The sequence below is a fragment of the Amblyomma americanum genome, chromosome 7 (genome assembly GCF_052857255.1).
Source record: "Amblyomma americanum isolate KBUSLIRL-KWMA chromosome 7, ASM5285725v1, whole genome shotgun sequence".
NCBI classification, from domain to species: Eukaryota; Metazoa; Arthropoda; class Arachnida; order Ixodida; family Ixodidae; genus Amblyomma; species Amblyomma americanum.
Genome location: NC_135503.1, coordinates 94,186,422 through 94,330,600, shown reverse-complemented (window position 1 = coordinate 94,330,600; position 144,179 = coordinate 94,186,422). Strand labels below are relative to the sequence as shown.

Here is a 144,179-nt window from a genome sequence, read left to right as displayed (position 1 = left end):
GCGCGGGTTGGCCGTGTGGTGGCCGACGGTGGTCCGGAGTTGCGAGAGTGTTGGAGATTCGCCTTTTTTAAGTTAAAGTGGAGAGGCCGAAATCTGTCGGCATATGTAAATAAGTTTTGTTACTATTGTAATAAATAATTTTTTTTTTGAGGGAAGCCTTTCCAAGTGCCAACGCCAGAAGACCTGCACGCCTGTCTCAAACTCGCCAGTCGTGAAGTACGTCCCCCGGGTCACTCACGAGACCCGCCCTCTACCACTCCACGTTAACATCTGGATGCAGCAACAACATCGCACAAGAGATAGAGGGAAAATCAATATCGTGACTCGTTCAAACTCTCTTTGCAAGCTACCGTATATAAAGTTCAGAAGAACTGCGTGGCGAGTTGGTGCATGACTCGAAGATGCAAGGCGCATGAGCAGCAGTGTTCGTTTTTTATTCGTTCTGTCTACTCTTGGGCCTTGTATATTCGAGTCTACCGTATATCAACGCCAGAAATGACTAACTGTAGCAAGGGATACTTTATTCGGGAGTAAATACCTTGTGGCTACCAGGTCCTCACAAAGAGCACAAGTTACTTCCTTACGGATTAAATGCAAATGGAAAGACGACAGTTAGTCATACGACATAATAACGCCTCTTCGCGGTTACTAAAAAACATTATCCTATTGATGGTAAAATACATAAGGAATAGCATTGCACTCGAAGAGCTTCCGATAGGATTTCAGTGGTGATGTGCAAAAGAAGCGATATTTGCCAGTTATTTCTTTTCGGAGAACGACCGTAAATTCTAGCCCTCTTGGTCCTCAAGTCTTTTAAACAATCCTAGAAATTTTTAAATTTTTTTTGAGGGAGGGGCTTTGGGGGTCTGATTACTTAGATTATTTACCACGCGTGCAACAGAGAAAGCGCAAAGAAAGTTAGCGGGCGACATAAAACGTCCATGCATTCATATGAAGACACCGGACCCAGTTGTTTCAGGAGGCATGGGTTCAGTAGGTATTTTTTTTATCCGTGCCTCTCGGCTCATATACATCATTGCGAAAAAAAGCCAACGCCTTCATGAATCGGAGCCTAGCTTTAACTTACGGGTGCAATACGCACATATGAAAAAGTCAACAATTTGAACATCCTTGATTCCAGATGATCTTATTGTTCTGGTGTAGCCTTCTAAGTTGTAACTTTAATGATACTTTGCCGCTAATAGCCAGGAGGCGATTCGCTCGTACCGCAAACTCTCTTCCGTTGATCGCTGAGGAAAACCTAATCATCTACATGTTTCAAAACTAAATGTTTCAAAGAGTAAACATTACCTCCTTTTAAGAGCTCGATCTTTTCTGTGGCTTCAGTGGACACCATGGTCATTTGCCAATAAATCTATGATAAAAAGGCACTGCTAATTTATCTCTAGTGACGACGTGTGTTCAACTCGCGATATTTCCTACCTTACCAATTTCTGCTTGTAAATCTGCACGTCCTGCAAATTCTACTTCTGAATACCCACACTAGGAGACTGCATCTCGTAACTTAACAAGTCCTTTGTCCAATTTTGCCGTTTTAGATAACCAACTTGAAAATATCATGAATAGGTATTTGGTAGGTTTACTTACCGCCCTCATCATTTTAATCCACAGCGAAATGCGTGAAAGATCGAAGCGATAATCCGGCGATAATATTTGAACCTCTTAGCATACCTATTTGACTTGAGACCTTCGGGACTCTCATCAATAAAAGGCTTTAAAATATTGTTAGCTTTTCGTGATATGGAACTCTAGGGCTAAAACGACGAATAGTATTTAGTGCTCCTAGTCAAGGTATACGTACTATGTCATATATTTTCCAGCTTTTTCCCGCCAAAACTACAATCAGTAAACATGTAATGAGTACCTCGATCGATTAGGAAAAAGCAGCCCTGATCCGGTTCTGGCGAATGTATAATGCAGCAGGCAACGGCGTCCGCTGATTGTTCTTGATAAAATTTAATGTACCAAAATCGTCGCTCCTTTTTTTTTTGCAGAACTGGCATCCTCTCAATAATGCACTGGACACAATCTGCGTGAGCAGTATCTGTGTATTTTTCTTTTAAAAAATTCACAATGGGGAAATCCAGCCATGAAATATCAGAGCACATATTACATTTATAGAACTTCCAATAAATGAGTGATGGTACCTTGTACGAGCCACGATTTTTGAATAAGCCGTCCTACTCTCATCTCATTGAGGACTGCCACCATCTGTTATATGCGTAACGAGATAAGAAACAGGGTGCAGAATGTCATTATTTTATGCGTTCTTGATTGCCGCATGCGAAAGAAATTATGAATTATGTATCTGGAAAGAGGTTTATGGAACCAAGCTCACAAGAAGCTGATGATGCTGTCCCTCCGTCTGAACACGGCAAGCTTCGATGTTCAATAAGAGGCCGACCGCTGCAAGATACTGCAAAGCAAGCCGAAGCACAATGTTCATGGACGCTTTTACATCACAGGCAAACATGATGGGCACGCAGGGCGAATAAACAATCCTCGAAGTTGACGCCAGCAGCCGGTGATTGCTGCGCCCTCCCAAGCGCAAGCTCTTCTGCACAAGGGTAAGGCCACAGTCTTGGAGTACCTTACATGAAAAGACTCATTCCGAAACCATTATAAGTCCTACTTTCGAGAAAAGTCGGCATCATACGTCCGTGTCACGAAAAAAGCAGGCACACCTGCGAGGTGATAGGTTCAACCGAAGCTGGTGCTTACAACGCCCCAGTGGAACTGTTTACCAGCATTGATTGTCGAATCGCCAGATGCGAAAATCTTTGCGGAATCGTTACTGCAACGCATGTAACCCTCTCCTGCTCGGGCAGTGCTGTTGCCTGTAGTATTTGAAAATAAATAAATATGCCTGCCCTCTATGGCAGGTGGCAATAAAATATGTTGAAATAAATTCAAATGCAGTTACCACCTACCCATCGTGTCATTGCATATCAGCTCTGTGGCCGAGAGATGGAGAGCCTCCCGAAGAACTATCTGTGCAAAAATGGGCTTCACGGAAGCTTGTGAAGAGGAACCTTAGCCACACAAGGCCCACGGGGAGCTGTGTCTGAAACAGACCTCTGCTGGGGAAGTGGCGCATTGCTTAACCACTGCTTCCTTCCACCAGTAGCGGTGTGAGGACTCCCTCAATCTATGAATGTATGAAACACAAGCTACTCGCACCGGATACTACAAGGCTAAAATCTCCACTGTTCATTAAATCCCGCTTCGTTGCTATTGGCCAGTGTCAGTTTGGATGACGGTTAACGTAGGATAAGAGATCCCTCCGGTGCGAGTACTGCTTGTGTTTCATACATTCATTGCAGCAGTAGCGATATGAGGACTCCCGCTATCTATGAATGTCTGAAACACAAGCAGTACTCGCACCGGAGGGATCTCTAATGCTAGTTTAACCGTCATCCAAAGGGATGGCCAATAGCAATGAAACGGGACTTAATGAAAAGTGGAGATTTTAGCCTTCTAGTATGCTCGGGGGGCCAATCCAGGTGAAAGCAAAAAAGATGAAGCAAGCTCAGGCATGTTTACTGAGGTAAACAACAACAGCACATAAATCTCTTGCCCGTACAGGCACAGACAGGATTTTCACAGGCTTAGCAGAAATTCCTATTTAGATATTTGAGGAAAAATTCTGTCCGTTCTTCGTAACAGCCAAGCTGCGTCATACTGATGCCCAAGTACTTCGCCAGGCCAAAGGTACTGCGGATCTTCTTATGTCCCGTGTTTTTTTTTTATATGTATTGGTATTTCCTGTGACCCCTTACGAAAGATTTCATTGACGAAAATTAGGCGGAAAAGGCAATACAACCCACATAATCAGAGAACGCTGCTCGTTGTCGAACGAGCCTGGTAATGTTACTGAGCGATGAATTTCGTCGGCAGTTGAAAGACTAAACTTTCTGTACGGCACGGCACTCCTATATCTGAAAAATAATTTTCACCATAGTCCTTGCCGGTGCGTTGTAGGTTTTCTACGCCTTAACACACTATCCAGAGCTATCCACTTGCATGTCGTAGCACCGAATGCACGCTGCCAATGATCGCATCTAGGGAAGTTAATGTGAAATTAAAATGCTGCTAAAGCTAATGTCTGCGAGAGAGTAAGCCCCAGCGTTCCATGCATGCACAAGGTGTAATTGGGCAACCTAAACCACAGCGCTGCCGTCAGATTACACAACTTATTTAGGTACCATCAAGGCAACTGAATCAAGAACAGCAAAATGGGAATCGCAGAGCGGGGAACCTTAGTACTTACCGAGTGTATAATTTCACTTAGAAGGCGCAAAGACGCTCGTTCACAAGTATGAATAAACCTTACTTGTATTTGCTCTTCACGAGCTAGTTTGTTGATGGTCGTGGGTGAACACTTCAGTTCCATTCTTCACGCTTCATTTGTTTCTCATAGTAGACATGACAAACCAGTCATTCATACGTCATGTAGCACAACCGATAACTATCCCTGTTTTTTATTCCTGCTCCAGACAAGTTCCGCAGCGCTTGCTGCAAAAGCAGAGCTGACCACTGCTTGTCTGCTTCCGTCCTTTAGATCATACGCTGTGAAAAGCTACATGTGCAATTTTCGCGCAAGTTTACTCAGCAACGGCGGCTTCAGTTTTGTGCAGTCGATAATCACGCAGAGCTAGGAGGCACTGGAATGCCATCACTGAGCAGCGACAATTCTAAAGCAGAGCCTGGCAAAGTAAATAAGACGGGGAAATATCACTTGCCTTTTGGAAAATTTCACTCACGTTTATTAGGCTTCCTATGCTTCCTAGGCATGCTAGCGTTGTTGGTATTATCGTTACAAAGCCTCATATGAACTCTGAGAGACTCCGGACTGGGGAGCTCCAATATAATTTTAACCACCTGGAGTTTCTAACACGTAAGCACATTGCACAGCAAACCTGTTTTTGAGGCATTGTTGCTGCTCCCATTTGTGGAAAAAAAAATCACGAAGCAGTTTAGCAGCGCCCAAAAGGTATGACAGAATAGTGTCAATTGGTCCCTTTTGCGGCCCAGGGTGCTCTAAAGTTTCATATCACTTCGCAAACACGAAGACCCTTCTCTCTTTCTTTTTGTCATATTTTATTTATTTATTTCTGAAGTTATTTATTAATGGCGCAAGAAACACAGGGCCTCCCTTTAACCGAATGGAACGAACGTTTCTCAGTGCTCGAGAAGTACTGGGTCTGATTCGGGACCTAAGGGCCAGCTGTCCGATTTCCGTCTTGACCCCATTTCTCATTTCAGCGCCACTGCTTTTTTTTTTTGCCGAGGCTCTACATAATCTTGGTGTAATGACACCAAGGCATTGTAGGCCAACCTGGAATTGCATAGAAATTTCATCACTCGTGTAAAGTGGGATCGTTGTTGTGCGTTTGAACTACCCGCGCGAAGTCAAGTGGTTCGGACGTAATTACTTTTTCGACCAGTGCGGGTTTTCTCGACGCACCAACGCCATCTACGAAGGCGAGTTCTACGCTTAAAGGAAACCTTAACGCTTTCGCTTTAATAATACCAACGTATTCCATAGCAAAGGCGAATCTGAAGGCAAACGTGAGACTGATAATAAACGGAACATCAAGTACATTTGATAACAAAAACAAACATTTCGAACGACCTAATGGTATCCTACAGAACACAAAAACATTGTAGTCCTGAGGAGGACTCGAGCATCGGTGGTACAAATAAAGCAGTTTCATTTTTTTTTTGTACATGAGACCACTCGACAATCTCTCTTCTCTTTATTGCGACCTGGGCCATCGTTCCGTGGTTTACCTCCTGGAACCACCGTAAACCGTGTAACCACCGAGTGGTTTACTTTTCCCCACTTGCAGTCAGCCGCTTTTTGAGTTGGCAATCGTATTCAACGTTATTTATTTCTAAATACTGTTAACCCTTGCGGGCTGTTACAGGGTGGGAATGGTACAATCAATCAATCAATAGAACACAATGCAAGCTCTTTTACAAAGGTTTCAAGTGAACATGTTTTGTCGAATACTTGTCGGTCAACGTTATTTCATTCTAAAATTGTTTTAGGAAGAAACGAAAACTTATAGACATCAACTCTCGGCATGTATGACATAACTGCAAAAGAATGGTTAGTACGCAATGACAGTCTTCCGGGTGGCCGCATGTACAAGCTGGAATCCAGACTGAACATGTTGTGATAAAGGTCATAAAAACGTTACTTCAGCGATTTTTCTGCGAATAGCCAGTGTTGGGAACTGTGCCCGTAAAAGAAGTTCTGATACGGTCTGAGTTCTTTAGTAAGACTAAATTAAAAACCTTACTGCCAATTTTTGAACACAGCAAGATATATTTCATCCCCTCTTGGCCGGCATGATTGTTTGCTGAGGCAGCTGAAGAGCTGTCGAGCACTGTGGTGTGTGAAGCAGTGAAAGCAGCGAGGGAAGCGGAAAGCGCTCCCTGGAGAGGAACACGTTAGCGAGGGCACGCTCTGGCCCGTAAAGCTCCGAAATCGAAGAAGTAAGCGGACCGTACGGCCCAGTTCAAGAAACCGGTTTCGTGACAGGGAGTTCTAAAAGCACAGAAAAACACAAGAAGACCATGCGCGCTGTCCAACTCTAAGAACGGACGCGGGTGACCAAGGGGGCGAGTTCACTAGCCACAGGTGTTCATCTGCCACTTGCACACCCCAAAAAATTGAAAAGTGATTTTTGAGGAAGGAAATGACAAGTAACTGTCTCACTTATCCCGTTAGGCACTCAAACCGTGCCGTAAGGGAAAAGATAAAGGAGTTAGTAAAATAAGAATGCAAGAAAGAGGTGCCGCAATATAGGTCTCAGGAATAATTTCGACCACGTGGGGATCTTTATCCTGCACTGACATCTCACAGCCCAAACTCTGGAGCTGCTTTGCCATCAAAACGCTGTTTTGTCGAAAGTGTTCATGTTTGCTTTATGCTATACTTTAAATGTACCAATCTACGTGGACAGAGTTGAAGCAAAATACTGCAGTGGGACTCCTCATTAAAGTTTTAGTCTATTTTGCAGAACGCAACCATTTTCAAATAAAAATAAAGGCATCCGAATACAGTAAACAAACGATCGAATACCGCTGCAAAAGAGGGGGCACCACGATAATAGTTGAATAAAAAGCTAACATTCATCCGTTATCACTTTCACAGCGCAGTACACAAGGGTAGGCATGGCGAACAAGAAAAAGAACAGATATGCAAACGACGATGTTCACCTGAATTAGGATGAAAAGGACGACGGCAGATATGCTGGTCCACTTCTGAATGCAATAAATAGCAAAAGAAATTGCAAAGCTTTCAAATAACGTGGTGCGTCAGCGGACCCGCAATTCCGCTTTTGTGAAGGAAACATAATACGAAGTTATTACATTTTTATTTTAGCCTAGATACCTCCATTGCTTTTGCAGTTTACCTCGCTGTCCGGTCAGGTTGCTTGTTGACTACGAAAGAGCGGGTGCAGTACGGAGCACAAGCTTATGAGTCGCACTATTTTTGACTAAAATTCAGTTGGAAATCGGCGCTTGTGTGCCATGTCTTCTCTGTAAAATCCGGCTTAACACCTACACGCGGTCCCCTCTGCCTGCTGGCGGTACTGACTATAGTTCAGGCTTCTTTTTTTCAGTCGAGCGACTCTGCAGGGGTTAGAATCCCCCAGGAGAGTTGTGAGCGTACTCTACCAAATATGTAGCGTGTTGAGCCCGCACTGTCCGTTTCCAGATGCGAATCAGGTCTGGAATGGCCCGGGATAGTCACGGGCAATGCCGGTTGAAAAGCTGGCAAAAATTCATACGTCTAAACCCACTAAGCCGCAATAGCATTGTTTCTAATTTAGAGGAAATTGGGGCGTCTCTGGGGCATTGCGGATGGGCGGAACAAGCCTTGGTCTTTGGGTAGTATAGTTTGGCTTTAATCGGCGAAAACGAGTATAACAATTTGCCGCCTGAAAGACGAGCAGTTGAACGTACTTGAGAACATCCAGAGGTAAAACGGAGCAATGGGTAGCACCCCTGCTTCATTCCATCTTATATCAATCTCGAATGTAGTTCCGGGCACCCAAAACTTAGTAGGTGGATTGACGGCAGGGAGCGATAGAAAAGAATGGCGAGTGTGGCTAACAATCTGTGAGATCAAATCAAGTTGATCATATTGACGACTACAGTACGGTCGCAACACGAAAATAGAAAATGCAACAATAGTAACCATATTCACTTTTTGGTCGTTTCTAGCTGGCATTTATAAGAAATCCTTTCAACTTAGATTTATTATTTGAGCAGCGACCCTCCTTTTTTTCGTGGTAAAAGGAAAGGCAATATGAATATGAAACTCATCATCACCGAACTAGAAACGAAACGCAGAAAACTAGTTTGACTTGCTCGCCGATGACGGCGTTGTAGATAGGAGCCGCTCCGACGTGTTTCGGTCGACCTTGGGCAAGCGCTGCCTCACCGGGTAGCGTCTATAAATAGCAGCACGAGACAACAGTCGCCCGTTCACCGCTGTCGCCGTGTCGAGCAGTCGTGGCCGAGTGGTTAAGGCGATGGACTAGAAATCCATTGGGGTCTCCCCGCACAGGTTCGAATCCTGTCGACTGCGCAGATTGTTTTGGGGTATTAAGCTGCATATTTTTAGCATATCCAGGCCTGGGGTAATGCCTGATCTCGGCGACCAGAACCGACAACGCATCCCTCACCAGAACAGGATTCGTCCACCCTGGTGTAGTACTTGGCCACAACCTTCTAAACTTAAGAGACCGGAATCGGGCAGAGAGGGTAAGGGAACAAAGGAGGGATAATGACGAACTAGTCGAAATCAAAAGGAAGAGATGGGCTTGGGCAGGGCATGTAATGCGAAAGCAAAGATAACCCCAGGTCCTTAAGGGTAACGGAGGGGACTCTAAGAGAAGGCAAACGTGGCAGGAGGCGGCAGAAAATTAGGTGGGCAGATGAGATTAAAAAATGTGCCGGCATACGGGGGGCACAGCTGGCAAATGACATGATCATTTGGAGAGACATGAGAGAGGCCTTAGCCCGGCAGTGGGCGTAGTCAGGCTGTATATTATGATGAAGTTATTGTGGCCAGGTTGGTCGGCGAACGCTGACAAGTGCGGACGCGTGGCATATGAGCTCCGTGTTTTTCGGGTATTTTGACCCGCCTAAACCCTTTGGACTGCCTTCTCTTGGGGTGGAATCGCCGCCGATAACGAAGAGGACCAAGAGGACCCAAGATACGAGCTGGTGGGTCCGACATTTCGATTTTTATCGGTCCTTGAACTTCCCACGTGGTCGGCGCGACAGTAGGCCTAGCTAGGCCTAACACGAGTACGGGGCTCCGCGGCCTCCCCGGCCTCAACGAGAGGGGGGCGAAGACCAAAGAGAAGTCCCAGATGAACACCCCTAGCTACAGACAGCCCACAATGAAAGGCTTGAATAGCTTTATACCAGAAATGCCAGAAAATATGGACGAAGACTTCCAAGACACGACCGAAGAGAACCCCGGGCGGCAGAGTCGGGGGGGCTCGGTGAGAGCGACGAGACCGGCGCATAACAGCAGCGACCCAGTAGGAAGAAACACGCAAGTTTCCGAAAACAAGGATATGGAACTGGATTGGATAGTCGTAGGACCGAAGGTTCGGAGAAAGCAACAACAAAGAATGGAGATGCAAGGGACCCCGGGGAAGACGACCCCGGAGCCTCTCTCGGAAGGAATGCAAACTACAAGGGGAGCACCAGCTGCGCAGAAAGAAGCAGAGAAAGGAGGAGGCGAGAGGAGGAGACTGCCGCCGCTCCCGAAGGACGACTTAAAAGTAGTGTTCCGACCGAGAGGACTCACAGTCAAGGATTTGCAAACACACCAAGTGGCAAAGGCAGCAGCGGAGGCTACCGGGCACGAATGCAAGACAGGAGACTTCATCGTAAGACTACGAAATGATTCTAACATAATAATCATCAGCACTGGCGACGAAATAGTAGCCAGGAAGATCAGAAATATCACACAGCTAAAATTTGGCCATAAAACCTACGCAGTCAACGCCCACGTGGCGGCACCGGAGGACACGGTGAAGGGAGTCATCCACGGGGTGGACCCAGGAACTACACCGGATGAGCTCAAAGACAACCTCAGACTACGCAGGCAGGGGATGAAGATCCTGGCGGCCAGGATGCTTGGAGGCTTGAGCACGGCCGTCTTCATCTCGAAGGCACTTTTCTACCCAAGCAAGTGATCTACCATGGAGAAGACATGTGGTGCTACGCATACAAACTAACGAGACAAGTCTGCTACAACTGCGGTCAGCAATGACATCGGATGGACGTCTGTCCAAGCCCACAAACCAAGACCTGTAGGCAGTGCGGATGCCAGAACCCGGCGGAGGCACACCAGCGTACACCCAAGTGCATGCTTTGCGGCGGAGAGCACGCAGCCGGCTCGAAGGACTGCAAGCAGCGCCTTAAGCCAGCGAGCGAGCTACGCTGGGGACCTCAGCAACAGCAAGGTCGGCGCAACAGAAGCAGGAGCAGAGGAGGGAAACCGCGATGGTTCGGGGACGAAAGCAGAGACCCGGACAGAAGCAAGTCGCGGAGTCGCAGCCGCGGCAGACCTTGGAATCAAAACCAGGGGAGCGGACAAGACGAGTCCTTTCCACCACTGGACAACGGAAGCAAGCAGCAGCAGCAGCAACAACAAAGACAACCCAAGCAGCAACAACAACAGCAGCAGCAGCAGCAGAAGAAGAAGAACGGCGGCAACTCGCAGGTGAGCTGGCGGGACGGCCCTCCCAAATCGCCATATGCTCCGCACTCTAACACGAACGGAACACAATACACACAAATCCAAAACCTATCAGAGGAAAACGCCAGTCTTAAGCGCGAATTGGAACAGTGCCGCGAAGAGATGAGGCAACTAAGAATACAGCTAGGAGGGATAAGTAGGGAGAAACAAGAAATCAGGGGAGGTTTTGTACCAATAAGGACACCAACACCACCAACACAGATTGAGGAAGAATTACAACAGAATATAAGGCCGGACAGCCCAATAATGAAACTCATACAGGAGATGCGCAACGAGATACGCAACGAAATGCAGGCGATGCGTAGTGAAATGCGCAGCGAAATGCAGCAGACACAGCAGAAGGTAGCTATGCAAGAGCAGAGCTTCAGGAACGACGTTAGGAGTCAAACCACGCAGAGAACAACCAACGATGCGAGGGATAGGCTCTTTAACGAGCGCAGGTTCAGCACTGAAACCCCCAGCACGAGTAGCGCTAACCAAACATGGCTGAGCGAAATCAACAATTAGAGCTATGGCAATGGAACTGCAGAGGCTACGCACGCAAGCAAGGCCTCTTGCAGCAGTACATATATTCCAGGGGAACCACACCAGATATTATTTTACTACAGGAAACAAACAACACGACACCAAAACTCAGAGGGTACACAAGTGAAGAGGGCAGCCGCATTGCCACCTTAATTAGTAACAAGGTGGTGGCCATAGAACACAAACAGATAGAGGACACAAACATAGATCACAAAATCACAGAGATAATTCCCAAGAAGAAAGCGAAAGCCAAAGGCACCCTAATCGTTAACCTATATAGTCCGCCGAGGCAAACAAATGGCGACTTCCTCAGGCTCTTTGCGGAGGCGAAGAGACTAGCAGGGTAAAACACCCTTCTCATAGCAGGCCATTCTCATAGCACCCTTCTCATAGCAGGCAGAGGATAATCACCAAAAGGATTCAAACACATCTGGAAGGAGGAAGGTTATACCCGGATAGCATGTACAGTTTTAGAGCGAACCTGTCTACCCAAGACATCCTAATACAGCTTAAGGAGGAGGTTCTAGCCACGATGCCAAAAGCAGGGGAAAACGTGGTCATGGCCCTCGATATAAAGGAGGCCTTCGACAACGTCAGCCACAACGCCATCATGGAGGGAATCAATAACACCAACTGAGGAAGAAGAGTCCATAATTATGTCAGGGCCTTCTTAAGCGATAGAACTGCGACAGTCGGGCTTGGAGATCTTAGAAGCGACCCTTTCGGCACACCATGCAAGGGCACTCCCCAGGGATCGGTTATCTCACCGATATTATTCAACGTTGAGATGATCGGGCTTGCGCGGCAACTCGAGAGGATACCAAGGATAAAACACGCGATGTATGCCGACGATGTCACGGTATGGGTCACCGAGGGCTCTCTGGGGGAGAAGGAGGACAGACTACAGGAAGGAGCCGCGTGCGTGGAGAAGTACACCAGAGAAAGAGGCCTCAGATGCTCAGCCGAGAAATCGGAGCTGCTGAGAGTCAGAAGACATCCCACTAAAGCGGAGCTGGAAGTCTACCTGGAAGGGCAGAGGATCCCAGAGAAAGACATGATAAGGGTGCTAGGTATGTGGCTGCAAAGAAGCAGGAAATGCAGCCACACCATCAGCGTAATAAGTAAAGCAGCAGAGCAGGTAGGAAGAATGATCAGCAGAGTCTCGCATAGGCGGTATGGCATGAAAGAAAAAGACACGCTCAGACTCGTGAGCAGCCTGATAGTCAGCCGAGTCACCTATTCACTGCCCTACCAGATACCAACCAAAGCCGACATGGAACAGATAGATGTTATATTAAGGAAGGCATATCAGACCGCCCTGCATCTACCTAGGAACACATCGAACGAGAAACTACTCAAGCTAGGGATTAGTAACACCTTCCAAGAGCTGAGGGAGGCCGAAATCAGGGCACAGCATACGAGACTCCGAGGCGCGCCAACAGGCCGGGAACTGCTGAAAAGAATAGGGGTGGAAACACAAGAGCGCCTTGACAGGTACAGGGACGTCCCGGATGGAATTAGAAAAGCCATTCGGGTCGCACCCCTGCCCAGGAACATGGATCCGAACCTGCACGAAGGAAGACGGAAAGCAAAAGCCGAGTATATCGAGCGAGGCTTAGCCAATCTGGAAAACACTGTCTTCACGGACGCGGCGCTGTACCTGATGGATAGGAAGCGCACGGCCGCGGCTGTATTAGTCTACCACCAGGGAGAACTGATCACCTGTGCAGCGGCAGAGGCTGCGGACGCAACAGAAGCCGAGGAGGTTGCCATAGCTCTAGGGGTCGCTTGCGGCTCCCAGGGAAACAAATCTCTAAACATACTTACAGACTCGAAAGAGGCATGTAGGAACTACACTAGGGGAAGGATAGGTGCCGCAGCCATGAACATACTCAGAAAAGCGCGTGTCTCAGACACAAAACACATATACAGCCTGGTTTGGATACCCGGACATGCAGGCATTAAGGGAAATGAAAGCGCGGACGGCCATGCTCGAGCGATGAGTTTCCGAGCGGGATTACCGGACGACTTTTGCACCCGAGCCTGCGACGGAGGGTATGCAGAGCACCTGGCCCTATACAGGGGCTTAAGGTATAAATATCCTCCGCCACACAAGGCACTAACAAAGGAAGAGGCTACCGGGTGGCGCAGACTGCAGACGGGCATTTTTCCAAATTTACACATACTAAACAAGATGTTTCCGACACAATACAGAGCCACATGCCCGTGGTGCGGGGCGGTACCAACGCTGTACCACATAACATGGGAGTGTGAGCGAAACATAAAATTCCACCAACACAAACACACAAGTGCGGAGCAATGGGAGAGCCGGCTCGTCAGCAGCGCGCTCACGGTCCAAAGTACCCTGGTGCAGCACGCTTACGAGGCAGCGCGGCTCAGCGGAGCCCTGGAATGAGGGCCCGACCTTGCGAAGACGGGATCCGGGATCGCCTGATATGAATACGACGCGGATCCTGCTGCCGCCGAACTACGCAAATGTTCAATGAAAGTTTTTCACTCACTCACTCACTATTGTGGCCAAATTCAGGTTTTACTTGCCATCTTGTTCTTTCGGCTGGTTAGTAGGTTGAAACAGGCTTATATCAATGTTTCAAGTGCACATTATTTGAGCAGTGGCGAAAAAAATCCACCCGAATATTAATCTAAAGTGAGAAGAAAAATAACCGAAGCCGACCAGAAGAAGACCTTTAGTCTTTTTCATCATGCTCCATCCCGACCGGAAGGGCTTCCGTCAAACTCATGGCTTCAAATTCTAAAGTAAGTAAGGAAAATAGGAAAAAAAAAGGCAGCAATAGAAGCAGTATGTACTGTAGACCCTTTGTGGTCTTCGTTGCAAGAAGGCTTTAACTTGGTTATGGTATGGACGCATTGAGCCAGGCTTTTTCGTGCTAAATGTGCAGGCAATTGGAGTTTAAAATTCCTCCCCACCGCTGAACTCATCGCCCACGGGTCGGCGACGCAGACAGGAGCAGCTTGCTACTGCCGACCTTGGACAAGCGCTGCCTACCCGGGAAGCGTCTATAAATAGCAGCACGAGCCGACAGTCGCCCGTTCACCGGCGTCGCCGTGTAGAGCAGTCGTGGCCGAGTGGTTAAGGCGATGGACTAGAAATCCATTGGGGTCTCCCCGCACAGGTTCGAATCCTGTCGACTGCGCTCGTTGTTTTTGGTTATTTGGAGGACATCTTGTTTTTCCGCATTATTCTTGTTCATTCACGCCACGTTACGTGATAGGCGCCCTTTGGCATTTTCTATTTGTCAGAGCAAAGAGGCAAAAAACAATTACAGTCGGTTCATCCCTCATAATGCACACAATTCAATGCGCATGGGAGCTTTTCTGTAAGCACAGCCGTACGTGATTTCAGACCGCTTGTGCTGAAAGGACGGGCGATAATTTCGGCATACTTTTAGCCTGAGGACAAATTGATTCCCAGGCTCTTCTTTGCTATGCTGCAGCAAAAGTACATATTAATTAGAGAGTAAATTCTACCTAATAACTTTCACATTGCTCGATTGAAACTTTTCCTTGAGGTACCTAATATGATTCTGTTATTACCGCCTGGAAGTAAATAGCGGTACTGCGTAGCCTCGATTCGAGCCAAAAACTCTCTTGACGCAACAAAAAAAAATCAATTTTCAAAGTTAGGAAAGGTCTTCCCACCCCTGGCGTTCATGAAAATGAAAATTTTCTTTTTTAACGACCCGCCGCGGTGACTCAGTAGTTAGGGCGCTCGGCTACTGATCCCGAGTTCCCGGGTTCGAACCCGACCACGGCAGCTGCGTTTTTATGGAGGCAAAACGCTAAGCGCCCGTGTGCTGTGCGATGTCAGTGCACGTAAAAGATCCCCAGGTGGTCGGAATTATTTCCGGTGCCCTCCACTACGGCACCTATTTCTTCCTTTCTTCTTTCACTCCCTCTTTTATCCCTTCCCTTACGGCACGGTTCAGGTGGCGGCTGATATATGAGACAGATACTGCGCCATTTCCTCCCCCCCCAAAAAAAAAATAATTTTCATCTCAAGCGACGACGCTGGTTTCAGCAACAGATTTCGCAGGTGCAGATGAAATCCCAGCCATGTCATCATTGGTTGGTGTCAATGTGCTGGCAGTGTTCCCAAATACATTCATCCAAATCTTTAGCAACCGTTCTTCAGATAGCATTCTGGGTGGTGTGAAATTTCTATTTGCATATAGCTTATATGTTTCAGTGCAGTTAGAGAATAATTGGCGAGGGGTTCGTACTAATGGCATGCATCTTCAACTGCATCCTTTCTCAGACTTGCGACCGGGTTTCGGCCGATGATAGAAGCACCTCCAGTTGCATCGTTTAAAGCACGGTTGAGGTGTCTGCCGACATGTCGAGATCTGAGAGCTACTGAGTCCTTTCCTTTCCTGAAAACATATGCTTTCTCAATCTCTCACGTAAGCAGACTTAAGTGGCCTCAGAGTTTTTCATAAAGGCCTTTCGTGTTTTATGCACTCTTAATACTTACCAAAATCATCGTCCGACATTAGTCGCTATTGTTCGCATACACAATAGGCTAGTCTTAGGTCCGATTAAAGGACGCTTGACCCAAGCCGCTTGATTGTAGAGATAACGCTTTTGTGCATAATTGCAGTCACGCATAAACATACAAGATCAGAATACGCAATGGCACTACGCCGAACAAAACTGGTGTTACTCTTATAAGGCACGAGCACCTCTAAAGCTGAAGCCGAAACCTCAGGCGCAGTGATGTTCAGGAATTGCGCACGTATCCAAGTGAGTGCCCAAGGAGGCTCGAGCCACAGAAGCCAGGCTCACTCCTAGATGAGCATGCATATCCTGATTTTCTCCACATTTTTTGGGGGGGGGGGTTCGACAACAAACGTTAGTACTTTGGGCCCCTCCCGACAATACTTCTTGGCACCGTACCAGGCATTGATCAATAGGAGAGCTAAATAAAAATACTAGACATGTTTCTGACCAGATTTTCGGGCGCCAGTGGTGTCAGTGCGTACTAAACTATCCCCATTCATTTTGTTTTAGCCTCAATTTTCGCCAACACGGAATTTCTTTTCGCTGCGGTTTTCGTCACATGATTCAGCTCCTCCTTGACATACAGCACACGATGTGTTAGTGCGGCACGCTCTCTGCCACTTGACCAGAATCGCAGAGCTCTCGTTTCCTGCCTGCTTAGCGTCAATGGCAGTTTTCACCACGTGGTACGTCCCCGTGGCGTTGCTTACCGCGTTAAACAGTCGAATGTAGTGTCACGCTGCATATTAACACTGGAATGTAGACAGCCGCAATGCAGTTGTCTAGCCGTCTTCAATAAGTGAGGCATTGCGTAACTGGAGGAAAAGATGAAAAGGTTCTGTCTTTTTGCTCAGTATGCTCTACACGTCACTCACCACGAGTCCACGTTCGCTGCGGGTAATAATTAGTGCGCTGTTGCGGGAGGCCACGCCGAACTTAGCGGTGACGTGTCTGATAGGAACCAAGATGCACTCTTTTTGCCTAAGTATCGGTTTATTCCGTACAATGAATTCCATTTGTGTTGAATAGGACTTCGAAATGGGTAGTAATGCAGTAACTCGTCACTTCAATGCAATTTTTAACATCTTTACCGGGACATGATTAGTGAGCCCAGTAAATTCCTAAGTAGGACAAAAGCATTTCGAGCCGGTCTCCAATTAACCTTGTCATGCACCAGCTGCGACCTCCACATCGTCAGAAATGTCTTGCTCTACTGTCCCCCAGCAAGCCATGTCCCGTTCCCTGCTGCGATTTACCTGTTTTGAAAGTTCCTCAATGACCACAGTGGACAATTGATAATGTTTTCGCCGGTGTACATGCCCTACTCATGCACAGTTAATCTTGTTCATTTCATCTAAATGGCAATCACTGCGTTTTTGTTGCCTAAGCCACGTTGCTCGCTGCCTCTCTATTAACATCACGTTTTAGAGATTTGCATTAAACAAAGCCAGGGTGACGTAAATTTGGAATACATGATCGCTGCAGTAGCATAACGCGTATTCCACTCTGCTCAGGGAACGTGGCGAATGCTGCTGCCAAAAGCAGACGGAAGCGGCCGCTTTTGGCAGAGGCTAAAGTAAAATAATTTTTAGAAGCCGAAGCCGAAGTGCCTGATTCATCATCATCATCATCATGAGCCTGACTACGCCCGCTGCAGGGCAAAGGCATCTTCCATGTTTCTCCAATTTAACCCGGTCCTGTGTCAGCTGCGTCCACCGTGTCCCCACAACCTTCTTAATCTAATCCGCCTAGCTAACTTTCTTCTGCCTCTGCTACGCTTGTCTTCACTTGGAATCCAATCCGTTACCCTTAAGGACCCGCGGTTATCTTGCCTTGGCATTACATGCTCTGCACAGACCCATTTTTTCCTCGTGGTTTCGAGTAGGATGCCATTAACTTGCGTTTGTTCCTTCACTCAATCCCGCCGCTTCCGGTCTCCTAACATTACACCTATCATTTTTCTCTCCAAGCCTCGCTGCGTTGTCCTTAACATAAGCTGAACCCTTTTTGTTAGCCTCCAAGTTTCTTCACCCTAGGTGAGCACAAGATACAGCTGCGGTACACGTTTCTCTAGAGGGATATTGGTAAAGTGCCATTCATGCGCTGGAAGAACCTTGTTCATATCTTTCGTTATTTTTGGTGCACCACGCTTGGCATAGGCCTGCTGACTTGTGACTCTCCGCCCATCGGTGGATAGCAGACGCTCGTCCTTTGATTTATTAATGTGACAGCATTATATCGCTCACCGGCAACGAAACCCAGCGTTGCCGTCGCTGACAGCAGAAGGGGTCGCGAAAAAACCCAGAAGATGTCACCGGGGCGCCAAAACAAAAAAATAAAATTCTTTCCAAAGGAGCGGGGATTTGTACTCCCCCCCCCCCCCCTCCTATCAGATTGCGAGGTGATCGCGCTTCCTAGACGGCACGAAACGGCGCTGTTTCTTGAAAAACAAAGGTGAACATACTATATGCGCTGCCTTACGACTCAACTAAACAATATGTGTGTCATTATAAAAGAATATAAAATAAAAGAAAAATACAAATATTTCGCATTAAAAATGAAAATGACCCAAGGGCTCTCCGTAAATTTTAATCGAAAAGTCCTCACGGTTTGACGAACTTGACGTTAGCAGAAGGTAAAACGCACACAGGGGCAGCCAAATTCCGCTCACTTCTCTCGGTGGGCCCCTCTCTCCGTTACACCTTACGTAAGCCCTGTTGTCCAAGACGCCCCAAAGCCGTCCCTCGTATCATTCTTAAGGACACATACAGTAGCCGGTGGCTTCGCGCAAAAGCAGCTTGCACAAATTCAGAATAAATTTCTGTACTTGATAGGCTACGTCATGGCGGTGTTATCAATCTCCAAAGTTTTAAGCAGGAGGCGGAGGGGTTTGTGACATCAACAATAGACTAGTTGCGAACTGTGGGACATAACGACTCGAAGCAACGCATGGGTTGTGAGGAGCTCTGTAGTGGAGAGTTCCCAGTTAGTTTATGCCCCCTTGGGTTGTTTATCTTGCACTGACTATCATTAATGTACTATAATCTGACTTTATTTACCGCCGCTGACATTGCAGAGTAGCGGGGGGGAGGGGGGGGAGGGATGGCTCTGAATTAATTAACGATCATCAGGCGTTTTTAAACGCAGCTGACATCGCACAACAGCGAGCGTTTTACATTTTCGCATCGATGAAAAAGCGGCCGCTGTAGGGAAAGATAAGATTCCGCAAACTTGGGACCAGCCGCAGAAAACAAAACCCACTGGCCCACCGTGCCTCTTTAAAAACTTTCATTACCACGTTAACCTACGTTCGTATGATAATAAGCAAAACCCGCCATTACTTTCAACCATATAGCCTCCGTGCATTGTTTCTCTAACACATAGCCACTTCATCTACTGCATTTCAGCTTCAAACAAGCACTCCGTCCTCTTACATTCAATCATTTCCGGCCACCTGTTTTATATATTGTTGTTTTCTAGCATTAATCGATTGCCTTTGCAGATTTATCTTGTGGGACATTACTTCCAATTTTTGAAAGAGCTAGCTTGGCGGAAAAGCTCGATGTCGCTATGTTGAACTGAATTGCAACAGTGCAAACAGCTGCGCTATACGACAGGCGTTGCTTACTTGGAGGTGAGTTTTAAGGCACACTAAGAAAAAAAATTGGCTGTGGTTTAGCTCGGGTTAACCCTAGTCGAATTGCGAAAGCTTCGTTTCCTCGTCGTCTAGGTAGCCTTTCCTTCAGACGCTCTCGAGAACTGAAACCGGTCTCTTCCGCAGTTGAAGAGTCACTCCGGGACGTGGCACGACTTCTTCTAGCCGCATCTTCGTTACGACGCTTATCGAGTCGTGCGGCGCGTTCCTCTTGCGTATCTTGAGCGCTTTGCCTCTTCCTCGCTTCGTTCTGTCGTATTTGCGTCCCTTTCGTGCTCTCCATAACGACTACAATACCCTGAGGCGAAGCGCATATTTATATGTACCCTCCACAGCGACACTGCATCTCCCTATACCCCAGAGGAACACATCTGGTGGAGCGAGCGGCGTCGACGGCAGCGCCATCTGTTGTAGCGCGGCTGCGGCGTTGCTAGGCAACGGTGGCTCAAGGTGGATCGTCGGCCACGGCACACGGCATACGGCTGAAGTGCGCGACGAGCCGAAGTGGCTCGCTGGCTGGCGTAGTAAAGCGTTTGCTTTAAAATAAAAAACTAAACGATATGCATATATTACTCCTCAGGAATGCAAGCTATGTTTTTCTCGGCGGAAATGGGGTTGCGTTGTAGTAATAATAATAATAATAATAATAATAATAATTGGTTTTTGGGGAAAGGAAATGGCGCAGTATTTGTCTCATGTATCGTTGGACACCTGAACCGCGCCGTTAGGGAAGGGATAAGGGAGGGAGTGAAAGAAGAAAGGAAGAAAGAGGTGCCGTAGTGGAGGGCTCCGGAATAATTTCGACCACCTGGGGATATTTAACGTGCACTGACATCGCACAGCACACGGGCGCCTTAGCGCTTTTCCTCCATAAAAACGCAGCCGCCGCGGTCGGGTTCGAACCCGGAAACTCCGGATCAGTAGTCGAGCGCCCTAACCACTGAGCCACCGCGGCGGGTACGTTGAAGAAGAAATTGCAAATGAAAGTCCGACATCCTACCACATTCAAAGAGCCCTAAAAAAAGAAGCTCACTGACGTCATTTCTTTCATGTATTTGCGACGGAGGTCTCCTAGTAATAAGAGGCGCCACTTGGACAGACCAGGAAACGCAGCTAGTGAGCGGTACTAGCGACCCGGTAGCTCCCGCCATCACGCGGCAATGTGGAAGTGCAAGCCGCCTCATACCCTCTACTGTAACCCACCCCTGCCTAAAGGATGATGCTCTCCTTTCTGTCGGGTCCTTCAGCATCTCATTTCAAAGCGCGAGTAGGATAGATTCATGAAGATTTATTTAAAGCACATAAAGTAGTGAGGAAAGTGAATCAGGCGGCTGGGAGCGCTAGACTTCAGCTGCCTACGCGGCACAGGCCACAACAGCCCCTTGAACGGCATTGCTGGAGCTGCCCATCCGTGCGTAAAACTGCTACTTTGCGGACATCCCCACACAATGACGGTCACGTTTGATCCTTCGCAGGAAAGATTAAACGCATTTGGGTAGCGGTCCGGAAGATGTGGGCGTACAGTGAGCTGTGCTGGTGTGTGGGCACCAGGCATGCTCCTGGGCCTGAGAAAGAGCCTTGTGTCCCGCTGGGTGCATGCCGTGGGCCAGCCGGTTGGCTTGCGTTATTTCACGGTACTTATTATCCGAGCGCTCGCACGCGCCCTCGGCATGCCTTCCTGCCTCTGCCAGGTTTGACAAGTTTGAAGTTTAACAAGGTTCTTTAAAGATTAATGAATAAATGAAACTAGTGATGAAAAAAAAAGAAACAGAGATGCTCCCCTCATGCTGCGTTGGATGAACGCAATGAAAAATAATCAAGACATACGGCACGGGAAACTTCAGATCTATTGTTTGGCAATCTCTTGATCAGAGTTTTGATGAAATAGCTTCTCATCCATCACACTAGTACATAGCAAGCATACAGGTGCTGCATATAATGCACGTGCAGTACCGAGAGCCTCGAAATGATGGTAGCCAGTTTTGTTCGCATGAGATTGAACGCACGCACTTACCAAAATTTGTAAGCCAGAGCAGTGAAAGCACGGTACTCGAATGCTTCCTTCAGGTTTGCGATGCTAAACACTGTCGCGTGCATATGTCTAAGTCTAGGGGCATATTTGTAACGTCATAATACTGTCTTGCGATAAATGCGCAACGCATAACAACGCAACTCATTTTCAATTTTTCGCATGCACCGTTTTCACAATAAAAGGAGCGCTTAATGTAGTTATGTTAGGCTATACAATACAAAATTGTAGCACTCAGAAATAAGTAAGGTAGTTGCTGCTAGTCTTTGTTTTTTGCCCGCGCATTTGTCCTTTTCAGAAAAAAATAACAGCAAATAGGATTTTTTTTTAATTTGTATCTGTTTGCTACAGGGTGATAAGGGAATTGTGCTTGCACATAAGGCATGGTAAATGTCACGATCATAGTCTCCAAGTACGAGTCTCGCATTGCAAGCGAAGGCAAGTTGCAGTCACCGTTAAAAGCTTTTACATATGGCATGCTTGTGAAATGTGTCCAAAGCACTGTATTTGTTTGCACACAAAAATCCTTCAAGGGGAGCACTGTGGTCGATCGGCAGACAATGCAATGAAAATTGGCGAGTTTTGATGCATTATCGAAAGCTGTGGTTGTCGTCCAAACCTAACAATTCCGGAGTTAAGCGCTGCGAAGCACATTTGCAAAAATTGCACAGATTTATGTTAGAGAATAAGTCCCCACTAATTCGTCTGCGTGTTTACAGTTCTTCCCAAAATACATTTCTCATGCAGACGTGTGTATTGGCTTCTACTGCTTATCTATTTGCTTAATATCGGAGTAGAATGGCTGAAGTAGTGCAGATATGATGGGTTTTGAAACGTCTGCTTGCATACTGCCTCAATTTACTCCAGACTAGCTGAGCAAGGCTGCCTAACCTGTAATGAATGTTTTATAGCAAGGCAAGGAGAGACCGGCTAAATTCTCTTGGATAAAAGTGTTGCACTAAACAAAACCATGTCTGTCTCAAGTTTATTCAAAATTATTCTCATGTTTCGCTCATTATAATGAGCAATACTTACATCGATCGAATACGTTTTGTTGTCTGGAGGACAACTTTTATGTGCTATTCTTTCGTCCAGCATCTGCGATACAGGAAGCATGGTCTAAGAGAGAGATGCACGTGACGCTGACACCTGTTGCATTTGCCAATTCTTCTCTAGCCTCGCATTGCTCTTTCATCCACCCCGTCTCCGTAATTGCAACCCGACAAGGCACTGCTAACAGTTAAAAGCCCAAAGAGCACTCAATGGTGGGCCCTAGTGAGCGCCACATGGGTAAGTGTGGCTGGGGCAACCGCTAGAGAACCTACATTGGCCCCCTATAGGGAATAAGCTAACCCAAGTTGGGCTTGCCCTTGTTAATTCTACACAGATCTCATATCGTTGTTGATTGGGCTACCTCCTGCCACATTCCTACATCTAGCCCACATCTGTCCCCTGTCGGGTACTGCAGTGCAGATGAAACATCAATGTTGTCGCTATGCTCTAAATACCTCTGGTAGCCCAAATGTGACTGCCCACACGAAACCACCGTATGTCAATCATAGGCACTGGCGGGGCTGGGAAACGGGCGTTGTCAACTGCTGCCCTTATCAGTCTTTTGTAAACTACATGAGGGCAGAGTGAACGTCAACGAGGCTCTATGCTGAAAAACCTCCGTTAGCCCAAATGGGACTGCCCACAAAACACCGCCGTAGGTCACACATAGCCCGTGATGGGGCTGGAAAAAGGGCGCGCCCACATATTCTCCCCATAATCATCCCTCGTAGGGTACTTGAGGACAGATGGAACATATATGTGGCATATCTGCGGGAAAACCCTAGTTAAGCGTAATTGGGTCAGCACACACAAAACGTTTAAATCTCACATCAGCCGTGTCGGGGCTCGAAAGCGGGCGTGCTCACAAGATGCCCACATCAATCCTTCGTCGGGGCCATTGGGTGAATGTGGGCACTATGAGAGAAAAAAAGCGGAAAACATAAATGGGACAGCCGATTCACTACCGCAGGCGGTACAGCATTGGCTCCAGCGAGGTTCAACCCACCGACGTGGCTTCATCCTGTTATGCATGCACTTCTGCAACTCATAAATTTGTATTATGCGCAGCCTTTTGTTTATTTTTAGTAATTTCTAAATTATGTTTTTATTTTTCTATTTGTTTGTTTTTTCAATACGTATATGCTGCTTATTAACTGCTGCTTGATAAACTCCTACATTTTGTTTATTTTCCATTAAACTTGCGATTGAACGTTCGAGCGGAACACCTGCGCCCACAAACTTCCGTCCACGACTTCTGTCCACGCCACTCATGAGCCAAGAAAGGCTTACGCCTTGGAACCTAATATTCGACCTCAGGAGCTGCCAACATCTGACAAAAATAGGAACAATGGGAGTGCTCGGACGCTACTGACATTAAGAAATATAGGACGAATGGGGGAACACTCACATAGGCTACCTGCATCGGTCCTAAGCGGGACCTACTCAGGCGTATCTGGGCAGCCCATGGTGGGCTGACTGGGGCCTGTGTTGCAAGCCCCACAATCGCCCAACTGGGGATCACCTTGGCTAACCACATTAGACATACAGGGGGCCTCACTTCATAACCAACTTTGAATACATCGGTACAAGCAAGCTTTAAAAAGAAGCTGGCCTTTCGATATCTCTGGCCGACCTATATAGACACATCGCACGCAGGAGGCGAGGAAAATTAAGGGAAATCTCGGACGGAGCGGTCGTCATTTCAGCGAAATGAAATGTGCAAGGCTGTGCATAAATGTGATGTGTGGTATGCGAAATTTTGTATTTTTCCCAGCTGAAATGCGGCTACCACAACTGGGTTTCAATTTCGCAACCTTATGCTAACAGAAAGCCACTGCACTTCCGCGGCGGATGCTATGCCAGTAGATACACGATTGGCCCACATTAACAAATGTAGCCGTAAGACGATGCTGCAAACTTTTGAATTTCAAACTAGTTTGACGTCCGCTTCGTTGCAGGCGAGCAAACAGCCACTCTACGCTGGGTTTTGTCCGGTCCGGGGCTTGGCACCTGACCAAGAGCACAGCTCACTTGTGTGGTTAGCAACGGATGCTTCTGATAGCCTGAATAATTCTAGAGCTTCGTTGTGGTGGACGCCGGCATCATCAGAAGTAACGCAATGGTATTGCACAACGCGAACTTTCGCACACATTGCCTCACCTCAAATAAGAGAAGGATGCAGGCCATATGACATTGGTGTTTGGTGGGAACACGCAAAAATTCGCAACGAACCGATAGTGTTTGAAAACATGCAATGCTCTACGCCCCCGCGCTTCTAACGGTAACAACCCAGGGCTGTAAGGAAGTAATTAGAGAATCTGCAGAGCATTCGCGAAGTCTGGTTGCTGCCCTCCGAGAGTGCACATTTTTATTGTTTTCAGGGAAACCAATGCTTGATGCTAAAACTTCTTTTCTGACACTTAGAGAAGAACTCTTTAACGTAGAAGCCTAGAAAAATGAGGACGATTAGATTAACAGTAGAACTGAACGATATCTCTTAAGAACTGACAATTTCCAAATGTCGAACAGCAAATCATAGGAAAAATTGTAGTGCATCAGGTTTGTTGGAAGAGTTTATTTAAGTAAGCACTTCTCCCTGCGCATGCTTGCACCACTGCGGATCGACTGAGTTTTCCAGACTCTGTCTTTGGTAGTGAGTCGAAGTAGAAGACGCCTCCGTGTAGGTTTTTGTGCATGGCTAGGTTATCTGTCAGAAAGGAAAATGACAAACGTATCACATACTTTGAACAAATAAATAGCTTTTTGTCTTCAAACAACTTTTTCATTCACTTTTAAAGAAACTACCTTCGGGAATACTGGTCACACATCTGAGCATAGATAGCATTCTTCTCGATATACTTGTTTTTATCATTTGTGTGAGGCCAGTGAATTAATGCTCTGAAAATTATACATAGGGGTGAAAAAACAAATATGTTAGGCTCTAAAAAGTGCATAGGCGAATATACGATGTGTTGCGACAAATATGCTTTGGCTGTATTGATTTGCATTTCACTTTCTATCTCATCGACTTTTCTTAGGTTGTTTGGGTACGAAATTGCCGTCGCGCTTTAATTCCACTGCTGCGTGGAAATGTGGTGGGTGGAAATGGGTGCAGTGTTAGTTGGGCGGTGGCCTTCTCGTGGATCAATATATGTGGGTGGGAAGCAAGCGGCAGCCCGTAGCTCGGTGATGCATTTTTAGACCAGGTGGACCCATCGAAAGGTGCCCCGGAGGAGTCTGGCAAACAAGCATACTTCATGCACACGCGCTCACACACAACACACGCACGCACCCAAAGGCACGCACACGCAAAATCAAAGACGGACACGAACCTCCGCTTTTCGCCCAAAAGCACTATACTGCTCACGCAGTAACGTGGTATCGGCCTAATTAACTGTTCTGTTCAACGTAACAAAACACTCCTGATACACATGGGGTCTGAAGCTAAAGTGAATGAAGAGAAAGAAAACTTCGGTGGGACATTTAAAGTGCGCCTAACGGGTATTACACGATAACGTTAATGGCTCCCTTCAGTAGTCTGAGGTCCTCCTTGCATATCACTTTACAGACATGCACACTGCCGCACAAGACTCGGAATGCCTCTCCAGCGAGGCCGAGCAAACGTGCCTCCATAGGATTGAGTAAGCTTGTGTGACTCGACATAAAAAGGGCGCAGTTCTGTTCCCATCTCACTTCATTGTTGTTTTCAGTGCCGTTAACTTATTTTACTTTCTTACTTGTCATAATAACGTTTTACGGCCTTATATTCACAATTCGTATTATTGTTTTAACATTTCAAACCATCGCTCCACGTGTTACATCAGGGCCTGTTCGGCCAATCCGCATTTTCTCGCACGCTGCAGGCGCCAGCATTATGAGCTTGTTTACGATCACTGGAGGATAAAAGCCTCCCCCATGTATCTCTAATCAACCCTGTCCTTTGCCAGCTGCGGTCACCGTATTCCCGCAACCTTCTTACCTTCCTCAGCTCATCGAACTCTCCACCGCCTCTTCCTACGCTTGCCTTCTCTTGGAATCCACTCCGTTACTCTTGAGGACCAGCGGTTATCTTGGCTTTTGCATTACATGCTCTACACGCGCCCATTTATTCCGGTCAATTTCGACTAGGCTGTCATAAACACGTGTTTGCTTCCTCACCCACTCAGCCCACTTGCGGTCTCTTAACATTATACCTATCATTTTTCGTTCCATAGCTCGCTGCGTTGTCCTTAACATAAGCTGAACCCTTTTCGTTGGCCTCCATGTTTCTGCCCCGTAGGTGAGAACCGGTAAGATACAAGTGTTGTATACTTTGTCTTGAGGGACACCGGTAATTTACCATTCAGGATCTAAGAGAACCTACCATATGCGCTCTACTTCATTCTTATTCTTCTAGTTATTTTCCTCTCATGATCCGGTTCAGCGGTCACGGCCTGCCCTAGGTGGACACATTCTTTCATTACTTTGAGCGCCTCGCTACTAATTGCGAACTGTTCTGTTCTTGTGAGACTGTTGAACATTACTTTGGTTTTGTGGATGTTAAATTTATGACTCATCATTCAGCTCGTACTCTCTAACTCATTTATCATGCCTTGCAGCTCATCTCCTGAGTGATGTAGCGAGGCAGTATCATCAGCGAATAGCAGTTTATTTAGGTATTATTCATTAACTCTTATCCCCAACTTTTCCCAATCCAGTCCACGGAACACCTCCTGTATACTGGAGATGAATAGCAATGGCGAGATCGTGTCTTCCTGCCTGACACAATTCTTTATTGGAATTTTATTCCTGATTCTATGAAGTACTACACTAGCTGTGCGGTCGTTATAGATATCTCCCAATATTTTCATGTAAGAGTTTTCTGCATTCCGATTCCGCAATGCCTGCATAAATCCTGAGGTTTCCACTAAATCAAATATTTTCACGCAATGATGAACGCTATATACAGGGGTTGCCTATATTCTGCGCATTTTTCTACCAGCTGACTTATGGTGTGAATATGGTCTATTGTGGTTTATCCTTTACAAAAGCCTGCGTGATAACCTGGTTGATTGAAGTTAAAGGTTGTTTTGATTCTATTTTCGATCACCTTATTGAATACCTTGTAGAAAACAAACAGTAGGCTAATCGGTCTGTGATTTTTCGAGTCATTGACGTCTCTTTTCTTATGACTTCAGATAATTTTACCGTTCTTCCAAGCTTCTGGTACGCTCTACGCCATAAGGCATTGCGCATACAGAGTGGATAGTTTTTCTAGCACAATCTCCCCTTCATCCTTCAACAGACCTGCTGTTACCTGATCCTCACCAGCTGCTTTCCCCCTTTGCATTGCTCCTAAAGCTTTTTTTTTAATTCCTGTTTTGTTACTGTTTTGCAGTGCTCTACTGCCTCTCCTAGTAACGTTCTGTGTAGAACTCTTCGGCTACTTTAACTTCCATATGTATATATATTTCTCATGGCGTTTCAGTCTTTGTCTTTTAGCGCATACACCTGGTTTTTACCGGTGCCTAGTATTCTCTTCACTGCCTTTAGGGTACCTCCGTTTTAGAGCGTGCTCGTTTTTTTCTATATTAAACTTCCTTATGCTGCCTAGCTTGAGCTTATTTATTAACTTGATAGCTCTACCTGTCCTATTCTGTCCTTAGTGTTAGATGCTTTTTGCTTTTGTGTTTCTTCATCAGAATTTTTGTCTCCTGAGATAGCTTGTTGGTATCCTACCGCCTGCTTCTACTGCGCACTCCGTAATGATAGCTGTAAGATTCTCTTTTCATTGCTTGGACATTGAGATTCCCTTGCTCATTTAGAGCTGAATATCTGTTCTACAGTTATATCCTGAATTCCACTACTTTCCCTCTTACTGGTTAATGGACTTCCACTTCACTTGCTTCTTCCGTTCCCTCTTCAAGTCAAAGCTAATTCGAGACTTCACCATTCTGTGGTCGCCATAATGAACCTTTCCGAGGACCTCCACGTCTTGAGCTATATCAGGGTGAGCGCATAATACGAAGACTATTTCTTTTTAGTCTCACTATTGGGGCTTCACTCCCTGTCCACTCCTTTTAGGAAGAAGATATTCATGATGCGTAAATTATTTCGCTCTGTGAACTCTGCTAATTACACCTGCTATTCTTGAAGCCTAGGCCATAGTCGCCAGCCGCCTGGACTTCCGCCTGTTTCTTGCCTATCTTGGCATTGATGTCACCCATTAGTACAGTATACTGTGATCATACTTTGTTCATTGCCGGTTTCACGTCTTCTTAGAAGGTTTCAACGATCTGGTTTTAATGGCATCATGTCTGTGCGTAGGCCTGCACCACCGTCAGCTTGCACCTCTTATTAAGCCAAATTACGATAGCTGCCACCCTCTCGTTTATACTATAAAACTCCTTTATGGCGCCTGCTATATCCTGATTGATGAGGAATCCCACACCGAGTTCTCGTCTTTCCGCAAATTCACGACAGCACCGTACATGCCTGCCCCTTTATACTCTATACGCCTCACCTGTCCTCATAACCTCCGTAAGTGCTATGACATCCCTTTAGTTCCCCGCTAGTTCCTACGAGCCTTAACGCTACCGCTAGAATAATGACCCAGTCATTATCAAAGTAACTATAAACAAGTCACGCAGTTCGCATCAGTAACTTGAGGTGTTAAAATTAATTAACCATTCTTGCGATTCCTTGTGCTTCTCACCATCGGTGGCTTTCGCTCTCTTTAACACTAACATAACTACTATCTTTTTAGAGCATGTTCTGCGAACAACGGGGTGTTCAAACATTTTTTTTCGTTTTCGCGATTCCCAGGCGCTAAACACTCCACACCAGAGTGAACTGCTACCGGTATCAACTTCTAAAGGCGGAAAATTATTTCCAAAACCGTTAGCCATTGTTGTCTGTAAATACCATTTGCAAATTAGGCGGCGAACCACCTTTGGTGGGTTCTGTTCCCGAACAGAGCGTACCCTGCTCTCTAAGGGTGGCTGTCTTTGCTGCTCAGAGCTCGATTTCTTCATAGAGTGCTGAAAAGAGAGGCGTTCAAACAGTATTCGACCTAATCCGCCTGCCCAACATCCACTCCTTTCTTTGTGCTTTATGGTTTTTTACCCAGAACGCCTCTCTTCTCCTCGAAACGCCAGGATCCCTCAGAATCGCACAACAGTCTACCACAACTGAGAACTGTTCACCATCTGCATTGAGCTTTTCTTTTCGCTCGCAAACCCTGTCAGGTATCGAGCGATAAAGATGCTAAGTTTTTTTCTCAATCTGTGAAACACGACAGTCGTCGGAAGTATTTAAAAAATAAAATTCAAGAGGACAGTTTGTTTCCGCCTTAACACGAGATGGCGCTAGCAGCTTAATACCCGTATTGGGGAAATGGCAATTCACGACTTGATATCTGTCGGTTCTTGGAAGTCCTCGTGCTGCTCAAGGTGCAGTTGTGCAGCGGTTAAACGACGCGTAACTTCCCTGCGATGGCAGGCGCTGCCGACGCTGGGCTTTGCGAGACCGAGATTGCTTTTCTTGCGCAATGTCTCTTGACCAATCATTGGCTGAACTGCCACCAGCCACGATGGGCAGTTTTCTCCCAGTCAGGTGGGCAGCGTGTGATGACGCCAAAAGGTCACGTGACCTATGTGACCCACCTGCCACCTAGGTTTCTTGTGTGCTGATATTTCGTAGATTTTCCTCTCGCCGTGAACGGACCCCGATGACGACGCTGGCTATACTTCGACCTGGGCTCTTTAACGCTCGCACGTTACTATTCGCTCAGACAACGCTTTAATTCCTGCGGTTTGTTTTTATTCGTTGAGTATTTCTTAATCTTATTGCGCCGTTTGGATTAAGTTTTGTTGCCTGCGGTTTTCTACCTGTACAACCACCGCAGAGCACACGGCGTTCTTTCGCGCGTCGCCTCTATCGTAAGAGTGCCCCCTCTGCCTTCATCAATGTCGCGCCTTCAGCTGTGGCAGGCGAAGGCAATCAATATGTTTAAAATGCCTGATAAGGGACTAATATGGGAATTCGCTCTATGTAGTGCCGAAGGACACAAGCTGTGCAGTGCTGAGTACCAATTCGATCCTTGCCCTTTACGAAAAACAAGACTTTTGGGCAGATGCCATAGCAATCGACGGCCCTCAAAGCCGTCAAAGCTTTGTTTCGATAGCTGAAGGCGTCGCGTTTCCGTGACGTATTGTGACTAGCCAGAAAGCGCTTCCTTAAGCCTTATTTTTGCTCACGGGTGGAAAGTTGGGTGAGTCGGTATCGATCCATGGTAGCGTTCGTGCTGTGTGTTCTGTCTCCGTCCGTCGTCTTGTTTTCGCTCTCTTTTTCTCATGGTTATTTTACTCCTCACCCCTTTTATTTTTTTCCTTTACATTCCCTCATCTCTTTGTTTCAGCGGAGGGAAGCCACTCATCAGCTCTGTGGTTAACCTGCCTGCCCTCCAGTTTGCTCCTCCTCTCTACCTATAGACAACTGAAGACTCGAAAGATGAAACTGCGACACCCTGGCGAAGGGCTATTAAAGCAGAAGGACTCTTTGTGTGCTTCACTCTTTCACCTGCGTGACACTTCAGACTCGATCATGCCTCATTTAAATTCTCGCCGCCTTTCGTCATTGGTTGACATACGCCCACACTCCTCTTACAGTGATGGTCACTCGGTAGCGCCCATGATAAGAATGAAATAGATGGCAGCGAAGATACCACTAGCTTACTCTCATCCTAGACTAATGTGGTTAACGGCTTGTTCAATGTCTAAAATTTCCATAACATAAATAATGTGTCTCTTTAATGAGGTGTAATGTCGTAAGAATCGTCAAGTTCGCAACGGCGCACACAAACCGAAGCGCCCCTGCGCACCAACCTGCGATGGTGGCCTTGATCCTTTTGGTGAGATTTGCAGGGTCGTATTTGTTGCCGCTGTGATCCCTGAGCACCACGGCAGCTGCCGGACTCTGTCCGTACTTCGGATGCGGCAGGCCCACCACGGCCACTTCGGATATTTGCTCCCAGTGCTCCTGGAGGATCAGCTCTTCAATCTCCGCGGGGTTAACCTGATTGTCTATGCACTTGATCATTTCCTTTAGCCGCTGGACGATGAAGAGGCGACCATCTTCGTCGTAGCATCCAGCGTCACCTGCGTTAAATCAATGCATAAGCTCTAGAAACGGGATCGCCTCTTTCTAGCACTTTGCCGCTACGAGGTCATTTACACGCATGGAAATTTCCTAGATTCACATTTGTTATTTATTGTTTAGTATAATTAAAGTAAACAGTCCTCGCAGAAGCGCCACATTGTGGATCGCGATGAAACCTGACAGCAGTTAAATATAATTTGATATATGAAATCATTCGGTATATATTTGGGCTTACGTGGCCGCAATTTCTCGCTGAAAATTTTAATGGCTCTCTGCTCTGCAGCTCGTTTTCTTTTAAAACAGCTATGGAAGGTCAGTTGGGCCCACAGTTTATAGCTGTCATCGCCATCTTCTCCCAAACAATGTGGTGGGCCCTTTTCTATCCGGGCCGCCGGGGTGGCTCATGGGTTATTGCGCTTGGCTGCTAACCCGAAAGACGCGGGTTCGATCCAGACCGCAGAGGTCGAATTTCGATGGAAGGTAAATTCTAGTGGACCGTGTGCTGTGTGATGTCAGTGCACGTTAAAGAACCCCAGGTGATCCAAATTACCGAAGTCCTTCACTACGGCGTCCCTGATAGCCTCAGTACCTTTGGGGCGTTAAACCCCCATAAACCATAAACCTTTTCTATTTGAAAAATTTTCCGGAGTGCTCAACCTGGTATCCAACTATCCGCGATGCCGAACATCGTCTTATGAAAATTCATAACGCACTTGACTTGCACCAGCCTTCTTTGTCAAAGATCTCGGCAGTCTCCTTTGGTCTTTTGTAGTACTCCTTCAGCACTGTGGGTGCACGAAAGCATATTTCACCCGTATGGTTGGGTCCTAGGTTCTGCCTCGTCACCACGTCAACGACCTGTGACACGTTCTGGTTAGTATTCAAGTTCAAGATAATTCTGCTAACAATATTCATTCGGACGCTTTCATTCCAATGTAGCAAAATGCTTCAGAAAGAAAGCCTCTGAAAGACATCAGAATTGCTTTGTCGTGTTTCATGTACCTACAGTACAATATCCTCTCTTGCCAAGAATTCAACTCTTCTTCCCACGAAGAATTATTCTGATCCCAAGTTTTTGTTGAATAATCTGTAATTGTTGCTGGTCTGGTTGGTGCATGCATTTGATTATTAACAAATATATCGTTGCATCCATCGGTCTTATGTTCGCGAAATTCGCTGTTATTCTTACATTGGTTTGATGGTTTTCGGTTCGTTGAAATTATAATTCGCCAAGGGTCGATTGCAAATGAATAACTTCATATGCGCCAACCTTGATCTGCGACCACGGAGCCGGGAAGCCGACGTCCGTCCCTGCGGCTGCATGGACTGCGGTCGAACAGAGGACGGCCATGGACTCGGTCATGGCATACATGTCTACTATCCACTCAAGGTCACTGAACATGGCTTGCACGGTCTTGCGGGCGGCCTGCGGGAACGCGCTGCCACAGAGGTTGATGCGGCGGACGCCAGAGAGATGGTGTCCTGTCCTGTGCATTTCGTCCACGAGCAAGCCAAAGTGTCCGGATAAAATCGACAAAGTGGTCACCTGCAATGAAATGGAGATATCTTATTCTTGAATGTACCAGGTACTGATCAACTACCGCTGATGTAGCATTACGCTCCCCACACACTGATGACTGGCACATTTGATGGGGTCCTTTTTTTCAGGGTTGTTTGTAGAAGACTGCCGCTAAATAATTGTTTGGGTCAGTTCCATGAGGGAACAGCAGACTTCATGATGCCACTGCGGAAGCACTAAAGATTTTTAACATGCGGAGTCAAGAAAATATTTAAGAATAATAAAAGTGGCATTCCACGATTATCTGCTCTGGTTGTGTTAGATGCGAACGAAAATAAAACGAGCGATGTGGAGGTCAATATACAGAACTGTGCATAGAAAGGCGTTAGGTGGGAAGGATCATTTTCTCACCCCTTCATAACGAGTTTTCAAATCTCATTATCGAAAGTCATACAATCTCCCAATTATGTGCCTGATATTTAAATTGCTTTCTTTGTAATTTATCTAGCAGCAGGCAGAACATTGCTGCGAAATATAACGGCTACTTTTCGCGTTAATATGAATAGAAATTTAGACGTAGGTTTGCATACGCCTCGACGAAGTATTAGGGAATCAGCATATCTGCATTACATTTTTCAGCGGGAACTAATATCGGTTGTTTTCAGTTTACAATACAATAATTCTCATGATTTTGAACAGAGTCTCTATTAATGACTTTCGCAAAACATTCTGCTAAACTCGAAATGCGAAATTCATAATTTTCAATTGGACATATTCGTGTAAAATTGGAAACAGCGATACATATGCATCTTCGTAAATGTAGTGCATTTAATAAGATTTGAAAGTTATCTTTCAAAAGCAGCTCTGTCTTATGCAGTTAAAATACTAGAGAAGCGTGTTATATTAACGGTGCAATTTTTCCTGATAACCACTGCTTATTTTTTCGCTTCGTCGGCGCAGTTTGTGCCCGTGCCAGGGAGCTCGAACCCTGCTGCGAGATTTCGCTAACCTCATTTTTATTCTTCCCTGTAACTAGATTGCTGTTGCCCTGCTTTTTTATTCTAGCAAGGATTTTAATAGCGTACAACAAGGTATGTTGTTCTATAAGTTTTTCTTTTCAGGATTTTGGTGTGCCTTCTACTCTTTATGAGTAAATTTACTGGCACAGGAGCGTCCGCTTGTCCCAGCTGCGCAACTTTGTTGATCTTTCTCTGTTATTTGCGCTTTATGAAATCAAGTTTTTGTAATCTGTTCACTTGTACGCAGTACTTATGTAAAAGACTGCCAGAGCACGATACCGGTTTCTCTATATCAATATGCCTATAATGCGGTGATTTTCAAGGTTATCTGCCGCTCCGTGCTGCGGTTGCCTTATCTTGGAATCCACACAGTCGCCTTTAAGGACCAGTGGTTATCTTGCCTTCGCATTACATGCTCTGCCCAAGACAGTTCCTTCCTCTTAATTTCGACTAGATGTCATTTACCCGCGTTGGTTCCCTCAACCGCTCTGCAGCGCTTGCAGTCTCTTAACGTTACACCTATCATTCTTCTTTCCATAGCTCGCTGCGTTATCCCTAACTTAATGTGGCACTTTTGGTTAGCCTAAATGTTTCTGCCTCATATGATGGCACCGGTAATATACAGATTTCGGGCATTTATCGCTTTAGGGATATTGGTAAACTGCCGTTCATGATCTGAGACAACCTGCTATATGCGCTCCACCCGATTCTCATTCTTCAGGTTATTCCCCTCTCACGGCCCGAATCAGCGGTCAATAACTGCCTTAAGTAGGCGTATATCGTAACCACTTTCAGCAGTTCACTATCATTTGTGAACTGCTGTTCTCTTGTCAGACTGTTTATTACTAGTTTGCTGTTGTGCATTTTACTTTTTTGACCCACCTTTCTGTTCTGACTATCTAACTCATTTATCATGTGTTGCAGTTCATCTCCTGACAGAATAAACACTTAATTGTAAAAAGACCGGAGTGGATTGTGGGTGGGGTCTTCAATCCAAGACTCCAGAGGCTTCCGCTGATGCTTTGCCGATGGCAACTATCTACTCGTGATCTTCCAGGGTGCCGCTGGCCAGCGTCACCTCCCACTGCTCCAGCACCACATTGTGCGGCTCAAAGTGGTTCGGTTTATCTGAGCATGTCCATGTAATGAGCGCGAATGCGGGAATTTCGCGATACCAAGGACAGCATCTGCGTATAATGTTGGGTGAATGCGGTGTAGGTGATGGGGATTGGGAAAAGTGAGTGTTTGGATGCGTCTAGGTGATAGGAGTCCTACGGGGAAAGTTTCGTATGTGGCGGCGGGTAGAGACGCCTATTTAGGCGTTCATCTCCTGAGCGACTTAGCAAAGCAATGTCACCAGCGAATCGCAGATTACAAAGGTATTTTCAATTAACTATTATCCCCAACTGTTCCCAATACAAGCCTCTGAACACCTGCTGTTAACAGGCGTTGAATAGATTAGGCGAGATTGTGTCTCCCTGAGTGACACCCTCCTTGTTGCAATTTTATTGCTGACTTTATGGATGATTATGGTACCTGTGAAGTCGCTAGAAATATCTCTCAGTGCCTTAATGTGTTCATTTCACACGACTAAGAAAGGGCACATAAAGGCCAGAAAAGTCTTACGTGGTATTTCTAGTAATGTGAAATGGGCATATTCATGCTGTTTGTGCACAAATGTGTCGATTGAGAATTTTTGCCTCATTATGCGAGGGTGACATAGCAAGCACCAATTTCTTTCTTTTATTAGAATTCGGCGGCCGTGACATCCTGATGGAGCCCTTTTTTATGAGTCTTACAAAAGGAATGCACTACATTTCTCAGAATAATGGCCTCGGGGCACGCCTTCCGACATAAATTGCGGTCAGGCTCTGCAATCTGTAATCACATTTTTTCTGCTCTTCTGGCGTCATGTGCATCTCATTAATCAACAATATGCATTTTCTCACCCAACGAGCACTCACTTGACAAGTCCGTTTGTTTCAATGCCACAATTTTGCACCAACGCAACACTTTAGATGAAATTGTGTACAAGTCCCTAAAGCAATTGCCGTCGGTCCTTAACGTTCTAAGCTGGACTGGTTTTCATTGCTGTGGTCGCCTACCTAAGTTATATAGACATAAAAATAATGTTTCTAAGAGGAATTGCGAACGCCGCCTCAAAAGGTTAAACACGTATGCAAATCACATCATGTCGAATACAAAGCATTTTTTCAAAACCAAGATGGCAAAAGAGGTTTCAAGTAAGTTGTATGTTGTATGCTGAAATATATGCTTCGGCATTAAATTTTGCTTCAAATACAGTTTGATATAGGAAAACGGTAGTGAGGCCGCACATAAGGCTTTCACCTAGGGCGTGAAGCAAAATCGCTTTCCTAGGTCATTTAGCAGGCACACAAGGTACCTTCATTAATTTTTATTCTTGAGAAAATACTGTGAGGCAGAAGAACGCACCAGCAAATTCACCTTTTTACTTCAGGTAGACCGAAGCAGCAGCTACCGACTAGTCACAGCTTAGCAACACTTCGTCTTCTTCGCACGACCCGATGACCGATGATGATTACGCTGAGATGAAGATGAAGGTCACTCACAGTGCTTACAACATTCCCCCTCCCGAACGAAAGCGACCATCCTGGTCGCAAATTAAATCTTAAGGTCGGCGGTTAAAGGGTTTCAAGCGCGACACGTGCACAATCTCGGTGCCGCGACACCGACGATCGCGAACAGGCGATGCAGGTGTGATGAGATAGTTTACAGGGGAAGTTTGTTCCAGAACCGTGTACGGGCCAATAAAACGGCTCAGAAACTTTTCACACAGGCCGGGGATGCGAGTAGGTGTCCAGAGTAGCACTTCGTCTCCAGGGCGGAAAGACACTGAGCGATGAGTCGCATCATACGTGCTTTTCCTGGAAGCTTGAGTGGCTTCAGTTTGAAGGCGGGCACGATCACGGCAGTGGGCGATACGAGACACGAACTGTTCGTGGGAAGGCGCGGCAGAAGGAGTAGAAGCTGTGAAGAAAGATGCTTCGAGGGAGAAGGTAGGATGGCGGGCATAAACAAGAAAAAACGGAGAGTAGGTGGTGGTTCGTTGAACGGCAGTGTTGTAGGCGAAGGTTACAAAGGGGAGTAAAGAGTCCCAGTTGTTGTGCTGAGGGTGAATGTAGGTGGATAGCATATCAGAAAGGGTGCGATGAAAGCGTTCTGTGAGGCCATTGGTCTGAGGGTGGTAAGGAGACGTAGTTTTATGCACCGTGCCTGAAGCATGAAGCACTGCGGCGAGGACGGTGGAGAGGAACGACTTGCCACGATCGCTAAGGAGGAGGCGAGGGGCGCCGTGGCGAAGAAGTATGGTGTGGAGGAAGAAGTTGGCGATTTCGGAAGCGGAGCCGGAAGGAAGTGCTGCGGTTTCAGCGTATCGGGTGAGGTGGTCAACGGCAGTAACGACCCAGCGGTTGCCAGCTGGAGTCAAGGGCAGGGGTCCATACAAGTCGATTCCGACGACTTCGAAAGGTGTGGAAGGACATGGGAGAGGTTGCAAGAGACCGGCAGGAGGCGACGTAGACCGCTTGCGTCGTTGACAAGGGATGCAAGACGCTACGTATTTTAATACTGAGGTTGAAAGGCCAGGCCAGAAGAAACGACGTTTGATGCGGTCATAGGTTTTGTGGTACCCAAGGTGACCTGCGGTGGGGTCGTCGTGGAAGGCTTGTAGAACTTGAGGACGCAGGGAAGAAGGAATTACGGGAACCCATGTGTGGCCCAGTGGGCTGTAGTTGTGCCAAAATAATGTGCCATCCTGTAACTTGAAATTTTTGAGCCGACGACGGAGACGGGCATTTGGAGGTCTAAGAACACCGCTGAGACTATCAATCAGCTTTTGACAGTAAGGGTCAGCACTCTGGTGGTGAGCAAGATTGCAGTGTATATCTGGCATGGGAGCAATAGAGGCGGCGCTCAAAGACTGCATAACTGTAGGGTTTAAATGGCTTGACTCCGTTGGGACAGGAGAGGAATGCGAGGACATGGGTTGCGACGGCAAAGCAATAGGGCAACGAGAGAGAGCGTCGGCGTCCTTGTGCTTCTTGCCCGATTTGTAAGTGACAGTAAAGTCGTACTCTTGAAGGCGGAGGATCCACCGCCCGAGACGACCGGACAGATTTTTCAAAGTGGATAACCAGCATAGGGCGTGGTGGTCAGTGACGACTGTGAAGTGACGGCCGTACAGGTAAGGACGAAACTTCTGAACAGCCCAGACGACGGCGAGACATTCTTGTTCGGTAATAGTGTAGTTTTGTTCCGCAGAAGTCAGAGTTCGGCTCGCATAGGCAACAACATTTTCTGTAGAGGCGTTTTGGCGTTGCAGAAGGACAGCGCCAATGCCATGGCTACTGGCGTCGGTGTGCAAAATTGTCGGTGCTTTATCATCAAAATGGCAGAGGACGGGACCCGAAGTCAGAGCACGCTTCAGAGTTTCAAATGCTTCTTCGCAAGCAGGAGACCAGATGAAAGGCGTGTCGTTGTGAAGAAGCGCATGTAAAGGTGAGGCAATAGAGGCGAAATTGCGGATGAATCTGCGGAAGTATGATGCCAAGCCGAGGAAACTGCGGAGATCTTTGACCCGAGTTGGACGGGGAAAGTGCAGCGCAGCAGCGATTTTTTCAGGGTCAGGCTTAATTCCTTCGCTGCTTACGAGATGGCCAAGAACTTTAATGGATTTTGATGCAAAACGGCATTTCTTCGTGTTTAGCTGTAGGCCAGCGCTGGAAAGTGCTGTCAAAACTTCATCGAGACGAGTAAGGTGATCAGGAAATGACGAAGAAAAAATGACGATGTCATCTAAGTAACAGAGACATGTTTTCCATTTGAGGCCGCGGAGAACTGTGTCAATCATACGCTCGAATGTAGCAGGAGCGTTGCAGAGTCCAAAAGGCATTACATTGAATTCGTATAAACCGTCCGGTGTTGCAAAGGCGGTCTTCTCTTTATCATCTTCATTCATGGGGATCTGCCAGTAGCCTGATCTTAAGTCAAGGCTGGAGAAAAATTGGGCACCTTGCAAACAATCGAGGGCGTCGTCAATTCGAGGGAGGGGATACACATCCTTACGAGTTATTCTGTTTAGAGCACGGTAATCTACACAAAAACGAACCGAACCGTCTTTTTTTTTGCACTAGCACAACAGGCGATGACCAGGAACTAGACGATGGGCGTATGATGTTGCGTGCAAGCATGTCAGCAACATTTTCCTGAATAACTTTGCGCTCGGTTGGAGAAACACGATAAGGCCGGCGTCTAACTATGCTTGATCCGTCGGTGAGTATGCGATGCGTTGCTGCAGCGGTTTGACCCAGTGTGCCGGAATTGACGTCGAACGAGTCTGCGTGCTTGTTCAATACAGCGAGCAATGCGTCTGTCTGGTCTGTTGTCAGGTCGGTGCTGATCGTGTGGCGAAGTGCTGCACTGAGCGAGGCAGGGGATGAATCAGAGCGATCGGAGGTGGAAATGGGAAGAAGTGTGACAGGCTGGGCGGAAGCAATTGATGCAACAGTAGAGTCGCGTCGCAGAAGAATGGGCTCTGATGTGGTGTTGAATGCGGCGAGAAGAGAAGAACCGCTGGAGAAGCGAAGAAGGGACACGATGATGATAATACCTCTTGACAGGAGACGAGGGCTGGGTGTAATCAGGACGTCGCCATCGGTGACGGCGTCAGAAGTCACAGATAGAATATCTTCGTTGCCCGGATAGAGGACGTGATCGGCAAGCATAACTACACGGGAAGAAAGTGGTTTTCTATCGGCAAGAATGTTGCATTCAGTGACTTCAATAGTGGGAGGGGAACACGTAATGACTGCTGAGGCGTTTTGGAGGAAATCCCAGCCGAAGATGAGTTGATGGACACAGGAGGATAGGACAGCAAACTCAATGAAGTGCAAGATGCCATCAATGGTGACTCGGGCTGTACACGCTCCACAAGGGTTAATATTCTGTCCATTTGCAGCACGTAAAGGAGGACCGGTATAAGGTGTGCGCACTTTTCGCAGTTTTAAACACAAGTCAAGTTTCATAATAGAAATAGCGGCGCCGGTATCAATTAAAGCTTCCAGTTCATGTCCCTCAAGGAATACAGTCAACATGTTTGATGGGAGCAGAGGAGGAATTGGAGCGACGACAGGCGGTGCAGTTTTACCTCCGGAAACTGCACAGGTTAGTTTTCCGTTTGGCGGGCAGAAGCTGAAGATGGAGGGCGAAGGGGCGACGAAGTCCGGCGAAAGGGTGACGGGGAGCGACGACGCGATGGCCGTGCTGTCCTAGACCGGTCAGGAGAAGTCGACGGGGAGGAAGAGGGACGGAGGTCATTATCGGTGTAGTACTGGCGAGGAGGAAGCTGGTAGGCGTCGTCACGTCGAACGTACCCATAGCTCGCACGCTCATCTCGCAGTCGTCGGCGACAAACGCGTGTTACATGGCCGCGGATTCCGCAGTAGAAACATACTGGACGAGGTGGGAGAGGCCGCCAATTACCATACACCGGTGGTCGCGGGGACAGGGCGGCGAGGCTGGGTGGGACGGGCGCGTGATGGACAGGAGGACAAGGAGGAGGAGCCGCAGTGACTTCAGCATACGTCGGAACGTAGGGAGGGGCTGGTGGTTCTGTAGCCATGGGACGATTGAGTGAAGTAAGCTCCTCCTTGATAATGCCACGCAACCCAGTAGATTGAGCAGGTGGGCGTGAGAAGGCAGGAACCGACGAAATATCATTGTGGAGCTCTTCCCGTATTATAGATCGTATGATGGTGCGCAGATCAGTTTCGGGAATTTGGCTCGGATCCCAGGTGTTGTTGAGGCGGCGCGACTGTAGATAGTCAAGTCGCTGGCAAGTGGCACGAATGTCTGCCACCGTGACGGGATTTTGGGCAGCTAGAGCTGCGTAGGCAAAAGAGCCAATTCCTTTTAAAATATGTCCGACACGTTCAGCCTCGACCATGCCATTGTTAACTCGCCGGCAAAGGGCGAGTACGTCCTCAATGTATGATGTGTATGTCTCTCCTGGAAGCTGCACACGGGTCTCTAGCTTCTTTTGAAAAGAGGTCGGACCAGCACCAACAGTTCCAAATATCTGGCGGATCTGTGTCGTGAATTGAGGCCAGTCAGGAATGGCGTCCTCATGGTTGAGGAACCACGTCTTAGCCACGTCACTCAGGTAGAATGAGACGTTGAGTAGCTTCATAGAAGCGTCCCAACCGTTAAAAGCGCTCACCCGATCGTACTGCTGTAGCCAGTCTTCGACGTCGTCACCGCGGAGACCGGCGAAAACCGGAGGGTCGCGCTGACGTGAGGTAACTGACCAAGTTGGGTGGGTCAAATGGTGCTGAGCAAGTGCACCTTGGGACGTCAGTGGTGCAGAGGTGGCATGGGCAGCCGTGGGATGCCCATCGGTAGCTACAGGCGCCGGAACGGTGAGAGCAGGGGGATGTGACTGCGCCATGGCGGTTGATGTGCCGCCAAGAACACGACCGGAACGGAGCTCCAGGGGGTGCCGCGTTGAGGACGCTGGGATCAGGAGTCACCTCCACCACTTGTGAGGCAGAAGAACGCACCAGCAAATTCACCTTTTTACTTCAGGTAGACCGAAGCAGCAGCTACCGACTAGTCACAGCTTAGCAACACTTCGTCTTCTTCGCACGACCCGATGACCGATGATGATTACGCTGAGATGAAGATGAAGGTCACTCACAGTGCTTACAATACAGTTTTCTGGGTTGTTGCTCACAATGCAGATGACTGTACAGCTGCAAAGCACATATTTACTGCAGAAAAAAATGCGCTTCTGACTTTTTCGGCACTTGATTCAGACCAGTGACTTCATAGCCGAAAAGTACTGTTCGAAAACCATTTTGAATGAGAGTTGTGTTGTCTACTAGGAAAACACGTGTTGACATACCGTAGTTCGCTTCCGGAAAAGGCATTTAGTGCCGATACCTGAATATTATTCGTTAAAGAGAAGGCGAAATGGTTTTTTGAGAATTTGAGTTCCTTAAAGAAATCGAATCTATGAACCTCAAGCTAAAGCATGCCAAGTATTTTTTCGCCAGCATAAAAATAGGGACGTAATTCCCGATTCAAACGGAAGAGATAGTCAGGCTTCAGCTCACTACGTTATAGAAGTACGGAGCAACTCGTTATCACGTCACTGTTGCCGAAATTCCAGACGTCCGCTACCTTTGCCCACGAGCTGCAGGGAGCCTTCCAATACCGCCAAACAATGCTTCGTGGGCTTCACCGTCGGCGGCGTTGGTTTACTTCCTTCAAACAACCGTTTATCAGCTGGAAACCCAGCGCCGCCCCATCTGACGTCATCGTTACGGCCTCTGCCCATCGCTGCGCACTGCAGAGAAGCCTGACAAACCAATGCAGATTTATTCTACGATTACTCCACCATTTCAAATGCACAAAAATAATTCGCATGCGTTATCTCCAAGCTTTACACATTATATACCTTTAAACTCGTCGAATTCTAAAACCTCGTTACCTGCCCTTCAAGCTTTTCTCCCTTTTTGAAGCGCCAATTTCAATATATGTATAGTAGTTGTCACTGGACCACGGTAATCTGTCAATAAAGGTCAATTTAAATTCGTCAAATTGTTCCTTTAGATTTCACCTGTCATCACTAAACAAATCAATCACAGCAGCCTTTAGTTCTAATCCTGCAAGACATCAGTAAGGCTCGTAAAGCCCCGAAGCGCATCCCACCTCGCACCTGCAATCCCTCCTTTATATGAAAGAGCTTTCGAACTCTAATAATTCAATTTCAATGCCATTCTCGGCATATTCCAATAATCACGTCAAAAATACCTCTGACACCACCACCCACTTCTACATCTATGTGTATTGAAATGCCTGACACATGAGACAATTTATAACTTTAGTAATATCGCATACACACGCAGTCAAAGCAAGTGCTTAAAACAGGACAAAGCGTTCACACCTTATACTTTCTGACCAACTGTCTGACTCGTTCGAATTTGACGCCGGCAGGTGCCATGACGACTGCAGCGCCTAGGAGGATGCCCGTGGTGACAAAGAGGAAGCCCGAGGCGTGCGAGAGAGAGGATGCTACGAGTACCACGTCACTTTCCTCCCAGCACAAGCAGGGCCTGCGAAACCAGAAGAAATAATGATTTGGTGGGGATGCTTCGGAGGGCTATACTTTTTTCTCGTAGAGGGTGAACGGCGCAATCAAAGTATATTGCACCAAAGGTGACCCAGCTTTCATTCTAATGGCCTAAGGGAAACTTCAAATAATATATAACTATCACCACTTGCAGACTGGAAGTTGCAGTGGCCCCACAGCAGGTGGCAATATACTCGTTTAGGTCGAGCGCTTAAAGCGCCAGAATCATTGGAGAAGGGCAGACCAGAAAATATTTATTGCTGCACTGTACTAAATAGAGAATGCGAGGTGGAGATTGTTGTTGTGCTGGGTGGCAGTCCCATTTCGGGACGCCATTGGCCGCCACTGCTGCCCGTGCTCTCTAAACCACGGCCCGCTGGGCATCCAGGTCTGAGCTAGACAGGGCTGCCTCCCAGCCCTCCCAAGTAGGCTGACTCATAACGGCTATATGGATATTGTACTGGCAGGCCCACTCCATGTGGTGTAGGTCAGCATACTGTCTTCAGAGTTTGCAGCTGCCCGTGAATGGGTCCCGCCATACTAACACACGTGGATCATTCGAGAAATTTCTTGTTGTTGTTGAAGTCTATCCAATTGTATGCAACTTTAAATTGCTCACCCGAACGTTTCCCATTTCTTCTGTTCTCTTGCACCAGGAAGTTGATGTACGAGCGTGAATTAAAGACAGCCATATACCGCTAAGACTTCAGATGGTACTGCAGCTTCACCGCGGAGTTTTTATCAACAACATTCGTTCCGACCTGCATTGCTTTAATGACCCGAAAATATCCAGAAGTGACCACAAGCGCACCTTGCAGTGGCCAAGTTTGCCAGGAAGCTGTAGTGGGTGATAACGGCACCCTTTGGAAGGCCTGTTGTGCCCGATGTGTAGCAGGTGCAGAGCACGCAATTCCGAGGGTCCTGAATGGGAACCTCTCGGAAGGCGGCTTCATCCAGGTCCCGAAACGCTGCCGCCGACACAAATCTTTCGACGGGCCCGGTTGCAAAGAATGCCTGCGCAAGGAACAAAAGAGAATCTGCCGTTCTAAGTAAAATTCGCGGAATCAAGTTATCTTCCACATCTAAGTTCAATTCTAGCTCTTGCGCATGGTTCCTGATATTAAGAGATCTACAATAAAAATCTGTAAAACATGGTTTCTTGTACTTTGTGATAATTAAACAATGTGATGTTATGCTAAAAGCAAAAATCACATTCCGAAAAGATTAGATGCTCAGAGCTATACTGGCGCTTAACAAATACAGCGTTGGCAGTGACTCACTTAACAGCGTGAAGACGACACAACAGTGAGAACAACATCATACAAGGTGAACTACAAGCCTAAATCTCATGCTCTTTCATAGCCTCACACGTAACTTGTATTTATTATTTTTTATATGTCATTTAATAAACTGGGCTTCCACCCGCGTACGTCCCATTTAAAGCTTAGATGCCGCTAGGCACCTTCAATACATTCCAACGCAACGCAAAAATTCGAAGGAGGCATACGCCAGAAAATTGTTTAAAGTGAATTAGTGAGTCGGATTATTATATTCTCTTAGGATATTACAGTAAATGGTAATTGAACATCCTCGAATGTGATGACTCATGCGTACCTACAAGGATAATTAAACCGGTTCCAACGGGAGTTTTGGCCGGAAAGTGGGAAGAAGACCATTGACGCTCATTGTAGGCACCCCAGTGTTGTAGACAGCACCTGAATGCTCTTGCATTTCCTTTTCATTATTAATGTCGTAAAGATGCCCCAAGTTTTTTTTTTATTACACATTGCTTGGTCGCCTGTTGGGATCTTCTCCGCGCATTTAACGAAACACGCTTAAGTTCATACAAAACACTGACGAGCTGCTATGTATTTCATAGGAGGCGTGATGGTAGTTGATACTAAGCCATAGAGCTCATATGTGGTCAAGCATGTCAAGTACCAGTTGGGGTGCGAAGAAAGGAGTTCGTAGTAGACACATATGGGACAGAAATATATACACAACCATATGTGACACAAATGAATGAAAACAAGAATGATTACAGTGCTTCATATTATAATCTGAACAGGCCTTTCATTCTCTCCTCTATTTCGCTCAAATCATAAACCACGGTATGTGCAGAGCAGTCAGTTGGTCACTGGCTGCTTAACATCCATTCATTTCCTTTCTTTGCTCCTTAAGTCGCTCTTAGTCTACATCAAGAGCACTCTACAGCCTGTTCTTTTAAACATGAATATGCAGTAGACGGCACCAGAGGCAGTCGGTTAAAATCTGCGGAGCAAATTTCGATGAGCTTCCAATATGTTTTAATTAAATGCTTTTAACGGTCATTGGAATGTTCAGACTTCTTCAAAAAAATGATACTGAAAATATATTTAGCTCGCAAACACCATCGACTGGACATAATGGTCAGTGGAAACTATCTACACTGAATTTGTTACGCAATCAGTTCATGCATAGAAAACAAGAATGATAGCACCAATAAATACTGAAAAACTTAATTTATCACCGGTGACAGCATTGAAAAGAAACTAAATTTGATATCGGCTTCAAAAAATTTTTTGATTGATCATATCAATCTGTTAAAATATGATTTCTGCAATGTTTGCTACAGTTAATACCGTTTCACTTTGGTCGTTATTGAATAAAACGATATTAGAATAGAATAGAGAGCACCCTTCGTAAGATCAGGGAGCCCGAAATATAAGTGCGCCACTAATATGTTAAAATACACAGAGCTTAAGAAGACAATTTTTGAGTGAATGAAACCAGTCATCAATCAGGCAAGTGTTTATGCTGAGATGTCGGGTAGCTGCAGGCACTGCTGGCCGACAGAATGATAGCTGCCGAAACAGTGAATTATTTCCACTATCTCCACTATTTCCGGCTTTCACACCATGGCGGGTACAAGTGCATGTTGTGACACGATACTTGCGCTCATGGAACCTCACATGACCGTCGGCGCCGGTGCCGACGTATCCGCATAAACACCAGTACACCGTGGCGAGTACTCACAACGGATCAGAAGAGGAGTTCGTGCGCACAACACCACGTGCAATTCCTGCGTCGTAACCGGCACCCTCCACTTGGGCCACATCAGTTTATAAGCTTCTACATGATCTTAATGGAAGCGCGAAATCTCCGCACCTTCAGACACCAATTCATTACTTGCAGCCTAGTTTGCTATGTTCCAGGCCCGCTACCTGTAGCGCAGTCAAGAGCAAATTCTGTGGAAAATGCCTAGAACTTCGTTCTCGACAAAGCAATACCTGAGCCCTGTAAACTATGAGTTGACCGACGCAAAGCTGAAAATCCTCACATTGGTGTAATGTATACAATTATTCAAAAATGTTTACATCATCATATGCACCGTTAGTATAACACTTTAGATTGCTTCAGCATATCTTCAGTTTCAGAGACGCTGCTGCCTTAGTGGTGATCTCAGCATAAGCTGGCTCCGTAATGATGTGTGTGATATCGCAGTCTTTGAGCCGATAGCGTAATTCGCCTGGAAACACCAAAGAAAAGCCATTATTTACCGTCACTAAATAGGTTCTCATATAGCGCATCACTGCCCTACGACATCTTGCATGCAGGTTTTAACGTCATTCTTTGTATAGAGTGCATTTAGCACGGGTCTTGGCGTTTGGAGAAGTCGAAAACTTGCTTACACATCTGTTAAATGTCGTACCTCTGCAGAAACCTCATGAGAAATTAGTAAACCCGAAGAGCGAAGAATATCTCGCGTTTAAAAAGGGAAGCGGCAGCCGTGCCATATCATAAGACCTAAACCTCTGACACACTTCTCCCTTATGATAATAATCTGTGCTGGCCCCAAGAAACTAAACTGGTTAACCTTGTAAGTCGAAAGGCCAAAAAATAATTTTGCACAGGTGTGACAAAAATACTGTAAAAAATTGCAATAACTAAAGTTTTAACAACGAAACAGATTTATAGAAAAAAGCTCGAGGAATCATGCAACAAACTTTCTTTCGGAATTCGCTTGTGACGCTAAAAACTCGAAAGGAGACAGTCTCTTCACGTGAAACAATGTGAGCCTGCATGACTACATCAAAGGATTAGCAGTCAAGCACATTGTTTTGAAAAGCCTCTTCTGTCTTAACTACCAAACAAAAAGACAGCGCGGCTGCGAGAGCAGGAGCAATGAAGACCTCGAGAACCAATCTAAGCCGTGCTCACTGAATTAAAGCGCATCGGAGAACACTTCGAACAGTACACAGGAATATAGTGCCAAATTGTATAATGCTGAATATAAGCTGACAAACGAAAACAAAGCCAGTAAATTTTTTTTCAATGCTGAACAAAATATAAAAGCATCTAGGCTGATCAGTCGTAGTCTTAGAATACGCTACTGCATAAAAATAAGCACGGAATGTGGAACTGGGCGATTTCTCGTTACGCTTCTTTAAAAGCAGTTAAACGTACGTTTGTGCACAGATCAGAGGTCCTCCGCTCTCCAGGAGAGTCAAGGCTGTGTTGCGGGTTCGGCGAGAACTGAAGCCCATGCCTACAGAGCAAGCTGTGTAAGGGGCAGTGGCCCGTACCAAGACGCAAAGCGTTTGCACGTGTTTGCTGTACAAAATGTGAGCACAGGTGCGGAGAGCGCAGGTATACGCTTGCGCAGGTTATGTCCATCTGTAGGCGTAGGCTGGACCATGATTATTTTTATTGTTTTTTGGTATTCCTAACTCTCCGGACAAAGAGATACCGTACAAGAGTAAGTTAGGTTTCGCTTATAATGCATATATTGCGCAATAAAAAACATCTGACAAATATGTTCTGGAGTCAGGCCACTTACGTTCGATGTATGACATTGAGGCCAGCATGACGCTTGCACCGGTGAAGACACAGCCCCACATGGCAGCGAAACTGTCCACGCTGTTGCCGATTGCGACGCAGACCCGGTCACCTGGCTTGACGCCATGCTTCTGGAAGCCCGCGCCGTAACGTTGCATTCGCACGAAGAGCTCTCCGCGCGTCACCGCCACGGCGCCATCCGTCTGCATTTCGTGTGTAGAACTTGCGTTTTAATAAACAGATTCCTACGCAACGAACATCGAGCTAGGACATGCAACCAGCCTATTTGTTGGTTTGGTGTAACTTGAAACATCACAAAGCACCGGCGCCTTCACGAACGGGAAACTAAGGCAACATGACAAGGCGCGGATTCTTCACAGCCGCTCCTTTTCATGCGTTCAGGCTATCTCTTGGTTTCAGTTCATCAAGAACCATAGTGTAGGTTTAGAATCTCTTTTGTATTTGCTTTCGGTGCAACTGGCAAGGCTCTTCAATTCGCTCGGTCGTTGATTTCTACATACCAAAACTGTACTCTGAGCTATCATGAACGATATATATAGAGGCCTGCCACGGATATCTCCGGAGAACACTCGGACCGAAAGAATGGACTAGGCGACGGGTGTACCCACACAAACGCACATTTAATACACCCTACGTGGCATACACACTCGAACACAAAACTAACGAAACTAACACACAACACAAAGGCTATAAATACACACGACACGGGCTCACTGCTACCAGCGTCTTCTACTAGCGTTCTACTATTAGTGGTCGGCGTTCGTGCTCACGGTTGGTTTGGTGCGGCTGCGGCGTTGTATGGATCCTGTAGCCGGCGTCGAGGCGGCGTTCGGCGTGCTTGGGCTGGCGTTGCTGGCGGCGTCGCTGGCTGCGTCGTATAAGCTCCCGGTCCAAGGGCCCGTGGAGGTGATGCCGGTTGTTGTTGGCTTTGGGGGCACCACACGGATGGTTGGCAACAGCGCTGGAGATACCCCTGGCCGTAGCAGGTGGTAGCATCCTCCGTCGACTGCCCGGAACGGCCTCAGGCGCGGCAGGAAGTCCACGATGCGAAGCCCTAGAACACGAGCTCACCGGAGCAGTAGCCGGCGTCGCTCTCTTCCAGCCGATGTGTCCCTGACCCGCCGGAGCCTCTGCTTCTCTGGTGTTCCCCCCCAGTGCCTCGCTCTCACTCGCCCTTTTATAGCCTCGGTGTTAGTCCACGTAAGCCTTGTCGTCGTCGTCTTCTCTTCTCCACCAATCATCTCTCTCCACCTCACCGAATGCTTCTTCTTCCTCTTCTTTATTCTTCGGTTAATCCACGTCGTCTTCTTCACAGGTGTTTCGTTTAAAATTTAATTTAGGCTCCTTAATATATGTGACAAAGGCCCCCTCTCTCCAGACTTTTTCCATGAAAAACTGCTCACGTTATACTCATCTTCAAGTTATCCAGCCAACCGACCATCTTCTGTGGCGATTCTGGACCCAGCACACACCCCACCGCAGATGTCCAGCACACACCAAACACATACCACTTACACAGCACACCAAATTGCGTTTTCAGAACACTGACACACCACTACCGTTGTCCGTACAGAGTCCTTAATGAACACTTTGATGAGTACAGCATACTCCCTTTAATAATCACATAACAACAACAACGTCAACAACAACAAGATAAATCCCAGAGATACATTACAACAGCAACAACAATAGGATACATCCAAGCTGTTCAGTTGGCTTTACTGATGAAGTGAGCTCCAATGCTATCTTCTGTCGTCATTAAAAAATTGTGGTTTATTAATACCTTATCCCACCCCCACAATGTCAATAGCTATTCTTTGAAATGCTAAGTCAATGCCTGCCATCTTGCCCACAGGTACAGGACCAATTCTTTCCTTAGGAACTGTGCGCTGGCACACGTCACATGAGCGAACAAAGCGCTTAACGTCACTCTGAACTCACGGCCAAAAGAACTCCTCGGTGATCCTAGACACCGCTTTTTGAACACCCTGGTGTCCGGCCATAATGGCGTCATGTCCTAAGCGTAGCACGGTCTCTCGCATATCTCTCGGTAACACCAGCTGTTGGACTCGCCTTCCTGAATTAAATATGCATTCCCTGTGCAGAAGACAATTTACCAATTGATATTCAAATGACAAACGACTCTTCTTTCTTTTAACTTTTTCCCCGACTCTTTCGAAGCAGGCCTTCAAGCTCGGGTCTTCTTTTTGTCTAATTGCAACTTCGCCCGGTGTTACACTCAGGCACATCGTAACAGGAGTAGAGAGGGGACGCCGCGTTGCTCGTGCTGTCGCTTGAGCTCTTGTCTCCACTGCCGACGTGAAATTGACTGCACCAGTCTGAGCTGTCGCAGGCCTTTCCTCCTTTGGATGTTCTTCAACGTCGAGCACCCTCCACTCGGGATTGGGGTCTTCGACTCTTCTTGCACTCATGTTTCCCAAGATGAGATCTTAGATGGGTTGGTCTACGCATTTTGCCACTACCTGCCCAATATAATATGGCGTGGACACTATAATCCTGGCTTCAGGAAGGTACCTTACAGTGCTGTTTACAAGTGTAACGGCCGACGCTTCCCCTGTAAGATCCTCGTCCTTCACCAGGCTTCTCCGAACCAAGACTGTGTTGGCTCCGCTGTCTCTAACCACCAATATAGGACGGTCCCCTATTTGCCCAACCACCACTGGCATTGCTGCTTTCGACTTGGGGGTTCCATTCACTGCCTCATTTTCCAGCGGCGTTTGCTCTCCTTTCAGCTGCGGAACTTCGGGTGGCGTGATAAGTTCTACCCTAGAGTCGACAACGCATGCAGCTCGGTCCTGCGTTCTGTATCGGCACTCATCCAGAGTATGATCCCTCCTCTTACAACCTTGGCACACAACCTGTGTTTTTCGGGCAGCACTACTAGTCCGACAGTCAGCTGCACGGTGTCCCACCTTGCCGCAGAGAAAACACCTTAATGGCTCCTTAGATGCACCGTCATAAGCTCTTGGTTTTGCCGCATCTGTCTCTAGGATCTTTTGGGTTTCCTCCTTTGCCTTACTCAAATTTCTTAGCCTTTGAGCCTCGAGGAATTGGTCTGCAGTGTCGGCGAACTCTTACAATGAACACAACATTCTTTCTTTCAGGAATAGCGCCAGCTTAGAGCTGCAACACGCTAAAGGTTGCTCTGTGACCAGCTTGTCACGCACACCTTCAAAACACTGTTCTGTGTTTGACATATCAAGCCACCTATCAAAATAGTTGGATAGCCTGCAGGAAAACTGCTTAGCGGTTTCCGAATCCTCAGGTTTCGCGGTGCGAAATCTCTCACGAAAACCCTCTGCCGTAAGCCTGAATCTTTGGAGGAGTGCCTTTTTGACTTTCTCGTAGTCCATGGAATCAGCAGCAGGCATCCTTCCAAACACATTCCGCGCCTCTCCGACTAAACACATGCTCAATGCCGTGGCCCATTCACTGTGCTCCAAGCCTTGCCCCAAAGCTATCCGCTCGAATCGTTGCAGATATGCATCCAAATCATCTCTTTTGTCATCGAAAGGAGCCATCAGCTTTCTTGGACAAACTCTGGCCGGTCTAAGAGATTCTGTACCCGCTAAGGAACGATGATCATTGTCCGTGATCTCATCATATCCTCTCGCGACATGCGCCTGTTTCCACAAAATAAACTCCTTCTCCCGTTCTATCTTTCTTTTCTCCTGTTCTTCTGCCTCGCGAGCTCTTTTCTCTTCTCGCTCTTCTGCCTCGTGAGCGTCTGCGCGGGCTTGCGCCCTTTCCTCTCTATGCCTCTTTCCCTCCTCCTCATAGAGATGCATCGCCTCTTCCTTGCTTAATCGTAGCTTGAGCGCCAGTTCTAACGTTCTTGCCAAATCCATCCTTCCTGCCGTTGAGAAATCGGAACGATCCGAGACGAAGCAAAAATAAGAAAGGAAATGAATCCTGGCACAGGCTCGCCACTTATCTTTGTCATGGATCTCCCCGGAGAACACTCGGACCGAAAGAATGGACTTGGCGACGGGTGTACCCACACAGACGCACATTTAATACACCCTACGTGGCATACACACTCGAACACAAAACTAACGAAACTAACACACAACACAAAGGCTATAAATACACACGACACGGGCTCACTGCTACCAGCGTCTTCTACTAGCGTTCTACTATTAGTGGTCGGCGTTCGTGCTCACGGTTGGCTCGGTGCGGCTGCGGCGTTGTATGGATCCCGTAGCCGGCGTCGAGGCGGCGTTCGGCGTCCTTGGGCTGGCGTCACTGGCGGCGTCGCTGGCTGCGTCGTATACGCTCCCGGTCCAAGCGCCCGGGGAGGTGATGCCGGTGTTGTTGGCGTTGGGGACACCACCTGAATGGGTGGCAACCGCATTGGAGATACCCCTGGCCCTAGCAGGTGGTCGCGTCCTCCGTTGACTCCCCGGAACGGGCTCAGGCACGGCAGGAGGTCCACGATGCGATGCCGTAGAACGCGAGCGCACCGGAGCAGTAGCCGGCGTCGCTCATTTCCAGTTAGAGTGTCCCTGACCCGACGGAACCTCTGCTTCTCTGCTGTTTCCCCCCTGTGCCTAGCTCTCACTCGCCCTTTTATAGCCTCGGTGTAAGTCTACGTAAGCCTTGTCGTCGCCTTCTTTTCTCCACCAATCATCTCTCTCCACCTCAACGAATGCTTCTTCTTCCTCTTCTTTATTCTTCAGTTAATCCACGTCGTCTTATTCACACGTGTTTCCTTTAAAATTTAATTTAGGCTCCTTAATACATGTGAAAGAGATGTGGAGGCCTACACACTTGCTGGTGCATGTGATCAATCTTGGAGCTGCATTCAGAGAAGACTTTACTGCCTACAATGCCTGCTCCCGGATAAAAAAAAAATATCCGACGCCAAAGGAAATTGTGTTCCGTGTTGTACTGGTCCAAGCTGTAACTATCCACAATTGCGCGATGCAATTTATGTGACCGCGGGTGCACCCGCAATAGACGTCAGGAGCAGTGAGCTTGCCTTTACTAATGCATGCAAAATCTGGGAAATAGCTCTGCCCTTTTGAGCAGCGGTCATTTTTTTATACGGCAGTACAGGAAAACTGACAGATTGTAATAAACATACTAAAGGTTCATGGCACTCTAACAGTTTTCAAGACTCAATCCGGCCCGTTAATATACATAAGACTGCACAATGTTGAACTGATTTTCTGAGATACACGGCTCGTTGGCGCTTTGAGAAGAAGCAATAAGGCAACGAGTCATCAGGTTACGTGCTTAAAAGTGACACTGTGCTGCCTCGTGCCCTGCTTTATTCACAAGTGTTTTCGCATTTAATAAAGCCACACATGGAGCACTTACCAGCGCCAGCTTATCAGGGTCTTTAAATAGCGCCTCCTTGGCAGCCTCGTAGAACGAGCAGCAAGGTATCTCGGCAGCAGGAAAAGGTGAGTAGACGACGCCGTCTTCGATCCTGGCTCTCATTTCAGCTGGCGAGCCTATGGAGTGCTGTAAGTCATTGAGTCAATACACTTCGTATCCTCGCCGAACACTCTGAGGGGCTGTTCGAAGGAAGACGGAATGTTGAAGTTATTTCCAGAGTGTGGAGGTAAGGCCACCGATACACTAGTGGTTAACAGAAAGGCTCATTTCAGCTTCCGTTCTGGACTACTTGATAGTTGTTATCTGTATAGTAATCTTTAAGTTTGTGATATACGTTCTTCACGAACATGTAGAAGCTTGGGCTAGTTGGTGTGGCATTGTTTTCCAGCAGCGCAGGGGACAAAGGACGAGACATGTGCACAGTCACGACGAGACAAGTGCACAGTCACGGCGCCGTGACTGTGCACTTGTCTCGTCCTTTGTCCCCTGCGCTGCTGGAAAACAATTTCGCGTACATGTTTTCGCCAAGCGGCCTTTGCAACAGGTTCTGTATTTAGGTAGTCGATTTTCGGGACCCAGCTCAGGATCTATTACAGTGCTGGTTGAGAAAACTCAACCTAGGCTTATGATTCTGTCAGAGAGCTGCAGCGTAGCACGCCTTCTCTGGAAATCAATAGAGCGCACCGCTGCTATTTTTATCCCTTGTCCGTTTTCATCTTAAACTGTGTCAGTGTCCTCCAGATCTTGCCCCGAAGGTAACGGTCATTTCTCAAGGACACCAAAACCTGCACTAGTTTTTTTCTGTGGTTCTGGCCTTGACAACTGAACTTTCCTGTCACATCTTCAGTGGGAATTACTTCTGCCATCGTCTCGTAATCGTGTTAAATTTCGTTCTTAGCGGTCAAATTACAGGAAAGAAGCATGCATTATTTAGGTTTAGACTAGGTGTTTTTAGAGGTGCATTCTGTTTAAATGCAGACACGCTTTGCTTTGGCAAATACTGGGAATTGTCTGAGCGCGCAAGCTTGTCTCACCTAGCCCAAAAGAAAGGTAATCGCTATTTAATGGCTGACGTGCCTATGCGCCTCCTCGCAAAGAGTACGTATAGAGAGGTATGATTGGGCCGACTCTTAAGAGGACGGCCCTCTCAAACACTAGGTAAGGTCCATGCGTGCCAGACACTAGTGAACAAGAACCATATTTCTAAGGACGTCGCAAAAATCACTTTCCGGCGATTAACCACTAAGGTCTGGCGCCCAGAAAATGATAGTTAAGCTGGAAGCGTGTATAAGCCGACGTGGCGATATGACAGGTATGGTGAGAGTGATGCACGATTCCTCAGATGCACCATCGCCCCTTCACTATGTCGCCAACCGCTGGCGCGGGGTAGATTTGGCGTAATTACGTTTAGTTCATAAAACTGAGCTTTTTCTTACAGGACCCACAACAAAAAAATAGACATTACTTAGCCCGCGGACAGTTGTAAACTTCCGCACTTACCTGGCAGCGAAGCGAGTTGGAAAATACCAATTAGCAAAAAAGAGAGGGTGTCTGGGAAGAGTAACAGCAAGACAGTATCGTTTTGAGGCAGTCAGAGCTTAGCGTCAGTCACGGCAGAACTGAGGCATCAGCATTACCGACACAGCCAGCGGATGGCTGTTAGGCTCCCTCTCAACTTTGCACGCCGGAGCGCCGGCGATAAATTCTTATAGGACCATCTTATTCAACAAGATAAAGACGAGACACGTGTGAACGTGTATTCCACAGCCAAATTGTGCAAAACTGCAATCAGGAAGCGTGTGCTAACTGCGTCAATGAAATACGAACAGCGCAACGCGCGGCGAAAGGTCGCGTTTACAACGTGTGGCTGTCGCATCACAGATAGGCGCGCTCATCCTGCTTGCGATAGTGTAGTTTTTTTTTACTTTCATTTTCCCTTTATGCCGCAGAAGCGCCACCTTCCCGCTTTCCACCGATCGCAACTTTCTCGGGGCGGTTGCGCTGGCACCACGTGGCAGCACCGGCTCTGGCCCGCGTGGGGGCAGCAAGCGCTCTTGGCTCCCTGACCCACAGAGCTTTGCTTGCGCGTTCACCACCGTCCCGTTATCGGCGTCTGGTTGCGGTGGGAGCAGCGAACAAGTCCGATGGGGTTGAGGTCGGCGTCCGAAGCGACAGTTCCTTAATCACTTGTTTCTGGTACCGAGCACAACGCGATATATCGTCACCCGAAAAGCTCAAATGCCCTGCAATCGACCGTTCACGCGGTAGCGTGAGGCCTCAAAAGAGCGTGAATCATTTCTCTTTGCCGTCACGGTATGCAGCAACGGGCCATTGCAAAGGAAACAGGCCGTCCACTGTCTGTAGTTACGAGAATTTTCCAGGCATTCTGTGGTAAATGGTGGCTCGGAAACTTGACCCGTGGGTGCAGACAGCGGGTTACTGGCAAGAGTTCCGACCTACTTATTGCGGCTGCTGCAGCACACACACCCAACATTGCGGCTAGTTAGGTAGAGGCCGCTTCTATGTTGTGGGCCACCACAACAAACATTACACGTCGCATCCACGAGGCTTTTATGGGAAGCCATGTACCAGTGCAGAACCCAGCGGTTTCAGAAGTAAATTGATAAGCAAGACGTGTGTTTGCACAAGACAATGCTTCATGTACTACGGAGCACTGGCGCTGCGTGATGTTCCCTGAGTCTATTCAATGGGACCAGCGTCAGAGAATATGGAGAGCCGACAGCATCAGGTGTGGCTTTCCTGCCATATGTATACACATATCGACCTGCTATATTTGAGGTAGGATTACTATAATGGAATTACCGTGTTAGCCAGTACACAAGAGGCCTCCTTTGTTTTCTTAATTCACGGAACAGTTATACCTTTATTTGTTCACAGCGCAACCAGACGCAGACAAAATGCCCAGGATCGGAACAAAATAAAAGCCCTGCCAGCCAGCAAGCTAAGAGCGCTCGCTTCACCGAAGAGGTCCACAACAATGGCCGCGGGAGGTGTAGTATACCGCGCCCCGCAAGTTGCGATCGCTGGAAAGTGTGAAAGTGCCGCTCTAGTGGCAAAGCGAGAAAACGAACGTCACTGAAAAGAAGCAAAATTACCATAAACCGAAAAAGCTCGCCTATCTCTGATGACGCCAGGCAGACGGCGTACAATGAGCCCTTGGCAACGCGCTCCGCTGTTGGCATTTCATTTGACGCCGCTGATAGCACAGCTAGAAGAAATACGAAAGGGAACACAGTATCACGTGGCGGCCTCTGTTCGTAGCAGCCAGCGTTGGCAGCAGGAAAGGTGGCACAGGCGCTTTTCATTATGCATGGCCGGCTGCACTTTCCGCGCTTGCCGCTGTTTCCATATATTAAGGTCATATGTCGCCGGCAACCCTTTGCAAAGCGCGGAGGCCACGCGCTCCCGCGTTCCCTATCCAACTGCTCCTGCCGTTACGTAGACCGACGTGATCCGAATGCGTCACAAATTGCCATGTAGATATCCGATAATGGTGGTAAAGAATGTTTTGCGCACAAAGAATAATGCAAAAATAAAGAACACATCTCATTTAAATAAACGTGCGCAAGCTTAGGGCATTTAGGCCGGCGTCTTTCCTAACAAAACTGATAAGCTGGCACCAAGTGCGAGGCGATGTAATCGGCGACTAACGGGCGGGAGAGATTGCGTGAAGACATTTTTCCTGGAACGACTTGCAGGAAGGCGGTGAGGTGATTTAGGAGACGGATAGCTGCGACGAAGCATCTCGTGGAAGCGAACTCTATTCTAAAGAATAAATTGATAATACCAGCCTGCTACGTTTCCCATCGCATCGACCACCGTCATTAGGTTGATATTCCTGCATTGCAAACCATGATGAGTATGGGTTTTATGGCGCAAGGGCGTCTCTGGCCATGGCACAAGGTATTTTCTACTTCTCAAGGGGGGAATCAAAGACCGATTTCCCAAGCATTTCAACCAAGCCTACCATTTTTACAATTTATTCGTCTCCAGTACGTCGTTAAGTTGGTATCAACTTCACGGATCTATCGTGAAAATTTCTGATAGATCTTCGTGCAATTCTTTATTACCTTGCCTACTACTGTCACAAACCCAAGAAGGTAGCTGGTTGGGCGAGTTGGTGTATCATGACGAAAAGTAGCGCTCGATCAGACAGGACACAACGAAGAGAACACAACATAACGAAGAGAACACCACATGCGCTTCTGGTGTCCAGCGTAGCGCAGAGAGAACACCACCATAGTGCATGTGAGTCATCTTCACTTTGTTCTGTCTGATCGAGCGCTCCTTTTCTTCATCGAACCCAAGAAATTGCAACATTGCTATTTTTCTTTCTTTATGTAGCTCATTTCCCGATACAGCCATTCTATTTAAAGCAGTTGTTTTGCTTGCTGCGCAGGCGCGCGTTATAGCTTTTTGAGCATCATATCTGTTGTAGTTTTTCTCTCCTTTATGGTTACATAACTGGCCATTATGCCTTGTATGCTGATCAGTTGTTTTTTTTTACTCGAGTTATTTGCTGTTTGTTTTACTGTTTACGTCACTGTCTTCATTTTATTTGTGTGCTTTATATATATTTAGTTTTATGTGTATATTTACTGCTTTATTTGTGTGTCCCCTCTGTAATGCCCTCGGGCCCTGAGGGTAAAGAAATAAATAAGTGTTGTAACCTATGATAACCAAAAACTCGAAGAAACTCTTCCAGATGCGCATGTAGCACTCAGCAAGGCGGAAATTCCTGTTCCGACATAACAATAAATTAACACGCGAGATAATGGAAGCTTTTTATATTTACCACAACTGCGCAAAATGTATCAGCAGCCCTTCCTTAACGTTATCTGAGAGGGAATTAAGTTATCTGACCTCCCACGTGCCTTCCGGATAACTTTTGTTGATTGATAAGTAGTTCACTGTTTGTATTTATACGCTTTTCGTTCTTCAATAAATGTTGATAGTCAGCGCCTGTTTGTGCTAGTCCTTCGTCTTGTGTCCCGTTCGTGTTGCGCTGAGAGCGAGAATTAACGCATGTAGCACGTCTTTCACTGCAAGAGAGGAGTATGCACACGCGCAAAAACAAATCTAGCGAGCTTTCCCACAGAATTCATGAAATATTTCATCTCAATCCCTTATTTAGGCCGAATAATTTAAACTCCTTATAGCGGAAGTGAAATCGCGAAGTTGACTGAACAAACATAAACAGGCGGAAAGCGAGCGCCAAGGACACAAGGTGTATAGTGGAATCTGTACTGACACGCGAAGACTGTACCTGAGGTTCAAGTATTACCTCGGCGGCTTACATTTAAGTAATTCAGAATAGCAAAACTGTGCAACTAATTTTGGAATTGAATTCAAGTTACATATCAAAACACAGGACACTTCTGATCTCACGAGGTCATTTCAAGCAACGTTGTCTTCCCATTTCTGCGGTCCTTGGAAGACCCCAAAATAGATTTTGCTTTTCCTGCCACTAGTCATGTGATGTTATTTCAAAAGCGCATTTCATTAAGTATTGCGAGCATTGTTACTCTGCGTCACTCTGGTGCAAACCGCTCGATGAGCGCTTTTTCCTGCATAAAAATCGACACCTCGTCGAAACTTCTAGCCTTCAGCGAAAAACCTTACAAGGAAGTAGGGCTACGTAGACTTGGAAAGAAGGTGGGCTCGGCAACTTTACCAGGAAACCATAGGCTGCATTCTAGTTCTAGTTTTTATTGAGTGGTGCGCACTGCCTGAGTGCTCTACACATGTATGACGCAGACTCTAGCGCTGAACAAAGTTCCAGGTGGCGCGGTCTTGTTTGGTTTCATTTGGAGAAAAAAATCTAGTTTAATGCTATGCTATGTTGCCTGTGTAAGCTGTAAGGAAGAAAGCGTAAGCTTTCATGCCGCAAATGCACTACAAATGATGAGTATGCTGTTGCGTGTAATCGGCTGAAAATTCTCAAATTCCTGCTTGCGCAAATGTGCCTAAAAATGTAGCACTCACTTTAACTTCTTAAAGTAATCGGTCAGAGCACTTCTCTAAGTAAGGAGCTCGGCAATTTGCCCGGAAAATTTTAGGTTACTGGCGTTTTATTCAATTAATATGAGACTGTCCGCTTATGTGAGCAGACAGAGACGCGGCCAAAGATAGAAACACAGGAGCCAGAACATGAGTACGCGCCACCAGATTGAGGACGACGCAATGAGCAAGAAATGTCACCGAGAGCAATGGACCCAGACATGCAGTCAAGCACAAAAAGATTAATGCGATTTGCACAGAAGAGTATAAACTAGAATGCACGCACTGTGGCATAGAAGCGGACCTGTACCACGTGGTATGGACCTGCGGAGGCGGCGCGAAGAGAGAGAGAGGATAGAACCGACGATTGAACAGTTGGAGGAAATGCTGGCGACCTTACACCTGAACATACCCAGCCATTCTGGACGAAAGTGTTTATGAGCGGGAAACCGTTTTTGCAATCAGTTTTTCTCACATAATGTAAGATTTCCCTTGAGCTATCAATATATCCGCAGATCACCGGATGGCAGTCTTGCATTTCTTTTTAATTCTAGTTTTTGCTATCGTCAATACCCCTCCCCATTGATTTCCTAGGGCAGTCTTAACTGTATGATGCGATCGCTCTAAATACTTTAAAAGAAGGATTTTGCTGCATATCAGAATATTTGACCACTGCCTTCAATATTTACATACCAGTGTCGTGCAAGGTTCCAGTTTCAAATTTTTGCCCAACAAAGCTGCACTTGAGTTCAGCAAGAGATGACTGAAAACCACAGCGGATTCAAGATCCGGCGGACACTTGGAATAGGGCTACCGACCACCAATTTTTGATCAAATTCAAAATACTTTCATGATCAACAAGCACCCTGCTGAAGCTTGGTGCTGAAAACGGGTCGTTTTCACTTCAATGCAGACCGCAGCAAGGTGTGGATGGGCGCTTTTGTATCACAGAGAAACACGGAAGAAATGCAGAACGCATAAATAGATCGGAATTGAAGTCAGCTGGCCGTGATTTCGGGGCCCTCCTTCGAAGTGTGACCTACCCTTCGCATGTAAGGACGGAGGATGACAGTTACCCCACAGGGGGGGGGGGGGGGGCAATTATTTTTGTTCTTGGCCTCTTTTGACAGTGTACCGCTTTCCCGATGACGACATCATCGCATGTTCCTGAACAGAGAGCGCACCCAGCGCTTTTTTGCGGGTCCGCGAGCCACTGTCGAAAAAGAAGAAGTGCATCATGGTGGACGTGAATCGGGCTGTGCGGGTGTTAGGCTGCAACCTGCTCCGGGGCCTGTATTCCCGCTGCGGCGCAGGCGAGAACTTGGTGGTGTCTCCGTACGCCGCTACGGTGGCCCTGGCGCTGCTCACCGCCGGAGCCGAGGAGGACACTGAGCGGGAACTGGGCGACGCACTCGAGGTACCCTTCTAGGCCCAACTTCTGCAAACTAATTCACTCTTACACACTTTTGAGGAGGCGTTGAAATAATGGTAGCCTCTATAAATGCGTTCAGCCCTTGGAACACATAGTCAGGACTTATTCTGTAAGCATTCTTCCCTCCTGATTAAATTGTGCACCCTTCTACCGTCTGTATACTATCTAGCTCCCATGTACCATTTGTAGATAAGCTCGAAAGACAGAAGCTAGCGACAGCGAACGTGTGTTCAATAACCAATGGACGTCCACTGATGTTCTGCGCCTTTTTTGGAATCATTTTCCTCCTCACGTGAGCTCCTCGCGATTGGAAGACTGAATTTTTTTTCCATTTCGCCTCCATTGAAACGCGGCTGCTCCGGCCGGGATTCAGTGATCAGGACATCGTATATGTGGACCTCAGCCAGCTTGGTACCAACCAGAAATTTTTGCCAGGCGTGAAGTTTTTCTTTTTCCGAGTACATTTACGCCTCCTTCATTATCATCTGCATTCACAGCATCTCCGTCCGCGTCTAACATGCGGCCGTTTTGGACATAAGGTGCAAAACGTTTTTTGCAATAGCATAGGTCCCATTCACGTGCGGGACAGCTTCAGCGCATCAAAGGTTAGCAAGTGTAAAAAGCTTGCTCGATTATTTGGTGCGCACCTATCTTCTTAATGTTTCCATTAAATTGAAATTTTTCTCTGAGAGCACTGTATGAGGTTTAATGAATTGTTGAGGGCAATGCATTCTACAATGATCTATGCAGACCATTTGAAAATTGTATTAGTGCCGCTGCTAGCTTGCGCAAGGTAACTTGCGCGAACACAGCATATTCAGTGTCAGTTAACGAACAATTAAGCTCTGACTTAGAATGAAATTTATTAAGTAGTGTGCTGTGCTAAATAGAAATTCCCAACATCAACACATATTTCGAGAATTATTTTATTGCTGATATAATTGCATAATTTCTATAAACATTTGCCTGCTTAAAGAAATGTCTCCGTAAAAATCACAGGTTCAGTATTCACTTACCTGTTGCGGGCTCTCCTTCGTGTTTACCCAAATGACGCGAAGGCTTTCTGGTTTTGAATTTCACTGTTAAGAAACCCCACGTTGTGGAAATTAATCCATCGCCCTCCACTGCGGTGTCTCTTTCTCTCTATCTATTCATACCATCATTCATCGCTTTCGTCACGATGCCACTCGGAAACCTCTATACAATGAAACCGCCATTGCCGTTTTGTTTCCCCAAAAACAGTTATTAATAAACTTGCGTTGTGTTTAGTCAAAAATTTGTTATTTGTTTCTCTTGTGTATACTTGGAAATTTCTCAGGTCGGTCAGCCACTGGTATATTCGCATGACGTGTACTCGTCGCTCGTGTGTTTTGTCCTAACGTGCTCCCATCAACTTCTAATTGCGCACATACTTATTTAGTGCACCAGCAGGTACAGTATATTTTTGTCCCAGGGCTTATGAGTTCAGTTAATCCCCGCATTTTCTGTACGCAACCTGCCCCTTTTTTCTCTCTAGCTAAAGGATATTCTATCGGGCACCCTTAATAATAATAATTGTTTTTTGGGGAAAGGAAATGGCGCAATATCTGTCTCATATATCGTTGGACACCTGAACCGCGCCGTTAGGGAAGGGATAAGGGAGGGAGTGAAAGAAGAAAGGAAGAATGAGGTGCCGTAGTAGAGGGCTCCGGAATAATTTCGACCACCTGGGGATTTTTAACGTGCACTACATCGCACAGCACACGGGCGCCTTAGCGTTTTTCCTCCATAAAAACGCAGCTGCCGCGGTCGGGTTCGAACCCGGGAACTCCGGATCAGTAGTCGAGCGCCCTAACCACTGAGCCACCGCGGCGGGTCATCTGGCACCCTTTCAATGCACAACACAGCACCATCCCAACCGAGATTTTCCAACCCACCCTTGCAACGTGATATAGACAGTGAATTTTGAAAAACGTGGTTGCTGCGACTGCGGCTGCGACATGACTTAGGAGTTGGGGAATCGAGTATTTGCAGGTTGCAGAGCGTTTCTCGGTTTACGAAACGGAACTGGCAGCTGCCAGCTTGTAGAAACCAGGACATATTCATTTCTGTCATGTTATGAAGGTTTCACTTTTTTTTTAGACTTCAGTGCGAATAATCTGCACTGAGCTGGTTGAGCTGCGTCATCTCGAACACAAAACTGTATAGCTTGCGTCAAATCATGCACTTTCATGAGAAAGTGGCTGTTAAAGGGACACCGAGGAGAACTCTATCATTTTTTTTGTTAGCAAAATCTGATAGTTCGGCATTTCATGGATTTGTTGCCGCTTGTCCGGGCGCGAAAGATGCATTTATTTCAATGAAATTTGGATTGGAAGATGAAAAAGTTTTTCCCGCCGCTCTGATTCAAACTCAGGGAACTCTTATGACGCCACGGCAACTCATGACGTCTCAGAACGGAGTGACATGATACGTGACGTAAACGCAGACTCCATGATTTCTGGCAGCTAGCGGTGCGGTGCGCAACCTTCCTTTGCCAGCCTCAGAGATTCGTGGGTTCCATGAAGTAAGGAAAATTCTTCCAAGGTGGCGCCTCTTGTCCTAGGAAGTCATCACGCTTGTACTTGCGAGATTGGCCTGTGGCGGCGACACCTGTATTTTGGGTCTTGCGATTTTCTACATTACAAGATCTTTGTTTTCAGTAAGAGTGGCGTTTTTGTGATCAGGAGCTGGTATTCTATTGATACAAGCCAACTTCAATTTCTCCTCACGTCCCTTTAAGAGAGTAGCATCCTGGTTTGTGCTTCAAGAGAATTGTATCTGGCTCTCCTCGTGCCTCCACTGTTTATCGGAAGTAAACATTCCTAGACTTGGCAGTTTCCTCGAGTGCAACCGAAAATCACAATTGTACGTCATCCCTGTGAGACGGCCCACTTCAAAGAAAAACGCCCACAAAGCTACTACAAGCAGTAATACAATATCGATAGCGGAAACAGACTGTCCAGTTCACATGCCTCTTAGGGATATCCTGCCTGCCTTTGAAACCATCGCCAACGTGGGTAGCACTGTACAATCGCCGCAGCTGTTCATCGCCACTTGCGACAACCACTTCACCAGCATTTTTCCAGTAAAACTTCCACATATACCTGCCTATCTGCCAATGACAAGATTTGACAAGATTAGTTCAATTGCAACAACCATGCGCTTAAATATTACCAGCCGTTATGTTATACGAAGGCCAATAAGGTCAGTGTAGTTTATACAGTGTGTCCCAGGTAACTTTAGCCATGGTTTAAAAATAAGTCGAGGCATTCTAAGACGACGCGACCAAATACATGCTCCTGATTATTGTATGGAGCAAGTCGGACTCTTTTTGTATTATGCTTAGTTGTAAAATTAGTCGAGGTTAAACAACTAACTTTGCAAGCAACAATGATAGGCGCAAAACGCTAATGGGAAAATTGTAGGACAGTCCGCGAAATGACCGAATAAAAGTTTTTAACTTTCCTTCTATTATGTATCAGCTCTTATTAGCTCACTGCCGATGCCCGCGAAATACAAAAAAAAATTGACATGCCTGCTTGCGCGTCACGATACCAGCGCTCTCAAACGTTCCGTGTCAGATTGAACAGCTCATTTAGCCCCGTGTGCGACCTCTTAAAAGGTAACAGGGAAGCGGCGCAGGAGCTGGCTGTGGGATTTCCACCAGCGGTATGCCTCCCTTGCGGCGCTCGATGATAGCGACCAGCAGACACAGTCCTTATCGCTAGCGCTCGCGTAATCACCCAACCAGTGCCTGCGTCGCTGCCCTGTCATGTTTTAAGCAGCAGCACACCGGGCTAAATGAGCTCATCGTTGGCAGAACGTTTCACAGCACTGCAATCGTAGCGCGCAAACGGAAGTCCATGTGGTATTTTTTTTTTATTTCGCCGGCATCTGCAGAAAGCGAAAAAGAAGTCGATACCTGATAGATGATAAGTTAAAACTGTACATTCGGACCTTTCGCAGATGGTTCTACCACTATCTCATCGGACTTTTTAGCCTCTCTTTGTTGCTTGCAAATCTGGTTAGTCAATCTCGATAACTATGCAGTGAAGCCCAATTTAAAAACAATGTGAGTTGCTCCATACAATAGCCAGCAACATGCATTTTGTCGCGTCGTCTTAGAGTGCCGCAGCAGATATTTAAACACCGGCTAAAGTTTGCTTGGGCACCCTGTATATCTGAGGACCGTAAGGAGTACTCGTTGGAGAAAATGAAACGTGCTCAGCAACTCAGATTGCACTTTCCGTTCTAACGATCCTTTTTCCTATGTTACGAGCAGGTGCGTCTACCTCTGATCCACCCCGCCATGCGGCGAGTCATCATGTTCCCTGTGGAAGGGGCACCAACGCTGGAGGAGGAGCAGCCCTTCTTCTGTATGGCCAACAAGTGAGTCCTGCCGCTGCTCTGGTCTCCCTGAAGAGCACGCTTTCATTTGTTGCAGAAACATCCCTCCCGCATATGCGTTCACACTTACGCATAGTGGCCTCTGGTCTGGGATTTTACCAGCTGTAGTTCACAGAAGCACCAAAAATAACCAATCCCTGATTATGAAAACAAATGTAGGGTAGAATTCACTTTGGAAGCACCGAATTACTTTCAGGAGGAGTCGGTTTCACTGGCCCAGAGACGCGCATGCTATCAATCGCACTAATCGATGGTATTTATGCACTGTAATTTTTCAGTAAATCGGTCCCGCCATTTCTTCACACGGATTTATTTTCCTCGACATGGCAGGTGTCTTTTAGTTCTCAGGGGTCAGTATTGTTAATTAGTAAAATACGTCTGCTTTGTTTTTAGAGTTCAGCAATTATTTTCTTTAGTTGATTCAAGTGCTGCCACGTTTGCAACGAATTTTATTTCTCGTGTCTGCGAGCTGATCACTGTGCCGCTTTTGTTTGGTGCACTTTAACTAGAAGTAAACGTTTGACTGGCGGTCCCTCCATGTCCATCACCTTAAACTTCGGATGCAGGGTGCTGGTGGGATCGGCGCTCCCTCTGAACAGATCGTACTGCCAGATCGGCCAGCGCGTCTACCGCACGTCCGTCGACGCGGCAGATTTCGGCGAGGACGCCGAAGGAGAGCGGCGCAGCGCCAACCGGTACTGCCGCTTGGGCGCGGGCGTCACCGGTGACATCCTGCCCGATCGCTGCGCCCTCTCGGCCGACACGGGCATCGTGCTCCTCAGCTCGGCCGCGGTGCGCACTGCTTCGTGGAAGCATCCGGTCACCGAAAAGGTGGGCGCTTAGCAAATGCCTTGCAATGCCCGATGAGCAAACTAACCGCTTAGTAGAAAGGAAGATGAGCTATATCACCGCCTCCTGCGTAACCCGCGTTCGTCAGCGCATCCGCTCTTCAATACAAGCAGCGCGGACGCCTCATTCGTTCTGTGGTCTTCCGCAGTGATGCCAGTTCCGGATTGATACCTTGTGAAGTCATTTGTGCTACCTCGCCATGTGCAGCAGGGTATGGATAGAGAAGCATGAGAGCGAGAGGGGGAGGAGAGAGAGACAGAAAGGGCTGGATTGACAATTTGGGATGACATCAGAGGGTTTGGTAATAGAAAACACGTTGGTTATGAGATGATAAGGGGGGATTAACGTCTAAAAGCGAAGCATGGGCTGCCAGAGACTCTGTAGAAAAGAGTTCCGGATTAGTTCAGAACCACTGGGGCTCTTTAACGAACACAGGTGAAGCACAATGAACGGGCGCTATTTCATTTGCCTGCATCGAAATGCGGCCGATGCGCCCAAGATGAGATTCAGCGGCTTCAATGTCAGAGCAGTTCAAAATAATCACGAATCCAATACGAGAGATGGGGCCCTTTGTGTAAGCTTCTCTTACCTGCACACTATTTGAAAGGAGCAGGAGCGCTGTCTGCTCGCATCTTGACTCGCAGGCCGCATTTCCATGACCCATACTAGAAAGCCACCTAGAAAGCTTAGGTTCGACTCCTACTCAAACGCATAGCTTCCAGCGTGTGTTTTATTTTCCCGACTTTTCTCACGGTGGATTGTTGGGGTGGTTGGTTATGCATTTATAACAGCCAGCGCTTGAAGTACACAGACAGAAAAGGAAAAAGAGGAGGCAGCGTAGTGTGGCTCTCTTTCGGTCCGTGTCCTTCAGGCGCTGGTTTCACATGGTGTGGACGGACAAAAACATGTGGGCAAAAAGAGGGAAAATTTAGTCGGTAAATGCATTTGTGCATTGACCCATATATGACTGCACTTCACGAAAATTTAAAAAATATATATTTTTGTAATGCGGCACCATTAAGAGCCATAATGACAAAAACTTTCGTTCAGAGTCAGCGTGTCTGAAGTCGTCACCTGCCAGGTGGCATTCATAGAATTTGCTTCTCTCCACCTGCCACTTGTGGAGTGCCCTCTCTCTCTCTCGCTCCCCTACCACCGGTAGAAGAGAAGAGGATGACCTCGGATCAATAATGACTTGGCAAAAAAGAAAATAACTCAGACAACTGCAGGGCGACTTGTAAATTATACAGCCTGCCCAAAAACTCACTGGTCCGCAGCATACAAATATTGGACATTGAATTGGTAGTGAGCTTGCAGACCTGGAACTGTCAAGTGACCGCGCATAAATATTGGTATCTCCATCAAATATATCTGAAAGAACGCATAACGGAAATGTCGTTTCAGATAGCCCAAATCTTAAACCACCATGACTGAAATTTATATTGCATTGACGGAGTGAGACGCAGCGAGAGCAGATTAAGAGAATTTATAAATCAAAGAATCTGCTACTTTTTCAATTCCTCCACTCATCCTATTTCTTGTTTTATCTTTTATCCTTCTTATCTTATATATTATCATTAATTTATATCTTGGGAGACATTGTCCTTAATGGAGATATTTTATTTTTAGCCGGGATACTTGGAGTCTATACCACCAATTTTTGTTCTTCCTGTTGTCATTGAATATTATCATAATTACGAATTATGCAGCTGCGTTCCGCAAAATATTCCAACATTTCTGCGCAGGTCTGCGTTACCCCACGTGGGTTTTTCAAACGGACCCTCCGCCTATGAATATATGGTCTACTCTAGCATTCAATTTTAATTGCCGCTTGGAAAACATACAAGATATCAGCTGCTTTCTTGGTGGCACATTAGAGCTTCTGCTTGCACTACATGTAAATCGCACCTACTTTTCACTTTTATTGCAATGGCCACAACCATTTCTTGAATTTGGAGATTGAGATACTTGCACGGTGCCGTTTCAGGCATTTCTCAAAGAGAATGTGATAGCTTTTTACACTGTATATGCCTCGCTGGTTCACCTATCGACGCATAGTTTACGATGTCGCTTAAGGACTGAAATTTCTTGATGCAATAAAACTTTGATAGACTTGCTTGCGAGTGCTCTAGCATTGAACGTTGTATGTTTGGTGTTCATAGTTAGGGTACACCCTTCTGTGCTTCAGTTAAATCAACAATCGTTCTCCTTTGGGACCACGTAGGCTGTGTTCCCAGTACAATCGCAGCCCTTTTGCGCGCGCCACAGATGAGCCCGTTTGGCGACGTAGAAGCGGCACGCACGCTGCGTAGCCGCGCCGTGTACGGCTACGCGCGGTTGCAGTGGCCTTCGCTCCAGGCCGTGGACGTGCCCCTCTCGTGCGATGCCTTCTCGGTCACCGTGCTGCTGCCTTCGGGGAGCCTCGACGAACTCTGCCACAACTTGACCGCAGAGGTGGGTGCCTTGTACCGCCATGCTTCACGCCGATCACCTGACGCTGTTTTACCATCGCAGAGCTATTCTTGGCTGGAAGTTTTCATCCAACAAAACCCCAGCTTGTGTTAATTGTGAAAAATAAAAACGAGAAGCCTCTCCTCCCGCAGACCGCACTGAGGAATGCGGCCTCCTGTTTTAGGGTAGCCATAGGGTAAACCAATGACACGTCCAACTGTGCTGTGGGTAGGTCGGTTCAAGGTGCACTCTCTGGGGGCTGGAAATAAGTAATTTTCATAGTGGCGGCTCTCAGGGCATATTTTACGAAGAGCGAAGAGAGTAAAAAAACAGCTGTGTCAAGCACTCCAGGTGCATATCTCCAGAATACTTGCACACATTTTAGCGACACCAAGACGTACAATCGCGATGCGAATAATATCGACGACGCTTCCGCATTCAAATTCTTTTGTCGCGTTGCGTTTTCGTAGATATAAATGTTCATTGGCGCCATCTAAAAAAAATTTGGTATAATTTGCATGTGCATCAAATATGTAATGATTTGCGCCGTCTTGTGTCGACGTGCGGTCCATATTTGTCTTCCCGCGACGGTATATATATCTACAGCAAAAGGGGCGGCGAAATGCTTAGTTAAATACGACTGAGAACGTAGGAATGGAATTCACGTGGAAAATTCTATTGACTAAAGAAACATTTGTTTGAAATACTTTTAGGTGCCCTTCGGCATTATTAAGCTCTTGAAAAAGGTTGACATAAGCGTGACTCGAAACGCTGTACTGCGATGAAATTTCTCTATCTCTGACGGTTATTCTAGCCATGAAAGCTTCAACGTACTGGATGTCTTAGGTTGCACCTAATAACATTAATGTTCATTCCCATCCCTGTAGACAAGTCAGCTCACTTGTCTAGAGCTTTCGAGTGGTTCGCTGTGCAAGAAAGAAAAATATTTTAAGAGACAACACTTGGGGGGGGGGGGGGGGAACTGCAGCGCAAGCAGATGATTTATCAACCCGCACAGGCACAAGTTCCTTGCCCATACCAAATCAATACAAACAAAATTTCATTCCATGTATTTTGCAGCACACCATTCGAGCACACAAACAAGCGTGCTCACTATTGTATTGACATCCTCAGCTCGTCGGGCGCCTACGGCCTGTGCGCCTCTGGAGAGAGTATTTTTAATTCCCAACTCATAGCCCAGCTACAATTGTCCACCTGTACTAATTTTTACCATGGACCTAGGCACCTCCTAAAAAAGAAAACTGGCGATCCCATTTAGCTGAGCAATGATCAAAAAATGCCCCGGAGCCGCCAATTGCGGTCAGATGTTGGTCCGACGTTGGTCCAACGTTCACCCGACGTTGGCCCATGAAACGACTGTGTACCGACGGCCGCCTTCGCAGGTCCTGGAGCACGTGTTCTCGGACCTGCGCAGCTCTCGGCGCCGGGTGGTCCTTGAGCTGCCGGTGGTCAGCGCCGAGACCGGTTCGAACCTCGGGCCCGTGTTGCGCGAAATGGGCGTGCGGCAGGCTTTCGGGAGGGACGCCGCTTTCCAGCGGATTACCCCGACCTCGCACGCCTCACTTTCGTGGGCCATGCATCGGGCGCGGCTGGATATTGTGGTGCGTGCGTGCAGTTAGAAAGACTTAATGCGAGCATGCAGAAAACGGGAGAGTAACACAAGATGCATGAGCGCTCTTTTCAACAAGGAACATGCTAGTAACCCGTGTAAGAAACTCTCGCATTTATAGGAGACATGATGCAACTTTTGGTTGATATTCGAACATGTCGAAGTGTAAGCTGCCGGCGCTACCGGCGTCTAGCCGGCACCTCAGATCTTTATCACGGCGCGTAACGGTGAAATCAGGACGATTACGATAATAGACACAATGTTCGTGCCCTCCCTTCTCTCTCTCTTCCTCCCTCGACAGAGAAACTGTCGCCTGCCAGGCTTTTCCCATGAGCAGCGCACCGCTCCAGCTGCTGTCTTTCCCTTCCCCGCCGGTCAGTGTCAGCTGTGTGACAGGGGCAGAGGTTTAATCTTAAGTGCCATGTATTCTCATTGCGTGGAAGATGACAACAGCCCTTCCGTTGTATACAGGTATGGCATTAGGTTCACTGGCGTTTCTTTCCTAGCTGCCTTAGAGCAAGAAGGTTGCCTCCTGGTTTACCAGTAGACAGAGCTATAACATAAACAGGTATTGTCACGCGCGCAGCAAATATAAAGAACCTTGTTTGTTTTTTTTTTTTTTGCAGAGAAGGCGTTCGAACACACACACGCTGACGACAGTGCGCGAAAAGAAGCCATTGAACGCCAATGAGCCCTGGAGTTTTCTAATTAATCCCCCATTTCTTCTGCTGTGCCCATTTTGCTGTGTTCGGGTGCATGTGCACCGCAGCAGCATTTTCTATAAGAAGCAGTGCAACGCAGCTTCGCACGCCATCGTTATGTCAGTTCGGGCTGGAAGCTGCGCATCACGTTTACTCTTTGCCACGCCTACGGCGGCTTAGTCATGCCCTTGAAAAGAGCCTCGGAGATTAGATCAGCATTAAGGCAAGACCTGTGGGCCCGAACTGATTATCAGTGGTGCCACAGCTCGTCGCCGTGATAAAGCGCTGAGATGGCGGCCGGTCGATGGCCATGCGCCACCTTTGAAGAATTGACCGCGTGCGCACGCGTTCGCCTTTGAGGTCGCGTTTTGCTCACGGCTGGTGCGCTAAATACTCGTCTGTGTATATACGCCGAGGAAGCAAGATATTTCGGATAGTAAACCAGACAAAAACATATCCGTTGCAGGTCTCAGTGATGTCATACCGTCCGGCGCCAACCTTTCTTTAGTTGAGGTGTTGCTAAATATTCAAAGTAACTCTTAAAACGAGCATCATCTTTTGCCTCCGACTTGAATCTTCGAGACACCAAGGCTTCAGAACAAGGCATTCGTCATAAGCATATGCGGAAATTCTTGCGAATATTTCGTTACTTCTTAAGAGTCCAAGTTTATTTGTGCTCTCTTTTGCAAAAGAACGCTGTGAGAGCATTATGTCACTGTGATGTCATGCTGGCGAATATAGAACGCCCAAACCTGCTTCAATTGATTTGTTTTATTTTCGAATGCAAACATAGGATGTGCCGAGCATGCAGCCGGGCGAAATGAACCTGTGAAGAATGTGCTGAGGTTAAGGGGAGAGTGAAAGAATAGCACACGATAAAACAGCATGCGTCGAAACGGCGCACAAACACAGCATAGCGACAAAACAGCACAGGGAGAGAGAGAGAGAAACATTTATTGAAATCTCAATGAGATTAGCGGTGGGCCGTCGTCTTCATAGTTGACGTCTGGTCTCTTCGCAAGGTCGGGCCCCTATTCCAGGGCTCCGCTGATTCTTGCAGCTTCGCATGAGTGCTGCACAAGGGCCCTTCGGGCTGTGAGCTCGCTGCTGGTGAGCAGACCCTCCCATTGCTCCGCACTCGGGGTTTTGAGTTTGTGGCGCACAGAATTGCGTTTGCACTTCCATGTAATGTGGTATAGCGTGGGGGTCGCCCCGCACCACGGGCATGTGTCCATGAATTGTGTAGGGTACATTTTGTGTAGAATGTATAGGTTGAAGAATGTTCCTGTTTGCAGTCTCCGCCAGTTCATTGCTTCTTGATGTGCTAATGAGTTGTGTGGCGGAGGGTACTTGAGCCTCTGTCCCCTGTAGCAATTTAGCAGCTCCGCATATACTGGCACCACTATGGTAGGGTTCTCTAGGGTCTCCAACACGGAAAAAAATTGGCGGTGGTTGAGCTCTGGTTAAACCTGGAGAGACGCGATAGCTACAGCTGGCCGAGTGGAACTTGGTCACGTGCTATATATATATATATATATATATATATATATATATATATATATATATATATATATATATATATATATATATATATATATATATACACCAAAAGTGATTTCTGGCAGCTGATTTGGTCAATATAATATAAAATCACCAAAAATTGAAGAAACATAACAGGATTTAATTCACGACGTTTCGGCTGGAGGACCAGCCTTTTTCGAGTGTAGTATATATATATATATATATATATATATATATATATATATATATATATATATATATATATATATATATATATACACACTTATGAAGGGAGTCATCAGTCACCGAAACCAAGGTGCATAGGGGAACGTTATTTTTTTTTAATGTGTTGTGCTTCTCAGTGGGATAATATTACTTAGATTAATAAATCGCTAAAAGAAAATTACTTATAAAGCAGCAGAAAAACAACCATCCCGCCGGTGGGATCCGAACCCACGACCTCCGAATATGGCGTCCGGTGTTCTTACCAACTGAGCTATGGCGACGGCTGTCCAATCTACTGCTCTCGTGGGTATTTATGTTTATTTGGTGTACGCGAACCTTGAGAGTGTTCACCAGCGCCACCCTCGACCATAGCGGCGGACGTAGCACGTCCTGTAATACCGCGAGAGTGACGTGGGACGTCATCTAACGGCGAGGGCGGAAACTGTGCGAGAGCCCTCTTAAGCAACCTGTGGCATCAAGACTGCCAGAACCGAGACCCTCGTTAAGCTATTAGCAGACAAGGTAAAGTAAATGAGGGGCCCGTTTGACAAACTGATGAAGGGAGCCATCAGTCACCGAAACCAAGGTGCATAGGGGAACGTTATTTTTTTAATGTGTTCTGCTTATCAGTGGGATAATATTACTTAGATTAATAAATCGCTTAAAGAAAATACTTATAAAGCAGCAGAAAAAACAACCATGCCGCCGGTGGGATCCTAACCCACGACCTCCTAATATCGTGTCCGGTGCTCTCACCAACTGAGCTACGGCGACGGCTGGCCAATCTGCTGCTCTCGTGGGTATTCCGTAGGTATTTTCCGCCCTCGCGGTTAGATGACGTTCACGTCACGCTCGCGGTATTACAGGACGTGCTACGTCCGCCGCTATGGTCGAGGGTGGCGCTGGTGAACACTCTCAAGGTTCGCGTACACCAAATAAACATAAATACCCAGGAGAGAAGCAGATTGGACAGCCGTCGCCGTAGCTCAGTTGGTAAGAGCACCGGACGCGATAGTCGTCGGTCGTGGGTTCGGATCCCACCGGCAGCATGGTTGTTTTTCTGCTGCTTTATAAATAATTTTCTTTAAGCGATTTATTAATCTAAGTAATATTATCCCACTGATAAACACAACACATTAAAAAAAAAATAACGTTCCCCTATGCACCTTGGTTTCTGTGACTGATCGCTCCCTTCATAAGTTTGTCAAACGGGCCCCTCATTTACTTTACCTTGTCTGCTAATAGCTTAACGAGGGTCTCGGTTCTGGCAGTCTTGATGCCACAGGTTGCTTAAGAGGGCTCTCGCACAGTTTCCGCCCTCGCCGCTAGGTGACGTCCCACGTCACGCTCGCGGTATTACAGGACGTGCTACGTTCGCTGCTATGGTCGAGGGTGGCGCTGGTGAACACTCTCAAGGTTCGCGTACACCAAATAAACATAAATGCCCACGAGAGCAGCAGATTGGACAGCCGTCGCCGTAGCTCAGTTGGTGAGAGCACCGGACGCGATATTCGGAGGTCGTGGGTTCGGGCCCCACCTGCGGCATCTTTGTTTTTCTGCTGCTTTATAAGTAATTTTCTTTAAGCGATTTATTAATCTAAGTAATATTATCCCACTGATAAGCACAACACATAAAAAAAAAAGTTCCCCTATGCACCTTGGTTTCGGTGACTGATGGCTCCCTTCATAAGTTTGTGAAACGGGCCCTTCATTTACTTTACCTTATATATATATATATATATATATATATATATATATATATATATATATATATATATATATATATATATATATATATATATATATACCTGGTGTTTCAAGGAAGGTGATCACTAATTATTAAAAATGAGGTTTTTCAGGTAACGAGAAGCAATTTGCGGCATAGTAATACGAGTGTTGGCGGACATCAAAAAATAGGCGAATCGGCTTAACTAGCTAAATGGCTAACTAAATTCTAATAGTTAACTTCTTAATTATAACCAATAGGCACCGGATTGAAATTAGAGATTTGTAGCCGGCCGTTAGTAATAGCCATATATGTTTATAGAATTTTCGAAAATGGCATTACTCTTGCCGCTGTAGCACGACAAATGTAGGCTATTTCGACTAGTAACAACCACTGGAAAGGTTGCTTTGCCTGCATGCTTTCAGAAAGCGCATGTATTTTGGCGCTATACAGCCGAATTTTGTCGTACCACAGCGGCGACAGTAATGGCGTTGTCGATATTCCAAAAACAGATTTGGCTATTATTAAAGCCCGGCTACAAATCTATAATTGCAATCAGGCGCCCATTCGTAATAGTTAGAAAGTTTATTATTAGAATTTAGTTAATCACTTCGCCAGTTAAGATGATTCGTCTGTTTTTTGACGTCCGCCAATGCTGGCATTACTATGCCGGAAAAAGGTTGTTTACCCCAACAACCCTATTTTTAAACACGAGTGATCATCTTGCCTGAAACACCTGGTATGTGTGTGTGTGTGTGTGTGTGTGTGTGTGTGTGTGTGTGTGTGTGTGTGTGTGTGTGTGTGTGTGTGTGTGTGTGTGTGTGTGTGTGTGTGTGTGTGTGTGTGTGTGTGTGTGTGTGTGTGTGTGTGTGTGTGTGTGTGTGTGTGTGTGTGTGTGTGTGTGTGTGTGTGTGTGTGTGTGTGTGTGTGTGTGTGTGTGTGTGTGTGTGTGTGTGTGTGTGTGTGTGTGTGTGTGTGTGTGTGTGTGTGTGTGTGTGTGTGTGTGTGTGTGTGTGTGTGTGTGTGTGTGTGTGCGCGTGCGTGCGTGCGTGCGTGCGTGCGTGCGTGCGTGCGTGCGTGCGTGCGTGTGCGTGTGTATGTGTGATTAACTAAATTCTAATAGTTAACTTTTTAACTATTACCAATAGGCACCTGACTGCAATAATAGATTTGTGGCATCCAAATGAAGAATGATTAGAAATACCTGTCAGATTTTGTCGCCTAATGACTGCGATGCACAAAAGACATCAGTGCACGAAAGTAGAAATTAACGCGAACAATCAAAACCTTGAAAGAAGTCAACAAGAGGGGTCTGTGTGTCTTGTTTCTTCATCTACTTTGTAATAGCGCTGATTTGCATACACAATTTTGCAAGCTCACCGAATCGAAAAAGTAATCTCCCCTATATGTCCAGCCAGTACGGAATTACAAACGTCCAGTAGAAGAAATGAGGGATGTATCCTCTGCAGTCCGCCTAAGATATTCAACTTTTTGAGCACTAAAGTCGCCATAATTTTACCTGGAACGACACAAGGTATTACTGGACCAACTTTGGTTTAAGTGGAACGCAATAAAATTTTAAAACACGGCAATTGCATTTAAAGTTAGTCGTCCCACTTGAAGCCAGTCAGTTTCAGTTAAAATGCCAATCCCTCAAGGAAAAAGTGCACAACACTTGTATCTTACCATTACTCACCTATGGGGAAGAAACGTGGAGGCTAACAAAAAGGGTTCAGCCTAAGTTAAGGACAACGCAGTGAGCTATGGAAAGGAGAATGATAGGTGTAACAGTAAGAGACCGGAAGCGCGCGGAATGATTGAGGGAACAAACCCGGGTTAATAACATCCTAGTCGAAATAAAGAGGAAGAAATGGGCTTTGGCAGAGCATGTAAAGCGAAGGCAAGATAACCTCTGGTCCTTAAGGGTAACGAAGAGGATTCCAATAGAAGACAGGCGTAGCAGGGGGCGGTAAAACGTTAAGCGGGCGGATGAGATTAAGAAATTTTCTACGGTGGCCTAAGCTGGCACAGGATAGGGTTGATTGGAGAGACATGATGAGGCATTTGGCCTGCAGTGGGCGTAGTCAAGCAGACGATGACGTTGATGAAAAGGTGTAATTAAGATGCGAGTGATGTTGCCGTTCTACGTAGAGAGGCTTAAAAATACTCTCGTTTCTGATGAAATAACTGGAACATAAATTTAATCAGAACGTATGTGGAACCGATGGTGTTTAGGTGGAACCGAGATTAACCCCAGCAGCACACGTAACTGGGCAAATATTGGAGAGGGATGGTTTCACAGTCGTCCTTTGCAGGACGAGCATATCCCAATACATTTTCAATATTGGGGCGATTACCTGCACTGCTTGGGAAGAGTATATGAGTATGAGTGGAGCTGTGGTGACCTCAGTCGCCTTGCACTTCAATATATGAGCTAATTCGCAAAACTGTCTAACCTGGAAGCCTAATCCTCTCAAAGAAGCTTGCATTGTGCGCAGAGCGTCTCCTATAGGTGCCAGTTAGGCTAACTTAGACGTCCCCAATAATGTTTGTTAAGATGCGCTTGACAGCCATCCTGAAGTTGCACACTGATAATGACTAAGAATAATAATGGGGTCCGCATACCATGAAAAAGCGCTTGTATAGCAGAATAGTTTATCTCACTGAGGCGACTTTGAAACTGTTTGGCACTTTCCTGTCGCTGCTTGCTCTTAGAGAGAGCTAGAGATACCTTGGTGACGCCTTAGTTTCTTTAGCCACCTGCTTGTGGACCGCTGTGCTTTTTTGAGGAGTGATCTCTTGGGAAACCATCCCAGTTGACGTCGCCTTTCAAAAGTGCTCTGGAAAGGTTCAGCCATGCTACGCTTAAGCGCAAGCGTACGCCCTAAAACTGAGGCGAAAGCTCGGGGATGCTCATGCCGTTTTTACATCGGCTGACATGAGCAGAGTTTGTTTCGCATCACAGTTGTGCTGCTAATCATAGTTTGCTCAAAGGAGCATTTTGAAGGAGCCGAAGACCGTGAACGCAGAACGAAACCCTACTTGGGTGCCTGTCTAGCTGGCGTCTCCAACCGAGAATTCTTTGTTGCAACGTAACTGCACATCTGCTTCCGCTTCAAAAACTGCATGAGAATGGTATACCCTCTCTCTCTCTCCTATCCACAGGCCGGAGATGCAAGCTCGATCGTGTCACGCGCTTATCGACACGTCGTGGACAACGTTCCCAGTACGTCCAGGGAAGCCTTGCCCGACGTGGAGCTCCTGGTCAATAAGCCATTCGTGCTATGCGTCCGCAAGATGGACATCGTCGTGCTGCTTGCCTGCATCCAGAATGTCCGTTTAAGCAGCCCCTAGTCGTGAGAGGCAGCACATCGTCATCCGCACTCAGCTCTTCTTGCTGTCTCCGCTGCGACGCTCTATATTTTTATTCCTGTCTTTATAATAATGTACGCACGTTAATGCTGAATTACATTAAAATCGCATATTTCGTACTGTGCCCTTTCCGAACATCGAGCTGTGTGCGTGGATGTGTGATGATGATCTTTTATAGCAAAGTGGCATCTGGCGAAACAGCGGCGCGGCACAAACGTTTTTTCCCTCTACTAATAGTGGAGTCAGAGACCCATTTCTCAATCAATTCACTACAAAAGCCCGAGGAACATACCAGGGGACAGCTTGCACCTCCTGCAAAACTGGGGGATACCCGGAAAATGCACACCGAACACCGCATCGGGGCAGTGAAAGCGCCTCTACCTCTTGTTGGCCACCAATTGCACAGCGCCAATTCCTCCTTCAATTACGTACGCAGCTGTTGGGGCAGAATAACGGCGCAATAATCTCCACTACAACTGACCACCGAAACACGCAGGCACGAGGGGTGTTCGAATGGCATCTGCTTCAAACGCAGACGAACAAAATCTGGCTCGCTAGGAGAGCTGCTCGGAGTTATCGACGTCCGCCTGCTCTGCATGCAGCCACGCGTGGCGCTTTACTTGGCTTTAGTATACGCCGTTGCAATGCTATTTTGTCGTATTTAAATGGGTTGCTGTACTCGACAATAATAACCGCAGCGCTGGGCCAAAGTACGATCACAAAGAACATATATTATGTTGTTTTATTGACACGTATAACATTCCAGTCACTTTCAATCTAAAGAAATTTCTAAAACTACACTATATGTGTATTTTACAGCATTCCGTGCTATACAGAACTGTGACGAGTCTATCTCATACGGCACAGCCGCCATTTTACGTAAAGCATTTCGTGCATCATTCACACAATACATGTTCGATTATTCCTAGCATACTGTTCATGCAATACAAAAGGATCATTGTGTTCAAAGTGAATGCGTGCAATTTAATGCATGCATGTAATGCACCTTAAAATCGTAGATAATTGAAAAACATTAATCAGAATTTATGAAAACCAGTGGAAGACAAACACTATCAAGCAATGGCCTCAAACATTCATGCCAATATCCACGGCAAGAATTGAATTCAGTTAACATACAGTTGCATGACCTGTTCCCACAATGTGCCGACATTTTAAAGACCAAACGCGATGACTGCTTTATGAACAACACCTCATGACGCACAGCGTCGAAATGAGCGGTGGCTCCCGATAAACCGAGCGCAGGTTTTGGTTCCCGTCGTATCTATGCGGGTCTCGCAGCACTGTTGGCAATTTCGAAGGTCATGAGCATAACACCGAACACCATCGTAGCTGTCATCGCACTGACGTCACTAACACATGAAAAAACCACACGACAAAGTGTCTGTGACCAGTGCAGCAAAGCAGGCGACAGCGCCCCAGATAACGCGACTGAGTTCGCAAAACACGCAACGGATGCCAGCCGCTTACAACGGCCGCGCGGGTAAGAAATTCAAAAGGGATAGATAGACAGCGATCTCTTCTCATTTCAGAAACTTCTTGCGGTTTGATATTGTTTTTTTCTACATACGATAGCGCCAATTATAGCTTGCGCGGAAGTTTCTGCAGTTAGCCGTGGTAGAAATTGGTCGCGTTTTCCTCCCCATGGCCGCGCCTCATGCATGCTAGCCGCATGCTCATATAACCACTGCGCCCCCTCTGTGTGCGTGCGTGAGTGAGTACGGAGGCTGCGTATAGAGTTCGGGGTCGCTGTGCGCGGTGTAGAGAATTTCTCCAGGCTGTTTGCGACTATGGAGAAAAAAAGAATTGAGAGGCCACTGTTCTGACCTAAGCAGGCGAGCAATGCTTCACACCGTATTTTTCTGGTCGGCCATTATACCTGCTGGATATGACCATTTAGCGTTCACAATACATCCACCCGTCGCGGCCTCCCTGCTTCATCTAGCGGCCCTCGCCGCTGCATTACGTTTCGCAGCTACGTCGAGACGTGGTGCGTAGAGAATCGTGTCAAAGCATGCAGCATGCAACAAGGCCTGCCAGTGAGAGAAAAGGAGCGGATCAGGTAGCGTGTGACGCAAGCATGGCAATCCCGGTGCGTGCCTACAAGTTTTGATTATTCTAAAAGCGTTCTGCTTTCAGAATCTTTCAGCAATAAAATCATTAGATTATTGTATTCCTATTGATCAACAGTACATAACTGGAACAAGTTTTTCTTGGTTTCGGCGACTTTTCTCTTCCTTATCTATGTCATAACGAGCACCTCATTTATCTACCCTTGTCTGCTCACATTAGAACTGTCTTAAGAGACACCACAGGCTGCACGTACCTTGTAAGGTACGTCACTTACGTTTAGTCTAGTTGAGACTACTGATTACGCCATTTTAATGGCGTAATTAGTGCACGCAGAAAATGTTCGCGAAAGAGTTACAGAAACAGGTAAAAAATCCTGGCTCACTTTTCCTTCCTGGAGTCACATTCTGGCCAGCGCCGGGCTCTCTCCGCCACAGAAAATCTGGGGCTCTTATTTCACGACTACTGGTCCAAGGTAGAAACGAAAAAGGCAGTGCCCCACAAAAAGTCAACCTTGCACTCTGCCTACTGAACCTGTCTTGCGCATTCTTGGTACCACCGCAGTGAAAACGCTGTGAGGCATTATGATGTAACTCCTGAAATGTGGAGGGGGATTAAAATACAACTGTTTCGAATAGATGAGACATTCCCCTGGAATTTTTTTTTTGTGTGAGAACACTAAATCACGCAATAAGCACATCGGAGTGAAACCGAATGCTTTATTAATGCCGTTTCTCTTTACCTGCTACGCTGAATTACAAATGCTAGTCACAAAAACGAAGAAATGTTGGTGAAACAGGCGGCGGAAGCCTACGGTTATATGGAGGCCTACACACTTGCTGGTGCATATGATCAATCTTGGAGCTGCATTCAGCGGATCGGAATTTACTGCGGACAATGCCTGCTTCCGGAAACAAAAAAAAAACATATCAGAGGGTAAACAAAATTGTGTTCCGTGTTGTATTGGTCCAAACTGTAACTATCCACAATTACGTGATGCACTATATGTGACCGTGGGTGCGCCCCCAATAGACTTCAGGAGCAGTGAGATTCCCTTTAAAAGAGCATGCGTACGTAATATGCCATAGCAGGCAGTTTTTCACGCAGAGAATACACGTTAAGCTCACGCGTTGTTTTATGTTTATCAAAGGTCGACGAGCATCCCGTGTCTCCATCCACGTGCGACTGTTAGTGATATCTGTCAGTGTATAAAACCATGAATAACTCGTTTAGTTACGCCACTGGTAGGCTAAAATGGGCAAAGGAAACGTAATGTACCGCAACAAAAACACTCAATTTGCAGAAATCAGAATATGCTTGAGTACGACGCAGGAAGAGACTGTCAGAATGCTCCGCCCTCATAAGGTACTAAACAAAAAAATTCAAAATTCAAAACAAGAGTGACAGTAAATGCAGCAATGTTTACAGTGCATGCAGGAAATGTTCGCTAAAGAGTTAAGCACAAAAGTGCCATGGCATCCTGAGGCTTCTGCGGGGTGTGCGACCTGAAGGCCCGCTTCCAACGCGCCGTGAACGGTGGTGGCTCAAGGCTGAGCCAAAGCAGCTGGGTCAGTGGAGCACCTCGCCAGTGCCTCCGACACCGCTCTCTTTGGTACAAGAAGGGGCCGGAACAGTGTGAAAATAGATCAGATGCAGTGAACTACCGTAAGCAGCAGCAGTATAGCTACGTTCACCGCAGGGCAGAAAACCCCCTCCATATCCCTCCAATGTACATTTTCCAGTACCAGCTGCTGCCCCCTTTTCTCTGAGAACTTCCTAGTCTTTTCCCTTTTGAATCTCTGCCGCACCCTGCCACGGTTGCCTTCTCTTGGAACACAGTACGTTACCCTTAAAGACAATTGGGTATCTTGACTTCGCATTACGGGTCATGCCTCCGCAATCCATTGAATTTATTACTAAAGAGATATTTGAGAGCAGTGTGGCTTTTTTATACAGAGTACAAACTCATTTCTATCTTTCGAGCAAGCAGCCAACACGCAGCACGCGAGGCTGAAGCACGGCGACTGAATTCACACGTTGCTCACTCGAAAAGGGACGGCCTCTTCTTGCGCGTGAACGGCACTAGCCATCTTGTCTCGGGAAGGGTGGCAGTCAAGCAGGCGCTGATGACCTCCAGCCCTCCGATCAGCACCAACGCCGCCCACGGACCACTCACGAGAGCCTGCGACAGTGGACCAGGAACACAGGGAGCATCGCACACTCGTCGACTGCATGGCGTCTAAGCTACAGGGCCTCTCACAGAGAGCGCAGGTCGAAAGAACGCAAGTGACTACATACTAGTAGAAGGGAAAAGTATGTACAACGAACTATACAGATCTTCACTTATGCCCGTGTTCATCGTGTCCATGTTGGAGTTGAAGGCCTAACGGAAGTGGTAGGGATTACCTCCGAGGACAAGCTTGGTATAAGCACAGAGGCTCTAGCTTATTAAATTACAACGTCTGAATTACGTTGGCTCTTTTCACGCCTTAAGCTGACGAGAGTTGTCGAAGAATATAGTACATCACGCTGAATGCAGTATGAGTGCAGGACTCTAGTGAGCCAGAGGGAACTGAATTCTCGGTGCTGCTGTCGTTGTTATACGGAATCCGATGTTCGGACTGGGGCACCTCACGCTGTCTCCACTGTTGTGGCTAGGCAGTATGCTTGGTGAATGCCAGGCGAAGCAAGACAGCGTCAGGACAAAGAGAAAAGTCCTTTATGCACACTAGTGCCGTTGTGTACATATGCTACACTCCAATCGCTCCTTGCTATGCTTTGTAGGTATGCTACTTTAGCTTCCTCTAGTTTTTGTTATCAGTAAGAGGATTGTATAGTAATGTGACAGTAACTGATGGCCACTGCCTTTTTACTTTTTTAAACTACGTTACTTAGCACTATTAGTCCGCCCTGTTGGTTTTTTAACGATGAGACGTCCTACAATACTCATTTCTTGCAACTATTTTGCTTGTATTCCTAACGCCCAATAAACGTGGACTTGTTTACATGGCAATGAAAATGTGCGGCACTAGGGCCGGCAGCATAACGACCGCTCGAGATAGCCTCGCTAGAGCGATGGAAATTAGAACGCTGAGTCTCGTTCTCTCTGCTCTGTCTTCGACCTACGCCATCGCTCTTTTATGCCCTCGGGGGCTTAGCACGGTTGCATCTGCTCTCCGTGAGGAGGCTGACTCATCAGCGCGGGTCCGCGCTTCCTGGCTCAAGAGTGGTCATTGTCTGCCTGATGCAGGGCCGTGAGATCAGATTACACGGGGCCGATGAGCTCAGCGCCTGGCTTCAATGTGTGTCAAGTGGAAAGAAACTGCGCTGAGAAAGCCCTGGCTCAATACCTGGTAGCGATGCATGAGGAATGGTAGGCAATAAAGCTGTGTTGATGCATGGCCAGGGAGGTCACTGGGTGCTGATATACACGAGAAAAGCGAGCAGCAGGATAGAGCGTCGCTTCCGAGGCTAGCAACGCGAAGTTGGCGAGGAGGCGTGGATCCGTGCCCTTGGCCTATTAATCTGATGTCGATGAAGCGGCTGCCTGAAATGCGATTGTATAGGCGGACATGGTAGAAAGTGAAGCGTTGTCTCTCTCGAGAGAGAGCAGGAATTAGCGGCAACCTCTCAGAGCTGCAGAGGCTCTAATGAAAACACTGCTGCGTCCAAAAGCAGAATGTCGCTCTTCAGCTGCACAGACTTACCCGCCGCGGTGGCTCAGTGGTTAGGGCGCTCGACTACTGATCCGGAGTTCCCGGGTTCGAACCCGACCGCGGCGGCTGCGTTTTTATGGAGGAAAAACGCTAAGGCGCCCGCGTGCTGTGCGATGTCAGGACACGTTAAAGATCCCCAGGTGGTCGAAATTATTCCGGAGCCCTCCACTATGGCACCTCCTTCGTCCTTTCCTCTTTCACTCCCTCCCTTAACCCTTCCCTTACGGCGCGGTTCAGGTGTCCAACGATATATGAGACAGATACTGCATCATTTCCTTTCCCCAAAAAACAATTAAAAAAAATTAAAATTAAGCTGCACAGACGCGTGTGGTACGATGTTGATGCATGACTCTTCAAGGAAAGCGATCGCACCTCGCGGGTGCCACCACTGCAAGGCTTGGCTCTTCATAGGGATATGAAGGGCGTCGGATCCACGTCGAGGAGAAGGAGGAAGAAGAAAAAAGGCAAGGTGGTTAACCGGAAGCATAATCGGTTTGATACCCTGCACGGAGAGAAAGGGATGAGGGGATAAAAAAATAAGGAGAAAAGAAAGTAGCAGAAAATTGAAGTCACTATGAACATGTCAGCAAGCGTTTATTAAGTCACAGCTATAGTGAACTCTAGTTCACTATAGTCACAGCCTATCGTGCAGGCCAGAAGTTCTCAACAAGCGGAGCAGTGTCTTGGAGGCCTTCACCGCCGACGATCGCCGGGGCCAGTGGCCGAGAATATTCATTTCCGTCAGTGGGCGTCGATCTAGAAGCTCCTGCGAATGGCAGAGAGACTGCCTTTCGGCGCATTAGGCAGGGCATTCACAAAAAGTGTGGGCTATAGTCTCGTCGCACTCGCAGATAGATCATGCAGGGCTATCAACCATGGCTATTAAGAAAGAGAAACGCTTGTTGAAAGCTACACCAAGCCAGAGGCGACACAGCAAAGTTGGTTCACGTCGTGGTAGGCCGGACGGTAGCCGGAGCTTCAGGCCTGTGTCCAAGGATTTTGAACTTGAATTCGAAAATTGGCCTCAATTTCACGCGGCAAGCATGATGATCCCCGCAAGTGCGCGAAGCCTGCCTGCTGCGCCTGATCTCGAAATGGGGATCGAGAAATCGCGTCTTGGTGAGCAGGTCGCGCGACCTCGTCTGCGCGGTGATTGCTTGCTATGCCGCTGTTTCCCGGTAGCCACTGGTAGATAATATTGTGCCCCTTATTGATGCCAGAGTGATGTAGTTGTCGGATTTTCGCGACCAGTTGTTCATGGGTTCCACGGCGAATAGCAGCTTGTAAGCCTTCGAGGGCAGCTTTGGAATCGGTGAAAATAGACCACTGCTGAGGGCGCTGCTGATTGATGTGCTCAATGGCGACACGAATAGCGGTTAGTTCTGCACTTGTCTGAGAAATCTGGTGAGCTATCCTAACTATGAAGTGATGGGGTTCACTGAGCGGTCGGTGTATACGTGCACCTGGTTTGCATGGTGCACATGGAAATATTCAGGAGTGACTGGTTTTAGGTCTATCGGTGATAAATCGATCTTCTTCTTCATGCCAGGTATTGAAAGAAGCACACGGGGATTGTGCAGGCTCCTAAGTGGCGAGGACGTTCTGGAGACGGGTGTAAGCTGGGACGCCAGAATGGCGCGATGTGCATCAAATGTGTTTTTAATTGATGTACGTGGCCGGGTAATAGTAAGACTGCCAAGATAGTGAGAGGGAAGCTATGTGGAACGAGTGCCTGCCGATGGGGTCTATTGTACCGGCGCTATAGAAAAAGAATGCTGGTAGCTCTGTCATGACCGGGCTAAGAAGTGCCGGGGCTGGAACTGCTCGTGGGTGTGACGAAATGATGGCCAGAAATAATGTTTCTTCGGTGTATACGTAGCTTGCAAGCTGTCGCCGTCCAACAGGCGACAAGGACAAATCGTGCAGTGACGGCATTATCCGGGGATGTTGTGCAAAAGGCTGGTGGATTATGGGCTGCCATCCAGAGACAAACTAACGGCACGGCGAAGTGGTATAGAACGACAGACTGTAACATGTAAAAGCTCTGCTCATCAGGAGGCGGGAGGGTCAGCCGGTCGAAGAGTTGATAAGGCAGCTTCTATTTGAATAGCATGTAGCGCCAAACCCGTGCTGAGACGCCGTTTTACCAACAATATGGCAACGTCCTGGGCGAGCCAGGCTATCTTTGACTCGGCACGGAACGTCGGAGGCAGTAGCGTAGCTGGACGCCACTCGTCCCTCGCTATTGGGCGACGGCCTGCGCGCCTAGTAGCCAATGGCCAGAAGCTGAGGCTTCTGTTCTGGTTCAGTGGCTGATTACATAAGCTAGGAGTGTCTGGTCTCTCAATTTGTGTAGCGTTGGTGGCCATAGTTATTCCAGGTTCTGATGTGGGCGCATAAAGGGGCCACGTCCGCTCAGCCCGGTAGCCAGATGCACTCGAGCCCTGCACTTCGTCTTCCAAAATAGTTACGCCAGTGGTGGCCTCAAGAATCCCTTGTTCATCTGGAAGTGTATACCATGCAACCGCCTATGTGCGTTGTCTAAAACTTCACGCCCTTTGAAATGAAATGAACGCAGCCCGGTATCGTTGCGCCACCCATGTTTCTGCAACATTAGTCATCATCGGAGAGCCCATGGCTAAGGATATGAACCCAGGAAGCTTCTGGTCCGAATCACTCGGATACCCAACAGCAGGCGAACACCTCAGTGGTAAGATCGGCTAATAGCTATCCTCGACAAAGTGGCATTGAAAAGGCAAGCAGCTCAGATGGTCTGGTTTCATCGACAGGCGAAGTACCCCTAACTTTCGACGTTCAAGAAGGACTGTATTAAGGTCATGAATCGTCACTGACGGTAGCCAACGGATATTTAACACCTATAAAACTATTTGTTGAGAATGTTCACGGAAGACAAAAGAGACTCCCTGCGCGCCTCAACAGGCACGCCTGAATTCTGCACAGCAAACGAAACAAACGCTGGATTCCTTTATGTCTTCAGCGGTTGGTCTCCTCAGGAGCTACTATGATTACGGGTAGTTTATCTTACAGCGACTTTGCTCTATTTGTTGGAGCTGCTGGTAGTTACGTGGGTTACGGGTAGCTTATCATACCACTCCAAATTTGCTCTATTTGTTGGAGGTATGGGTACTTATAGGGGTTACGGGTAGTTTATCTTACCACAACTTTCCTCATTTTGTCGCAGCTACAAATTTTAAAAAGAATTTCGGAAGTTTAGCCCACAAGAGACTGATTCCGCATCAGAAAACAACGGTGTACATGATATGTAGAGTGTGTCAGGGCACATGGTTTCCTTTTTAGTAGTGCAGCGGACTACTTATGGTAGCCCTAAAGACCAAAAGGAGTTTCAAGTTGAAGTTGAAGCATTTGATCACATTGCTCACTTTGCAAATATTAAGAGCCTCAGGGGTGCACTAAGAGCTTCCGTAATGCTGTAGAACAAGCCCTGTACCTTTGAAAATTATGACGAATTTTGTACTCCTTTGTAGCACTCTATTCTTGACACGCTTACCCACAAAGACATACACAAGCATGCGCATCCAAGCCATGCTCTCTCTCACCTCCATTGCTGCGTAGGGCGAGCAGAGTGCACCCAGGAGAGCGGATGCTTCGCCCCAACAGAAGCCAAAGGTGCGAACCAGCTGTGGGAACAGCTCCACGTTCTGCAAGGGCAGCACTGCGTGGGACACGGCCGACGTCCATAGGCCCAGCACCATCAGCACCTTGTAATCCAGGTCAGCCTCTGGTCAAGAGAGGGGTTCGTGAACAAGGAAAGCATCCGAAAACATTAATTTTTGAGCCCGTGTGGGCTTGAGAGGGCCGACGATAGCCGGCTGCGTTCATTGTCATTGACGCCAGATAATTGGTCGTTAAAACTGAAAGAAGATTAACGGTCTTATGTTCATATGATTCGATTCGTTTCAGTTTAATTTGGTGCTGTGTCAAAGATTGCTGCTCTCGGTGCCGTAGACACTGGGAGACAAAGTTACGCTGTTGTTGCCAGAAACACGCCCATGATGCCACTTGAAAAATGAGTCCCATGACGATAAAATACAGGCAGACGTTCCTAATAATCGCCGCTAATATCATTCGATAGAAAAGTAGTGTGGTGGTTGCGTTCAAAATTACAGTAGCGCAATTCCTGAGACTCAGTCAGCGAGGATTCAGCAGCAGTAGAGTGGGCAGCCCTGGCTCTGCTACCACACAATCCATGTTTTTGCTTGCAAGTTTGCTCTTACACCAGCTGTTAGTTTTGTGGCGAGGTACGTCATGGCTAGTTGAACTGGAAATGAAATGGTTTGGTTTGGTTATGGGGCTTAACGTGCCAAAGCAATTCAGTCTGTGAGAAACGCCGTAGTGCAGGACTCCGTATAATTCTGAATACCTGGAGTTCGTTAAACGTGCACTCACAGCGCAAATTACTCGGGTGTATAGCATTTCGGCTCTATCGAAATGCAACCGCTGCGGTCAGAATCAAATCCGTGTTTTCAGGTCATCAGCCGAGCACCATAACCACTGAGCCTTCGCTGCGGCTGGAAATCTAAGTGCAGGAGCATATTAATTACGTGTATTAAGGCGTCAGTATGGTCAGCAGCGCACTGTGCGGTGGCCAAGCTCCTATATATAGCCTCCCTTTTCCCTTCACCTAGTTTCCATCATATTTACGGTTTTTTCGTCCGCGTCACTTTCGCTCTTACACCGTCGCAAATTTCTTCGTGTTCACTTCTCACGCGTTCCCTTTCTCTTGCCCTCACGCTTTCTTCTGTGTTTGTGTTAGTCTTTCGTCTCGTGTCCCGTTCTTGTTGCGCTGTGAGCAAAAATGATGCTGAAGGTTTACCTCACCTGGGTATAGATATAAAGCTGACTTGTGTAGAAACCAAGGTATAAGTTCAGCTGCGCTAAAATAAAGGCATCCACATCTTTTAAGCACACACTGCACGCGCGACTACTTAGCAGGTAGTGTGATTCACTGGTCTGTACCAGAGCTTGGAAGAAGAGGAAGATTTCGAGCAACAAGTATTAAAAAGCGAAGAAGAAGAGAACGTTTATGATACAATACATGAGCATCTCCGGCAGGCTAGGTTCACCATTGTCATCAGCATAACTGCCAGCAGTGTAGGACAAAGGTCTCTCCCATCTCCCTTTAATTACCCTGTCCTTCCCCAGCCAATTAGGGCTATATTCGCCATAATTAATTCCACGAGTCTCCATGAATTTTTATTGTGCATTCAATGATCTGCGACATAGGCAGGTGGCGAAGTTATCATTCTTATCCACGATGACATGGAAGCCGCCAGGCACGCCGTTTTTTGAGTAACAGAAGAGCTTTTGCGCCTGCGTGTAACGGCCATATTTTTTCCTGGAGGGAGCTTGAGGGCTCAGTTCGGTTAATAAGATGTTGCGCTATGGTTTCGCCGCCCTTTGGAAAACTGCACATGATTCAAGTAAACATATCTAAAGCACTGCGCTAATCAGCGCAGCTCATAAACCAAGTTCAGGTTCACTACCAAATGCATAATGTTAATTACATTAGACCAATCTTTCTTCAGACGTGAGTTTTCGCAGATGAAACCGCCGCGTAGTGTTGCTGTCTGTTTAGAATAAATAAAAGGCGTCGAGTGTCCGCGAGGTAAGGCCCTTACAGTATAAATGCTACTTCTAGTCGTACAGCACAGTCCTGTAGCCACTTGACCTTCAAGACCACTATCAGAAGATCTAATTCTAAGCGCGGAACTTGTAGTGTTTTTCCCGAGTCACTGCTCCTCTAGTCACGTCAGCAGGTCAGTTGAGAGCGGCTAACCGCTGTGAACAAGTGAATTGAGCGCCATCGCAAGTGCAGAGGCGAGGAAGCAAGAGGTCGTCGTGCGCCGGTGTCCTTACCGCTCCATAAGGGCGTAGCCAACCATCACGGAGGCCATGTCGAGAGAAGCGAGTGTCTTAGCCTCCATAACACGTGCGCCAGGCGGGCCCCACGTAGAGCGAAATCCATGCCAAGTATCCCAGGGTGCACGAAAACCTGCGATAAACGTTCAAACAGCCTGCAATGCCCGCTATTTCGTTGCCTTATTGCTCAATGGATGCGATCTTGAAAGGCCCGCATGAGGCAAGGTCCGCGGGTTTTTTACTTGCTGTGTTGAACTATGCTCTCAAATGTAACCTCAAATATTCTTGTCCAGGCAACAGCGCGAAAAAAGTAAAAGAAAACAAGGCAGGCTTTGCGCTGCGTGCTGTGTCGTCTTCCCTTCTCCTCCATGTTTTGCACTCAGTTTTGAACAGGTGTCACCAACTCGGTCGTTTTGAAACTATGTCGGGTACCCTGCATGCACTGCGTTATAACAGCTTTTACAATATTCAGAAGCAGGCTTAATTGTACGGCATCGATCGTACGTAAAAGCATTCTTGTCAGGTTTTTTCGCAGTACCATAATTTCTCATTCGTGTTAATGAACATTGCATGTCCTTGATTTCGAAAGAAGACGCTGAGCTAAGCTACGGATAGCGACCTTAATTTCGAAAATTCGTGAATACGCTGTTCTTTGTATTTCAAGTCATTTCTTTGAAACAAAAAATTGAAAATTGGTTTTCGAAGAAAGGAAATGGCACAATAATTGTAATATCGCGGCGGACACCCGAACTGTGCCGTAAGAGGAAGGTGGGAGTGAAAGAAGAAAGGAAGAAAGAGGCGCTGTACAGGAGGGCTCCGGAATAATTTCGACCACCTGGGGATCTTTAACGTGCAATGACATCGCACAGCACACAGGCGCCTATGCGTTTTACCTCTATTGAAACGTGGCCGCCGCGGTAGGGATCGAACCCGGGTACTTCGGCTCAGTAGCTGAGCGCCCTAACCACTCAGCTACCCCGGCAGGTCTGATTTCGTTTCAAACGTTTCTTTTTTCGTGCAGGCCCATCTCTCTTCTCCGTGGCCGTTCTTTCATAGAAGTTTTCTTTTTTAGTACTAAATTAACTCACTTATATAGGTCATATCAATCAGGGAAGAATTCAAATTTTTATTAAATTAATTTCTTTATACCAGAGCTTCGTGGGTTCAAATGTCATTAATGAGTTGATAAAGGCGTTTGGTCTTCGATACTATTTAATAAAAATAACGCCCATAATATTATTGTTAAGGGCACTTTATGATAGCACCTCATTCCCCATTCTGACTCTCAAAGCGAGAATGCTTCGTCTGCAGGCATGCCAAACCAGCAAGTGGGCGTGTGCGATTGCCTGCCTTTGCACTTCCGTTTTAAAACTCCCGAGCCTTAATTGTTCCTCAGGGTGGCTTCCGCTTCAACGCCCCACGCTGCGTACTGTGCAAGTTGCTGAATAGAGTGCCGAACAGCTGAAGGTTCCTTCCCGCTTACTGGAGTGTTATGCTTTAGAATGAAGACGTCTTCGGTTGCCGCTGTACTCTCACCCGCTCAGTGGCTAGAAAATGTCACAGGCGACTCTCCTGGTTGCCCAGCTGAAGACAATGCTCTACTTTCCATGAACGCCGAGCCGAATGGTGGGTAGGCACGTTGAGAGGCATTTACCATTGCTGATGACTGAAATTTTCCTATTGTTTGAGGCTTCAGGATCTAAGTCCCGGCATCGGCCAAAGCTCCTCAGCGGGACCATTTCAACTGAGGCTGAATGCAGAAACGCTCAGTGGCGCCCATGAGTTCTCGGTGCCACTGATAAAACTGCAGGCGGCTGTAACTATAGTGTGGAACACTTCGTAATGGCTTCTGTATTGGCGCTCAAGGCATTTCTGGGGCGTAAAATGTAGGACTTGTTCAGTTACCCACCTGGAGACGAACATGACCAGGACGAAGCGAAAATGATTCGAAGACAAGAGTACGCCGCGGAATGGTGCTCGGATGACCGTGGACCAGCGCTCGTGGCTCTGCAAGAGGAGGCATTCTTCAGGTTTAAATTATATTTATGGTAATACTTCAGTACAACTCATTCTTGTAGGATGGACAATAGGCTTGTAGGTGAAGCTTTATTTTGATTTCAATAGCGTAAAGGACGAACTACATAATAGGAACAAGTAGGCAGAGCCTAGCTTTATAAACCAATAGTCTTCATGCCTCGAAAAAGCTTGTGTACTCGCTCGTATACTATTGATATAGGTCCTTTTTTTAACGTTTCCATATTTTAATTGAATTGAAGATGACATTGAAGCCGACATTTACTAATTACTGTGAGACCACCCAGCTCTCAAGCCTACAAGGATCCGGCGCCTGAAGGTAGCGGGTCTTTCACCAAGCAACCCCGCTTCATATAGTGCCTCGACGCAGGGACCATACCATTGCTCTCTACTAGACTTCATCAAATCAGCTAGCCTTTTTTCATTAATTTAATTATTAATACATCTTTCATCACAACTTCGCCCATATTCGATGTCCTGAGGCAATAAATCTCGCTTAAAAAAATCAAAGAAAATAACTAATCAACATTTTCATTTATATTTCTCAGGAGCCAGGCTATAAGGTCAAATTGAATGCCGTCTACATAGACAGTATACCTTGTTTTGTAGCGATAGCTACATTATAGTAGCATTTCCAGCCTTCAGCGTGGCGGCGCCGTGGCGGTGGCGGCACTAGTGGCTGCAGTGCCGCCCCGTGGCTGCGCCGCCACGCTGTCACGTGGTTGGTCACGTGGTGCGGAGCAGATGCCGGCGGCAAGGCGCCGTGGCTGATCACCTGGTTCGTCACCTGGTAGGCCGCGTGACCAACCAAGTGGTGCGGAGCAGCTCCTGCTGCAGGCGGCGTGCTGGCGAAACCCAGCTGCCACAGCTCTGCGCATGCGCCGTGTCAAGTGGGACGAAGATGAAGAAGGAACGCCCAGCGAAACGGAGCGGCGAAAGACTGACTTTTCAGTTCAACTAGATAAGTTCCACTCGGCTAGATGTAGCTATCGCATCCCTCCAGGTTTAACCAGGGCTAAACCATCGCCAATTTTTTAAAGTTCTTTTAACCGGTGTTGCATTTTCAGATATAAAGTTTATAATACACGTATTTGAAGGTTTGTTTAGGTGGCTTCCATGTGTTGCTTGTTTATAAAACGGTGTCTCTCGTATTTCTTGAGCACCAAATAAAGACGCTCTTTATTTGTTTGATGACCTAGACGTTAACTTCATTTCGGCGACGATACCACGCGTAGCGGCGCCTTTTTATTAAATTGCAATGTGGGAAAGCCCATTCAACCGGATATGATGTATGTATTCTTTACGTTTCATATATGGAACCACATAGCGATTTAGAGAATTTTAAAAGTAGGTTCCTCATCATTGTTGACGGTCTTCAATTTTAGAACATAAAGTTGCTCCCTTTCATAATTCGTTTCTTTATTGAGCCCCTTCACCTGCATAACGTCCACCTTACTACACAATCCACGTTCAAAGACCACGCTGACCGTACATGATGCTGTTTCTTTAATAACAATCGGTGAAATTTAAAACATACCACCTTATCTATTTTTTTCTTCTTTTTCTTGGCCCATTTATGTGGCAAATTGTCCTCTCCAAAAAAAAGCAAATTCTTAACATGAAACGTGCCTGCCTGGGTAAAGTGGTTGCCTTGAAGAGGACCTGGGCTGGTGAAGTTTTGCTCGTTTTCGGTCATCCATTAGCATCGGTACCATCTCTAGGAGCGTTGATAGCAATCACCTGGTCCGACTGTGAGCGCATTAACTTTTTTGTCTAGCGTTTCCATTGCACAGCCCGTCTTTAGTCATCGGCGCTGAGTGCTCGAACAACGTCGCATCCTGCTTAGTATCTGTTCGCCGTTGACAAATGAGTTTGCTCTTCTCATCTCTACGAACGGTTCACTGTCTAAACTTCAAATATCACCGCTCCTGTGGGGCGCAAGGACGTTGACGAAACGCTCACCTCTTCTATCTCATTCCGGGCGTTTCTCCAGAGGGCCGTGGAGCGGTAACGGCTGATGCCGTTGACACGGCCCGCATGCATCATCACGACCTCGGCCTCCTCGAACATTCCACGGGCCACTAACCACCGCGGGGACTCCTTCGCAACCCTAAGGATCAGGGACAGGACCGGTGGTGACACGCGTCAGCCGATCGCTCAGCGCTCGTATAAAAACAGCCACCTCAGGTTTCTCACTATTTTTAAAGAGAGCAGGTTTGACAAAGTATTCACTTCAGACTGATAGGCTTTCAAATTTTCACTTCTGGTAGCAGCCATATTTTCAGTGCCCTTCGACCGATACGCCCTCTCATATGAATTTCAGAGGCACCCTACTGAGCATGCACAGCACTGCCCACACCACAGTGGTAAGCCGTGAAACTGTCTCTAGTGCAACGAAGTAAATACGGCGACCAAAGGAAGTGGGCGAGAACCAGCGTTGACCTTTGTCCGCGCCTCCCATCTTTGTTCCTCATCCCTGCTGCTTGGTGCTGTCGTCATCATCATCATCATTAAACCCTTAAGGGTCCCGTAGGGACATTACATGAGGGGGGGGGGGGGGTACATAGTGTCCGACGGTCATACATATGAAAAGGGAAACAAAATTGTGAAAACTAGGCAAAGTAGAAGAGAAACAAATAAATACAGTCAATCAAAGAAAATGTGAAGAACAACCACACAGAAATACACACTACCGTAATAGAGCGTGTCCAAACAAAGTGTTTCTGGTTTTACAGTGAATCGTAGCTGACACCGGGTATAGGAAAGTTTTATTATTCTTGAAAATTTTCGATGAGTAGCTGCCTAAAGTTGGAAGGATTAGTCTCAACGACAATGTTTTCGGGTAGATTATTCCAGAATTCATTTCCACGAGGAAGAAACGATTTGTTGAATGCATTGGTGGAGCCGTGCAAGCGTTGAATGCTAGAGGAATTAAATAAGCGGCGAAATGATCGTACCGGAGTGCGCAGGAGGTTTTCCCGAAGTGCTGGAAAGTTAAAGTACAGTTTGTGGAAGAGGCACAGAATTGAAATTTTTCGGCGAAGCGCTAAAGATTTCAGATCGAGAGATGATTTCATGACAGTAACACTGAGCCGAGGTTTGTACTGCGAGGAGATGAAACGTGCTGCCCGGTTTTGGATGGCTTCTAGTGAGTCAACCAGGTAGGCCTGGTGAGGGTTCCATACTGTTGAGCCGTATTCGAGTTTGCTGCGAATATATGTTACATATGCTAGTTCTCTGATGGCTGGGGGAGACAGGGCAAGTGATCTCCTGATGAATCCAAGTGTCCTGAAGCACTAGCACATAATTTTGTTATGTCATATGCCCATGTTAGACTGGTCGTTATCTCAATGCCGAGGTACCTGTATGAATTAGTTTGAGACAAGGCTATGGAGTTCAAAGTGTACGGAAAATAGATACTACTATTAAATACTATTAATTTCAATACTATTAACGTCTACTGTTTAGCAGCAAGCTAAATCCTGGGAAGGTTACAAAAACGATTTGACCGAGAATGTGCAGCTGCTTGCAGGTTCTGTTCGACTTTGCGTCTTGCTAGTTCCGTTGTCATTTTTTATGCATACGTTGTGTCGAGAAAGTCACCCGAACAGGTGAAGTGGAGAATGAGAACAGGAAATCAACCAAGCGCCTTGCATATGCGTCTTGTACACAGAGTATTTTATAAGGCTGCAATGTTGTTGCAAGATTGTAAAATATGCGTATTTAATAAATCTCATCCTGAGGGCACGCGACACGCTTTTTAGCATTATGAACTGAGGCTACTTTTGTGCAGGGTGCATAACTAGCACCGCCTTATCAATTGACACAAAAGTGCGCGTAAATCTGATCAATCATTTTTTCTTATTTTTTGCTATTTTCGAACATTTAAATATAGCCACAACAGTATCAAAATCTTTGTCAGGTGGAGAAAGTTAATTTTCCTCAGTGTGTTCTTCCTTTATAACGATACGCGAGACATTTGTTAACTTAGGTGCCATGTTATTTCTCTTGCGGTCAAGCAGTGATTTAGAATTAGATTTCTCCTTCCATGTAGTTTCCCTGTCAATTTCTGCATATGAATGATAGTGACGCCGTCACAACAAGGAAATTCATCACTTTAGGCATAAAAACCACAGTATATTCGCATATTCACGGCTTCGTAACTTTATACGACTGAGTTTTACAGTATCCTGATCCAGAAGTCGGAATGGCAGCGAGTTAACAAACAGCATACTTTCTGCGGTTTTTGCATGTGTCACGTGATCTCATAGTTGCGACACCACAAGTGCCGACCGACTGATAAAACCTAAATAGAAACTACGCTCGAGAAAAACATTAATTGTTTACGGACCATAGACTAATTTTGCGCGGTAATCCAAGCTTCATGTTACACATCATTGCAAATTAAAACAGGCATCGCGCAATTTCGTGTCTTTACACCTTTAAAATGTCGCGCTTACATCAGATTATATGCGACTGACCCGTAGCCTGCGCGGAAATTGGTCACTGCTATAGAAACATACACTGCTGCATGAATCCTAAATAACTTATGTTGGCAGGTTTTGTCTCTTTGGAGAAGCTCAAATATTCTACTGAACAAAAAAGATGAAATGGTGCAGAGAGGTTTCGTTTTTCATAATAAAAAAATCCCATTTATACTTGAGCGACCTTCGACTGATGTTCCGCTGGTCGGTACTCGAAACAGAGAGAGAGAGAGGGAAAACTCACAGGAAGGCGATGGCGCACGCGATGACAGGCAGCGAGCAGCAGAGCTGGACGGCCCTCCAAGAGAGCTGGTGTTGGTCCATCACTGCCACGAAGAGCAGGCCGAAGGAGAATCCGAACTGGGACAGCATGACGTACGCGGCGCGGTACTCGCCGCCCACGATCTCGAACACTGCAACACGCGGGTCGCATACAAGGGAACGCGTCACAAGTTGTTGCACTGCATCGCTTGAGGGCCGGAGGTGGCACTCAGTGCTCTGTCGCACATGGTCGACCCAGTGTTTCTGGCTGCCCGCACTGCTGTGTCGCCGCGGCAGCAGGCCCCGCATTCTATCTAATAAACATTGACGAAAATTAAATGTTTCGCAATTATGGCAGTAACTACGAAGGAATTGTATACTTGACCAAAAGGCGCTGGCGTTGTCGTAGACTACGCATACCTAATGCCGGTTACTCATGCGATTACATTCCGCCTCTTTCGGGGAACATGCAAGCGGGTTTATTCCGCTGACACGGATCCACGTCTTACGGTCAGCAGTGGCACAGTTGCTTTCCTCGGAGCGAATAAACCCTGCTATATGCTATATTCCATGCCACTTTGAAGAGAAGCAATTAGGACGGCCAGACACAGATGTGTAAATGAAAGGTTAAGAGAGCCTGTAACGTTTGAGGCAGGTGAGGCGCCCTTCTGGTTATCCTTGTCGCGAGTGCGAATGTTAGCCAAGGTTGAGGACGTCTTAATACAGCAAAACAGAATGACCAGCGCGTATGAGCTTAAATATGGGTGGGGCAAAGGCCACAATAGGAAGCAATGGGTTTCGCTTGAAACAAAAAACAATTTCTTTTAACTACTGAAAGGGACCGCATACGAAGACACCGCTTTATTCACGACTTAAAACGAACCTACATGAGGTGAACTTGCGCCCCGAAATTCTCGCGGTGCCAACATCTAACACAGCGCTATGCTGTGAATTGCTCGCTCAATGCTTTACACGAGGAAGCAGAGACCGAGGCCTGCGCGAAACGCTATCCACCCACGTGCAGCGTGAGATCGCCGCAGCGACGCTGCCATTACACGCAGCGCCTGCAGGGCACGAAAGATGCGGCTAAGCATAGGAGCGCATAGCGCACACACAAAAAGAAAAAAGAGCCTAAAGGGACAAAGAGCGCACGATGCCCGCATCGTATCTAGTTAGGTTCGGAGTATCGGAGAAGCAACCAGGCCGAAGAACTCTCTTAACCACACCCTACATGGTACTTTGGTCGCCACAGGGTTCTGCTAATATGTGAATCATTAACTTTTATTTCTTGTTAGCCTTGCAGGGCACTTTTTCCTATGAGCCACCGAAGTGACATGGTTTTCAACGTTTATTTAGCGTTGGCCTGCAGACGGAACGGCCCGAAAAGCCGAAGCAAACGTTCATCTTTAGACTGCGCGCTTTCGAATCGCGTATATGGTTTCGCACCACAACTGAAACAAGTCAGAAGATTGTACCTAACCATCCTTTACATTGTTTGCATTACCATCCCTTACGTTGCTTGCATTGCACCAAAAACCTCTGAGTCATTGCAGAAAAAAAGAACTTGCATTCACTTCACACTTGAAGCCACATTGATATTCTCGGCGTCGACGCTACTTTTAAGTGACGCTCCTAGCGCCTCATGAATATGTGCCGCCTTCGATCCGAGATACGCTACTGTTTGATCAGAAACGTGAAGATACACGCCAAATGACACAATAGATTTAACGATAGCTACAAAATCGTGCTTCAATCAGCCTGCGAAGCCGACAGCGGCGTGCGAGCGGATGGGTCGGAAACGCGGAGGGCGGGGAGCAAGAACCAATTCTTCGCGCCCATTACCTCATGTCTGCCGGCGCGGCGGCAAACGATGAAAGCCGGGAAATAATATCTCAAAACAGGTAGATCGAGAGAGAAAGAAAATAGTGTGTTTTCGCACCACATACAAGGGAGGAACGCTGCATGGCGAAGTTGCGTTGTTCGATGGTTTGTCCCTTGTGGAAGGTCGACCTTAACGCGAATGGCGAGACCGTTTTTATGCCTCTTTAGCTGTTTTAAGGTTGTTCTAAAAAGCTTCGCACGAGAAGCTTTTGTTTGTACTTTTGGTGCTGTGATGAGTTGGTATTATTGCTACCATTTCGTTTTTGACGCGGTAGCCTAAAAGAGCTCGTGCCGCTGAAAAGCTGGCGCAGAAAAGCAAGGGCACTCCGTCCCACTACTTTCCCATGCAATAGTTGCGCTATGGGCTGTGATGCTCCTGCCGCCACAGCCGGAACACTTCATGTGGTCAGAATGCATAAAGCGGATGTGGAGTTATCCCAACGTACAACGAAATTAAACAATCAGCACAGCTACAAGATCGAGCTTGGCACATGACGGTCTTATTTGCCTATATGCCATAGAAGCCAGCGCAAAACGACACCTACCACAGGTAGACATCCGTAAGAGGTACAACGCTTGTGCATCAGGTTATGTGCTGCCCTCAATGCCAAGGGGACCCCCGGACTTCGTTAAAGCCGAAGGAGATGCTGTAAACGTTAAACAGACATTTAATATGGTACAATTAGTGCGTACACCTTTCAGGGTACGGAACTCGGACAAAAATTTTTATCAATTTATCACAGAGATAACTCGTGGCCTGACAATGGCGTATGCCTAGGTCGACGACATCCTGGTCGACGGTGCAGAACCAGTGTACACATTCACATTGCCCCGCACCAGGGTCTTGGTACTTCGCGTGTGCTGGGTTCGACACTCACCTGGCCGTGACCTACCCGTACATCGGCAAGTTCCTACAAGGTATTCTGTTCCTGAGTATAGAGAAGCACTATTTTTGAGCGCTGCGTTTACATGGCTAAGCGCGGTGTATCGGTGTATGATCCTCACACTTTTATCTCGGTGCCCATAGGCAGTTTTCTCAAAATAACAGCGGCGGCATTAATTATGCCCACGGCGTGACGTAACTCTGCAAACTGCAAGTTTCCAAAAAGTTTATCTAGAATACACCCCGCAGTATAGACCAGGCATACAATCATGTGGTAGCGTGTATACTTTCACTCAGTGTGGAATAGATAAAGAGCTCGTATATGCACATGTTTTCCAACATAATGTAAGTGAAATTTGTACACTGGGAACGTTTTGATAATGAGCTGACTCGCCTTGACGATGTCCGTCATTGCAAAAATAAATCCGGCAGTCTGTTTTACGCGCACATGTGACCCGGCAATCCCACAAGAACCTCAACTCAGGCAGTGATTATTGCAGAAATTGCAAAGAACACTAAGATATAACAGAAGGCTTCCAACTTACAGTATCGACCGGTAACAAATGTATTTTTTTTAATTACGCACACAAAAACGTAAGAAATATCACAAATGTGTTCTTAAGGAATACTGCCAAATTCTGTGATGCTGCGTAAACTCTACCAATTTATCTGTGCTATACTGAAAAAAGTAAGCGTCGACACATGGAAATTACTTTTTAAATCGCATATTGCTTAGGTCCGACTACAGAGGTAAGCAATGGCGGCTTATAGGAACAGCGCGCCACGCACAGTGTGCACACCCGTGAATTATGTTCAAGGAGGGACGGTACACCCGCTTGAGTAGAGCAAACATATGCTCACAAAGCACGGAGCTGGTGACGAAAGTCACGGCCAGGCATGACCCCAGGACGAAGCGGCACAGCGCAAAGAACAGCAGTGACTCCACGAAGTAGGCGGACACAGAGCAGGCCGCCGACGCCACGACGGACGCGAGGATCACCGGACGCCGGCCGGCCTTGCGTCCTATTCGAAGTGAGCGCAAATATATAGAAAAGTAGGAAATTTTAACGCGGAAGCGTTAGAGTGCGCGTTCTGCGGCAAACCCTGTAGAGCGAAAACGAAATTCACACTGGACGGTGATGACGTGACTTCACAAACACGTGACCTAGCACGGGTAATTCTCTCCACATTGATTGCTAAGTTCAAAAATGATTAGGTCACTACACAACTGCTCCTTCGTCTACAGGGTCGTGACTTCCTCCCAGGTAGAGAAGCGCTCGCACTGAAAATAAAAATGGTAGAGCCGCCTTGCGTCCTGAGCGGCTTAGCAAGGCAATGTAGTCAGCAAATCGGATGTTACAAAGGAATTCTCCATTAACTATTATCCCAAACTGTTCCCAATCTGGGCCTCTGAATATATCCTGCAAAGAGGCGATGAATAGCATTAGCGACATCGTGTCTCTCTGCCTGACATCATTTAATATTAGGATTTTATTGCTGACTTTATGAAGGACTACAGTAGCTCTGCAGCTGCTATAAATGCCTTCTAATATTCTTAGATGAGGTTTAGGCCCTGATTTCGCTATTCCTGCATAACTGCTGAGGCTTCGAATGAGTCAAATGCTTTCTGCTAATTTATGAGGGCTGTAAATAAGGGTGGGTTATATTCTGTTCACTTGTTTATCACCTGATTGACAGTATGAATATGGCCAATCGTCGGGCATTCTTTACGAAAGCCTGCCTGATCATTCGGTTGAATAAAATCTAAGGTTGTCCTGACTCTTTAAGCGATTACCTTGGTGAATCACATATAAACAACGAATAGTAAACTGATCGGTCTAATTTTTCAAAGCAGTTGGCGCCTCCTTTTGTTACGTATTAATGTGATGTTAGCGTTCTTCCAAGCTCCTGGTTTACGCTAGAGGTCATAAGGCATTGTGTATACAGGCTGGTTAGTTTTTCTAGCGCAGTCTCACCTCCATCCTTCAACAGATGTGCTGTTACTTGATCCTTACCAGCTGCTTTCCCCGTATGCATTGCTCCTAAGGCTTTATTTACTACATATTGCCACTTTGTTAGCCATTTACTGGCGCCGCCATGCGGTGGGACAGCACCCGCTGGTCGTCTTTGTTCGTTCGCTGAGTGTGTCTGCCTGCCGTGTTTTGGTGTGCCCTTCTGCCCTTTCTGCTGGATTTCGGTGACTTTTACTTTTTGGTGCAGGTGCGAGGTATTTTCCGATGCACGAAGAGCTCCCGGGAGCCTCCGACGACGCCCAGCTGCACCCCGTGGACACGATACCTGTCCATATGGCAAGCCGCCGCTTGCGAGGCTTAAATCCTGACCCCGCGCAATGACGTCCACTGCGACAAGTCCGACCACCCAGAATGCCGCCAGTCCCCCAGCGCCGCTTCTTCATGCACCTCGCACTCCCACGTTGTTTCATGGAGACAAGTTCGAAAATGTGGAAGACTGGTTGGCCAGCTACGACCGAGTTGCTGCGTTTAACCTGTGGGAAGAGGACCGCAAGCTACGCAATGTCTATTTCGCACTGGAAGACTCCACCAAGACGTGGTTTGAAAACCACAAGTCCGCTATCCCCACCTGGCGAGACTTCCGGCGACAGTTGTATCAGTTCGCAATGACGGCACTCGACAGCATGAAGGCCAGAACAAGAAGAGCAAGTTTATTGCGGAGCATTGATATATATAGCCTTCGTGATAGCGCGGTTTAAGCACTGCGCATGTCAGGCACATTGTTATCGTGTTATCACGCAAGCCCGATACATCCTTCCAAGGTTAGCACAAGACAGTGGTTCAAGTTCTTGATAACTGATTGAAAGCAGCGTCATAACGAAGACGTTGGGGAGGCTTCGCGGTACAAGTCGACCTCCTCAGACTGATGACACTTGTGGGTTGCTCTGGATGGGTAATCGAAGCCGAAGGCGTGGCACCGTGGGCTAGATGTTGGTCAGAGCCCCGGAGGCTGCTGGGGTGCTGCACTTGTAGTGCCATAAGGCTGCGGTGTCACACTCCCTGGACTGTTCCTTGCATTTGGGTCAGCTTCGTCTGCGCAGTCGTCGTCGGTGTCATCGTCACTTGTTTCAGCATACTGCTCGCTGGAATGAAGCAGGTGTCGCCTGTTGCGCCGAAGAACACGACGACTTTCAGTTACAACGTGGTAGGACCTCGGGGCAGCTTCCCCAACCACCTTTCCTTTCTGTGACCAAGTTGTGTCTCGCAGCCTGACGACGTCACCTTTACCTAGTTGAGGCAACGGCTGTCCTTTGGGCGTCTGGCGGTGCTTCTTGACTTCGATAGTCTTGATACCGCCAAAATCAGGGAGATTAGATCGAAGGCGCCTGCCTTGAAGAAGCTCGCCAGGGGATTGACCATCAATCAGTGGCGTTGATCGGTAGGCCAGAAGGCCTAGCCAGAAGTCATGTCGTGCGTCTTGAGTTTTCTTCATTATCCGCTTGACAATTTGCACACCTTTTTCAGCAAGGCCGTTAGACTGCGGGTAGTGTGGGCTAGACGTGACGTGCGCAAAATCATACTCTTTAGCGAAGGCTGCGAACTCTTGGCTTGAAAACTGTGGTCCATTATCAGTGCACAGTTCGATAGGAATGCCGTATCGAGCAAACATAGCACTGAGAGCCGCAACAACACTTCTTGCACTTGTGTCTGGAAGCCTCTCGACATCTGGGAAGTTGGAAAGAGCATCATATACGACAACGTAAGAATTTCCCCCAAAACAAAAGATGTCCGCTCCGACCCTGTACCACGCACACTGCGGCACCGGGCGCATTATCAGCGGTTCTTTGGCTTGCTGGTACGCAAACTTTCTGCATGTAGAACAGTTTTGGAGAAGCACTGCGATGTCGTTGTTCAAGCCTGGCCAAAAAACGAGAAGTCTTGCTCTTTCTTTGCATTTGTTTAAGCCAAGGTGGCCGGCATGAATTCTTGTTAGCATTTCTTGTCTCATGCTTCTCGGTATGACAGCTTTTGTTCCTTTGAACAGAATTCCGTTGATTACTGACAGTTCAGATGAAAACGGCTTCAGCTCACCTTGAATTGGGTTTCCTGCTGATAAGTTGCTGACGACAGTCTGCAAGTAGCAGTCACGAGCAGTTTCCTTTGCCAGTTTTTGCTGCGTTGTTACCGTGACCATGCCGTTCAGGAGCTGTAGTGCGTGAACTTCGACGTCTTCTGTGGCACCAGCATTGTCGACACCCCCGGGTGTAGTCGATCGTGAGAGCATGTCTGCCAAAACCAGGTGCTTCCCTGGAACGTACTGTAGAACATAGTCATATCTGAGAAGTCTTAAAAAAAATCTCTGCAATCGTGGGGGCATGTCACAAATTCCTTTAGCAGCGATTGACAGAAGTGGCTTGTGGTCGGTCTCGATAATGACCGTCTGTCCATACACAAACTGATGAAACTTCTCGCAACCGAACAGAATGCCCAGCGTCTCCTTTTCAATTTGCGCGTAACGCTGCTCCGGTGGTGTTAAGACTCGTGAAGCATATGCCACCGGTCGCCAGTCACCACCGTGACACTGTAAAAGCGCCGCTCCGACGCCGTCCTTGGACGCATCGCAAGTTATTTTTGTTTTCTTTTTGGGGTCAAATATTGCTAGCAAGGGTGATGTCGCAAGTGCCTGCGTGATGCATTTCCATTCCTTCGCGTGGTTTTCGGTCCACTCGAACTCGACTTGCGGTTTGATAAGCGCTCGCAGCATCGCTGTTCGTTCTGACAACACTGGCACGTATTTTCCGAAGTAGTTGATCACTCCTAACATGCGCTGTAGATCTGTTTTGCTTTTTGGTGTTGGCATTTCTAACAGATTGCGCACAAGCTTCGGGTTCGGGGAAATTCCTTTTTGTCCGATAACGTCACCCAGAAAATGCACCTCTGTTAAACCAAACTTGCATTTTTCGGCGTTTAGTGTCAATCCTGCTGTTTCGGCAGCTTTCAGAACTGCTACTAGCCGTTCATCATGCTCTTGACGTGTAGTGCCCCACACCAAAATGTCGTCGATATACACGTGAACTCCTGGCAGCCCGTCTAACATCTGACTCAGCATTTTGTGAAAAACTTCCGGTGCCGATGAAATGCCAAACGGCAGGCGCAAGTAACGGTATCGACCGAAAGGAGTGGCAAAAGTGCAAATTTTTGATGTTGCGTCGTCGAGGGGCATCTGGTGAAATCCAGAGTTTGCATCTAGGCAACTAAAGTAGCAAGCGCCGGTCAATTCTGCTTCAATATCTTCTCGCCTGGGAAGCTGGTAGTGTTGCCTCTTTATATGCTCATTGGTCCTTCTCGGGTCCATGCACACCCTAAGACTGCCGTCTTTCTTTTTGACCAAAACCAAAGGGCTTACCCAGTCTGTAGGTCCATCTTTTGTGATGATACCAGCTCTCTCCATTCTTTGAAGCTCGTCGCGAAGCGGTTGGCGCAAAGACAGGGGCACCCGCCGCGCTGGCTGGACGACTGGGGTAGCATCTGGCTGTAGTACCATGCTGTATGGTTGCTTTAGGCATCCTAAACCCTCAAAGACGTGCCTGAAGTGCTTGATCGCTTCGTATTCAGCAGAAGTGTTGACAGTGTCCACTGTGCGCTGCACAAGGCCTAGAGCTTCGCATGCGTGAAGCCCCAGTATTGCACGACGTCCATTTTTCACCACGTAGAATTTCACTGTAGTTGTAGCATCTCCAACGGTTATTTTTTGGACTGTTGTTCCGAAGTTGGTGATGATGCCTCCATTGTATGCTCGCAGCACAGAGCTCGTAGGATTCAGTTCGGCAGTTTTCAACTTGCGGTATATCGAAAATGGTAAGAGGCTTGCTTGTGCTCCGGTATCCACCTTGAATAATGCTTTTCGACCCCCAACTTTGGCTTCGACAGTCCAATCACCAGTAATGCAGCTGTCGATGCAGACGTCAAGAACATCAAACTCATCATTGAACTGTGCGCCGACTTCGTTGACAAGCGCCCTGGCCGGACAACAAATCGCAAAGTGATGCAGCTTTCGACAAGTGTTGCATCTTTTTCCGTAAGCAGGACACTGCCTCGGCTCGTGCCGTCGGTTGCATTTCTTGCACCGGTACGAACTACCGTTTACTGCACTGGTCTCTTGCCGGTCTACGCAGCGGTGGCACGACGCCCTACTGCGAGAGACGGAGTCAATGCTGGCACCGGGCCTGGCCCAGACCTGATTTCTTTGTGCCACTGATTCCGCTACCCTGCACATTTCTTCAGCCTTTAACAACGTTAAGCCCTTTTCCCGCAGCATTTTTTCACGCAGTTTGGAATTATTCGTCCCAAAGACGATCTGATCCCTGATCATTGAATCGTGCAGTCCTTCGAAGTTGCATTGCGCTGCTTGCTTCTTGAGGTCTCTAATAAATCTTTCGAACGGCTCTCCGTCTTGTTTTCTCGAGCGAAAAACATACCGCTCATGCACTTCATTGCTTACCTCGGCACAGTATGCTTCAAACTTCCGGACCAGGGTGTCGTAATCTTCCTTGTCTTCCTGCTCACCGAACGTAAACGTGTTGAAGACGTCAAGTGCTTCGTCTCCGGCAACGCTCAACAGGAGTGCAGCTTTCGCTGCTCCGCTTCTTGGGTCGTCCTTTGGCGTGGTCGCCTTGATGAAGAGTTCCAGTTTTTGCTTAAACCGCTTCCAATTCTGCGACAGGTTACCGGAGAGCTGCAAAGGTTCCGGGGGCTTCAGCAGATCCATGGCGCTCCGAGCTACGCCCTGCCCAACTGGCCACTTCTGACACCATGTATCAGTTCGCAATGACGGCACTCGACAGCATGAAGGCCAGAATAAGAAGAGCAAGTTTATTGCGGAGCATTGATATATATAGCCTTCGTGATAGCGCGGTTTAAGCACTGCGCATGTCAGGCACATTGTTATCGTGTTATCACGCAAGCCCGATACAACAGTTGCTCGACACCTTCGGCAGCAACGAACCGAAGGAGTGGACATAAGTTGCCCTGCAGTCCCGAGCACAGCGGCCAAATGTGAACGTCGCCATGGTGGTAGAAGACATGACGCGGCTCTTCAACCGCGCAGATCCTACCATGTCTGAAACGAAGAACGTGCGTCATCTTATGCGAGGAGTGAAAGAGCAGCTTTTCGTAGGACTTGTGCGCGACCCTCGTGGCACAGTGGCTGACTTTGCTCGAGAGGCGACGAGCATGGAGCGCGCCTTGCAACAGAGGTTCGCGCATTACGGCCGTCCGGCGAATATACCTGCTATGGACGCCAACATGCCGCTGCTTGAAACCGAGAGTGAGGCCCTCCGTGAGCTTCTCAGGAGCATTGTGCGTGAACAGCTACAAAAGCTTCGCCCTGTCGAGCAACACCCGGGTGTCGGAGCCATCTCGGATGTCATTCGCGACGAAGTCCGTCGAGCGGTGCAGCCAATGGCCTGTCCCCAGCCGCTGCCTGATCCGTATGTCATGACGTACAGTGAAACGTTGCGCAGCTCTACGCCAGCACCACCGGCGTTTTACTGCCCCTTTCCTTCTGCACCGCATCAACGTTTTTCGACTTCACCTGCCCTCTTCGACGCACGACGACCCCTCAGCAAAGCACACGCATGGCGCACATCGAACAACCGGCCCCTGTGCTTCCACTGCGGTGAAGCCGGCCACATATTGCGCCACTGCCGGTATCGTCGGATGGACCGGCGAGGGTTTTCACCAGTCGCACCCCGGCCACGCTATGGTGAACGACCCCGTGACATCGAGCAGTACCTGTCGGCCAGCGTTCCCCCTGCGCCTTCGCCACAGCGCCCGCCCAGGTCGCCGTCGCCCCGTCGGTCCTCTTCCCCAGGTCACCAGCCGTCCATCTGTCAGTCCCGTAGTCCACGCCGGGAAAACTGAAGACGGCGACCTCTTAGGGTAGGGCCGCCGTTGCTCAGCAATTCGAACAAGATCGTTCGCTCGCCGACTTGACCCATCAACCCTATCTTGCACCTGCTCCGACCGCCTTCCGAAGCACAGAACAGCCTCTGCTCGACGCCCCATTTCTACGAACACCTCAACCCTCCATTCCGGAATCTCCGGATGATTTCTCAGTTATGAGTCGTGGTCTTGCTACCCTCTTGCAAAAAGTGCTGACACCCTGGTACGGAACATAAATTCGTTCCGCTGGCAGTCAACTGGTGATGCCGCTCGGCGTCTGCACCTCTAGCATTGAGATTCACGGTATCATCTTCACTGCTTGCTTCGCTGTGCTGGCTGAGTGCTCCAAGGAGGTGATCCTCGGTCTCGATTTTCTTCGCGAAAATGCGGCTGTCATCGACCTCCGCGAACTCATACTGACGTTCTGCGCCCCATGCACCGTAGCTGACGACAGTGCGCCAGGAAGATCCGTTTTTCGCATGTCCAACGACCACGTCACTCTACCACCGCGTGCCAGCTTATTTGTTACGGTGGACTGCGACAACCCCCCGCGTCCAACGGAATCGCTGACGCAAACTTTACTTTACTGCTGATCCAACAAGTCTGCATCGCACGGGGTGTCATTGCCTTGCAGAACCTGCGACCTGAGCTTCTGGTTACGAAATTTAACGCCGAATACCGCCACTTGGCGAAAAATATAGCCATCGCCTATTTCGATGAAATTAGCCAGCCCTTCACACACTACGCGTTGTCAACGTCCAGGGCCACCCCTCCAGGAGGACCTAGTCGAACAGTTAAGGCTGACGTGAACCCTGCTTTGAACACTGAGCAGCATTGCCGCTTGCAAAGCATCCTTGTCTCTTTTCATGACTGCTTTGCGACCACCTCTAAGGTAAGGCAGACGTCCATAACGAAACATCGCATCATGGTTGATGACAGTGAGCGGCCTATTCGTCAACACCCCTACCGAGTGTCGGCGAGAGAACGAGAGGCGATACGACTGCAGGTGGACGAAATGCTCCGGGATGATGTCATACAACCGTCTACAAGTCCATGGGCTTCACCCGTTGTGCTGGTCGCCAAGAAGGACGGGACACTGAGATTTTGTGTCGACTATCGAAGACTTACAAAATTTCCAAAAAGGACGTTTACCCTTTACCTCGAATCGATTACTCTTTTGACCGGCTGCCTCATGCCTGCTACTTTTCCTCTCTTGACCTCCACAGTGGGTACTGGCGGATCGAGGTAGATGAACGCGACCGCGAGAAGACAGCGTTCGTTACTCCTGATGGGTTGTACGAGTTCAAGGTGCTCCCCTTCGGCTTGTGTTCCGCTCCTGTTACCTGTCAAAAAGTGATGGACACTGTCCTCGTTGGCCTCAAATGACTGTTCTGCCCGGTCTACCTTGATGATGTTTTTTCTTCCCCCCCCCCCCCCCCCGCCCCAACCAGACAGCTGAAATGACAGTGCGCGTACGTGTGCGTGGGCTGGCGTGCGCACGCGCGTCTATGTACGTGCGTAATCGACTGCGTATAGGGCGCATTGAGTATGAATTCTCTTGTTTCTGTCCAGCATGGCACGTAGCTTTACATCAATTCTCCTTTGTGTGCAAATATTATTATTGCGCGCAGCCCGACGGAGCGTTTCCATAAGAGACAGATGGTGACATTTTTTAATACGTGGGTGATCGAAGCGCTTGGGATCTCTCGCTGCGACATCAGTACCTACAGCAGTGACTGTATTTAAGGTCACCGTCAACCCACGCCTTCGCCTGCGAATTATTCACAGAGTCACTCCGTCATCACCGTCCGCCGACAGTACACGCGAGTTGTTGAGTTCAACTATAGCGCTCGTTATCAAGCAACTCTTTCATTTTGCGATTGGCGGACAACCAAGATCACTTTTCGGATAGAACCGCAGCAGCATGATTCATTCGTTTAAGCTGTTAAAGGTTGCCTCGAGCGAAAGTCTGATTAAGCTCTTGAATTCAAAAGTTTGTTGCCTCTTCAAAGTATACCGGTTCAATCAGCGACGGTCGACCGGCCTGCGCCGTTCGCACAAGGGAACGCAAAGGATGGTGCCAAATTCTTCATCACTTTCGAAATTAACAAATTTCCTAGCCGCTCCATGAGATGCGTCGCTTCGAAGAAACGTTCCATACAACTAGCACAATCGCGCGCATATGTAAAACCAGGCAACGAACACCAACCCACAGCCGCAGCAGACGAACGTTTCTGGCCCTTTGCACTCGATTTGGTCGTTTCACCGAGAGCACTAGTGTCAGGCTACACTCGCGCCGCAAGAACTGGCGCTAGACTAGCACGGCACTCTTGTGAACTAGTGCAGAAAGTGCAGCCAAATCGAGGAGACATTTTATCTGTCACCTAGGAGCATTCACCAAATTTTCCGTCGCCGACATTCCCGCTTCAGAAACTCCGTCCACCTCCAGCCTCCTGAACGCTTCTTCCACCAGTGATAACACATGGAGGAGCCCCAAGCTTCAAGCTTTGCTATTTGAGAAGCGTAGACGATGTAGCCAAAACTTTACTTTTCTCCGGTGGAACCTTGCACAGACGAGATGTGCAGTCGTGAACAAAGGTGGACAGACCACGGCTCCAGGCATGAAAGCCGCTGCGGGGCCGCACCGCGGCGCTGCTGTCTCGGGCCGCGCGCTCGCTGCAATAGTGCCCCGGGTGACGACAAAATTCACCCTCGCTCTCGCGCTGGTGCTTATCAAGCTTGACAAATTCGTAGTGCAGCGTTCGGCTACCCAAGGCGGATTTAAAGTGGTGGCGAAGGCTGGGCCGAAAAGTGGTTTAGCGCGACTGCAGCACAACCAGAGGATGGGGGCAAAACACTCATATAAAGAAATGATAAAGCTACAAAATTGGAATGTAATCTGCCAATAGAAAAGAAAAAATATATTAGCACCTTGTTTTATGAAAGAGGTAAGTGATTTTATTAAAACCTGGCAAATTTTGTATTTTTGCAACACTCTTGACCTGCCCCCTATTCATGAGTGTGCGGTGCATTACAGCGCGTCTTTGCAGGCCTTGTTTCGATACCCGGCTAACCCGGCCACAGTGGCAAGGTGGATTTAGCTCCCACTCAACTCCCGAATCACTAGGTAGAGTGGAATACTTCGAGGCGTAAAATCCCAGGCACTGTGGATCACTGCTTGGGACACCGCTTCAAATAATTATTAGAAATGTTTGGCACTGAAATGCTTTGTGCCGTGAGGAATAACCTGATCGTAACATTCAACTAATACTTATTGAAGTTGCCATTAACGGCAATCACGCTAGCAGCTCGGCAAGGCATCGAATCACACAGTGCTGACACAACCTCGGAGCGAGCTTGAAGAGTCTGCCATTCTTGCTTTCCAGCAGTCTGCAGTTTATCAGCTGTAGCCGTACGGAAATCCCGGGCCGCAAGTTGCTTCTTGACCAGACCCCCCCCCCCCCCCCCCCTCATTTTTGATTGGGGGTTTAGAACTGCACCTACTGGTGGCCACTCCAGCGTGCGGATGTCCGCTCTTCCAGCAGTGTGCCCACAATGCTGGCTGTGTGAACAGGGCTATGATCCTGCTGGAAAAGAAAGCTGCAGGAAGGAAGGAAGCCTTCTATGCGCACAAGGGGGCCGAGGCCATCCTTTCTTATGATACCCCTGAGATTCACAGCGCACCTGCCATTTACTTGACCGGATTCCCGTCGTGTTCTCGGGCAGACATCTAAAAAACGAGGGCTGAGAGAGACGTAAAGAGAGAAAGCAAACCAGGTAAGACACGATCTCTCTAGTCCAATGAAAGCATTAGGATAGGTTAAAACTGTCTTGGATAAAGAAATTTCTGATATTTCACAGGTTCAACATCAAACACTATATCAAATTTTTTTTCACAAGTCGATGTGCACTGGGCAAGGGCTGGTCTTTAAAAAGAGAACAGCAAGTACACTATCAGAAATTTCTACACCTACAGCTGATCAACTGTGGACTGCCACAAGACAAGAATGGCAGACTCTTCGTGCTCGCCCCGACGTTGTGTCATCACTGTTTGATGCGATGTCACGCCAAGCTGCTTGTGTAATTCCTGCTAAGTATTAGCTGATTGTTACGTTCAGATTGTTCCCACAGCAATGAAGGGCCTTTCATTGCCAAACATTTTTAATACTTATTTGAAGGGGTTGTTCTAAACGAGGATCCACAGTGCCTTGTATTTTACGCTTCGATGTATTCGTCTCTCCCTAGTAGTTCAGGAGTCGAGTAGAAGCCGCGCGTGCCTTCCAACAGCATGCCAATACAGGCACGGCTTCGACGCGTAACCGTCAGGACTTTGGGCGCTTTGCGATGCGCGCTTCTCGGCGTCACGATCGTCAGCTAGAGAATAGCCGAACGCAGCACTAGAAATTTGTCAAGCCTGATAAGCACCAGCGCGAGAGCGAGGGTGAAGTTTGTCGTCACTCGGGGCACTCTCGCAGCGAGCGTTAGGCGCCAGATAGGAGCGCCGCGGTGCGGCCCCGCAGCGGCTTTCGTACCCGGAACTGTGGTCTGTCCACTTTTGTTCACGACAGTACTTCGAACTCCAGCCTTCAGGGTCGTAATCTGTCTTTCTTGCTGCCAAGCAGTCGAGAATATTGTCATTGTCAATGCCTATCACTGCGACGGAGTCCCCGAAGAGGGCTACAAACTGCGCATCGAGAACCTCATTATGATGTGACCACTGAACCTGCCTTTCATTTTAGAAAGAAAATGCTCATAACTGAAGTAAATCTTAGCACTAAGAAAGAGCACCACTATAGTTTGGTTTATGAGAGTTCAATATCCCAAAGAGACTCGGGCTATGAGGGACGGCATAGTGAAGGGCTTCGGAAATTTTGACCACCTGGGGTTCTTTAACGTGCACTGGCATCGCACAGTACAAGGGCCTCTAGAATTTCGCCTCCACCGCAATTCAACCGCCACGGCCGGAATCAAACCCTTGTCTTTCGGGTGTGGAACCGAGCGCCTAAACCGCTGGATTCACCGCGGCGACTTAGAGGTCCTCTATGGAATCAGTGTAGCACTCCTCATTACACATGGGGCCTTTTTTGTTAGCTTTCATAAATTGAAAATTTGTACCATGGTGTGCCCCGTAGCCGCATTGTGTCCATCTGAGCTTTGCAAAGTACTTGCCAAATGAACAGCTTGCAATATGAGAATTATAATTTACACTACAGTGAAGCGCAGTACTGAGGGTCCTCAGTTCTTAGCGACTTTGCAATAACAAAGGGAAAATTAAAGTTAATATCACTATGAGTTTTTTACGCTCTATTACTGTACGCAGCTTTACTCCATGTAATTCGTACCATATGAAAAATATCGCGTGACGGAATTGCGCAACCAGGTTTGGCTTACGGCCTGACCTCGGTGGCCAGAGCCGACAACACACTTCCTCACCAGAACAGAATTTGGCCACTTTAGTGTAGTACAAGGCCCAAACCTGCTATAAGAATGCACCAAATCACAATTCACCCTCGTACCTCAGACCCCGGCGGTGGTCAGATCTTTGACGCAGCGGAGGGTGCTAAGAACCTATTGCTCAGGGTAGGCCGGCGTTGAGTACTGAACCTGCCGAACGTTTTATACTAGAATATTATATAATGAGGCTAGTCTAGCAATGGTATTAGCAGAACTAGAGGGTATTAAATGGGATGTCATAGGGCATAGTGACGTTAGCAGGACAGATGAGGCGTTTAATTGTTACAGGTTTGGCACGTGCTGCGCTTGTTTTAATTACCGGACAGAAAGCAACTAGGTGTGAGATTCTTCATCAATCAGGATAGAACTGGCGAGATAGACATATTCTATAGTAGTAAGGAGATGGTGGCGGTTATTGTAATTACGCCCACGTAGAAACTGAAGGTGGCAGTGCCCTATGCGCTCGCACAACCATAATGGACAGGTCGTTGTAAGCGTCTATGAAGATGTGGAGTCTGCGATGAGCCAAGTACCAACATAGACACTCTACTCACGGGCGACTTCAGTGCGAAGGTAGGCAAGAAGCAGGCAGCAAACGAGGTAGTGGGCTACCATGGCAGGCTCTAGGAATAACAGCGGAGAAAACTTTTAATGGCTCATATTGTCCGTCCGTTAACAGAGGGTGTCACAAATGTTAACTTAGGAACTAAAAAAAGATAGGAGAAAATCATAGGCACTTCAGATACAGGAGGAAAACATGAACCTAGAAGTCACGTTTGATGACTATAGAATAATTAGTTAATTAATTGTAGTCATAAATACCGAAATTGCGTTGAAATAGCGCGGACGTCAATATAGCTATGGGAACATGTGCCGTCACATCCACCGGAAGTCGTCACGGCATAGTGAAAATTGTCACAGAATGGTCAGCTTTCGCCGCGCAACGCTTTAGTTGCCAAAATGTGTCGTATTTTTTAGTAGAGTTTGTACAAGGGAATAATTTGCGGATCAAGAATACCTCCTTGCAAAAACGGGACAACAAGAAGTGAAGTTGGAAGAGCCCCAAAGGCGAGACTAAACATGAAATAGACTTCATACTATGTGCTCACCCGGCTATCGTGCAGGATATGAACGTACTCAGAGAGGTGCGCTGTAGCAGCCATAGAATGGTCAGGTCTAGATTAAGACTAGACTGAAGGATGAAAGAGAAGGATCTAGTGAGAAAGAAGCCTACTAACAAGGTAGCGGCAAGAGGGTAAGGAGATGAAATTAGGATCTCGCTGTAGCACAGATATTCGTCTTAAGCGAGGACGACGTCCTGATTGTTCAACCAGTGAACAATAATCTCAGAGCAGCCATTACGGATTGTGGTTTAGAGGTAGGCGATAGGATCGTTAGACAAGATACCGGCAAGCTGTTTCAGGAGACAGAAGATTTGATTAAGAAACACCACAGCATCACACTGTCTAGCCCTATAGACAGAATGAATTAAGCCTAGCTATGAAAACTATCCATTAAGCGCAAGATAACCGACATAAATATGTATATGGAGAGCATCCAGCATGGTGTAAAAACGCAGGTAGCTTAAAATCTGTGATGAAAAAGCTAGGAGTAGGCAGAAATCAGGTGTAAGCACTGAGAGACAGAGGCCAATGCCATTACAAATATGCATAAAATCGTTTAAGTAAACGAAGAGTTCTACACGAAACTATACAGCAGGCAATGTAACCAGAACGTTAATGCGCGATAGCGTAATGTACAGCAGTCTGGACATCCCACCAGTAAAGAAAGAGAAAGAAAAGAAACACTCAACAGCAGTGCAAATTGGTAAAGCAGCTGGTCAGGATCAGGTAACGAAAATCCCTTGAAAAATGGCGGGGAGAGTGTGGTAGAAAAAAACTAGCCACCATGTATACGCAGTGCATCACGCCCGCGAACGTACAGGAACCTTGGAAGAGCGCTAGCATTATCTTAATGAGCAGGAAAGAAGTTGTGAATGAATTCAGAAATTACAGACCGATCAGATTAATGTTGGTTGCCTACAGGGTATTAACAAAAGGGACCGCTGATAAAGTCAGGGAAACCTCAGACTGCAATCAACCAAGTAACGAGGTAGGCTTTCCTAAAGGCTACTCGGCAATAAATATTCACACTATCAATGCAGTGATAGAGATATGCCCCAAAATAAGCCGACCGGCATACGTAGCGTTCATGAGATTAAGAGAAAGCATTTTACTCAGTCGAAACCTCATCAGTCATCCATACATTTCGGAAGGAGAGCACAAGAAATCCTTACGCAAAATTACTGGAGAACATCTATGACGTCTGCAGAGCCATCCTACTCCTGTATAAAGATTACAGTATAATTTCAACAATGAAGGGTGTCATAAAAGGAGACATTAGTGCACAATTCTATTCACCGCTAGTTTATCTTCATTCAGAGAAGAAAATTGGAAAGCACTGAGGATAAGATTTAGTGGAGAACTCCTTAGTAATCTTCGATTCGCTGATCATATATCCTTGCTAACTCATTGAGGGGGCGAAATGCAAAGATTGATGAATGACGTAGACAAACCAAGCACAAAGGTAGGTGGGTGTAAATGCTAATGTGCACAAAACTAAAGTAATATACAACAGTCATTGGAGAGAAGAGCAGTTTGGGGTTGGTATCGAGGCGATGGAAGTAGTAAGGGAATACGTCTATTTAAGGTGAATTTTGAAACCAGATCCGGACCACGTGAGTGAAATAATTAGGAGAACAAGAATGTCATGGGGCGCATTTATTAGGTGCTCTATGTTAATGAAAGGTCTTTTGCCATTATCCATGAAGAGAATAGAATTTAAACGTTGTACCCTACAGGCACTATGGGGCAGAAACGTGAAGCCTAAAGAAAAAGGTTCAACTTAAATTGAGGACACCGCAGCCAGCCATGCAAAGCAAAATTATAAGTATAACATTAGGAGACAGCAAGACAACCGAGTGGGACATGCAAGAACAAACACGAATAATGACACCCTAGTCGAAATCAAGAAGAAATGGGCTTGGCCATTCTTCTCAAGCTGTGGTTAAAGACCCTTTTCACAAGTATTTCATCCTAAATATACCGAGCAGAAGCCCAACTGAAAGCTTGTATCCATGTATCACCGGTGGGTACCCGGCGGCACTGGGAATGGAACCCCGCGCCTCCGGTATGCGAGGTGAATGCTCATACCACTAGGCCATCGCTGCGAGCATGTAAAGCGAATGCAAGATAAATGGTGGCGGGTAAGGGCAACACACTGGATTACAATAGAAGGCAAGCGTAGCATGGGTGTCCTAAAGTTAGTTTGGTGGATGAGACTAAAAAATGTATGGCAACAAGGTGGCCTCTTTTGGAACAGGAGGAAAGCCTTTACCCTGCAGAGGGCGTAGTCAGGCTGCTGATGATAATGATGGTGTGCTAAACGTATTTTGGACGGCAGGGCAGGAAGTATCTGTAGTGGACTGGTGATGTCCTGTACGTTAGAAATGCGATTTAGTCATTCTATGCGTGATGGGTTAGGTTAGGTTAGGTTAGGTTAGGTTAGGTTAGGTTAGGTTAGGTTAGGTTACTTAGAATCATTGTATTGACTGTTCTGTAGACTACATGGTATATATTCTTTTTAAACATCTATAGCCATAGCGTTCTTTAAAACGCAAGACGGAATGGGTAAGCGAGCAACAACAACCTTAACATTCTACAAGGACTGCTGTCTTGTTATAATCGCCCAAATCTCCCCTTTTTTATGAAGTCGCGTTCAATAAATTATGAGATTGACAAATGTCACAGGATTGTAGGTGCAGGATTGAACTAATTTTTTTACCCACGTTGGCCTGAGCGTAATTGCAGGTAATATATTGTTCTTAGATCACTGTTTTCTGAAATAAAACTTTTATTGCGTTGATTAACCATAGGACTCCCTGACCTCACTGAACCAATAATCGGCGACTTAGTTACCACGAACCCGTTTAAACGGTGGCGACTGAAGGAAATCACGACGGGCAAGGTTCTAAAAATAGGATTAGTAGCTCCCGACATGCAGCTCAACATGTCGTACTGCGCTGTGCGTTAAGTTATTCGTTTGGTCTGGTTCATTTTCACTGCGCGCCAAATAGCAGCGTTCAATTTCTCTCGCCGTTGTTGTCTTGCAGCTTCGTGCAGCCATAGCGCCACAGTGAGTTTTAAGCAGCCGTAGTCATTATTTTGGCTTCAAGGAGAAAAATATACAAAGAGTCATGCTGTAATACTGCAGGAGGTTTCTTTATTTGGGAGCGTGGAGGAGAATTCTTATGCTTACATGCCACGACATCTGCTTTAATTTTGGTCTACGAGAGGTAGGTCCACAATTTTCCGCCTCTATCGCCCATTTCATCGCCCCTCAACAATAACTAGCAAAATCATTTGTCATGAATGTTCATCAAGGTTACCTTTGCAGGAACAAATTGTACTCCTCTACTTTTATTTTGGTGTCAGCCACGCGTTCGACGCGCTAAAAATTTCCGTGTAAAGCCGCTTCTGGAGAGCTGTTACTAATTCCCACTGCAGTGGAAAAATGAAAGAGCACCATCGTGGCCTTTGCGAAGCATTTTTAAAACGGCGACAGCTCGCCGATTGCGACAGGGGTTGTGTTTCAAAAAATACCTCCTAAAACTAACAAAAAAACAGAACATCCGAACGTTCGAGGGCGTCAATGGAACAATTTAGTCCTCGTGTATATTACTCATGCATGCCTTCCAGCGCTGTTTATGTTGGAAAATTCAATCACAACATGTAGGCGACCTTCAAAGTGCAGTAATTCCTTATTTTATTTTAGTGGTTAGGGCGCTCGACTACTGATCCGGAGTTCCTGGGTTCGAACCCGACCGCGGCGGCTGCGTTTTTATGGAGGAAAAACGCCAAGGCGCCCGTGTGCTGTGCGATGTCAGTGCACGTTAAAGATTCCCAGGTGGTCGAAATTATTCCGGAGCCCTCCACTACGGCACCTCTCTCTTCTTTTCTTCTTTCACTCCCTCCTTTACCATTCCCTTACGGCGCGGTTCAGGTGTCCAACGATATATATGAGACAGATACTGCGCCATTTCCTTTCCCCCCCAATACCAATTATTATTATTATTATTATTATTATTATTATTATTATTATTATATGGAAGGAAATAATACGGCATGCGGCTATTATACCGAAGTCGCAATGTGCAATGTGCATCCTCCGTAAGTCCTAGGCTTAGGACTTACTGAGCTTAAACGAATTCAAATTGCCAAGATTACAGAACAGCTTTCTTGCGGATCACTCATCATTATCGGGAATCTGTGGAACGTTTTCAGTTAATGTTCTAAACATATTGTTGCTAAAAATTTAACCATCAGATAGGCAGCAAAATCGTGCTCTTAAAGTTTGTCCCGCGTTGGCACGGAGCAGTTACGACTTTCATAGAGAACAAATCGGGAGTGTTTTTTAAGATAATTGTGAGACAACTGGTGAAATTTTTAAGATGTCGTTATGAACACATTGATATGTATGGCCTAATTTTCCGATGCGTAGCAAAATTTTGCTTTTAAAGTTTGTCCCCAGCCAGCATCAAGAACTTAAGACTGCCTTCGTGAAATATTGAAGCGCGTTTATAACAACAAACAAAAAAATTGTAAGTGACCAAAGGAAGGATCTGCGGATTTATTGCTTTCTATTGTGCATTCTTGCGATATGCGAAAAATTTTGCGCTAATAAAAACATGACTTTGAAAACCTGAGGTTGTCCACAATTCTTGAATATGTTACTGATGAAACACACTTCTCCATGATGGCGAGTATATGCATCGTTTTTGTGGCGCGAAGAAAAGCGCAGAATATGTATTTTACTCCATATTTGCATAAATAATCCCACGCTGAACCTGTTCGCCCACTCTTAGAGAAGCATGTTATATAGCCACGAAGAGCTCCCACATTTGCTTCTCTTGAGTTCTTTCATTTATTTTAGCCATCATGCTGCTTTACTTGCTTGTATTTACTTTGACTGACGCGCTCCCATTTTCGCAGTCATTGTACGCAATCAGATCTCTGTGCTTGTGATGACACGCAAATGCTGCAGTCATGTTGACGCCTTATCGCGATATTGAAGCCGCGCCCCTTGGAAATCTGCAGTGATCTTTACACAGACTGTGCTCGCTTCGTTTGAATTGGAAGGGGGGAGGGAGGGTGATCATGGCTCGTCTTTACAGAGAGGAGGCGAAAACCGATGGCTGTTTTATCCCGAAGACAACCGGAAGCGCTGGTTGTATTCTCTACACCCAGGCTTCGTTTTCTTAGTTAGCAAAAGTTCTTGTTTCCTTCCCTGTCTATTGTGGCCAACATAACAAAATTTCACTCTATTTGTATACAGAATGTAGAAATGCATTCTGTCGGCGGGTTTTATTTTCCGGGAAAGCAAATTATATTTTGGCCGGGCTGGCATATTAGGCGCACCTTCACAGGCCCTGCAGATGCCTCAACGATATCGTCGTGGCTAGTACATCACGCACGGATTCACTCCTGATGGTTGAAGTAGGTATATAACAATGAAAAAGGCTCCTTTGGAAGCAAATGCGAAGGGTTTCATTGCGTATTTATAGGAATGGCATCACTGCTGTAATACAACGATATATATTGTAAAAATATAATCAAGGATGACTAAATAACTTTAAAGATGTGGCCTTGTTGGGACGACATTAAAATGATAGGTTGGTTTGGCCGCAGCAGTCTGGGTTCACAATTTGTTTCCGCGCGCTTGCTTAAATATTCTAAATACGAAGCCGTAACCCACCTCTGCCATATCAGCAACATCACGCTGCAGATTCTGCGGGCCTTTCCTCCTTTCTGCAGCCACAAGGGTCACGCACAGCATCGACCTAACCACATCTATAGCTCTCAGGGTGTGCATCCTGCACCCTTGTTTGAAGTAGGCAGCAAGGGAAAGCTTTCTCTGTGCCTATTAATACCCGCACATGCGCCGCGGAGAAAGAGGTACTGATAGTGTGGCATTTCAATAAGGAGCAGTCGTTTGGTTGGGTAGAGCATATTACGTGTCAGAAATAACCGTGCACATTGACTCAACTTTCTGTGTGTTTGCATTCGTGCTGCATTTATCTCAGAAAGATAATACATCTGGTGCAGGAGACTTGATGCAAGCATAAACATATGTGCAGGAAATGCGCAGCACATAGTTTGTTTTCGGATACTTAATTCAGCGTGCTAAATAGGAGGCAACGTTCATAACATGCCACTGCCATATCATTAACATCACGCTGCAGGTTATGTAGGCCCCTCCCCGTTTGTCCAGTTGCCAAAAAAAATATACAGCATGGCTCCAAGCATAACCATGGCTCCAACAGGCTCCAGATAGTGCAACTTGTACCCTTTTCTGACATACGCAGGAGAGGACAACATTGCCTGAGCTAATCTATACGCGCACGTGTGCCCCGCACAAGCAAGGACCAGATAGTCTGACCTTTTCAAATTAAGCAGCGTGTCGTTTTAGATAAGTGAGTAGAGAAAGTTCAGTTAATCGTTGTAAATTTGAGCCAAAAAAAATAAAAATATAGAGCCCGCAGATGACATAACAATTCTCCTTGCTTGTATTGGTGCTATACAGGTTTCAGAAAAAGAAATGTAGGTCTATCTCAGCGTCAAGAGCGAATGCATTCGTAAATGGGTTGCAAGGAAAGCACAGCGCATTTATACTCCAAAAATTGTGGTAGCGCTCCTGCAGTCGAGTGCAACATGTATCGTGTGCCAGCCTTAACTTCTATCATTCGCCACGGGGCTTGCCGTGGTCACTCGGGTGACGCAAATATTGCAATGACGACAATTTTTATTTTCTTCCTATGACGTTTTTGTCACAGTAAATGCTTTATTCCGTACTTCTCCTTCAGCACGTGTCCGTAGCTGGTCATCCGGGTCACGCAAATATTACAATGACAAATTGTTTCTTAATTTTTATTCTCTGTGTTGTTCTTGACATAGTAAATTTTTATTTCTTTATTTTATCCTCGGGGCAACAAACACTGTACAGGGAGAGGGCATGAATGCAGAAAAATGCGCATAAAAAACCACAACAACCAAAGGCAGAAGCCGTGGAGTAAGATAAAGACAGGAGCGCCAACTAAACTGATAAGAGTGAATCATTTACCTCAAAGGAGAGAACTTGGTTGATGGGACAGCTCAAAGCGGGGCGGTGGAATTAAGTTTTTTGCGCAGCCAGAGTAGCCCCGCCGCACCGCGGCACGGGTGGTTCCGTTGTCCGTGGTGTCAATGGAGGAAGAAAATTGGAGAGAAGCCCAGACGTCACATTTTGTGAACCCGGAATCGAGCTTGGCGCGGTCTTGTCCAGGTGTGCTTTTCACTTTTACTTATTTAGTTTTCTCCGACGCTCCGCTCGCGCTGTCGGCTTGCGCGAAAGCACATGCGTTTCAAGCCTAGTGGACCCTTAATGAAAAAAGTCTGTGCTAAAAAAGGAATTCAAACATATTCTATGAATTTCATATTAATTTTGTGTTAGTTTGTCCTTTTACCTAAATTCCAAAATGATTGCTTTCTAAGTATGATAAGAGTATGATGAGCATTCTTGCAAATATGTCCAAGGTACAACCGTATCCCGCTGAGCCAAAAGATACTTAAATACACTATTTTATGTTAAAATATATATAGTATGTACGGAAAATACAGACCAGACGGATTAAAGTTCGTCAACTGCAGAACTAATCAGACCCGCCGACACAACGCTTTGGTCGGTGACCGTTTTAATGCGATAAGTATAAGGAGCCCCATTCATGTGAAAAGCAGCGTTGTCATCAATCAAGAGGTCGATGACGTTGTAATGTCACGTGAAAAACAGGAAAGCCGTCGCCACAACGCAAATCGCGACAGAAAGTGACGTCAGCAAGCTGGAAGGGTTCCTACAAACGTAATACTTTGTTTGCTTTATATATACTCCCCGAGATACGACACATTATCTTGCCCGGCAAGGCGTTTCTGGCACAAAACTGTGAGCCCTCAAATTTTCCCACATGTGCGGGACTGGTCCCGTTCGAATCTGGGGGCGATCAATAACTGAACTGCTAGTCGCAACTTGCGTTCGGCATCGGTCAGGAGTTGAACTGTCAACCAAAAATCTGCGCCAATCTGAGCCAGTGGGCCTTGCTATTGGGGGGACTTTTCGCTGGCAGGTTCGGGCCCAGAGATACACAAGATGCACTTGACTATTTAATGCTATCACGTTCTCCACGCGTTATGTAACTGAGTGGTGGTTGTCGCCATGCTAGAAGTTACGATGAACGAAAGGATGACAGAAAAGGAAGAGTTTTGAGAGCTCCTCGAAACGTGATTTTGAGCACAAGCTAGATTTTGCCATTGATGAGATCTTAAATATGTTTTATATTGATTAATTTTATATTTAGGAATGTACGCTTTCACTACATTGACAATAGTCTAAAACCGAAAATACATTTTTGCACGTATCTGAAACATGCTTGAAGCATGCCTTAGTTAAGGTATTTTAGACAAAATTTCAGAATATATTTCGATTACCAAGCATAACATTTTAGGAACCTAATTTTTGCATAATTTCCGTTCATTAATGAATACAAAATATTGTGAGCACTTTATGAACCTTCGCCGTTTTCACGTATTTGGCTGCGACTTCATCCTCCATCGTCATCGCTTTGTCACACTCTTCGTCATCGCTTGGGTTGTTCGCTCTTGGCGTGTCTCTGGCAGCGTGTTGGAATAAACCTGGTCCATAAAGTATTTGCCTGGCACGTGGTGGAGGTGCACCTTGGTCCAACCATATCCCCTTCCTCTGCGTCTCCCTCGAGCTGCGTTCCGGTCACCGCTTGTGTTCCCTAACCGCCTTGTCTCAGGAGGAGAACGCAGACGGCCCGGGTTCCTCCCACTCGACTCTGCTGCTCCACAACATGGACCATGAGCAGCCGTCAACGTGATCCTCAGATGTTTGCTGGCCTCCGCGGCGAAGACGTCGACGACTGGTTTGACAACTACGAGTGTGTGAGTTCATTCAACCGATAGGACGACTCCCTCAAACGCTGAATGTGTCCTTCTATTCGACTGGCGTCACACGCACATGACTCTATATTTATGAGACGGATATTCCAGACCGGCCTTGTTTCAAGCAGCAGTTAAGACGCACTTTTGGAACTCAGCCTGTTCGGTCTGAAGTAGCCAAGAAGCAGCTTGATGACCGCATTCAGTGCCCTACTGAGTCATACACTTCCTACATTGAGGATCTACTTGCACTTTGTCGGCGTGTCACGCCACCATGACCGAGGCTGACCGTGTTATCTACCCCTACGCCAGTCGCTGCTATCATCACAACCTGCCAACGCCTTGATCAACTGCAATCCATCCGTTTCCAGCCTGATTCGGATGCCTCCCTTTTGACCACCGGATCCGACTTGCGAGAGTTAATTTGTGCGCTCATTCGTGAGAAGCTTCTCGCCCGCGTTTCTTCGTGCCTCAACGAGCCTGCGACTCCTGCTCCGTCATCTGCTGGTGCTGGCCTCCGAAGCATCATCAAAGAAGAGATGGCCCCGATGACATGCTCTGTGACACCAGACCTCCCTTGATGTTCGTCCTACACCCACGTATGGCAAGGTCGCTGCCCTGCAGCCTGTCTTTGGTGCGACTCCAGAAAGTATTGAAATCAGTGCTAGCAAGTGTCTTGGCGTTCCTCTTCACTTTTCCATAAAGGATGTTTTTACTGTGAAATCTGGAAGGGTGAGCACATAAGCGGTTTTGTGCAAAGTGATCAAGGTGGTATCAGGTGTTACTTGTTAGGTGCACGTACAGCACCATATTAAAGTCTTTCACGGAGGTCCCTTTATAGCTCTTGGGTTTCAAAAACGTTTTCCGCACGAATATTACAAACACACTGGCTAGTGCTGCCCGAAAAACCTTCAGGCTGATGATGCACTATGCGAAACAAGAGGCAGTACTAATTTCACTGATAGAAATTGGGAAAAAATTGTCAGAGTTTTAACGTAGTTAAACCGATTATAGTGAGCAAGAACTGTTTTTGTTTTGTACACAACGACCAGGCTTGGTGAAATTTGAAGGGTGGCCAGAGCCAGTATTTGGAAACTGGGACTAATATAGAGGCCACCATAGTGATGGCACGGTCAGTTATAGTTAGAGATAAATTTTTGTGCAAATCGGCAAAGGTCAAACTTTGGGGATAGTGCGGGCCAAATTTTGGAAATGGCCCGGGAAAATTTCGGAGTTACCATCTTGATGATGTGAGATCGTCTTAATGTGTTTTCTGCTTAACTGTATACTTGTGTGCGGCGAATTGCTAGCACATGAATAACACTTACTTTAGACTGGAGAGAGAAGGGATGCTGGATTCGGGCGTATAATTATATCGTTACAAATGGGCGCTTTTCATTTCGTTTCATTTAATTTTCTTACCAACCGGTGCGGGTGTTATAAAAGAAAAGGTGTGTGCAAATATTGTGGTGAGCAAGCGTTATAACGAGAGATTTTCGAAGAAGTAGCTTGAGCTCATGATGGACTGCTATGTCGTTGCGTAGGTCGTACGTCTGCTGCCGCACGCGAAAAAAATTAGTCGACAAAAACGACATAATAGGAAAATCCAACAAGGGCAACGAGTTCAGTGAGATATATGGGCAGCAGGACAACTTACGGTGCGCCGCCAGATGAACTAAGAAAAAATTTATGAGATAAGCAAAAGATTACATTACAGCGACGAAGTGAGAGGTGTGATAAAGCGGAGTGAGTTTAAACTTGTGCGGAGAAATGTAAAATTATAAAATATACATGAATCTGTCCGCGATGTTGCGAACAAATTCAAGTACATTGGTAAGGTAAACGTGATGTGGGTTGCAAACGGGTGATGCACTTTATATTTTTGGTTTTGCAAGAGAGTTCTAGGCTAATGATATTATTTTTCAGAGCATGGCGCACGATGAGGTTGTAAAAATCCAAGCATATCACCCGACGAAATTAGGGTAGCAACCTGTGTGTGTCAGGGCTAGTTCTCATACACGGTGATGCCTATTTACTTCTTTGATAGAACAGACTGCACAGGAATGTAAGCTAGTAAGCATGACAAACCAAGAGGTTTTGGGGCGCCGGTGTAGGCAGGACCTTATATTTACAAGAGTTAAGTTTCATGAACCAGTCGGTGCACCATTCCTGAATGCGATTAAAAGAGCCTTGAAGGCATCTCTCGCCCGAGTTGATGGTAACGGCGCGTGAACAACTCATTCGTCAGTGAGCATGAGGATACTGCAACAAGCATTGGTAGGTACGTCATTACAATCAGAGGACCGGCGAGGATCGAGTACACACCCTTGAGGGACGCCGTAAGTTACCACTGCGAGACCGTAATTAGCGCTTGTTAGCAGCGTTAAACTTTGAAGGATTAGTAAAGAACCAGAGGTTTCAGTGGCACACGTTTATATGGTACCTTGACCAAAACTTTCACATAATCTAGAAAAAAGGCGTCCGTATGTGCGTTGCAATCAAGATCACCATGTACATAATGAACAAAAGTGTTCTGCCCCATTTCACATCAGAAACGCGCCGGTAAACCGTGTTCTGAAGGATGAAAAAGGCAGTGTGAATCAAGGACGGTCATGATGTTTCGGTAGGTGACCTATCCTATGATTTTGTGGGTAACGGTAGTAAGAGATTAAGGACGAGAATTAGGTCGAGCATCTTTTTCTTCTGATTACAAGAAATGAACCACAGTGCAGCCTTTTCGGTCCACTTGAAGCTGTTCTGATTCTAATGGGATATCTGATGCTTTAATGTCAATATATGAAGAATTGGTGTTTCTCTACACAACATTCATAGTTCCCTGGGAGTGCTCATACCACTTCTAGCGCAGTGGTGCAGCGGTAAAGCGGTGCTTTCCTGCCCTGGGATGCAGTGCTGCCACACTGGGGGTTGTGCGATCCAGGTGGCCCCGAGCAGCCTTGCTCGACTAGTCACTAATTGAACGGCCACCCGCCAGGTTGCATGAGGATGCCGTTTTTATCAGTACCATCGAACATTAACACACACACAAAGGCCGGTTTTTCGCTCAGTGGGACAAATAAGATAGTAAGGCTTACGTCTTAATAACGTTTGAATTTTGGCTGTAAGGAGGATTGAGAAGATGGCATTTAACACGGTAGCACACTCAGCCTTGGTGATGACTGCGTGATACATCCGTCAGGGTTATCCGGGGCTTATGATGCGGGTTTATGACTGTCCAGAATTTTCTTCGGTTTGTGCTGAGAAAATAGAGTACGCCCACGGAATAATGCGGACAAGAGCGCCGACTCTAGCGCTGCACAGCGATGCCATCGGCGGTAGCAATTTTGCTACGCGAACGGCCAGCGCTTGTCCGACACACTGCTTTGAGCATTACTCTCTCCCTTCGCTTACCTTCTCTAGGCGACAAACTTCTTGCTCGCTTTCGCTCTTTCGTTATCATTCTTCTAAAAATAGTCACATGAATGCACCACCTGCTTTCACGGCCTCGAAACGACAAGTTGTGGCGACTAGCAGCGCACTAGGCGCAGTCGACACTCCAGTGCAGCGGCAATACGCAGCGAACAATGGCGGGGCATATACACCACGACGAATGCGCGCGCTTGGAGAGTAAGGGGTGGAAAGCGTCCTGCACAACAGGCCCCAGAACAACCGGAGCGGCGGCACGGCGGAGCCGTTATACCAGCGCCAAAACTCAACCCGACTGTCTCCTTTAACATGTCCCTCCAACAGTTCTCTGGGTATAACTAAATTGATGCACTATTATCAGCTGAGTCGGCGCTCTTCGTGGTGTCTTCTGCCCATTGTTTCTATCACATTTACAGCGACAGCCATTAACCGTCCGGTACTGGGTTTAGCACTGTCGTCATCGTAGTAAGAGTTGTATTAGAATTTCGTAGTCGGCGTTACCGGTGGTTGCGTTTAAATGGTAACCTCTCGGAGGCTGGTTACCATGGAAGGAGGAAGGTATGACAAAGGCGGAGGAATACGCGACCAATCGGTGGTTACCATGCGAACCGCCCGGAAGATGGTTACCTTGGAAAGAGGCACGCATCGCGACAGGGGAGGAATCCCCAAACAATTAGCGGTTGCCGTCTGATTACGAGGGTATGGCTAGAGTTCGAGACGTCGCAACCGTTGGTGATTGCAGCGAGAATCAGCCGGTAGGTAGTCATCCTGGAAGGAGGTGAAGGGTTACCTTGAAAGCAGGAGGGTATGCATATAGTGGACAATGGTGTACACGGACGGTGGTTACCACGGTGACCATCCAGAGGATGGAAAAAGAAGCATATCGCGTGTACGTAGGATGGTGGAACCGATGGGTGGTTGCCACCGTAACCAGCCGAAGGGGACATTCGCATGCAACTCAAGAATGAAGCGGCTGATGCCCCTCCAAAGGAAGCCTTCCACTCAATGGCGTTGAGCGATTCTCATGACTGTCTTAGAACTCTCACTCCTAGACTCTCTTAGATTCTCTCTTAGAACGGCTAGCGTGACATTGCAGTGTGTAAGAGATGAAAGGGGATTTCAGGAGAGTCGGTGCTTTGTGCTATCTCCCTCCGTGGGCAGGTCAGAGTGGTTGACATTATCAATAGCGGCAAGATGGCAATGAATAATGGTAGTTAATAACTGCGCGACGAGCAACCCATTCTCCAACTTCCTGAACGGCAAATATGCTTCATTTTAACGCGGCACCGTTAAGGAGATCGTGTCGCAGAAATTTCGTTGGTGTCATTCACACTGAGCGAAAAATCCATGAAAAATCCCCCAGAAGCAATCTAGGAGGCAGGTGGGATAACTTGGCCCCGTTACTTTGTGGCGTCATCACAACCTGTCCATGAGAAAACTGGGCAGCAGGGCAGGTGGCCGACAAGTTAGTGATTGTTAGCGCGAGCTTGCTGGGGAATAGCAAAATGGATCTCAAAAGTCCGACCTGGGGCAGCGCCTTCCATCCACAGCAGTGGCGCTCGATAAACCGCTCGCTGCATAACTGCGCCAATAGTGGTATGAAATCTCCCAGGGATCTATGAACGTTAAGTATAGAAAGACAAGTTCTGCATATATGAAAATTAATCCATTGCGATGGAAGCTACTGCATGAAAACTATTGCGTCGTACCCTCAAGGCAGAGCTTAAGAGTCCCCTCCATTTTTTTGTTCCTCTAACTTGCAAGTGTTTTAAACCGCGAAAACGAGTTTGGGGAATAAACATATACCCGCCGCGGTGGCTCAGTGGTTAGGCGCTCGGCTACTGATCCGGAGTTCCCGGGTTCGAACCCGACCGCGGCGGCTGCGTTTTTATAGAGGAAAAACGCTAAGGCTCCCGTGTGCTGTGCGATGTCAGTGCACGTTAAAGATCCCCAGGTGGCCGAAATTACTCCGGAGCCCTCCACTACGGTACCCCTCACTTCCTTTCATCTTTCACTCCCTCCTTTTTTACTTCCCTTACGGCGCGGTTCAGGTGTCCAACTATATATGAGACAGATACTGCGCCGTTTCCTTTCCCCCAAAACCAATTTTTGTATTAATAAACATATTGATAATATTCGAAGCTTATTTTCAAAGATAATTTTTTTTTAAATTATCGGGCCGATTAAACCCTGTCGCGAAAACGTGAAAACGCGTATTAAGTTTATTACACGTCATGCCACAATCGTATTTCTCGTACAGACGTACGCTGTATTGTATTTTCGGCACTGGATTGGTGTGAGAACGGTTTATGTGATTGACCTCGATGCCGCTAATCTCTGGCACTCGGCTGAACAGTCTGGATGATTCGTTAATAAGAGGTATAAAATGTTTCCATACATTTATGTTACACGGGTTGATTCCAGTATAAACTGAGTGATTAAAAAGGGACCTGTACAGGAGAATTTTAAGACACAAGCGTCAAAAGTTAGATTTGTTTTTGTAAGTTCATCTGAAAGCGAGCGCGAAAAACGGCACAACTAAGACTGACAACGTGAGCGCTCGTGTTATCCGCGTATGTAGCTAGCAATGGCGAAGCGAGGGAATTCCAAAACTTATGCGATGAACTTGTGTGCACGTTAGGTGCAACTGTCTTCAACAACTGTATTACGCAACATTGCGGGGAGGGGGGAAGTGTGGAGGCGTTTTGGCGATGTTTTCTTTTTCGTCCAGTTTCTATAAAAATGCCTTTTAGAACGCGTTTAGAGCATTCTGTTACTAACCAAGCGCCAATTAAATAAAGTGTGCGAGTTGAGATGCCTGTTTGCAGTCCGTTCGGATATCCCCAGAATGCAATAACATAAGCGTTGCCGTGGAATTCAGTGCACGTTTTATGACGACTCAGTTTTTCTATGAAGGGCTACAGTGGCCGCCACAACCGCTTGCAGAGAAAATCAACACGCCGCAGCGTTTGCGAAAGCAGCTTAAGTTGCGCTTGAGAGCTGCAGCCTGTCTCTCTGGGACATCGAATGCATGTGGCGCTTTTTGATACTAAGAGCACACGTGATGTCCGCCGCCAGCATAGGCTGCCCCCTTAATTAAAATAAGGCAGTAGAATCTGCGCAATGTCAGTGCACGTTAAAGATCCCCAGGTGGTCGAAATTATTCCTGAGCCATCCAATACGGCACCCCTTTCTTCCTTTCTTCTTTCGCTCCCTCCTTTATTCCTCTTCTTACGGCGCGGTTTGAGGTGTCCGCCCAGATCTGAGACATATACTGCGCCATTTCCTTTCCCCATAAAACCAAATTTAATAGAATCTGTATCGATTGTTTTCATACTTAGGCCAGCCTTGTTCTCCTTGCACACAAATATTGACTTTCTCGACTATGTAAATTAGGAAAATCACGCACGTGGCTGCATTTTATTCCCGACAGCGGGAGACCACCGCGTATGAATTGCTTTCAATTCTGCCGTGTAGGAAACAAAAAACAACTCCAGTGTTGTAAACAAAAATGAAAAAGGTTAAAAGTCAATCTGGCTGAACGAGTGCTTGTTTTTTTGTTTTTGTTTCGGAATACTATGACATTCAGAAGAAATAAAAAAAGCTGCCCTCGTTTTAACCGCTTTTTTTAACGGGCTGTAATTTTGCACCGATGTGGAGCTTCGACGTAAGGGTAGATTTATGTTTCGTTTTGCGCGGGTACTTACGTAAACGGGCAAGCATTAAAGGAAAACAAACAGAAAAAGACGGCTTCAGAACAGCCGTACCCACAGCGCCACCGCTTGACGTTCCTTGTTTCTCGTTCGAGTGCGCTTCGCGCTGCCAGTGCAGCTTTAGAGAAACCTTCATTCTTGGTCCGGCATTTCCTCAGACAAGGCATCACTTGAGTCAAGTGTCAGTTTCACATTCAATGTAAAAAAAAAATAGAATCTGACGCCAATTATATGAAGACGCTTAGAGAGAAAAAGCCAGCGATTTGATTTTCCTTTGAGTTCTTCTAAGCTACATATCACACAGTATATCCAAATCAGGCAATCCGCCAATCACATTTCACTGCTCGCCAGCACAGCAAGGGCTTCGATTCTCACAATAATAATTTCGTCAGTTAAAAGGCACACACCAGAAGAAAACGGGCTGGCAGCCCCCGTTATTGCGCAGTTGGTAGAACACGGCACGCGGCATGCATTTGTGGTGTGTTCGGATTGCGCTGGTAGAAGGGTTGTCATTGCTTTCACTTGCTGTGCGGTTACCTTCTCTCAATTACTGCGGCAAATAAGTGGGCGCTATTGACTTCCACCTTTAAAAAAGAAACAGGTTTCTTGGCGTATTTTGTTTTCCTTTGAAAGAGTGTTACCTTTTTGATTGTTTAGAGAATTCTAAGGATCACCTCATTTATTAATTTTCTTTAGAGAAGAGAATTGTGAGAACTAAAAACATCGCAGCCCATCATACCTCAGTTTTCCGAAGGAAATATGGGTGAGACAGGAGCAGGCTTGGTTTCTGGGCAGGAACTACTATGTAGTTGATTTCACCACTGCTTGGCCGTCGCTGTGCCTTATAAGTGTCGAGCGTGTCCGCAGCGAGCGTTTGTTTTGTAGCCGTGGTGTTATCAGCGCCACTTGACTGACGCGTGTGGATGCGACATCCTCCTTCCATCTGGTTTTATTTTCGGTGCTTTTAGGAAGAATGGGACTGACTTAAGGATATAGCAGGCAACAAAGAGAATTAATTCAATAGCATCCTCTACAGTATCGGAGCTATAGTAATCAAGCTTGAGAAGATGTACAAATTGAAGAAGGTTCATATCTGCGCGTCTGTGTATAGTCATGATGGCCATATGCGAATGTTCTTATGATGAATAATTTATGCGTCACGAATAGCTTCTTCCTCGAACAGGAGAACCTCTAGTGGGCGTGAAAGAGCCCGACTGAATAAACTAAATATGAAATAGGCCTCATATTGTGCGCTTCTCTGGTGTCGTGCGGAATGCGGAGATGCGCGCCAAGGTGCGATGGAGCGACTATAGGTTAGTAAGGTCTATAATTAGCCTATGCTTGAGGACACAACAGGAGAAACTACTAAGAAATAAACCCATCACTGTGTTAGCAGTAACAGGGAAAGTAGAAGAATTTACGATCTCTCTGCAGAAGAAAAATTCCGCTTTGAACGAGGAGAGTGACTTTAGTTGTTAAGTCATGAAATTTAATATCACAGATATCATCACGGAGTGCGCTTTAGAAAGGGCAGGGGGCAAGGTAGCTAGACAGGATAGTTCTAAGCATTCTCGGGTGGTGAAACGTCTGAATAAGAAGTGCTAAGGTGTTTAGGTCTGTAAGCCCACAGTTACAACAGTAATAGCAAAGCAGACACAGGTGCATAAGCGTGAGGTCCGCGGCTTAAGAAAGTAAAATAGGCAGAGAGCTAAACATGCTCTAAAGAACAATGTAGTCTGAAATCTTGCAAGAAAAAACATGCGGAAGCAAAAAAAAAACGCGCTAAGAGACAAGGAGGACAATGTCTGCCTATTTCCATAACATCGTTAAGGCGGCCGAGTTGTTCTATACAGATCTGTACAATAGCAGAAATATACAGCACGAAAATGACGGAGATAGAGAGGCAGAAGAATTGTGCATCCAGTAGCTAACGAAAGATCGACAAACCGAAGAGAGGCTTAAAACTGTTGCTAAGGGAGAAAACAGCTAGTGAAGATATGGTAACTGCAGATCTCTAGTAGGGGGGTGGGGAGATGGTTCTAGAAAATTCCCACCTTCATTAATGCACAATGCCTGGCTACTTCAAGCGTTCCGAAATCTCGGAAGATAGGTAACATTGCCTTAATCACTGAGAAAAGGGGCGTCAAAGAGTTGAAAAATTACAGTACGATTAGGTTAGAGTCCATGGGCTACAAATTTATTATGGCAATAAGTAATAGACTCAAAGAAAATTTAGACCGATGAATCAAAGTACCGGCCTCGCTTTTGCAAACGCTACTCGACAATAGACCATATTCACACTATCAATGAAGTAAAAAAATAAGCGCAGTGTATAACGAACCTCCCTATGTAGCATTCACGGATCACAATAAAGCATTTGATTAAGGCGAAACCGTTGGAGCCATACAGGAACTTTGTAACCTGGGTGTAGAAGCCGCATATGCAAGCGAATGAAAATATCTATAGCGGCTGCACACGCGTCATATTCATCTTTAGACAACCTAATAAAATCCCGATAAGGAAGTGTGTTAGGCAGCGTGTTCTTGGAATACTGTAGGTATTCAAACAACTGGATTCGGAAGAGTTTGGGATAAATGATAATAGTGAATGGCTTTTGATAGGCTTCTAGCTGAAAAGATTTCTTTGCCACGTAACTACGGCGAGATTTGCAAGATATGGTCCATAGCCTTGAAAGACAAAGCTGGATGGCGGGAGTACATATGTATATATGCAGAAAACGAAAATAATTTTAGCAGTCTCTGAAGAGAACAGCAGCACACAATAAACAGTGAAGCGTAGGAAGATTAGTGGGATACGTCTACGTGGGTAAGGTATACTGACTGCAGTTCCGGCTCACGAGAGTGAAATGACTCATAGAATAAGAGTGGGTTGGTCTACAGTTGACCACCTCATTTAGAAGATGAAGTTTACCAATATTGCTGAAAAAGAGACTGATTAACAGGTATAAGTTATCGGTACTCAACAATGTAGCAGAAACCTTGACGCCAGCTATGAAGCACAACGCAGTGAGCTATGGAAAGGCAACTTAAAATAAAGAGATGCTATTGCAGCATATTGGGTGAGGTTGTGTCATAGAAATCGGCGCACATTTGGAAAGTAGGCGCGGCGAGAGGAATCGCCAGAGAGGCCAACACAGCTACGCCCATTTGATCGGCGGGTGTCTCGGAGCGCAAGCAATATGTCAGCATTGGTGAAAGTTAGCACACGCTATGTCGCTCCGTCCTTGTCAGAATCAAGACGAAGATATGACCCCGCCGCGGTGGCTCAGTGGTTAGGGCACTCCGCTACTGATCCGGAGTTCCCGGGTTCGAACCCACCCGCGGCGGCTGCGTTTTTATGAAGGCGAAACGCTAAAGAGCCCGTGTGCTGTGCGATGTCAGTGCACGTTAAAGATCCCCAGGTGGTCGAAATTATTCTGGAGCCCTCCACTACGGACCCTCTTCTTCCTTTCTTCTTTCACTCCCTCCTTTATCCCTTCCCTTACGGCGCGGTTCAGGTGTCCAACGATATATGAGACAGACACTGCGCCATTTCTTTTCAGCAAAAACCAATTATTATTATTATTAGGAATGACCGTTGGCAGGGTATGCGTTAGGAAGACAAGATAACCGGTGATCGTTAAGGGTGAGGGAGTAGATTCCTAGAGAGGGAGAGAGGAGGAGATAGACTTTTATGAAACAGGAGAGGTCTGCCTGATTGTTGGCATGGCATGCTGCTCCAGCCTAGAGAAGAAAAACCTACTAGGCAGCGGCAGGAATGGGAGGAAGATACTAGGAAGCTTTAGCTTGTAGCTGACTGCTTGGCGAATTGGTGCTGCCCCAGTTGGCACATGGCAGGGTTAATTGGTAGGATATCCTAGAATCCTCCTCGTGCTGTGGATGCAGTCAGGCTAAAGGTGATGATGATGATGATGATGATGATGATGATGATGATTATGATGAAGGAAAGAACTCGGGGCAGCGTGCAAAGAATTTTAATGTTTTTTATGAAGTCGCAGATGCTTTTGATATGTGAAGTCACTCAAGGTATTAAAGCAATGTAATTTCAGGAGCCGAATGCACATCCGTGGGTTGGATGAGGCCGTGTTAGTGAAACTAGTTTAGCTGAAGCCCATTAAAGTTAGCGGTAGGACGGAAGGTAGAGGAATTCAGGATATCACTGCACTATAGATATTAGGTTTTAACTGAGGACGTCGACCTTAACATTAGTTCTAACAATGAACTGTTATAACACACCTATCATTACGGATTGAGCAGTAGAAGTAGGAGGTAGTGTGGTTCGACAGAGTACCGCCAAGCTATCCCAGGAGATAAAAGATATGATTAAGGAACACCAAAGCATGAAAACACCTAGTCCCACAGAATAAATAGAACAGTCAGAGCTATTAAATTCGATGAATAAGCGCAAGGTAACTGATATCAGGAAGTTTAATATGGAGAGATTCAAGCATGCTCTACAGGATATAGGTAGAATAAAAGCGGTGAAGAGAGAACCAGACATAGGAAAAAGTCTGATGGATGCAATAAGACACCAAGATAGAAATGTCATCAGAATTACGTACAAGATAGTTATAGTAGCCGAGGAATTTTGTACAAATCCATACAGTTTCCAATGTAATCAGCACGTAAGTGAGAAAGGCACTAACGCCCAGCAGTGAGATATCCCGCCAGTAAAGAAAGGGGAAGCAAAGAAAGCCTTAGGAGCTTCTCAAAGCGGGATCATGTAGCAGCAGATGTGGCTAATGGTGTACGGCAAATTGTGCAAGAAAACATAGCCACCCTGTATGCGCCTTGTGACCACAAGCGTACCAGAAGGTTGGAAGAACGTTAACATCATCTTAATCCCTAAGAAAAGACACGTCAAGGGCTTGAAAAATTATAAGGCCGATCAGCTTGCTGTCCGTTTCCTACAAAGTATTTACTAAGGTAATCGATAATAGAGTGTGGACGATATTTGACTTCAGTGAACGAAAATATCAGGCAGGCTTTCATTAAGGATACTGAAAAATAGACCATATTCCCAGTGTCAGTCAGGTGACAGAGAAATGTGCAGATAACCAAACCCTATAAATAGCCTTCATTGATTTCGAAAAAAGCATTGAACTGAGTGGAAACCTCTGCAGTCACGCAGGCATTGGGGAATCAGGGTGTCTAAGGGACTCTTCTAAAAAATCTGGAATATGTCTGTACCGACTGAACAGATACAATAGTCATACATATCTTCACCAATAAAGTTCCAATAATTAAGGGCGTAAGGCAGGAAGACTCGATCTCGCCAGGGCTATCGCCGCCTGTTCCGAGAAGGTATTTCAAATCCGGGATTGGGAACAGTTTGGGATAGTAGTTAATGGAGAATACGTAATTATTTCCGTCTCGCTCAAGACATTGCCTTGCTAAGTCACTCAAGGAGTGAGGTGCAAGGTAAAATTAACATATAGAAAACCAAAGTAACGCTCAACTGTCTCGCGAGGAAACAGCAGTTCACGACTGGAACGGAGAAGCTGGAAGTGGTAAGGGAATACCTCTACTTAGGGCGCGTAGTGACCGCTGATCCCAATATCCCAGTTCTGTTTTATACCATTTCTGGTTTCATGTTCTGTTCCCAGTTCTGCTTTCCAGTTCTGTTTTGCATACCATTTTTTACAGCCGAAATGGCAGGAAGCGATTGTGCGAGATCTCTCCTTTTTTTTCTAAAACTGGGTTCTTCTCGCTATACTGTAGGGTGGAAAACTTTGCGCGTCACTAAATAATGTTACATGGGGCTACGGCAATTCAGAGTTGCAGAAAAACAAAATAAGGTTTATTTAAAAAATATCAGCATAGCTCGTGCTTTTAACTTACGACAAATCTGGGGTGGCCTGGTTCTTTGATTTCGGCTTGCTGCCAGCCTTGTGTGTTTTCGATTAGTCCGATGGGAATCACCTGTGGCCTACGACGTGATTCAATTAATTATTCAGCTGCCGCGATAACTGAGTAGTTATGGTATTCGGCTGTTGAGCCGACAGACGCTGTTTAATCCCGGCCGCGCGGTCCCATTTTGACGGAGACCCGTGTTTTATGCGATGCCAGTGCATTTTAAAGAACCCCAGGTGGTCGAAATTGCCGGAGCCTTCCACTACGCCGTCCCGCGTAGCCTCACTCGCTTTGTAACCTGAAACCCCATAAACAAAACCGTAAATGGTCAAGTAATGATACGGAAAAAGAACAAAAACGCGCTTTTCTGAGCGCAGGAACGATCCACGATGTAATCGAAAGCCGCATTTCATGCAGACGCTCACCACAGACTGGTGGGCTGCCGATACGCACTACGCTGCGCGCAGCGCCCAGCAGACGTAGGCTCGAGGCAGATGGCAATGTGAAATTCAACACGACCCATTAGAAGAAAGAAAAATAAAGCGAACGAAGGAAAATGAAGCGAAGCGAGCAAAAAAGCGTCCACAGACAAAATGTCAGACTACATTGACATTTGCCTGCATGACATCTTCGATCGTTTTGTAGCAGCTGAAAGCTCGCTGCGATGTAGTGCGAACTTATAACAAGTGAGAAATTATGAATTCAAGGGATCAAGTGAAGAGACATTGTGCAAGTCCCGATTACATTTTTCTTGTTATGTTCAGAGCCAGTTTTTCTTCTTGAAAGAACAACTTTCGCTGTCTCATATCGGTAAAAATTCACCTTTTAAAACGTGGTTATTTTTGAAAATTATTCGCACGAAATTTGACACCAATCTTTTTTTTTCTCGCTGTGAGCAACTGTAAGAATAGAATATTGGCGCGTGCGCATGGGAGCGCGCCGACGATGAAGACGAAGTGTGCGTGTGCCGGTGGACAAAGACGAAGTGTGTGTGTGGTTCGGACAGCCATCTTGCGAGTTCCCTGCTGTGCGCTGGACTTCGCTGTGACCATGATCTGTGCCTGTCCTGTCTTCGTTACATTTTTGGTGGAGGTGCTGGGTATCTTTCCAACATCTACGTGCCCCGAAGGCTCTCTATGAACACGGATTTGACTCCGATTCATCGCAGTACGAGCCGCCGAATCCAAGGTCAGTCACCAGAGTACGGTCTGTTATCCCCTAGGACCAGGGCTCCAGCTGCGACGCGCAGGACTGACGCGGCACCTATGGCTGACAACGGGAACTCAGCTGCTCATTTCCTGGTCCTCCAGCCGCGAACGCCGCCGACCTTTTATGGCGAAGTGTTTGAGGACGCGGAGGACTGGCTTGACCAGTTCGAGCGCGTTGTCAGGTACAACGGCTGGGATGCGGAGCGGAAGCTGCACAATGTTTACTTCGCTCTTGACGACTCGGCGCGGACGTGGTACGAGAACCACGAGACAACGTTTCCTTCTTGGGAACGGTTCCGTAGCCAGTTGCTGGCGACCTACGTCAACACCGACCGTCGGGAACGAGCTGAGTCGTCGCTGCAGTCAAGGAACCAGCGACCCAATGAGAGCGTCGCAATGTATTATGAGGACATGACACGACTGTTCAGAAGGGCGGATCCAAACATGGCCGAGGACAAGAAAGTGCGCCACCTGATGCGCGGGATAAAAGAAGAACTGTTTGCTGGGCTTGTGCGAAACCCACCTAACACCACTTCGGAGTTTCTATCGGAGGCCACTACCGTCGAAAAGACCCTGCAACAACGCGCCCGCTATTACAATCGCGCCGTGAACACCGTATCAACTGCCGACTTTGCGCCAGCCTCCAGCGACTCCGCTGACACCCTTCGGGAGCTGGTTCGATCTATCGTCAAAGAAGAGCTGCACAAAATGCGCCTCTCTGCCCAGTCGCAGCCGCAGTGTCCATCGTTAGCACAAATTATTCGAGAGGAAGTGCAGCAGGTGGTCCCTGAACCTGTTGCCCCTGCTGCCCTTACACCGACGCCCCCGCGCCAGACGTACGCGTCGGTACTCCGACAGAACTGCGACCTCGCCCCTTGGAGCACAAGCCCATCTGCATCTGCATTCCAGCCGCCGCCCCCGCTTGTCCCTGTGTTGCCCGAGGCCAGACTGCGGAAGACGGACGTGTGGCGGGCACCTGACCAGCGGCCCCTTTGCTACCACTGCGGTGAGGCTGGCCATATCTTGCGGTGGTGCCCTTATCGTCGAGCTGGAATTCGCGGATTTCATCCGCGAGTCCCCTGTCCGCCCAATGGCGAACGGCCCCGCGAAATTTAGGAGCACCTGTCAACGCGCCGGGATCACACTCACACTGATTTCCCTCGCCCTGACTACCGCCCACCAACCTCTACCCGCTATCGTTCGCCGAGTCCCCGTCCTTCGACAAGCCGTTTCAGCCACTCACCGAGTCCTCGCCGGGGAAACTAGACCCAGCGGCCTGCGGAGGTAAGGCCGCTGACGAGCGAACAGCCGAACATCCTCCATCGCGTTCCCGACCAGACGACGGCTGTCAAACGAGGACACGTGACGATCACAAAGGATGGGCAGCTTCGGACTTACCAGTCGATATCGACGATTTAGCAGTTACGGCATTGGTTGATACGGGAGCGGACTATTCGGTTATGAGCAACGAGCTAGCAAAAGAACGGAGGAAAGTTTTAACCGCGTGGACTGGGCCTCAGATTCGCACAGCTGGTGGGCACCTAATTACCCCTGTTGACCGGTGTACGGGGAGAGTTACAATCGACGGATTTGTTTACGTTTGTGACTTTGTTGTCCTACCTCACTGTTCGCGCGATGTCATTCTCGGCCTGGACTTTTGACAAGCTAACGGCGCCGTTATCAATTTACAAGAGCCGCGCGTGACGTTTTCGCTGACGCAAGCAATTGAAATAGCCGACCCAGACGACTCCAGGATACCCGCCCTGCGTATTGCTGCTGATGACGTGACGGTGCCTCCGCGGTGCAGCATGATGGTCCCCGTGCAAAGTGACTCGCCCGGTGATCGAGACGTTATGGCAGAGAGAAACGTCAGCCTTCTACTCGAGAAAGGAATCTGCGCTGCAAGAGGGCTTGTTCGCTTACGGGATCGCTCTGCGACCCTCTTGATCACCAACTTCGGAACAGAGTTCCAGCCTATTGCGAAAGGAACGGCCGTCGCATACGTTACCGACTTCGTTGAGCCCGCAAAAAGATGTGCTCTGGAGCTACCGTCGCCGGACGGACGCGATGCAGCAGCCGTTCTGTCTACCGTGGACATTAATCCCGGCTTGTCGGTGGGTCAGAAGCAGCGCTTGTTAGAGCTCCTTCACGATTTCGCAGAGTGCTTCGCCACGACATCAAAGGTAGGGCGCACCCCGGTAGCCAAACACCGCATCATCGTCAACGAGGAGACTAGCCCCATATCCCAACACCCGTACAGAGTGTCGCCGGTGGAACGGGAGGCTATACGATCCCAAGTGCAAGAAATGCTTGCAGACGACGTAGTCCAGCCGTCCACGAGCCCCTGGGCTTCGCCTGTGGTATTGGTGAAGAAAAAAGATAACACCTGGCGATTCTGCGTCGATTATCGGAAGTTGAATCGTGTCACGAAACGTGACGTTTACCCCCATCCACGTATCGACGACGCCTTGGATCGACTGCGTGACGCTAAATATTTTTCTTCACTCGACCTTAAGAATGGCTACTGGCAGATCGAAGTGGACGAAAGGGACAGAGAGAAGACAGCGTTCGTGACACCTGACGGCCTTTATGAATTCAAAGTGCTACCCTTTGGACTCTGTTCTGCGCCAGCAACCTTCCAACGCATGATGGACACCGTTCTTTCTGGGCTGAAATGGCAGACATGCCTAGTGTACCTTGATGATGTTGTCATTTTTGCTCCTAGCTTCGAGGAACACCTCAACCGGCTGCGAATGGTGTTACAGGCGCTCCGTTCGGCACAGTTGACGATAAAGCCACAAAAGTGTCACTTTGGTTTCGAAGAGCTCAGTTTTCTTGGTCACGTGATAAGCGCTGACGGAGTCCGTCCTGACCCGGAGAAGACTGCCGCTGTGGCAGAGTTCCCGCGCCCAACCGACAAAAAGTCCGTTCGTAGGTTTCTGGGCCTCTGTGCCTATTACAGACGTTTCGTTGAAAACTTTTCCACAATTGCCGAGCCCCTTAGAATGCTTACTAGAGACAATGTATCTTTTGTGTGGCATGATGATCAGGAATCTGCCTTCAACGAGCTACGCAGCCGCCTACAAACTGTCCCAATACTCGCCCATTTTGATGAACGAGCTGCCACTGAAATTCATACTGACGCCAGCAATGTTGGTCTCGGCGCTATCCTCGTTCAGTGGCAGGATGGCAACGAGAAAGTCATAGCGTACGCCAGCCGCTCCCTCTCGAAAGCAGAGGCAAACTACTCTACCACAGAGAAGGAATGCCTTGCGGTAGTGTGGGCGATTAGCAAGTTCCGACCATATCTCTAGGGTCGCCCGTTTCGAGCTGTCAGTGACCGTCATTCGTTATGCTGGCTAGCCAATCTCAAAGACCCTTCGGGACGGCTTGCGAGATGGAGCCTTCGCCTCCAGGAATACGACATCACGGTAGTGTACAAGTCCGGCCGTAAGCACAATGACGCCGATTGTTTGTCACGTGCACCTGCCGACGTTGCTCCGGCCGAAACGGAGGACGACTTCCCGTTTTTTGCTCTCGTCACGTCGTCCGATATGGCCCGGCGTCAACGGGCTGACTCAGAGTTGCGTCCGCTCATCGAGCATCTGGAGGGCCTTAACGTCGCTGTTCCGCGGCTTTTCGTTCGAGGTTTGGGTTCCTACAGTCTCCGAGATGGCGTCCTTTACAAGAGGAACTTCGCCCATAACACGGAAACCTTTCTTCTGATTGTGCCATCCGAACTCCGTCCAGAAATCTTGCACGCCTGCCACGACGAGCCATCGGCTGGCCATTTGGATGTTACGCGGACGTATGCCCGCATTCGTGCGAAGTATTACTGGCCAAAGTTGCTCTCATCAGTCCAGCAATATGTGAGGACCTGCCGTGACTGCCAGCGACGAAAGACACCACCAGTTAAACCCGCAGGGCTTCTCCAGCCCATCTCACCGCCTACAACACCTTTCCAACAAGTGGGCATGGACTTGCTGGGCCCATTCCCATTGTCTTCCTCTGGGAACAAATGGATTGTTGTGGTGACGGACTACTTAACGCGGTACGCCAAGACACAGGCGCTCCCCCACGCTAGTGCTGCAGAAGTGGCTCAGTTTTTTATGACATCAATCGTCTTGCGTCACGGTGCGCCATCAGTCGTCATCACGGACCGTGGAACCGCCTTTACGGCGGCATTAATGCAATCTCTCTTCGAACTCACCCACACCAGTCACCGGAAGACAACAGCCTATCATCCCCAAACAAACGGCTTGACTGAACGCCTCAACCGGACGCTTGCAGATATGCTTGCTATGTATGTCGACGTTGAGCATCGTACGTGGGACGAAGTTCTTCCTTATGCAACCTTCGCCTACAATACGGCAGAACAGGAGACTACCCGTCTTACACCTTTCCAGCTGGTCTACGGACGGTGTGTCACTACCATGCTGGATGCTATGCTACCCGCTGCTCACAACGACGGAGACATCGGCCCCTACGCTGACGTTGACACATTCGTCCAGCGGGCTGAAGAAGCCCGCCAACTCGCAAGGTGCCGGATTCGACATCAACAACAACTCGACGCTGGTCGCTACAACCTCCGCCACCGATGCGTTCGGTACGAACCCGGCGACTCTGTATGGGTATGGACACCTGTGCGCCGCCGCGGACTCTCCGAAAAGCTCCTCCGACGCTACTTCGGTCCGTACGAGGTGGTTCGTCGTATAAGTGATGTCACATACGAAGTTTTTCCGCGGGACACGACCTCCTCACCACGTCGGCGCCATCCGACCGAGACTGTCCACGTGGTGCGCATGAAGCCCTACCATGACAGGCTGCAACCCGCCGCTTTACCAGCTTAACAGCTCTCTGTATTCTCTGCCGTCCGCCGTCTATACCGAACATTACCTTTGCTGTCCGCGTTCGTTTTCGGCGTCGGGCCGCCGCCTTGATGGAGGGGGTAATGGCGCGTGCTCATGGGAGCGCGCCGACGATGAAGACGAAGTGTGCGTGTGCCGGTGGACAAAGACGAAGTGTGTGTGTGGGTCGGACAGCCTTCTTGTGAGTTCCCTGCTGTGCGCTGGACTTCGCTGTGACCGTGATCTGTGCCGGTCCTGTCTTCGTTACAATATTCACATCTGAGACCTTTAAGGCTGCAGGTGTTATGGCTAAAGGTCACGGCAAGCGCGTAGAAGTGTTTGTCGCATTCGCCGTGAAAAAGCGACCATATCACTCCTCCTTGCACACATCCGATGCCCCGCGCCCCGCGCTGACGCCGTTGTTATCAGGTTGGCCGCATGGTCGAAACAAGATGGCGCCAAACGTCTTGGTACGAAGCTGAAGATTACATCCTGAAAGGATTGCATCGCGCGACATCCTGCTGGTCTCCGCCCTGGCAGCCATAGCAGTTAGTTAAATTCGGTAGCAGCCACGTGGCACATCAGTCTTGTTACTGTAGGGCCATAGACGTAGCTGAGACGGAGTGCCCTGTTCTGAACGCTGCATGTACGCAGGTGTTCTAGGGGCTGCGGAACCAGATGATCACGTCCGTGACAACACATTTCTGACACAATAAAGAAGTCGTCTTCGCCGTCCTATAAACGTAAGCACAATCGTGACCTGCTCATGTATGGCAGCAGTATTTGATGAAAACTGACTTTCTCGTGTATGGAAAAAAAAAGGTTTTCAACTAGCGCTGGTCTTATTTTTAGAAGTCTTGCCGTATTGAGCAGAAGTGTACTCTTGGCCTGCACATGGCATTTTCTGAGCTTGCAAACCTAGGCTGGTGTTTTTCGTGGGAAATATTTGTGTCACTCGTCAGCAGTACACACACGTGGCCATTTATCGCTCGGAAAAGGCTCACCAGCTCTCATGATTATGCTCATCTACGCAGTGAATAGCATGTTTACATGAACTCTAAGGCGAAAGGTCTGTTTTGAACCCGGCATTCACAAATAAGCTTCATAAAGATACTCTGTTAGCAACCAAGACTTCATATTTATGGCAAGAGTCGCTGACCGGGAAAAGAGAGATGGAGCGGGAAGTTGGCTTGTCGAATACGTGCCACTGGGGTTCAATGCAGCCAGAGTTCATAAGCCTCACATATTTGCTACGAGAACATCTATAGATTACGTCACTAACGTTATCTAGATGATGTTTTGCATTTTCTGTTTCAGCTTTCACATGTCACTCTTTCGCAAACTGAATGTTGAAGCTAAGGCAGATTCAACTAAAACGCGCGTGGAAGTAACACAGTTATTCCTTCCTTTCTGCTTTATGTATTCCCGCGTGCGTTATACTTCCACACGGCATTTCTGCATCGTGGCTTCAGCTAAGTGAAAGCAAGATTAATTTTTTAAAGAAATTCAGGCTTCTGTTTTTACTGCACAGCCACTTGAGGTAATACGTGTGGGTGGGCAGTCAGGACGATGTTAGTTCCAGAAAAAATCGCAGCGCGTATTTTGGCATTCAAACTACTGAGTGCGTTGAAATGTTCCAGACTTCACACAAGGCAGAAAGGCGTCTTTATTATTCTCTAACGTAACATGCTCGCAAAAGTGCTTGTGCTTGATAATATGCAAATTAATGCTCTTTGCCGAGCTTAACGCTATAGGAGACAAAAGTTCAACGCTCACTATGCCGCTGATAGACCGATGAGGAGCTTTTTGAAACAGGTTGTAATGTTCATTTATTAATCATTTATATTTAGGAAGCGTGGCGCAGCACCTACTGCTAAGCTCACTTGTAACAACAAGAGGAGCACTTACGGACGGCACGTGCGAAGTAAGTGTATGCATATTTAAAAACTTAGTGTAATATCGTGGTGTGTATAACTTTCGACTTTTATTTCTTCAGTACACCTCGACCACTCTCCGCAAGTTGTCCGCTCTCGGAAGCAGAAACGAGATGCCACAACCTTACGTTCCCTGCTGGTTTATATTACTATGCGGCAGTGTTTCAACTTGCGCGGGCGATTTTGCCGTCTACGACGCAGACAGGGTAAGCTTATTCTTGAAGTGAAAAGCTGGCCATGCCACACAAAAAAAAAGCGGATACCACGAGCGCACACTCAGAACTTAGGTTTTACTTGTATAGTTGCGCCAATTTGCACTCCGTTGCTCACCCTAGTGGGCATGCTATAACTCAAGCTTTCCTTAACTTTATAACTTAAAGTAAAAAATATCCTCTTTGTTAACAACTGTTTTACAGCTAGAGTGAAAGAATTTGCCAGAATATACTAAAACCAAAACGTCTTTGCCAAACAGCGCTAAAAATAT

General features: G+C 47.2%; 4 protein-coding genes and 2 non-coding genes across 6 annotated transcripts; 3 read left to right on the top strand and 3 right to left on the bottom strand.

Moving 5' to 3' along the window:
* Positions 1-8,547: 8,547 nt before the first annotated feature.
* Positions 8,548-8,629, top strand: TRNAS-AGA (transfer RNA serine (anticodon AGA)). The gene has a single exon. It is a non-coding gene; the product is annotated as a tRNA-Ser (tRNA).
* A 5,812-nt stretch (positions 8,630-14,441) lies between these two features.
* On the top strand, positions 14,442-14,523 carry TRNAS-AGA (transfer RNA serine (anticodon AGA)). Its single transcript has one exon. It is a non-coding gene; the product is annotated as a tRNA-Ser (tRNA).
* A 10,655-nt stretch (positions 14,524-25,178) lies between these two features.
* LOC144097951 (uncharacterized) lies at positions 25,179-31,748 on the bottom strand. The gene is made up of 2 exons (XM_077630544.1): positions 31,488-31,748; positions 25,179-25,330 (listed from the first exon to the last, which is right to left on the bottom strand). Exons 1-2 carry the CDS (start codon positions 31,699-31,701, stop codon positions 25,179-25,181), a joined length of 366 nt encoding a protein of 121 aa, XP_077486670.1. The 5' UTR covers positions 31,702-31,748.
* An 11,531-nt stretch (positions 31,749-43,279) lies between these two features.
* On the bottom strand, positions 43,280-53,797 carry LOC144097949 (uncharacterized). The gene is made up of 5 exons (XM_077630543.1): positions 53,654-53,797; positions 48,291-48,492; positions 46,878-46,979; positions 44,283-44,487; positions 43,280-43,454 (listed from the first exon to the last, which is right to left on the bottom strand). The coding sequence occupies exons 1-5, from the start codon at positions 53,774-53,776 to the stop codon at positions 43,280-43,282; spliced, it is 807 nt and encodes a 268-aa protein (XP_077486669.1). The 5' UTR covers positions 53,777-53,797.
* A 7,135-nt stretch (positions 53,798-60,932) lies between these two features.
* On the top strand, positions 60,933-66,398 carry LOC144097948 (uncharacterized). Its single transcript, XM_077630542.1, has 3 exons — positions 60,933-61,112; positions 65,431-65,537; positions 66,122-66,398. Exons 1-3 carry the CDS (start codon positions 60,933-60,935, stop codon positions 66,396-66,398), a joined length of 564 nt encoding a protein of 187 aa, XP_077486668.1.
* Positions 66,399-82,159: 15,761 nt separating this feature from the next.
* Positions 82,160-104,072, bottom strand: LOC144097947 (uncharacterized). The gene is made up of 7 exons (XM_077630541.1): positions 103,343-104,072; positions 102,278-102,976; positions 100,140-100,301; positions 96,498-96,666; positions 93,732-93,879; positions 87,413-87,592; positions 82,160-82,300 (listed from the first exon to the last, which is right to left on the bottom strand). Exons 1-7 carry the CDS (start codon positions 104,013-104,015, stop codon positions 82,160-82,162), a joined length of 2,172 nt encoding a protein of 723 aa, XP_077486667.1. The 5' UTR covers positions 104,016-104,072.
* Positions 104,073-144,179: the final 40,107 nt, after the last annotated feature.

What these genes read in the sequence shown, in the direction of transcription:
- LOC144097947 (XM_077630541.1), bottom strand. Translation starts at nt 104,015, where the DNA reads ATGCTGCGAGCGCTTATCAAACCGCAAGTCGAGTTCGAGTGGACCGAA. An exon ending in AGCAGGAAACCCAATTCAAG is followed by an intron (nt 102,977 to 103,342) that starts GTGAGCTGAAGC and finishes CCAACTTCCCAG; the next exon opens with ATGTCGAGAGGCTTCCAGAC. An exon ending in GCAGCCTTATGGCACTACAA is followed by an intron (nt 100,302 to 102,277) that starts GTGCAGCACCCC and finishes CACTTCGAATAG; the next exon opens with GACGCAAGGCCGGCCGGCGT.
- LOC144097951 (XM_077630544.1), bottom strand. Translation starts at nt 31,701, where the DNA reads ATGATCAAGTGCATAGACAATCAGGTTAACCCCGCGGAGATTGAAGAG. An exon ending in GATCAAGGCCACCATCGCAG is followed by an intron (nt 25,331 to 31,487) that starts GTTGGTGCGCAG and finishes CCTTTCTGACAG; the next exon opens with ATAACCTAGCCATGCACAAA.
- LOC144097949 (XM_077630543.1), bottom strand. Translation starts at nt 53,776, where the DNA reads ATGAGAGCCAGGATCGAAGACGGCGTCGTCTACTCACCTTTTCCTGCT. An exon ending in CTCAATGTCATACATCGAAC is followed by an intron (nt 46,980 to 48,290) that starts GTAAGTGGCCTG and finishes TGGTGTTTCCAG; the next exon opens with GCGAATTACGCTATCGGCTC. An exon ending in GCAAACTTGGCCACTGCAAG is followed by an intron (nt 43,455 to 44,282) that starts GTGCGCTTGTGG and finishes CTGGTTTCGCAG; the next exon opens with GCCCTGCTTGTGCTGGGAGG.
- LOC144097948 (XM_077630542.1), top strand. Translation starts at nt 60,933, where the DNA reads ATGGTGGACGTGAATCGGGCTGTGCGGGTGTTAGGCTGCAACCTGCTC. An exon ending in AACTGGGCGACGCACTCGAG is followed by an intron (nt 61,113 to 65,430) that starts GTACCCTTCTAG and finishes TGTTACGAGCAG; the next exon opens with GTGCGTCTACCTCTGATCCA. An exon ending in TTCTTCTGTATGGCCAACAA is followed by an intron (nt 65,538 to 66,121) that starts GTGAGTCCTGCC and finishes CTTCGGATGCAG; the next exon opens with GGTGCTGGTGGGATCGGCGC.